At 48.8% G+C, this 144,179-nt stretch overlaps 1 protein-coding gene across 1 annotated transcript; it reads right to left on the bottom strand.

Moving 5' to 3' along the window:
* Window positions 1–69,805: 69,805 nt before the first annotated feature.
* Window positions 69,806–120,175, bottom strand: LOC121160659 (SH3 domain-binding glutamic acid-rich protein-like). Its single transcript, XM_040986637.1, has 8 exons — window positions 119,947–120,175; window positions 113,249–113,434; window positions 99,852–99,932; window positions 82,805–82,879; window positions 82,187–82,258; window positions 77,296–77,325; window positions 74,349–74,478; window positions 69,806–70,183 (listed from the first exon to the last, which is right to left on the bottom strand). The coding sequence occupies exons 1-7, from the start codon at window positions 119,989–119,991 to the stop codon at window positions 74,380–74,382; spliced, it is 588 nt and encodes a 195-aa protein (XP_040842571.1). The 5' UTR covers window positions 119,992–120,175; the 3' UTR covers window positions 69,806–70,183; window positions 74,349–74,379.
* Between the last annotated feature and the right edge of the window lie 24,004 nt (window positions 120,176–144,179).

Genomic DNA, 144,179 nt, shown 5'->3' with positions numbered 1-144,179 from the left:
TTGTTACATCAGATCAAATAGTCTACTGAGCCACAAACACCCCCAAAACTCAGCATCTTAATGTCACAAGCTTATTTTCACCTGAGTCCAGCCCACCACTGATCCACACTACTATTTCACACGTTGGTTTATCATCTTGTGCCATTTCGATCTTATCATATACTTATAGCATAATTTTAAAAAAGGGAAAATTAAGCAGCCATAATTAAATGTTGTTTCAGGTGTCACTTCAGCTCTCATTTCATTGGCCTGAAAAAGTCACCTGACCATTCCTAACTTTAAGAGGCTGAAGAAAATCTTCCTAGATGTTAGAAAGACTGAAAACATTCAGGACAGTCTACATACAAGCCTTTGAACCAAGCAAATATATCACATCTATGAAATACGAATATTATTAGCAATAAAAAACGCATAACTTCAATGTAAGAGGATGTAAGGCATGCCAACCGTCTAGGCCAACAGCTGCCTCGCCTCACACAACAAAGACTGCAGAACTTAGTGCCAACTGTAAATAAGGTGATGACCACCAATGCACTAAGGGATTCCCACTACATCTTGAACCACACAAAAAGGAAGAAATTAGCAGAAAAACTGGTAAAATGTATTTTTTTAAAAAAAAGAATTTGAAGCTTAAGAATATAGTACTAATACTGATTTCCCAGTTTCAATTGAGCCATGTTAGTGTCTAAGCTGTTAACATTAGGAAAGGCAGTGTGAAAGGGAGAAATACAAGAATTCTACAGTCTTTGCAACTTTTCAACAAGTATAAAATTATTTCTAGGCAAAACGAAGATTTATTTCCAAAAGAAAGAGCAGCAAAAGTAAACACAAGAGCATCGAAAGTACAAAGAAAGGCAACAAGGGCCAACTCTGATACCACCACGCACAACGGCGGTGTTTGAAGATACTCAACAAGCAGGATGACAAACAATCCAATAAGTGACAAACATCACAAATGAAGAATACATGACCTACACAAAGCATGCTCACACAAAGACGTGATGTCGTAAAGATGTCCTTTTCCCACAGATCTAAAACACTCAGAACATAAGTTATTTATCTGACCTTACCTGAACAAGAAATGTTATAAAGACAAAACAATTTTTAAAATACGCTATCTGGGGTTGGGGTGTGGAATGAGGACAAAACAAAACAAAATAGGAAATGTTAGGAATGGAGCTACAAATTTTTGGTTTAAATTTGATAGGTTAACCTTCCAAAATAGCTAAATACATGATAGAAAGAAAATCTAAGGTAGAAAAACTTGACCTCTTAATTAATGACTTAAATCTATAAATCCACATCAATGACTCAAATCATTAGCCCATAAGGTGTCTCTGGAGTGTCAACTTACATCTTGATGTGTAGATTTACAAGTCTTGAAATACACTGACAAATCAATAAGGTATTTGTGGGGTATAGACAGATCAGCAGTGCTGTGGTTGGAACAGTGGCCCTCCCCCATCAAAACAACTTACATGATCAACAAGACTGAATCTAGACATGCAGCTTGTATGAGGCTGTTCAGTTCAAACTCAGTTCAATGCGCAGGGTCCTCAAATTCAGATTGCTGATTTTCTTAGAGAGGGAGAGAAATCTTGCTCTCTCAGAAAGACATACAAAGAAGGCGGCCATCTGACACCCCAAAGACAGCCCACACCAGAACCCATGCACAGTCTCAGAGTTCAAGACTCCAGATGGGAGAAAATAAATGTTTTTTTAAGTCATCAATCCTATGGTGACTTGTTCAGTAGACTTGGATAACCAACAAAATAAACATTCCAAAGAAAGACCTGTATGACAAGAATATCAGAAACCCTCTGGGAAATCAGACTATTCAATATTAATCCCTAACTTACAACATAAAAAAAGGGAAGCAAAGAATGGGAACTAGCTGTTTGTCTCTTTGTGTCTTTCTTATCTCTTTGACTCTTGATTTCTATGCCTCTCAAATGACGAATCAACAAAAGTTATGAAAAGGCATTTTCAGAGGAAGAAGGCCAAATGGTGTGGGTGTATGTGTGTAGGTGAAAAAAAAATTAATCAGTTTTACTAAAATAAGAAATATTTTCTTAAAACAAGGGTATGCTATTGCATCCCCATTAGATAAAAAAAAAAGTTACTGCCCAGTAATTGGAAGTATTACTGTGGTGAACTGAATCAGTAAGCTATGCCACGGGTAGGGGTACGAGCTGGCATGGCACCCCTGGAAAGCATTCACCATTATCTAGGGAAGACAGAGCTTTTATCAGACTATTGATTCTTGGTATACGCTCTGAAGCAAACGCACACGTGTGTGTAGAGGAAATCCTATTACAGCATTTCATATCAAAAACAAAAGTCAGCTGGCCATCCATCAACAACAAATACTTGACCTAATTACGTACAACCCTTCAGCATCATCTTATATAGTAATGAAATGAGTGGTCCTGTGTTACCAGCATGGGTACAGTGTAAGAGCACTGTGAAGATAGTTACAGGATCTTAGGATGTCTGAAATCATTAGAGAGCTTGCAAAACACAGAACAGCCCAATTCATTATAGAGTCACGTGCAGCAGTGATGCGAAAATATATCTGGAGAAAAATAAGAAACAACGCTAGACAGTGAGATGGGGGAGGGGATGTGGGGAGAACGGGGGTGGGTGAAGTCTCATCTTTTAGACAGAAGCCAGCGTGGGAAGCAGTTTGCACTTGACAAAGCTGGCATGGGAACAGAGAGGAGGAGAGACAGAGAGGAAGATCTTCCGTCCAATGGTTCACTCCCCACGCACCCACGACATGGCATGTGGACCTCACCATTCGTCCCTTATTCCTTGAGTCTTCCTTAGACGTAGGACAACTGATTGAATCTGTAGGCCCAGGATATAAAACAAAGTGAGGTACTCCCAGGCACGTGGAACTCTCATAGTCTCAAGTCAACTCCTTCTTGCTGCTGATATGTGAATTCCTCAAACTCTCCTCCCTATGCCAACATGACCCTCAGTCCTTAAAAACTTAGGCTCCTGACCGCTAGCCAGTAATCCACATACATGATTATTGGCTCCACGCACCAGGTCCATCACTGCCGGACAGCGAGCAAGGCGAACACTTAATTCTGAAACACTACATAATTTGGAAGGATTATTTTTAAGAACCAATCTGCAGGACCCGGCACGACAGCATAATGGTTAAAGTCCTCGCCTTGCACACACCTGGATCGCATATGGGCGCCGGTTCTAGTCCTGGCAGTCCCACTTCCCATCCAGCTCCCTGCTTGTGACCTGGGAAAGCAGTGGAAGACTGCCCAAAGCCTTGGGACCCTGCACCCACATGGGAGACCTGGAAGAGCTCCTGGCTCCTGGCTTCGGATTGGTTTAGCTCCGGCCATTGAGGCTGCTTGGGGAGTGAATCATCGGACGGAAGATCTTCCTGTCTGTCTCTCCTTCTCTCCTCTCTGTATATCTGCCTTGCCAATAAAAGTAAATAAATCTTTTAAAAAAAAAAAGTACCAATTTGCAACCCAAAAAATCCTATAAAAATATTTTTTCATAAAATTACAGGGGACACAAACGAAACTCTAGAATAGATAGAGAATAACAAGGAAAGCTTGGAATCAGACAGGAAACGGTCAGTGTGGATACACTTTTACCTGACTAAGTGGAACACAAAGATTGGTTACTCCTCACTAGGGTATTGAAGATTTCTCTGCACACCCCTCCTAAAAAATGTTCCGTACCTCAATGGTTGACATATGTCCTGTTAGAGTTATAAGCCAGTCTAGACTACCCGAAAAAAAAAAAAAAAGCCAAGTCCAGCAAAATTATGCTTCAACACTATATAATGCTAAATACTATAATGTAAATAGACACGAGACAGCTGAAAAGTAATCTATTGCCATTGGTGTATAGAACCCGGTCATGTATAAACTAAAACTGAAATGTCAATGAAGGAGTCGCAGGATGTGGTAAAGAACTTGCAATTTTTTTCTTTTTTTAACATGTTGGTTACTCAATACCATGTCAATTAATTCCATAACATTATAAATTGTTGATGATGTAATGTCAGGGCTTTTAATTGATAGGGATGATACTCTGTCGGCTCTACCTTCAGACCAGAGAAGGTCTTCCCAAGAAACCGTTGAACTTATCTCGACAATAAGATGCTGGACTCTATGCTTGGCATATGCTCACAATGAAAGAATCTCAACTGATCTTGAACTGTGGTAATGCAACAAGGTGGAGGAATCCACCAGGGAGGTGGGTTTGTGGAGGGGTGGGGGGAATATCCCAGTACCTATAAAACTGTCACATAATGCAATGTAATTAAATAAATAAATAAATAAAATTACAGGGGACAAAAAAAAACCCAGCAATCTACCCAACACAATCACTCCCAATTCCCAGCACATTTCTCCACCTTCATTTCCTCAGGCAGCAGAAAGGGCAGTCAGCCACGGTCAGCAACACGCCGCCGAGCTCTGGGAAGGAAGCAGACAAAGTCCAACAAGGCACGATGCAATCAAAGATAGTTCACTTAACTGAGCCTGCCCTGCTGGTTGAGACTGACACAGAAGGAACTGGCAGAGCAAACACACACAGGAAGGAAAAAGAATAGGTGTTCCAAAGAGAAGTGAAGGGGCCGCTCTGAAAGAAAACAGACTCTCAAAAACAGATTACATTTTTCACTTTTAATCACAATGCTGACATTTTGGCACAGAAGTAAAAGTGGTGCCTGCAAACGCAGCCTGTTTTCTACAGTCCTGGGTTCTCCCCTTCCTGTCCAGGCCCTGCTGCTGTGCCTGGGAAAGCAGCAGCCAATGGGCCACATCACTGGGGCCCTGAAAGCAGGGACACCCAGAAGCAGCTCTTGCTTCCTGGTTTAAACCAGTCCAGCTTGGGCCATTTGGGGAGTGAACTGGCAGATGCACTATCTCTCTCTCTCTCTCAATAAACCAATGGGAAAAAAAAAAGTCAAGAACATATTGGCAAAACAAGAAAAGTTACATAAGGTAACAAAAAGACAAAAAGAGACTTAACAGGCAACTTGCAAAATTCAAGGAAAACAGCCCAAACAATTCTGCAGAACGAATACATAAATTAGAGGCAGAATAGACAGTCATATACTCTGTTTTCCATAACTAATCATTATAAAAAATAAGTAAAAGAGACCAAGAACAAAACGTACACAATGAAACACTGTTCACGTGGTGTCATTTATCTCATGGCAATCGTTCTGTTGTTCAAACCAGCAGTAACTGCTCTCACCTCTGTGGCAGCACCGTATATGGCTTTATGCCCATGGACCCCTGTGCAGTCAGTGTTACTACTACCTCTGACGTCAGCTAAGGAAAGTGAAGCAAAGAGACATTACTCAACCTGGAACCATGTAACAAGTACCCTGGCAGTGCTGGGATTTGAACCCCAGCATCTGGCCTCAGAGTTGGGGTTCTCTGAACACAAATACACACTGAACAAGTTCATGAACCATTAGCCACTTCCTCCAGCCCGATCCCCAGGGCTCTTCTGCCTCTGGATCTTCCATTGAGGGTATGGGGTCGTGCTCAAACTGAGATGCGGAAAAGCCCTGGCTGTAGTTAGTACCCCCATCTCCTGTCTGCCAACTTCACCAGCCTCTTCAGACACAGGCCCAAAAGCTCACTGTGTCACAGGCCAAGAAAAGGCAAGGTACTGCTACCTCTGACGTCAGCTAAGGAAAGTGGAAACACAGCAGAGGGCCAAGCATAGAGCTTGTCAGAGTCCTCTCTTTGAATCAAAATAAAGAGAAGAGCAGGTAGGAACCACAGCGGGAAGCAAAGAAGGAAAGGACAGCAGAACCCGCACTTCACTTCTATAGAGGCTGTACGCCTGTGCTCGTCGGCCCACATCGGTGTGGGGCAGAGCCAGGAGAAGGACTGTCAGCTCTTGGCCGGAGGCAGCAGGAGGCAGTCCATCAGGGTCAAGGAACAGCCCCATCCTAGTCAGTTAAGGGCCGGGCAGCTTTTCGAGACCGGTGGAGACAGGACTCAACACTCACGATGCAGTCCTGGCCAAAAAAATAAGGAAAAATCTGCTCGCAAACCCTGTCCAAGGAACAAGCATCCAGGGAGGCCAGGAAGGCTCCCCTGGGATACCAGCGCCCCAGGCTGGGAGCCCAAAGTCATCCCACGCACTCCAGCAAGGAGATGAGAGAGCCCTGGAAACCCTTGCAGCCTGAGCCTGCAGCGGCCATTGGCCTGCACAGGGTTAGGATCTGAGACGCAGAGCTGCCCTCTGGCGTCCCTGCAGAAAAGGATGGAGGCTGGTAGCCACAGGAGGACACCTGGCCACGGGAGGGATACAGAATCTCACAGCATCAAATATTAAAGGTAGTCCTTGTCGCCTCTCAGCGAAAGGACACCTCTGTCTGGAACAACCTTTGCCAACACAACACGGTCCCTTGTCTACTCTTGGAGGCCGCAACTCAGGAAATTTTTCTGCCTTCCCACATGCACTTCTGGGACCAAGGCACCCCACAAGGCTCTCCTCCTTGAACACAGCAAATTGCGATTATTTGTTAATTGGTATTAAGGAAAAATTTATGTAAAATGCTCCGATATGAGAAGAAAAGGAAAAAAGTTCAAGCTGGAAAACTAATATTGATAGACAGCAGCCACTTCTTGAGAGAGAGCTTGAAACTTGATGTGGCCGGGAGCCAAGCTGGCATATGACTTGCACCAGCTGTGAAGAGGCAACGCCACCAAGAGGGCTCATACACAGAACCACAGCATCGACTTAATATGCACAACGACCAGCAAAATCTGCATGCAGCTACCCACGAGTCTGCAGGGGAACAGGGCAGGTCCGCAAGAACAGAAATAGCAACTGTGGGAGATGCAGTGATGGAGGGCAAGCTGGCGGTGCTATCGACATAAAGTCAGAGGGAAACACCGCTCTACAGCATCTGATGACCAGATTTGATTTTCATATTATTATTTAGAAACTGTAACTTATCACCCTCCCTTTCTATAAAGTTAGAAACCTAAACCAAAAAGAAAGGGGAACAGAAAAACGTTAAAATAGGTCATTTCACTCAAGTAAAAATATTTACTGCGGTGTTCATCATACGCGTGACTTCTACACCTGCACATGGATTTTGATAGTATTTTTTAAATGTTAATTTTTCTAAAATCTTGAAGCACCTGGCTGCATTCAGTAATGACTGGGACCAGACTCAGGTTAGTCCTCCCCGCAGCGTCCGAGTCCGGGATGTCACTGCTGGGCAGGAGACATTCATCAACAGCTCGCCCGCCTGAGCCCTGTACGCCACTCTGTGGAGTTGCCCTGCCAAGTGCTGCCGAGGAGCCTGATTTCATGGTTGTTCTTGTTGCCCGGCGCCCACCCAGTAACACAACTTCCTGGCATGCCCGGGCAGTCGGCTAAGCCTTTTGCGCAGGAGCACACGGTTGCTCCAAGTTGGTTGAAATCCAGTCTGTGGTCGTTCTTTTATATCAAAAAGAGGGGGGGGGGGGGGACCCGGAGTGTGCGCCCGTGCCTCCGCCTCTCGCACTGTCCATAGGACGCTCACCCGCCCCGCGCGCCCCCTTCTCCCCCGCACCCTGTGGGCCCTTACCGTGAGCGCGCGCGGCATCCCCAGGACACCCCGGCTGCGCCGAAGGCCGAGGTGGGCTTCAGGAGCGCATTCCCCCTCCCCCGGCTGGGGCACGGGATGCACTCGGGTGCACAGAGGCGTGGGTCCAGGCCCTGGAGCCTCTAGGCTCACTCTGCATTTAGGAGGTGGGAGGAGCGGCGCGCGCTGCGCACGAAGAATCTGATAGGTGAGGCGCAGGCGGAGGGCGGGGGACCAGGGCTCTGCAGAGCTCGGCCGGGGGCGGCGCCCCAAAGCCCGGCTCGAACCCAGGGCAGCGGGAGTCTGGAGGAGGCTGGAGCCCGCCTGCAATGACCCCAACTTGGGGGAAGCGCATCTGTCCCCATGCGCCGTTTGCATGTGTCCATCCACCCACTCAGAAGATGGTCCCTCCACTCCCGGTGAACTTTGAGAGCGGCGCAGAGGAAGCTCCGGGGGTCCTACACTCCTCAGCTTGCCCCCCCCCCCGCCCCACACACACACACCGCCTTTCCCTACCCAGGCCTCCGGGGAAAACCTGGCTCACGTCCGCCCCACCAGCGCACCTCACCTCTTCTAGAAGGGCTGCAGTTTTCCTAGCGAAAGCTTTGGTTGAGCCAGGAGTCAAGGTCAGATAACCGGGCTTTGCAGAGTCCTGAAGGCTTCTCAATTCCTTATGGCCACCCAGCCAAAAAGGTCCCATGAGGACTCCCACTCTGCAAATGGGGAAACCAAGGCAGCGTTGCATTGCACCAGCACTAGCGTGCAGTGACACGGCAGGGGCTCGGGGGTGGAGCGGCAGAGAAGGGTGCGTGGTAGAATCTCACTTGCCCCCCAGCAGGGAAAACAGTCCTATAATTAGGTAGCTTTGTGCCCAAAAATATATACATACACATTTGTGCTTTTTAGGAATCGAGGACATGCCTAAATCCGTGGGTGGCAACCCTGCATGGCCGGCGAAATCTCCAGGAAATCTCCAGAAATTCCCAGCGCGCGCGCAGGACTCCTGTTCCACACTGCTTTGCTCGCAGCAGTCTCCCAATGCCCCGGCTGAGTATCAGTGCCTGTTACCCCAGGGCAGCCTTGCTGCCAGCTCAGGTGTGGGGTGAGGGTACCCCCGCCTTTGAGCGTGCCAGAGTCCAGAGGAAGCACCTGGGAAGGCGGCGAGCTGTGGACTAGGGGTGGGGGTGCCTGCAGAGCGTCTTGCGTGAGCTGGAACAGGGTACCAGTGGGACACCATCACCAACCCTTCATTAAACACCCACGCGCTTCTGCAAACGCTGCTCTCAGCAGCGGTTTCCTGGGGTAACCAGATGGGCGTGGTTCACTCACTGCGCAGCCCAACCAGGGCAATGCGGCCTGGTGGCCACTAGGGGAACTCGGGCCAGCCTAGAGAGCCAGCGGGTTAAGGCTGCCCTGGCCCCAGGCCCCTGCCCCGGGGCGCCTCTGGTACAAAGCCACACGTGGGACCCAAACCAGCCCCAGGCATCTAAGCTGGGTGGAAAAGCCACAGTACTTTCTCTGGCCACTTGAGAAACTGTGACATCAAGTTGGTAATTTTTGTTTGCTTGGTTTTGTTTGTTGTAACAGACAAGCAAGGACGGTGCAGGAACTAAAGACAGAGACCCAGAGTGGAGAGCAGCACGAGTTGTGATATCCAGACTTGCCAAGTGTCTGATGGCAAGCAGGCTCACCCCTGGTTGAGCTGGTCTGCCCCAGTCATCACTAGCCGTTGCTCGGGCAGGTACATTCCCCAAGGAGCAGAGGCCACACCACCTGCGAAGGCTCTGCCCGCCAGCTTCCCTGTGCCACTGGCCTCACTAGTGCTAATCTTGGGACCAGTGTGCTTCTCGCTCCTACCTCCCTACACACCTGGTACTGCACCTGCCAGGTACTGCAATCTGACTTTGCCTAGATGTCCCTTCCTACCCTTTTCCTGGCAAATGCCCAAAGCACACATGTTCCTGCACCTTGTCCCTTCATCACAGTCCCAGGGCTGCTCCCTGCCATTGCTCTGGTCACCTGTTTGCACTGTCTTCCCACCCTTGCACATCCCAGCAAAGGCCTCAGCCTGGCACAGAGCAGATGTTCAAGCCCTGGTGACTGAATGAATCAGGCCAGGGCTGACCAGATGGCTTCTGTGTTGCAGCAGCTAGGGTCCAGGAGAAAGTAGGGCATATTTATGGCAACCAAAGATATCAACTGTTCCTTCCCTTGCCCTCTTGGCCTGGTCTGGTGGTCACAGTGGGAGCAGGGAACAGGGTTCTTGACTCAGCCAAGTTCCAACTGCTGCCAGAACTGAGTCCAGAGCCATAGTGGGTGAGCAGGTGTTTGGCCTTACTCTGAAGACACCTGTTAGGACATGCATGTTCCCATCAGACTGCGGGGGGAGGACAGAGCAGGTTCTTGACCTCAGCTCCTGCCTGCAGCTTCTGCTACCACAGACCCTGAGAAGCAGCAGGTAATGGCAAGAGATGGGGTCCCTGCTATGCATGTGGGTTGCCTGGATTGAGGTCCTGGCTCCCAGGTTGGGCTGGTCCCAGTCCCTGTTACTGGGAGGTAAAGTCAGAGGCTGAGAGCTTGATCTACATCCTCTCTCTCTCTCTCTCTTCTCTCTTTCTTCCTCCACATTTCAAATGCGTTAATTGAAAGAATGAAGGAAACTGAATGGAACCAACTGAATCCCAGGGAGCCTGGCCCAAACCTAGAGAAGTGATTAGTGTTCTGCTAATTAGCATAGTTCTGCCTGGAGGGTTTGTCAAGGCCCACAGCAGTTTTCAGAAATGTTCAACAAAGCTGGGTGATGGAGCACAGTGCAGGGCTTGGCAACCAAGAAGCAAAGGAGGAAGCCAGGGAGAATCTGGGGTGGGTGCGTGCATGCAGGCAGTGGAGTCCAGGGAACAGCCTGTCCATGTGGGCTGGCGCCCCTCCCTCACAAACAGGGTGGCCTGTCCCCATCTGGTCTGGGCTGTCCCTGGACTGCAGGAAACGTAGGCAGAGCTGTTCGGCCATGGTAGGGTGGGGTAGTCAGACCACAGCAGTTGTGAGTCAGAGACACAAAGTGGTGGCCAGTATTATCATAGGAATTGGGGATGAGGTGTCACCTCTTGCCCATGAGTGGATAGAACTTTGATGGGTCTAAGTGTCTCTTGTTCCTACTTTGCCAGACATAAAAATTCAAAGTAGAGGCGTAAATACAATGCACAAGTGGGAGAAGTATTTCTGTGAAAGAGAGAGAGAGAGCCTATCTATTTGTTCATGATTGGGGGCCACCCCAATGAAGAGGTCCCTGTTGCTTGTGGGCCAGAGGCTGCCTGTGCAGAGAGCTAGGGAGGCCAGGTAAGGATCCATAGGCAGAGCCAAGAGCAAGAGCCCATCCAAGGTGCCAGTCATTGATGAGACAGGGGATGGTGCCCTAACTGAACATGCAACAGGATGGGGTTCAGTGTGTGTCAGGCTTTCTGGGGGTTTCATGGTGGCTCCACGTGGAGTTTAACACCCAGATGGATAGCCATCACGGCTTCTGCTCCTTCCAGACATTGGATTCAGTGCCCGTGGGCATGCCGGATTTGAGAGGCAAGAGGGTGCACTTACATTGCAGGATGGGCAGGATCTCTAGCTTACCTATCCCTCCCTGATCTTCCTGCCTGACTCCCCCACATCAGGAGAACTACTCCACTGCCTAGAGAACCACAGGGATGCATGTTCAGAGTGGGACCAGAAGGGAAAGTCCACGCTGGCCAGTCAGCGAAGTGTTCTGCCTTTGAATGGTTCCCTGCTCCAGCTCTGAGGTCTGTGGAAATGCACAGTATTCAGCACATGAACTTGCACCCGAAGGATAGATGGATTTACTTGAAAGACAGAAAGAGAGAGAAGCAGAGCTGCCTCTTCCACTGGGTCACTCCCCACGTGGTCACAGGTCTGGGGCTGGGCCAGACCGATGCCAGGAACTAAGAACTCCATCTAAGTCTCCTGCAGGGGCAGCCAGGGCCAGAGTGCTTGAGTAATCCTCTGCTGCTTTCCCAGGAGCATTAGCAGGGAGCTGATGGGAAGAGAAGCACCCAGGACTTGAACTGGCTCTCCTTTGGGATACTGGCATTGCACACGTTGGTTTGGTCCACTGCACCACAAGGCCAACCCTTGATTTCCTATTTCACTTTCCATACTTAAAAAAAAAATTTTCTGTGACCCAGCATGGTAGCCTAGTGGCTAAATTCCTTGACTTGTATGCAGCAGAATCCCATATAGGCAATGGTCCATATCCAGGCTGTTCCACTTCCCATCCAGCTCCCTGCTTGTGGCCTCAGAAAGCAGTCAAGGATGACCCCAAGCCTTGGGACCCTGCACCTTTGTGAGAGACCCGGAAGGGGCTTCAGGATCCTGGCTTCGGGTCAGCTCAGCTCTGGCTGTTGCCGCCACTTGAGTAGCGAATCAGCAGATGAAAGATCTTTCTCTCCCTCCTCCTCCTCTCTATATATCTGACTTGCCAATAAAAATAAAATAAATCTTTTTTGAAAAGCTTTCTGGATTATTCCGGAATAAGGCCATTTCACAGTATATAGAAAACCCAAGGACAATGGCCAAATTGAGCTCCCAGAACCTCCCAGAGCCCTGGGGTCTTATCGGAAGTCGAGTATAAGGTCTGTAAAAATAGAGATCCGCAGGGATTGACGACCCTGGCACCCAGCCCAGGAGGGGGTTGGGGGCGGGGATAGTGTTAGGCACATCCTTCCAGCCCTGCAGCAGCCTGATTCTGTCACCTCCTGACTCTTCGAGCTGGCCCCATCCCTCAGTTTCCCCACCTGCGTAGTGGGTGTAAGCACAGAGAAATGTCCCACCCTAAGTTGGGGGCTCCTGAGGCACCGAGTTTCCTTGGGAGAAATAGTAAACAGCTCAGGTTTTTGCTTCTTTCAGTGCCTGCCTTTTCTGCTCAGCGGGTTCGTAGGCAAGGGCTGAACCTGTCTTACTGGACACAAGCCCCTTCCCTAGCAGTGTTTGACCCATTCACTCAATCCCAATGTCTCCTACTTTGATTCCTCTGTAAAACTGAAGGGGCAGCGCTGTGGCCCTTGTGGCTAGCATCTCAATGCTGACTTCTGTTTCCAGAACTCTTACAGATCTCCCTGTAGCAAGCCTCAAAATTCCTTTGCTATCACTAGCATTGTAGGGACTCTATCAAAAAGAGCAATGCCCAGTCTTCCCCTAGACCCAGACAGACTGGAGCCCACCTTCACCAAAGGCCCCTATCACTGACCAATCAAAGCAGCACCACACATGGTCAACCAAAGCCAAGGGGAGCTTTTACAAACCACCTGCATTCATCCTCTGAAGTGGCAGCTTTCAGAGCACCTGCTGTGCACTGCCTCCTTCAGGGTGCTGTGGCATCCAATAGGGTGGGCAGGATCCTAGCTGATGGACAGCCCATGGCTTCACATTGTCTCATTTTTCCACATCCACACAGAGTGGGCAGCGAGCTTTGTGTTAGCTGTGGTCACTTGGTCCCCAGGAGCTGGGGACCACAGCTGGCCTCTGTACTCTGCTGGGATGCTCCACACCTCTCTGCTGCTCAGGTCCTTTGGTGGTTACTTGTGTCCACTGCAGTACCATTTATGATCAACACAATAGAGTGAGAAGTCCCAGCAACAACATTGTCACACCCTGCCATGTTATTGGTTTTATTCTGGAAATAAAGTTAATCTAGAAATCTTGCTGAAGAACTAAAATTAATAAGATCATCATTATATCTCTATGTCAGTCGTGTTCCTAAATTCTGACAACTGTGGAGTTCATCCCCTTCCCACCAGAATTTGCTGAGCTACATGCTATTATGGTCCCCTTTGACAGCAAAAAAATACTAAGCCACAGAGAGGTGGGGTGACTGATCCAGGAAAAGCAACCTGCTCACAAATAGCAACTTGAAGGTGCATGTGTGAGAGAGAATGGGAGTGAGTGTGTGCCTGAGTGCCTTCCCAGTTTGTCCTAAATGCAGTGATCTGAAAGGCAAGGGGGCCAGCAGGAGGCCTCCAGTGCTGCCACTGCACTGAGCTGTAGTTGGCACTGATTGCTCTCCAAGGCAAACCCACCATCAGCCCCTGACTGGCAGCAGGTATAATAGCTCTGGTGGAGAGACAGGAGCTAACTATCCTAATTTCACAAGAGGAAAGACATCAAGAAGTAGGGAGACATGCAGCAAGGAAGCTAATTGGAAACCAAGTAGGGATGGAAGAGGCGCAAAACTGCAGGAGGTGTCAAGGTCCTCTCCGTGGTGGCGAGAGACGCCCCGTAGTCAGTCCAAATTCTCCTCCTCTCTCCAGAACTCAACAGTGTGACCTTTTCAGGGCTGCCTTGGTTTGTGTGCTGTAAGGCAGCATTTACAAAAATCTCTTCTCCTCCCCTCAACAGCCAGGGTGGTGCCAGGCCCAAACCAGGAGCCCAGAACTCCATCAGGGTCTCCCAGCTGGGTGGCCTAGGTCCCGGCACTTGGACCAACTTCTGCTTTTTTCTCTAAGCAGCAAGCTGGATCGAAAGTGGAGCGGCCGGGACTTGAACCAGCTGGCAAAGCAGGCAGCAGGTTACCTCATCGCACCACAATGCCAGCCTCAAAACATCCTTCAAGGAAAAAAAAAGACAAAACATAATCCAGCGTCTACAGAATGCAGAGGTCAGCCTTCGCCAAGCCTCGATTGTGAATTTTACATGTCAAGAAAGCATTGGAGAAATCAGACCTTTTCAAAACTTCAGGAAAATCACACATGTTTTTCAGAGAGAATACACAGCACCGAAGTTCCAAGAACCCGGATTTGAGTGGTCCCTTTCTCTTTTTTAAAATTATTATTGTTATTACTTGTAAAGATTCATTTATGTTTTAATAAATCCATGTTTTAATAAATCAGATTTATAGAGAGAAGAGACAAAGAGAAAGTTCTTCCATCTGCTGGTTCACTCACCAAGTGGCAACAATGGCCGGAGCTGAGCTGATCTGAAACCAAGAGCCAGGAGCTTCTTCTGGGTCTCCAACACAGCTGCAGGGTCCCAAGACTTCGAGTTATGCTCTACTTCTTTCCCAGGCCACAAGCAGGGAGCTGGACGGGAAGTGAAGCAGTCAAGACATGAACTGGTGCCCATATGGGATCCTAGCACAAGCTAGGTAAGGAATTTAGCCACTAGGCTACCGCGTCAGGCCCGGATAATCCTGTTCTAAAGGAGGAAACATCCAAGAGAAATGAAGAATTAACTACGACACACCTGTTGTTTCTGCCTTGACCAGAACCCCATCTGGCAATCCAACATTCAAGTTCAATAACACGCACATGAGGAAGTTCATTGAGACCTTCCGAACAACGTGAACGTTTTTATTGGCACACTTTAGTGGAGCCACCGTGAGGTCCCCAAGCTCTCAGGACAGGAAGCAGCTGCTCCTATGACTGCGGTAAAAGAACCTCAGTGTTGTTTGGTGGGCACTGAATCATTCTCTCTCTCTCTCTCTCTCTCTCTCTCTCTCAATGTGTGTGTGAGCGAGAATCTCCCTCCATCTCTGTTTCTCTGCCTTTCAAATAAACAAATCTTTGCAAAAATGAATCAATTAGACACAGTAAGATATAACCAATAGTGAGGACACAGAACAGTACAGATAATGTACTATAATCAGTTATTTAAACTGTATGACTTATTTCTGGAATGTTTCAGGTCATATTTTCCGACTACCCATAACTGAAACTGCAGATGGCCAGAGAACGGTTCAGGGAATTGGCTGTATTCCTGGCTGTCCTCCGAAGTCACTCTGAGCCCTGGCCCCAGTTTGCCTGCTCCGGATGAATCCAAAGGGATGACATCCTGCCACAAATCCCTCCTGGCTGTGCCATCTTGGTCAGTTCTTCCAGCAAGCCAGCAGGAAGCAAAGTTGCAGTACTAAACTTGGTAGTTGCAGGCTGTTTTGTTCAACGCGCCTGTGTAGGAACTCCTGCGTGCCAGGCACAGCATGGAGAACTGGGGTGAAAAATGAGGGTATTTCATACTGGTCCAGGCGGGAGAAGCATGTCTGCCTGGCAGGGCTCCTAATGCAAGCAGAAAGAGGATCTGAGAATCACAGCTCCACACTCCAGTGAGTCCTCTCCCAGGTGCCCAGCCAGCCTCAGCTCCTAGCCAGCAGGGCAGGACACACAGAGGCAGCCATTTGGGCAACAAGTTCCCTTCCCACGGGTTCTAGGATCCTCAGCTCCCATCTGACTGCTGTCCGCATGTAGAGATCTTCAAGCCCTCGGAACAAGGAGCCCCACCTGACTCCTCCATGATGCCATCCTGACTCTGCGGCACCCCCCTCTCTCTGGTCATCATTGGCCTTGGCCTTGGGTTGACTACATCAGCTCAGAGCCCAGCTTTTCCTCCTGCCAGCCCTCGGGAGATGGATCTACAGTGACAGAAGCCTGAAGGGAGGCAGGGACCCTGAACAAAGCCACAGGCATAGCTATGTGCCAACTCAGTGGCCGTGACCAGAGCCATGACTGGGGCCTCACAGCTCTGGAGGCTGTCTGCCACAGATCAAGGGGTGAGCGGGGTCGCTCTCCTCTGACATGTTAAAGATAAACAGAAGGGGTACAGCGGGATAAGCTGCCCTTTGCAACATCAGTAAACCATACCCAAGCATGAGTTTGAGTCTTGGTGATGCCACTTCCTCTTCTGAGGGGAGGAAGTCAGTGGAAGATGGCCCAAGCACTTGGGCTGCTGCACCCAGGGCGAGACCTGGATGCAGTTCCGTGGCCCTGCCTCTGGTTTCTGTCTGTTAAAGTCATTTGGCCAGTGAACCAGCAGGTGCAAGCCAATCTCTCCCTCTCTCTCTCTCTCTCTCTCTCTCTGGCTCTGCCTCTCGAATAAATAATTAAATACTTTTTTTAAAAAAGTTCATAAAAATGGGTCAAAAAGATAAGCTTCAAGAGGAAAAGATAAACTGGGACACAATGAAACTTTAAAGCCTCTTTGAGCAAACAGCAAATGATAAGCCAGATAGCATCACACCGCCAGGACAAAAGATAAGGAGGCCTCATGGGAAATTTTAATCTGAATTTGCCCTAGGCTAACCCATGACAAACCACCAGTCAACCCATAAATCAAGGATGGACCAGCTCAGACAGCCAGATCTCTGGAGCCAGCTTTCCTCCTGGTTCTGCCTTCCTTAGGTGTATTTGGGAATTACATGCCAAGATAAAGAGGAAAGAAAGACACAATCTCTGGTTATCAAGTCACGAAACCAACCACCCCCCTCCCCAAAGCCCGCCATGGGGATGTCCCAGATGGGCTGCAGAACAGGAGGGAGAAACACGTGGCCATGGCATCCTTGTTCCCAAGCGATGCTGCTGCAGTGACTAAGAGCGGTTTACAAGGCCCTGCGGCTCCATGGGAAGGGCCTGGCAGCCCAGTGCAGAGGACATTGCAGTCTGCTACAATACAGTGTCTCCCTGAACATTTGGCTGGCAGCCCATAACACCCTGGGCAAGGGACAAGGCCACCTGGCATTAAGTCAGAGCGACAGGAGCAAAGAGGGGTCAGGCACTACTTACTGGAGGAAAGGGCTGGGCAGTGTCCTTAACCAAGTGGGGAAATAGAGAAGGGGAGCGTGGAGGCTGCAATGAGTGCACGCACAGGCACGCAGGCCTGGGGACATGCAGGGCGGGGAGGCCCGGTCAGCCTCTACGTCCACACCTGAACCTGTAGATTCACCCAACCGCAGGTAGGAAACGATTGAGCATCGTGCTATGTCTGCCATGAATGCACGCAGACTTGGTCTCTGGTCCTAATTCCTTACACAGTACCACGGAACTGTGTATATAGATATGCATGGCTCTCAGTCCCATAAGTCATCTAGAGACGAGCCACGAAACACCAGAGATGCAAACACAACACTTCTCCAGAAGGGGCTGTGGGGCATCTGTGGGGGTCCTGGCACCCACGCCCAGCGGAGACTGGCAACATTGCCAGCTGACTGGCTTCAAACAGCATGATTATTTGCACTTCTCGAGATCAGCCATGTGCTGCTGTAAATTTGCAGTGGCCCAAATCAGGGCCTCGGCGTCACATTGGCCAAGGGCTGGGGGCCTGCATCCGCAGGGCAACTCAGACTCGCAGGGCAAGTTCAGGTGTGTGGGGCTGTGGGAACAAACTTCTTGTTCTTTGTGGCTGGTGGCCAACTCTTCCCGACATCTGAGAAGCCAGCCTTCACTGGCTCGTGGCCTGTCTTCCTCCCAGCTGGGACAGCAGGCTACAGCCCACATACCCGGCCTTCTTCACCCTCCAGGGTCTATGTGATCCGATAGGGTCCACACCTGTCTGATCAGGCATGACCTCCCCACAGACATGCAGCCCTGATTCTACCTGCAAGGTGGCTGGCCCTGACAGGCAGCACAGGGATTAAGGTGTGAGCCGGAGGGATCAGTGCATGGAAGGAAGGGGGAAGGAGGAAGCGATGGAACCAGTGCCACCGTGGGAAGGGCTCCAGTGACCGAGGAGACGCACATGGAGAAGGACCAGTTGGTCCAGCTCTAGCCTGGTGTTGAACTCCCATGCCCCTAGAGGAGGCTACCACAAAGCACCACTGACCAGAGACTGACACAGCAAAGATCTGGAGACCAGAAGTCCAAGATCAAGATCAAGGTGGCTCCTAGAGAGGCTCTCTCCTGGCTTGTAGGTGGCCATGGCCTCACATGGGCTTGTCTCCTGCTCAGCAGCCAGAGAGTGAGAGAGAGTCAGAGATACAGAGAGAGAGACAGGGACAGGGAGAGACAGAGAGACAGAGAGAAAGACAGAAATAGAGAAGCATGAAAGACAGAGAGACTGACAGACAGACAGGAACAGAGAGAGACAGACCAAGATAGGAAGAGACAGACACAGCGAAGGGGCCCTGCTCTGGTGTCTCTCTTCACATAAAGACATCAATCCTGTTAGGCTGGGCCCTCACCTCACATCTCCCTTGCCTTTATGGTCTTCTAAAAGCCCACACTGGAGAGGAGAGTATTTTAAGAGCTTAGGAAAGCATTTGTACACGGTTCAGATCATAACACCTTGAGTTCCTGAATGAAGGTTTCAGGCAGGGGTGGACAAGGGTCGCGTGGACCCTGTGCACCTTAGGACGTCTGACCAAGGCTGGCATGAAAACACATCCAGGCACCAAAGGGCCAAAGGGGCAAGTCAGTCCTGCGTTGTGGTTGTGTCAGATAAAGCCTCTGTCTCGCACGCTGGGTGGTTCAAGTCCCAGCCGTTCCACTTCCAATCTAGCTGCGTGCTAATGTCCCTGGAAAAGCAGCAGACGCCCGTCCAAGCACGTGGACCCCAGCACAAACCCAGATCGAGTTCCAGGCCCCTGACTTCACCCTGGGGAATGAATCAGTGGCTCAATGAGACCTTTCTCTCTCTCTGCAACCTAGCCTTTCAAACAGATAAATCAATCTTTAGAAAGAATCTATTGTCTTCCTTTTGATATAGTCCTTTTTTCAAAATGTGGTCATTTTACAGCTATCAGAACATCAAGGAAAAGAGAAGCAGTTTTGTCTTTTTTTTTTTTTAATGGGAGCAAATACAGGCATTTCCTTGTTGGAGCCACACCTGCCGGGAATCATCAAAAGGGATGATATCTCCCCCACATGACCCTGCCACGCCAGGGAAGGGGTGAACAGCAGGCATCTAGGCTGTCAGACCCTGTTAAGCAGAATTGAAGAGTTTCCTGAGCAAAGACACATTGAATTTCTAAGCCCCTAGATATCTCCACCCAAAGAATGACCTAGCACCCTCTGGAGAACTGCCAACATGGGCATGTAGAGGAGGTGAGAGGTAGAGAGAGATTTTTCAGGAATTGGCTCACACAAATGAGACAGCTGGCGAATTCATCATGTCTGTGTTCCGGCAGTGTGGTCTCCAAGGTCTCCCACTGGCTGGAGGAGGTCCCCCACGTCACCAACGGCAGTGCACCCAACTCCGAACCTGCTCACCTCCACTGATGCTGCCTCAGGCAGCTGAGCCAAGTACCCACCACACCACTCTGCAGATTTCTGCCCTGCCAAGGTGATTCCTCAGTGCTTCACTCTGCCCGATGAGGGAGTCCCCTGCGGCTGCGGCCCTGGGTGTGTAGAACAGAGAAGGAAATTTCCCCATGTCCCCCACGCACTAACACCTTCTCCCCCGCGTGCCTCCGGTCTGCAGTCTTGGAGAGGTCCCTGAACCGAGCACACCGTGAGCTGGCGTTTCAGCTTCTTGTGTGGCATGCAGCTAAGCTGCCCAAGTGACCGCAGCTCACAGGCCACCCTGGAACGCCCATTCATCAACCGGCTTCTGACACTTCACTGTCTCTCTCATCCGAGAACTGTGTCTGCTGCCGTCTCAGTCCTGGTTTGTCGTGCTCACTCTGTGATGTATCAAGAGAAGGGAAACAGTTATCCACACTTTTCCTGAACCTGTCAAAGGAATCCCTGCGAGTCTCCCGTGGGTTCTTCATGGGGCTTGGGAAGCTCACCGGGCCCACAACACTCCTACCACCTTGTAAAGACACAATCATTATAGGCAACGATCGTTATCTATGGGACAGTTGGAACATACAATTCTTATTAGTGAAGGCCACACTATAAACAGGAAAACACAAAGAAGACAGTCTCTTGTCCTAATTGCCATTCCAGAGACTTTTTAAGCACCTGTTCAAAATAGAATTTCTAAGCCAGCTTCATGGTGCAACAAAATTAAGCTGCCACTTGCAATGCTGTCATCCTACATCAGAGCACCAAATGGAGGCCCTGCTTCTCCACTCTCCATCCAGCTTCCTGCTGCTGAGCTTGGAAAAGCAGCAGATGATAGCCCAAGTGTTTGAGTCCCTGCCACCCACGGGAGACAACAGGGTGACTTCCTGGCTCCCCTGGTCTCAGCCAAGACCAGCCCCAGCCATTGCAGCCATTTGGGGAATGAAAGACAATCTAGCTATCTCTCTCCCTTCCTCCATCCTTCTGTCTCTCGCTCTCTTTCTCTGTCACTTTGCCCTTCAAATAAGTAAATAAGTAGATCCTTTGAAAATAATAATGCTCCCCATCTTTTGGATCTTCTAAGTAAAAAAGGTCTGCCTGAGATCGCCATTCCGGAAGCGAAAGGAAAGGTTACATGGAGTTGATCTACTCACGTTCCAAGTTATGGAACATTAACATTTCACTTACTTAGCTTTACTTAATTCACCTTAAACCCTTTAAATTTTCTGTTCTGGTTTTGCTGTTCTTAAACTAGAATCGATACCATCCTTTTAATATTAATATTATGCAAATGCATCAACTGAGTTGAATATTAATCACCATCACTTCTTTTATTAGAAATATATTTTTTTATTTGAACAGCAGAGTTGCAGAGAGAACACAGAGAAATCTTCCTTCCCTGAATAACTGGCCACAATAGTCAAGCTGAGCCCACATGATGTCAGGAGCCAGGAGCCTCTTCTACATCTCCCATGTGGGTGCAGGGACCCCAGTCCTCGGGTCACCGTCTACTGCTTTCCCAGCCCATAAGCAGGGAGCTGGATGGGAAGTGGAGCAGCCGGGACTCACACTCAGCATCCATACGGGATACCAAAGTGTAGCTTACTATTCATGACACAAGCTCCAATCACCAACACTTCACGAAAGGGTGTCATCCTTGCATCTGTGCCCAGTGTGTTCATACCAGCAGCATGGAAGTGATCCAGTGCCTCTGCCGTGACTAGCACCTGTGGGTACCGTTTGGCTTCGGCCAGCATGATGGGTGGGAAACAATATGTGTATGACTTTCACTGGAAGTTCCTGGAGAGCTCACGGCTTCGACTATTCTTGCTGATGAAGCTTCTCACACTGTTGGCCATCTTGTAACTCATTTGCTTCTTTTTTAACTATCCTGAGAGTTCTTCCTATTTGGGGGTACTTCAGAAAGTTCATGGGAGGGGCTGGTTCTCGGCAACACCAGTTAAAATAGCACTTGGAACACCCACATCCCATATTAGGGTTTCTGGATTCAAAGCCCCACTCCCCACTCCAGCTTGCTTTTACTGTACATGCTGCGAGGAAGCAGATACAGCTCAGGTCCATGACACCCAACGGCAGGTTACTGACTTCAGCCTGGCTCAGCCACAGCTACCACGAGCATCAACAAAAGGAGCAAGAAGACAAAACATCTCTCTCTTTCTCTCTCCTTGTCTTTCAATTTCATAAAAAAAAAATTGTATATGAAAAATCTATGCATGGCTTTAAACTTTTGCACCAAAATAAAATTTTCAATTCTATTTTCATATGGACTTATTGGAATACATTGCTGTTTCTATACAGTTTTGCCCATGAATAGAAGATACAGGTGTTTTAACCTTAGATACCCCACTTTCTCATAAGATAGGCAGTTTAAAAATATGTGTGTAGCATTTCTGTCTGTCTCTTCACAGGATCTTTCACCAAGGACAAGTCTTGGTTTTGATCCCATCCAGCTTACCAACTCTTCTGTTATGGATTGTACTGTACCCATTTCACATTTAAAACCATGATCCATTTATCCCAGAGCCATTTCCAGAAAAGGCGGTCCCTCCTGGACTCGCTTGCACACCTTTGTCAAGAGACACTGAGTGGGTCTGTGTCCTAGTAATTGATGTGTCTGGCCCTCTGTTACTGCCGTAATCATGTAGCTAGCATTGAAATTGGGTAGAGTGGCTCCTGCTGCTTTACTCAACGCTGTTTTAACCACTCTGATTCCCTTGCTTTCCCACAAAATTACAGTCTATATTTTCCTTCCTATGAACTTTTCGTTTAAATTGTTCATACAGTTTTTTAAGGCAATTATAAATTTCAGACTTTCCTTTCTTCCTTAATGCCATAAAAGACCCTCAATTACAGCTTCAGATGAATCCCACAGATTTGGTTTTTTTTCTTTTCACTCAGGGCAAAAACATGTTCTAAGTTCTCTATTAGTTGCTCTTTGACTAGCAGGTTGTGTCTAATTTGTATTATCAGAGGATTTCTTTAAAAAGATTTATTTTATTTTTTATTGGAAAGTCAGTTACATGGAGAGGAGAGGCAGAGAGGAAGATCTTCTGCGCATTGATTCACTCCCCAAGTGACCGCAACAGCCACAGCTGAGCCAATCTGAAGCTAGGAGCCTGGAGCTCCTCCAGGTCTTGAAAGCAGGTTCAGAGTCCCAAGGCCCTGGGGCATCCTCCGCCGCCTTCCCATCCAGAAGCAGGGAGCTGGATGGGAAGCAGGGCCATGGGATGAGAACTGGAGCCCATAAGGGATCCCTGGCATGCAAGGCGAGGACTTTAGCCGCTAGGCTACTGCGCCGAGCTCAATCAGAGGATTTTATAGAGATTTTGCCATTGCTGGTTTCTGTTTTCATTCTGTTGTAATCAGAGACCAGTTTTCTAGTAATGGATGATCTTTTAAACTCTGTGTGTCCCACACAGACTGTTTTAGCACAGACATGGTCTGCCTTGGTTCATGCTCGGTAGGAATTTGTAAACAATATGTATTTCGCTGTAGTGAGGATATTCCACAAATGTTACTTAACCCAAACAGGCGCGTGATCACTCCGCCCGCTCACACTGCTGATCTGTCATCGCTCCGTCAGTCATGCGCAGGGACGTCTGTGTGTCCACGTGTAGCTAAGGATTCTATCTACACCCAGTTCCATCCGTGTTTCCGGTACTTTGAAGCCAAGACACATCCCACATTCAGACAGTCGTGTTTCTTTGGCAACGTAGCCATTTCTCCTTGATTCTCCTATTTGCCCTCTGAAGTCCACTTTGAATGATATGTATGTAGCCACAAGAGGCTCCTGTCAGCTTGCACTCACAGTTTTACCTTTTTACAATACATAATATTCAAAAACTGGATTCCTGTACTCTGTCGACGATCAAGTTTCTGCTTCCACTGGCAATATCTGACCTTTGATTGGTACAATATGCGCCTCATGCAATCATTAATTTGGTTAGAAAGATCTACCATTTTGGCGGCCAGCACAATAGCCTAGCAGCTAAAGTCCTCACCTTGAGCTTGCTTAGATTCCCATGGGAGCACTGGTTCTAATCCCCCACTTCCCATCCAGCTCCCTGCTTGTGGCCTGGGAAAACAAAGATGGCCCGAGAATTCTTTTTTTTTTTTTATTTTAATAAAAAATGTTTAAAAAGAAATGTCTACCATTCTGTTCTCTATTCATTCCTTTGCTTCTTGTTCCCACATTTCTCCTTATAGTTTTCTAGAACATTTCAGTACTTTTAGTTTTCCTTTTAAATTTTTCTACAGGTTTTTTAGTTGTAAAACTGGGCACATTCTTCTACTGGCTGCTTGGAGTTACAGTGTAAGTAAATAGATACATAATTTTTATAGCTCACACCCTATTGTTTATTAATATATTTTATTAGATTTTTATAATGCATGATCATAATATCATACATATAATTATAATCATATTATTTATTATACATAATAGATGCATATTAAAGTGTCATGGATTTATATATTTTATATTTCACAATATACCTACAGCCAATATTTTATAAGCAGAATGTAGATTTATAACCATGGATGTTTTTCCCCTTCATTTTTTTTAATGGATCAATTTTTCATTAAGCTATTTTTGAAATGGTATCACACTTTTTTTTCGGTCTTAAAAATAATCACAAATGCCACAAAATAAGAGTGCAATGATTAGACATGCTCTCGTCAGGAGCAGTTGGTTAAGAAGGATCTGAGATCCCTGGCATCCGGGCTCAGTTCCAACTCAGCGACTCACTAGCAAACCTTTCCAGGCCTCTATTGGCTCATTTCTAATGTGAGCTTGCTTTCTTCCCATTTTTATATTAATATTATTTTATGACATAGTCCCATAGGCTCTGGGTTTTCCCTTACCCCTCTCCAAAGCTCCTCCCCGCCCCCACTGATTCCCCCTATATTATTACAATAGTGCAGTTCTTCATAAACAGTCATATGTTCATCATTCAGTCACGGACAACGGCAGAGTCCACTGTCCTATTGTCAAGATACACTTAACAGTTTCACTGGGAGTCCATCTTTGATCTGGAAGTTGAGATGCATACTACATTATATATGCATTATACTACATCTCTTCAATAATAAAAACTCGGCCAGTCAATATTACAAGCTTTGTTTTCAACAGCCAATCACATTTGCACATGCCTACAGGGACAAAAATAGTCCAGTTCTCATTGGCTGTTTGTTCTGTTCTTTAACTCTTGCACTTCTAAGGATCCTGTAGTCACCATTTTCCCTCTGCCTGGGGAGTTTCCCTTAGCGATTCTTTAAGAATAAGTATGTTGGTGACAAGCTCACCTTGGTTTTCATTCACCTAATAATTTACTATTGCACCAATCTGAAGAAAATTGTGGCTACAAAACTGTCAAAATGCACCACTGCCTTCTGTCCTCCATGGTTTCAGACGAGCATCTGTGGGCATCTGGAAAGTCGTGCTCTTGGGTGCAGCTTCCTGGGACGTGGATGGCGCCCTCTTCCCTTTGTTAAGTGTCCATGTGATCAGATTTGGCTCAAAAGGTGATGCTGAGAAATCCACCTTGGAAAGCAACCTCATTCTTGGCTGCTCCACTTCCCAGCTCCCTGCTCCCTGCTTGTGGCCTAGGAAAGCAATAGAGGATGGCTCAAAGCCTTGGAACCCTGTACCCGTGTGGGAAACCTGGAAGAAGCTCCTGGCTCCTTGCCTCAGATGGGCTCAGCTCTGGCCATCGTGGTCACTTGGTGAATGAAACAGCAGACAGAAGATCTTTTTCTTTGTCTTTCCTCTTCCCTGTGTAAATCTGCTTTTCCAATAATATATAAACACATAAATGTCAGAATATTTACAATCCCAAACATCCCAGAAGCTTTTCTGTTATGGACTGAAAATCTAGCATGATGAGATAGCAGGGGCGGAGTGCTTTGAGTTCCGGAAGGTGGACGTTTCACAAATGGTGTGGATTCCTTTTGAAAAACTATCCCAGAGAGCTCTCTCACTTCTCTTCCATCCCAGGACACAGGGAGAAGACAGCCGTCTGCTGCCTGCAAGAGGGTCCTCCCCAGAGCACTGACTGTGTGGTTCCTTGCTACAGACGACCATACGAAGATGTTAAAACTCTTTTCCAATTATTTATTTGAAAGGTAGAGAGAGAAAGAACCTTGCTATCTGCTGGTTGACTCCACAAATACTTGACATAGCTGAGTGAGATGGGGCTGAGCCACAGCTGGGAGCCAAGAACTCAGTTTGGGTCTCCCACATGGGTGACAAGGACCCAGCTGCTTGAGCCACCTGCTACTTCCCAGAGTGGGCGTTAGCCGGACTTTAAGAACAGGATCGGCACCACAGCTCAGACCTAGGCACGCCAGCTTGAAATTCAGGCATTCTGACTGCTGGCCTTTGTCACTGGCTTTCCGGATTAGATCACGTCCCCCATCCCTCTCTGGATTCACTGGTCCTTTGTCATCTGTATTCGTCCATAGACTTCCTCCAGTAACTGACTTTTCACTTCGGACAGTGGCATTTTTCAGCTCCAAGTTTTCTGTATTATTATCCTGCTCTGTAATGATGCTTTGGCCAATGAGAAATGGCCAAAGTGGTCCCGTAAGGTAATAAAGCTGAAATATTCCTATCCCCTCCTATTTCTCCAGGGCCTTTTCTGTGTTTAGATGTTGTGACACGAGACGGCCACCAGTGTGCTACACCTACCTACAGCACTCGCTAGAGGAACATGGTGTGTAGCCCAGGAGTGACAGGTTACCCCTTCTGGCCCAGGTCTGTACTAGGCTATCACACCAGGTTTGCGTAAATGCATTCTGTGATGTTCACATAAAGACGAGCTCCACTAATGATGTAGCTCTCAGTCCGTCCCATTGTTAAATGGCAGAGGACTGTGCATCAAGCTTCCTGGTTCTCTGTTGAGAATGTCTGAGAATTCCCTTGTTGAGGGAATCCCAGGGTTGGCCTCCATTGATGGTGTGTTCTTAGTGGAATTCTCAGTGGAATACACCATCAACGGACCTTGAGAATGGGTCAGCTTTCCCTGGTTCTTTGTGTGTGTGGAATAGACTGTGTCCTGCGTATTGTATCCTGCACGGTTTGAGTGTTATGGCATGAAACTCTGGGTCAGGTTAGAAACCTACTGAGAGTGTTAACTGCTTGATTCTTCTTTTAGCAGTTGGTCCACCTGGTTATGTTCATATGTTCAACCCAACTTCCATCTTACTGACTGTGGCAGCAGATGCAGTGTCAGTTCAGTTGTCAGGTAGAATTATCTCTGCCTTCTCCATTGTTCTATGTTCTCCTCTGTTTCCTGTTCTTACATCCAGAAAAGCAAACTCCTGCCCCAGTTTTAGGTGTCACACTGTGCCATGCAGTTCTGCACAAATGGGGCTCTATTCATAGCAAGGGAGTGAGGGGGGAAAATCAGTCTTTGGAACACAAGAGAACTTTCTCCAGCTACTTCAGTTGTGTAAAAGACCTGGTTTCTGTCACACACATAGCTGCCCATATTACATCCAAGTGGTTCCCCATGCAAGCCACAGCTTAAAACAGGGTTAGGGGAACAAAAATCAAGGGGGGACAATGTGTGGGTTCATCCCTCACTCTCGGGCTTGCAGAGCCCCCTTGCCTAGGCTCTCCATCCAGGAAAAAAAATGGACTTTTCTTCCAGTTCACACCACCCACATCCTCCTCACGGTTCCACGAGGGTCACCAAATAACAGTGAAAGATAGCCTGTCATAAATCAATTCCTCAAGCTTCCGTTCCCCTCCTGAATTTACTCCCCACTTCTTTCAAAGACGTCAGATCACTGCTTTGTGTGTTCCGCCGATTTTCTGTGGTAGCTCACTGTTAAGAGCAGGGGAAGCTTTGGGGTAGGGGAGGAGTTGGTGGTATGGATATATATTGGCACTGAGGATTAATCTGCCATCTGCAGTGCTGGCATCCCATTTGAGTGTGTGTTCAAGTCCTGGCTGCTCAACTACCTATCCAGCTCCCTGCTAACGCACCTAGGACGGCAGCAGAAGACGGTCTAAGGGCTTGGGGCCCTGCCATCCACGTGGAAGACCTGGATGGTCAATCCAGCCCGCCTCCAACCATTGCAGCCATTTGGGATCTCCCTCCATCCCTCCCTCTCCCACCCTCTCTCTGGGCGTGTGTGTGTGTGTGTGTGTGTTTACAATTCTGCCTTTCAAATACAGATAAATAGTTCCTTAAAAAAGAAAAAAAAGAAAGAATGCAGGTACCAGACTGAATCCTACTGGCCCCTGGAAGTGGGTACCTTCGGTCATTTTAGATGGATCAATAAGGATTCCTCCTTAGCAGGAGCTGCACATCTGGATTCTAATTGTTACTAATCTGAATGATTGTGTTAGCAAGCTGGATTTCCATTGTACGACTGATCTGAATTTCAATTGTGCTATGGATTTGCATTTTTAAATTGTGCTACTAATCTGAATTGTAATTGTGTTACTAATTGGAAGTATTGTGTGACTGAGCTGAATTTTTATGACTAGTGATCGGAATATGTACTATGCTACTAGCTTGAATTATTGTTGTATCATCATGTTCCTTTTCTCCTTTTTCAAGTTTCAAGTTTTATTTTTATTTCAAGCCTCACTTCTTTGCTACAAAATGTGTCAGCTGAATTAAAATTAAACAGATGCTTAATAAAATGTAAATACAAATATGATAAAAATTCATGATCACAGCAAAAACAAAAATGTATCAATCAAGAAATAGTTTCATTAATTTTTCTCTACATTCATAGCATTATCTCTTTAAAGTTCTGTGATAAGTTATATAATCCTTTTATTCACTCAACAGATAAATACTACCTATTCTGTGTAATACTGATAATTAAGGGAATATAGTCACTCTCCAAGAAGTTTTTCCTGACACTAAAGTGTCTTTCTATTCTTATTTTCCATTTTATAGTTTTGTAGGCACCAAGTTCATTTTCTTTTTTGAAATTTATTTTTATTGAAAAGGCAGATTTACAGAGAGAAAGATCTTCTATCCACTGGTTCTCTCCCCAAATGGCTGTAACAACCAGAGCTGAGCCAACCTGAAGCCGGGAGCCAGGAGCTTCTTCTGGTTCTCTCATGTGGGTGCAGGGTCCCAAGGCTTTGGGCCGTCCTCCATGCTTTCCCAGGCCACAGACAGGGAGCTGGATGGGAAGTGGGGCAGTCAGGACATGAATTGCCCATGTGCAATGCGAGGGAGAATTAGCCAAGTGAGCCGTAGCGGGGGCTCCACGACATCTATTTTTAAGGTTATATTTCCACTATTCTGACTGAGAACATCAAATTAACAGGTATTTTGTGTTCTTTTGGCCCATCTGTCTCTTAGTTATTGTTGTTTTCAAAATGCAGACTGCAGATCAAAGTCATGAAGGTGAAGATGTCTGTTGCACCTAAAACATCTTCTGGGTTTCCTGGACAGCCACTAAGTCACCTTGGCTATCGATTGCTTCGGGCCTGAGAGCAGGACTCACAGAAGAAACTGAGATGGCTTCATAGGCCCTGGGTTTTAATTACATAAACATTCTGCGTATCAAACACAGAAAAATCTAGCAAAGTGAGGGAGGAATCTGGTCTGCTGGCTTAGTTCTAGAGACGCAGCCTACTGGGAATGCATTCTGCATCCGATTGCACCTGCTGGCTTAGTTCTAGATATCCATTCTGATCCGTTTGTTCTAAGGAAGACCTTGCTTCCATTTGATCAGTGTGTGCGTGCCATGCTGTCATCCTACATGGTACAGCCTGTTCCAGTCTCCACATCTGAGCCGCTTGAGCTGGCTGAGTGACGTCGGACCAGACATCCACGGCTGCTGCCGAGAAGGCTGCAGGGTGTCACTGCTGCTCTTTGACGTGGAGCCTGCCAGCTGCTCTCCGTGGCTTTTAGCTCTGCCTTTGTTGTAGTGTGTCGAGTTCATCCCCAAGTGTCCATCTACAAATGTGTTGTATTCACACGCACTGCTTGGCCTCGGTGTGCACCGTGCAGATCTCTTCACTGACAGTGGGATGGTCTCGGGCACCTGTTGCACTATTTCCTCCAGTCTTAGCTTTGCTTCCCTTATGATTGCCTGATGGGCAACCGCTAGGGAGTTCCTGGAGTCTCTTCCTGTTGACCTTGCCTTTAAATTTATATTACCTCTCTCCACTTCTCTCTCTCTCCCTAATCTTCTCCCACTGCCTTCTAGGCAATCTGTTCACATCTTTTTACTTAATTACTTTATTTTTTTATTCCTTCTTCTATGTCCATAATCACTTTTCCTTTATTGGTTTATTTTATCTCATTGAGAGACAGAAAGTTCTCTTCTGAAGGCTCCCTTACAACAGCTGCGGCTGAGCCAGCTGGCAGCCAGGAACCTGGAACTTGAGTTAGTGGAAGGAACTTAGCTGTCTGTCATCACTTCCTACCTCTTACAAGACAATTCAGGAAGACGCTGGAAGCAGCAGCAGAGCCAGGACTCAAACCCAAGCACTCAGTGTGGGATATCGGCCTCCCAAACACAGCTTTAATCACCCCACCCTCTATTCACTTGTTAAAACACTTTTAATTTTTGGTTTTCATCTTATTTGAAAGGCAATTAGACAGAGAGAAATCTTCCATCCACTACTTTGCTGCCCCAATCATCTTCAGCAGCTGGAGCTAGCCCAGGCCAAAGCCAGCATCCCAGAACCCCATCCCCGTCTCCTAGGAGGATGGCAGGAGCCCGGTTACTGAAGCCATCTTGTGCTACATCCCAGGGATGCATCAGGGAAAGCTGGATTGGAGGCTGTGGCACTCGCCTTTATATATATTGGTTTATTTTCATTACAAAGTCAGATGTGGAAGACAGAGGAGAGACAGAGAGGAAGCTCTTCCATCCAATGATCCACTCCCCAAGTGAGTGCAATGGCCGGTGCTGCACCGATCCAAAGCCACAAACTTCCTCCAGGTCACCCATGTGGGTGCAGGGATCCAAGGCTTTGGGCCGTCCTCGACTGCTTTCCCAGAAAACAAGCAGGGAGCAGGATAAGAAGCAGAGCTGCCAGGATTAGAACCGGCACCCATATGGGATCGCGGTGCATTCAAGGCGAGGACCTTAGGCACTAGGCCACTGCACCAGGCCCCGGCACTGGGTCTTAACGCAGGCACTCTGGTGCGCAAACAACCTCATCATTTTTTTTTTATTATTTTTTCATTGGAAAGGCGGATATACAGAGAGGAGAGACAGAGAGGAAGATCTTCCATCTGATGATTCACTCCCCAAGTGAGCGCAACGGGCCAATACTATGCCAATCCGAAGCCAGGAGCCTCTTCCGAGTCTCCCACGAGGGTACAGGTTCCCAAAGCTTTGGGCTGTCCTCGTCTGCTTTCCCAGGCCACAGGCAGGGAGCTGGAAGGGAAGCGGGGCTGCCGGGATTAGAACCAGCGCCCATATGGGATCCCGGGCGTGCTAGGCGAGGACTTTTAACCACTGCGCCACTGCGCCGGGCCCAACCTCATCATTTTTTAAATTTTCATTTATTCACTCAAATGTCTCATGATAGGCTGCTATGCACCAACCATTAGCAAAGACCTCATGTGGGACTTGAATTTCTACAAAATACGGCTTCTGCTTGCAGGTACACCCCCTTCTCATAAGCATGTCTGCTCACACCGAATCTTCCTGTGTATGACTGATGGCAAACTCAGCCCAGGGCAAAGCCTGTGGGTCAAGAGCACAGCTCTGTTTATCTTGACACCATGTCCTTATGAAATACCAAGGAGTACTTTTAAAATTTCACAGAAATTTGGAGACCAATGCAGTAGCTCATTTGGCTAATCCTCCAGAAAGTAGCAGCATCCCATATGAATGCTGGTTTGTGCCTCAGTTGCCCCACATCCCATCCAGTTAGGGAAGCAGTAGCAGATGGCCCAAAGCCTTGGAATCCTGCACCTGTGTGGGAGATCCAGAAGATTCTTCCACAACATGCGATTTTCACACACTTTTTGAAAGCCCATAGAAAGTCATTCTTTCGTTGAGACTCCATCTTCTAGTACTGACACTGCAATTTCCCCATTTCTACACCTGGTCTAAGAGAAACTTTAATTATTTTATGAGTCAACAACTTGCATAAAATATTCCCAAACTCAGTCAGTCCTTAAAAACAAGAAGGAAGATGAAGTCAGTTGATCAGGATTTGATTCCCCAAAAGCCCCCACTGGCACTCAGTGTTCAATGCTCCCTCTGGTGACTATTAGAAGCCATCTGTTTCCGACAACATTCCGGATGTCATCAGGAACTGTCCTTAACCAGAATATCTCCTTTTCTCTTTTTCAAGGGCGAAATTGAAACAAGCTCATTGTCAGTCTCAGGGGCTCCTGCCTAAGTCCATGAGCGCTCAAACGCACCTGCAACAGCTCTGGCAAATACTCAGGAATGTCAGTTGTCCAGAATTGACCATTGGATTTGCTATGCAAATGCCCATGACAAGTGCTGGCCACGCCCTCCGTCCCCTGGATCGCCCTACTGCTTCCAGCCAGAAGAACCTTTTTGAATTAACAGGGACGGGGCAGCTCTGCTTGCTTGCTTTCTCACTGCATCAGACCATCTTCCTCAAGAAAAGACTTCGCACTTGCCAACGCCTTGCCCCTCCGTCCCCTAGTAATAAGAATGGGCTCCCCAGGTTTTATTCTGGGATCCTCAGAGAAGAGACAAATGTAGAGTGAGAGAATGAGTGTCCGTTTAGGCACAATTAGGGACAGCCATAGTGGAGAGACAGTCACTGTGAGAGGGCAAGAGAGAGACAGAGAGAATTGCCCACAAGGACAGTGCCTGAGAGATGGCCAAAAAGGGGGTGCTGCCACATTCAGTGCCTTCTCATGAGGAGGGGGTGATGTTCCAATAAAATATACAAGGGTGGAGTTGGGGTGGGGTTTAGTTGGCATGAGATCCTCCAGGAAATTTTTAGGATGTCTCCCCATGGAATTCCACGGACACATGGTCATCGAGGCACCTGTGCCTTCTTCACTGCGTAGTAGACAGGTGCACCATGGGAAAGACAGCATATTGGACTGGCATGTGAAGTGGTGAGATTAAAGAAAGAACTGGAGACAGCAATTCTGGAAAAATTTTCCCTATTTTTTGTCCATTTTGGGTCCCATGTCCCCCGACACATGCCTTCTAATCCCCTGCCTTATTTCAGTGGATCGGAGCTCCGTTCTCTTGCATCTTTTACTCACTGTTCCTCATGTGTGATCCCAAAGATATTCCTGTGTGACTTCTAAATGTGTCTAAGCATCTTTCCCTTCAGTGCAACACAAGCTTTGCATCATTTCATTTTTTCAAATCTTCTAATTCTTGTGAGTAAACATCTCTTTCAAGAGTCTGCCATCTGCACACACGAATTTCAAAATCTGAAAAACCACAGACAAATCAACAAATCTGCAAAAATCGCATCCAGACAAATGACTAGGTCAAAAGATGCCAAGAAAATAATTCAGAGTTTGTGATCAATGCAAAGTAGCAATTTTCTGGATTTCTAAGACAAGCCAGGAAGCCATTCTGTTATCTTTAGGATATTAAAAGGATATTCAGATAAAAGCAGAGAAGGACTCATGACTCAGAACACACACTGGTCATGAAATCAAGACATCGGAGACCCGCCCCAAGCACTGCAAATGCCACCACAGCTCCCCAGAGGGGTGTGGGTCTTCCCTAAGACAGCAAGGCCATCTTGCCACACACTTTGCCATACCTGGAAAAGTCCAATAAGGATTTATGGCAGAGAGATCAATAAGCATCAGAGACAGAAAACGTGGTGTTCTAGACCAGTGTTAATAAAATTGTCTATGTCTATTGTTCAGCTCACAGGAAACCTACAAGGTGAGATCCTGAAGATGCTCCCATCCGGTGATCTAGTGGGGGTCTCCCCCTGTAAAGGACAAATTAAACCAGGCTGTACGTGTGTGTGTGTGTGTGTGTGTGTGTGTGTGTGTGTGTGCATGCGCACCTGCAGCCTCACACAGAGGCACCTCTTCCTTGCCGTCACACACAAGCAGACCATGAGCCTTCCTAAACAGCTCTAACTACATCAGTTGTACTGAGGGGAGCCTGGGTCTATTACTACAAAGTACCTCCTACAGCAGGCTTAAGCAACCAACCTTGTTGACACCGTTGGGGCGGGGAGTGGGCTGGGGGCAGAGGCACAGGTCAAAGTGTCTCTGGGACTAGTTCTTTCCAAGGTGGAGAGACAGAAGATCTGTTTCAAGACCCTCTCCTGGGCTTGTGGTGGCTATCTTCAGGTTTACATGCTATTCTCTCTGTTTGGAAGTCTGTCTCCAAATTTTCCCCATTTTTATAAGAACTCCTGTCACATTGGGTCAGAGGGTAACCTGCATGTTGCATATAACTTGGTAGAGATGCTGACTTCAGAAACAGCCGCCTTCTGAGACACTGAGGTTAAGGCTTCAACACAACAATTCTGGGAAGACCCGCAGTCCACCCCCATTTCCAGCCACGACCACAAGTCACTGGGGTCCAGAGGAAGGCTTTAAATCCTCTGTCAAAGGACAGTTGAAAGAAAAAGGTAGAGGGCCCGACGCAGTGGCGCAGTGGTTAAGGTCCTCGCCTTGCACACCCCAGGATCCCACATGGGAGTCGGTTCTATCCAGGCAGCCCTGCTTCCCTTCCAGCTCCCTGCCTGTGGCCAGGGAAAGCAGTCAAGGACTCCCCAAAGCTTTGGGACCCTGCACCCGCGTGGGAGACCCGGAAGAGGCTCCTGGCTTCGGATTGGCATAGCATCGGCCGTTGCGCTCACTTGGGGAGTAAATCATCGGACGGAAGATCTTCCTCTCTGTCTCTCCTCTCTGTATATTCGCCTTTCCAATAGAACATAATAAAAATAAATCTTTAAAAAATATACATTAAAAAAAAGAAACAAAAAGGTAGAAACATAAAACAAAATGTGACAGAAAACTACAGTGGTTTTATTAGTAGAAAATAAACTAGAATTCACGGCAAAAGCATTAATTAGGCAAGAGGGAGGTTGTCATGATTAGTGGTTGGCTCTACAGAGAACAGATCACAACCATAAACCTTTATGCATACAACATAGCACACAAATGCCTAAATCAAAACCTTCTACAAATGAAATAAGGACCCATTAAGAACACACTCTGCACACCTACATCGTGCTTGCTGTGTGTCAGGCAATATTCTAAGTGGCACAAATAGAACCAATAAAGTTAACTTAAGAAATACAGAAAACACAGAATCAAGATGGTGGAATTGGATAAGGACACGTTTTAACGCACGGAAAAACATTACCCAGTGTGAAGCAGAGACGGCACATTCCAGGAAATGGGAGAGGACAGAACAACAGCAGAGGGCACCTGGAGACTGACAGACTCGGGAAAGCAGCAGACACAATGCTGTGGTGTTGCAGTGACTGATACCACAGGGCATCCAATGAGTGGCAGTTCGAATTGCACTGGCAGCCAGAATTCCAACAGCAACGAAGTAGGAAGGAACATCCATGGAAGCTCAGGAGGCAGACCCAGACAAAGAACTGTCCATCCTGCTGGTCTGTTTGATTTGACCAGGAGCAGAGACAGAGCAGCAGATCCCAGATGGGCAGTGTGGGAACAGGGTGGATTTCACAGCCCAGTCAGCCCCCTAGAACCATATCGGGAGCCATTTTGTTTAAGGAGTCAAGGGCTATGGGGCAGTACTGAGCATGCACTGAGCTGGGAGTGAACTCATTTCTGGATCAGTGAACTGCAACAACGTGGCATTCTACAAGTTCCACCCAAGATAGGTCCAAGTAGCCCTCAGACCTGATGGCCAGCAGATCAAGAACTCTAGTAGAGGCACAGCAAGTGGCGTTTTGTACAGTGTGGCAAAGGCTGTAAGACTGCAGGGACAACAGTGAGCTGCGCATGTGCTGAGCTCAGTGAGAACCTGCCAAGCTCAGTGCATTGCACTGGTCCACAAGAAAGTAATATCGACTGTGACATCATACGGGTCAAAATAGGTCCTTGTGGCCCCCAGACCTGATGTCCAACAGGTTCTGGCAAGATCAGCACCACCAACAACCTAGCTATACAGGACACCTGGTATCTCCCTAATCCTGGACTTGCTCCAACCAGAAGTGAGAGAAAGGTTGTACAAAAAACAGCACAGCCTCAGCATGGTATCACAGGAGGTGGAGAGTGATGAGTCAGGAGCTGAGGCTACAGAGACCATGGTGGACATCTAACATAAGAACCCAGACCTGGAATTTGCTGGACAAGGGAGTGGCACAAGTGACTGCAAACAAAGAGTCTTGTACCAACCACAATAAGTAAAACCAAACTGTGGGTGACACAGTTTAGAAACCTGCTCCAAAGAAGTCAGTCCATGAAATGGAATGAGAGAAAAGGACGCAGGAGCTGGAAGCAGGACAAATGCTAAAAGGTGAGGGGAGATCTGCTGTAAGAAGGAGGAAAGAGGGCCCGGCGCAATAGCGTAGTGGTTTAAGTCCTCATCTTGAGCGTGCGTGGATCCCACACGGACGCCAGTTCTAATTCCAGCGGGCCCACTTCCCATCCAGCTCCCTGCTTGTGACCTGGGAAAGCAGTCAAGGACAGCCCAAAGCCTTGGGACTCTGCGCCCATGTGGGAGACCTGGAAGAGCTCCTGGCTCCTGGCTTCGGATTGGCTCAGCTCTGGCCATTGCAGCTGCTTGGGGAGTGAACCATCAGATGGAAGATCTTCCTCTCTGTCTCTCCTCCTCTCTGTATATCTGCCTTTCTAATAAAAATAAATAAATCTTTAAACAAAATAAACATTACCAGAAACAAACAAAATTAACTTTACTAATAAATTTTAAAAGAAGGAGGAAAGAAATCGAGGAGGGTGATGCAGCAGAGGGACAGAGCATTGCGTTGGGAGGCGGGAGCAGGGGGACGGAGCATTGCGTTGGGAGGCGGGAGCAGGGGGACAGAGCATTGCGTTGGGAGGTGGGAGCAGGGGGACAGAGCATTGCGTTGGGAGGCGGGAGCAGGGGGACGGAGCATTGCGTTGGGAGGCGGGAGCAGGGGGAAAGAGCATTGCGTTGGGAGGCGGGAGCAGGGGGACGGAGCATTGCGTTGGGAGGCGGGAGCAGGGGGACAGGAGGGGAGAGATGTGTGACATAACGTCACTGAGTAGGCAGCACAGGATGGTCCCACACACAAACAGCAGCATTTGCCTTCAGCAGGAACATGGACACTTTGTCTCAGCTGCCACCAGAAAGAAAGCAGAGGGCGCCGAGATGCCCACTGGGCAGGTGTGGGGCAGATTGGACACGTTCCCGTTTGTGCTTTCAGGGAACAAAGAAACATGGTCATCAACTGAGACCCAGGATGGAGGAGAGGTGGGTGGAAAATCAGGAAGGAATGAGACTCCCAGAACGGAAGTTAAACAGGCCAAGTGCACGGAGCAGGCAAACCCAGCACCACAGCCTCGTCACAGGCTGAATGGCCCCCTCGGTGGCCGTGGTGGTGCGGTTAGCGTGGCTGTGTGTTTTTCCCCAGTCCATCTGGCCAGTGGACACAGGCAAGGAGTGACAGCCCGCTTGTGCAGGGCACAGAAACAAAGTCACAACCCCGGTGAGACAGCTGTCCTGACAGCGGTGGTGTCTGCCTGATGTGGTTCAGACGAGGGTCACCAATACACAGCAGAACCGTGCAAGTCAGCTCAGGTGCCATGTCTCCAGCCTCAGCTTGATTCTCGCCCAAGGCCTCCAGAGGGAGCATGCCCCGCTTCAATTCCAGCTTGCCTCTGGATCCAAGGGAGGGTGGCGTGAGTTGGGTTTGGTCTGGGTTTTTGTCTGCTTTTTGGCTCTTTTTGTTTTATTTTGTTTGGTTTGGTTGTTTGGTTTTGGGTGTGTGTGTGTGTGTGTGTGTGTGTGTGTGTGCGTGTTTGTGTTTTAGTTTTGGGGGTTTGGAGGGGTTGTTTTTGTTTTGGCAAGGAATCTCTCAATCCTGAATCTTGAGAGAAAACACGACAGAGAGGGAATTAGGCATATTCTCTTTGATATCAGAAAAAAAATAATACACTTTTATGGGTGACCAGAAATTTAACCACGTGAGGAGAGAGGAGAGGCTAGAGGACAGAGAGAGTGGGTGTTAGGCAAAAGGCGGAAATGGTGAATCATGTATTTGCAGAAAGAGAGGACAGGCAGCGTTCTGGAGTGAGATGGAGATTAGTATAAAGACTGGAAGGCTGGAAGGCGGTGGGTAGAGCAGGGACCCAGCTGAGCATATGGAGGAGCTGTGTTCACGGCCACTGCAAAGCCCAGCACAGTGCTAGAAGGTTCTGTGAGGATGAGTCTGTCCTCTGTCTGCCCTGGCCAAAGGGCTAGCTGCCTGCCACCAGCCTGTGCCTGGGAAAGCAGGTGTTCACCTACTGCAGGTGTAAACAGCCACAGGGAACCACCACATTGCACAGCACAGTGGGGAGCTGGACCAGAGCGCGAGAGGCTGAAGTGAGTGCAAATCAGAACGTGGTGCGAGAAGGATTCGGGTATCTAGAAAGTTCTGGTTTGGAAGACTCAACTACATGCATTGAAATCAGAACGAATCAGTGCCAGAGTGGTCGTGAAGAGAGTGACAGAGAAGTGACAAGGCAGTGACGGGTAGATGGGGACCCCTTCAGTGGCTGAGCTGCAAAGCTGGGGAGGTTAGTTTTTAGGGAAGCCTGGAAGGGACAGAAAGGAGCAGGGGGGACATCTACCCCCAAGTGATGTCAGGGCACAGAGTGATGGTTCCAGGATGTGGCCAGGGCAGGAAACTCAGGAGGGATCAGGCATCACCTGCAGTTCCAGAACATCTTGTGGAGGCAGCGCAGGTGTTGAAAATGTGGGTGCTGAATGTGAGCAGGACTCCCTGTAGTAGGAGTCGGGGGTGTCACTGGTGAGGCGGCCTTGCTCCCAGCAGCCCAAGCTCCTTGCTGAGCCCTGTGCAGCCCCTCCTGATGGGGTAAAGGTAACCAGGGCAGGTGCACTCCTTTCAAGGTAAAGGCAAGCTTACTGCCGGTACTCAGCATTCACTCTTGAAATGGTTTAGAGGTGAAAAAGTCAATGATCTATGAAAGACAGCCATGAGATAAGAAGACAGTAGGAATATGGCATCCTTCTGCCTGGTAGACGTGCCATCCAGGTGCAATACATGACCCGCTGTATGTTTGGGGAAACTCAGTAAAATCTTACCTGGAGATTTATATGGAGGAACAAAAGTCTGTTAACAGCTTAGTCAACTTTTAAAAAGCCAAGTTTAAACCATGTCTCAAAATCACAGTAATAAAAAGTTAGAGTGTAATCAGCAGACCGTTAGGGTATTTCAAAGAGTTCACCGGAAAAAAAAAAAAGCGCATGAGTTTCAACACATTTTGCACCACAATAAACTAAGCTTTAAGTGTACTCATTCATGAACTTTTTTAAATAACTTCAGAGGAAATATATCAAAAGACAGAGGGCAGGATAAGCTCTGTGTCTCTAAGGGGATTTAGCACCCAGTACAGTACAGGCAGTCACAAAGTTCCAGAAGGGACGAGCACATTGACTAGCACACAGTGCTGGGTAGGCCATCCAGGTACCAAGCAAATTGCACTCGAGTCTCCCACTTAATACACCAACGGCAGTGCGCTTGGGATGAATTCAATGCCTACCCGAGAAGGAGAAGCTACATCAGCAGCAAGACAAGTCAGCAGACTTCTCCATGATTTACAAGTGGGGAAACACTCCTTAAAGCCCAAGTGTACAAAAACGTCAAAAATGCTGCTCAGCTGGCAATGGACAAAGGTAACGCCAACAGACAAGGAGGAGATTCCTTCATCAACGCAATCCACGGAGCTTTAGAGCGCAGCACAAGGCATAGGGCACGCGCCTGTTTTGGAAGATGCCCACGTCCTACAGCAAGAGCCCTGCATTCCACTGCTTTTGCCAGCTCCCAGCTTCCCGCTGTTGCAAGCCCTGGGAAGCTCCAGTGACGTCAAGGGCTGGGTTTCTGCCACCCATGTGGGAGCCTGGTCTGAGTTCTCAGCTCCTATCTTCAGCCCAGTCCCAACCATTCTGGGCATCTGGGAAGTGAAGCAGCAGGTAGGAGATCCACCTCTTAAGTAAAAATTCTTCTCTACACACTGGCAAGAGTATTCCAACAGCCCTACCCATCAAAGAAGGGGCAGCAATTTGCCAAGGAACAAGCTGTGAAAGGCAGTCAACATCATTTGTTAACAGTCAAAGACATGCAAATTAATACTGCAGAAAAATCACTTTACACCTATCCTATTAGCCTGGCACAAATTCAAGGGCTGGTCAATGCCAAGCATTGGCAGGGATGTGGGGATCCTGGAACGGTGCCTGCCTGGGGGAGAAAAGGCAGGAGGCATTCTGGAACACAGGCTGGCCTGCCTAGAACAAATTAATCGTGGCACCCCTAGGGCCAAGCAAAGCAAGGCAGATAGAGAAACACGAACACAGCCCCTGGTGGGGTCCCACCAGAGAAAGACTAGGCAACTTCCTTGCAAGACAGAGAGGTGGGATGGGGGCAGCCCAGGCTCACCCTGCACCAGAGGACGGACAGACTTGCCTTCAGCTGACAGCGATTGTGGGCGACACATGGGATTGCACATGGGTGAAGCTTTGCCATATTGCTTAGTGGGAAAAATAAGGCACAGGCGTGTGACATGATCGTTTGTACCTCCTTGTTAAATGACCACAAAACAGTGAAACCCATTTTGTAAGAGCATATAAAAATGATGCATATCCACTCTCGGGCTTAGGGAGGGTAGAGGTGGTGAGCAGAGGGGAGGGGAGGAACATGCTGGAGACCCACTGAGGCCAACCACCTGACCTTGACTCTGAACCTGTGTGCTGCTCAGCTGAAACCCTCAGGGTAGTGACTGAGAAGACACAGTGGAGCCATGTGAGGTCAGCCCTTCCTGCTTGGCTTAGCAGCTAGCACGTGCACAACCCACGCTGGAAAACCTGGGTGCGTCCCCAGCTCTGGCTCTCAACTTCCGACTCCAGCTCCATGTGAATGCCATCTGGGAGGGAAAGGACAATGGCTCAGATACCAGGGTACCCGCCACCCACATGAGACAGTCTGACTGAGCTCCTGACTTCCAGCTTCAGTCCAGTCCTGACTGTTGCAAGGTGTTGGGGAACAAACCACCAGGTAGGAACATCGTTAGTCTCAAAATTTAAGCCTTTTCAATAGCACCTGGCTTGAAGGCAGTGTTGGGGAAGTTTGGGATTGTTGTTACTACCGAAAAAAGGGAATTAAAGAGGGGCTGGTGTGGTAGCAGAGTGTGTCAAGCTGTCATATGCAATGCCAGTATCCCACCTGGGAACACCAGTTTGAGTCATGGTTATTCCAGTCCAGATTCAGCTCCTACAGTAGACCACAACCCAAGTGCTTAAATCCATGGATCCACGTGAGAGACCAGGGTGAAGTTTCAGGCTTAACCTCAGCCACTGCAACCATTTGGGGGATAAGTCAGTAGGTGGAAGATTCTCTCTCTCTTTCTCTCTCTCTAGCTCTTTCCCTCTGTCAAATAAAGACATTTTAGAAAACAAAAGTGAACTAAAACAGAAGGCCTTTGTGTGAAGCAGTACTGAAGATGTGCCAAGAACCAGGGAGTGTGAGCGACTTAACCCTCTAAATCCAGTGTTCAAGTGGAAATGAGAGAAAGAATGGAGAGGGAGGGAGGAGGAGAGAACGACAGAGAAAGAGGCCAGGAGGGAGGGGAGAGTGGACGGATGTGGGGGAATGCCCACAGGTAACCAGGTTGGGGAAGGGCAGGCTGCAGCGAGCCACGATGAGCCGGAGATCAACAAACTGTGTCCGAAGGGTTACTCAGAGGCAGGAACCCACAGTGAGCACCTTACAGGAGCCACATCCCCTGGGAACAGGCAAAGCTATTACTGGTCATTGTGTCTATCAGGAGAACGCAGGGGAGCTGGCTGGGAGAAGCACCAGCTCAGCCACCACACAGTGCCAAGGGGGTAGGGGGAAGCAAGGCAAATGTTCCCACCGTTTCCTTCCATCCTTGACCAGTGCTGACCTTCACTGAGCATTCACACTACTCCCAACACTACCCCCAAGTACTCCAATTGCACAAGCCCAACAAGCAGACCATGCTGCAATCACCACTTTTCATGTAAGGGCTCTGAGACTCTTGGCCAAAGCAACACAGGCAATAAAGAACCCATTTATCTATGGGACATTATCAAGAATCTTTGATCAAGGGCTTTATTGAATTTTCACTGCATTTTAGGGGAAGTTGGTTTATTCTTCTCCACGTTGCTGATGGTGCTTGTTCAGACTTCAGCCTCAACAGGGTCAAATCTAGGCCCACTATCCACAGCCAAGGTTGTCAGAAGCATAGAAAATCCATCTACATTGGCTGAGTTGGCTTGGTTGGGGCAGCGGATGGAATGATATCACCCCCAAGTTCAGAATGTGACCTTGGCCTTTGACCGAGTTAAAGAGCTCAAGGCGAGGTATCCTTAGCTCAGGGTGGGCTGAAGGAGAACATTAACAATGCCGACCCCTCTACCACACCTGCCCTTTAGGGTCTTCACCCAAGTGGTTGAGGAAAGTTCAGGAGCTGGCTCATGTAGAGCTTGCCCAATACCTGGGACAAGGCCAGGCCACACATCACTCAGCATGTCAAGGGGAGCACTGAGATCTTCCCGTAGAAAACACCTCTCGGGCCATCACACCTGGAGGAACTGACTTGTAAGGTAGAGATGTTTTTATGAGATCGCCTGAAATGCTACAGGGCCATAAAGCAGCACAGTTCTCTAACGTCCCAACTGCCACCAACAAGGTCTTGTAAGCACAACCTTGGGAAAAGGCACTACCCCCTCACTTGTTAAAGACTGCTGAGCCCACAAACTGTAGAAGAGACTGATGGGGCAGGTGGGTGCCACCTGGTTGGAAAGCCCTGGGCTCCCTCCAGGTTAGTTTCCCACTAATGTGCACCCTGAAAGGCAGCAGATGATGATGGTTCAAGTACTTGGGGTGTTGCCCTGTGTGCGGGCAACCCTACATGAGTCCAGGTTCCTGGCTTGGGCCTGGCCCTGCTCCACCTGCCATAAGCATTTGCAGGATGGGAGATCTGCTGTCTGTCTAGATCTGCCTGTATATCCCTGTCTCAAATGAAGGTGAGAAAAATAACCTTTAGAATTTCTGCATGAAGAGCAATAAGCACAGTTTAATCAAAGTTCCAAGATGTGTGCCAAGTGATTAAGCTATTTGTAACACAGAGAGTCCAAAATAAGCAAGAGCTTATCTCTTCACCATAAATCAGCATGGAGTGACCAAATGGCCCAATGGGAGGAAGTCGGACACTGAAGTAGGAAGTTCATAGAGGAGATACTAAAATGGCCTACCAGCATGAGAAAGGATTTCCAAAGTGGCACATAAAAAATTAAGACAAACATGGTAAATAAAGAGACACTAACAAATACAATTTATTTTCAACCTTGCAGAAACTTTTAATTTAGTCATGGGAAACAGACTGTCATGCACTGTGGGCTGCAGTCTGAGTACATCAAGGAGGAATTTGACTACCTAAGCTGAAAGTGTATGAACTGGAGCTGCCTGTGGTGGGTTAAGCTGCCACTTGTAATGCCAGCATGCCATGTGAGCACTGGTCCAGGTCCCAACTGCTTTAATTTCTATCCAGCTCCCTGTTGATGCATCCCAGCAGATGACCCAGTGCTTGGGTCCCTGCACCCACGTGGGAGGCCTGGACGAAGCACCCGGCTCCTGGTTCCGGCCTGACGCAGCACCAGCAGTTGTGGCCACTTGGGGAATGAATCAGCGTATGAAAGAAACTCTCTCTTTCTCTCCCCCTTCTGTAACCCCTACCTTTCAAATAATTTTTTAAATTTGCAAATTGCTGCTGTTCTAATACTAAAATCAGTGTTTGAGAATTCAATGTATGGATATTTGCATGAATATATGCAGTAATAACTGCCCAAAACACTTCATGGCAGCATTATTTTTCATAGCGAATAAATAGATCCACCCCCTAGGGTATACAATGTAAGTCTGGATATGTCAATATCATAATACTGTGTGGTTTTCCAGATAAAAAACTATGGAAAGATTGGATATTTTAAGCAGAAAAATGAAGTTGGAACATGTAGTCCCATATGTATATTATACTATGTGCTACTCTCTTCTTATTGGTCTCGTTCAGTTATTGTCAATACATGCACTTGAGTTCTGGAATAACATGCAAAAAGCATATTTACAGTTCTGAATGTGTTAATGGTGTTATAATATCAGACATTCCTTAATAATTAAGTATTACTAAATGATGACTTCTAAAGACTGAAGGAAAGATTAGACAAGAAGAGGAAGTTTTACTTTTTGTTCTGTTTAATGTATTTTAATCATAAGCTTGTATTAAATTTATGCAATTCTTTGTTAATCTCATTTGCAGAGAAGTGAGAGTTCCGCATTTACAGGATTGTTGGAACACATCCAATGAGATCACTGGGGTAACAGATGCCTGTGTGAACCTGTACAGAGATGCTCCATGAAGAACAGACAAAGGGCCTGTCATCCAAAGCACACTCTGCCCCCAGCGAGTCCCTGGATGAGCTTTCATGCTTTCCTGGCGAATGGCAACCATTGGTGCTCTGCCTAGCCAATCAGCCAGGGTCAGGCTGGCTCCTTATCAATTCCCCACATCCATTGTGCTTTGGTCAAGCTTCCCTGTAGGCTATCCAGGAACTCCCTGCTTACTTACAAAGTTGGTATGAGTTGTAAACCAAACCTGGTGACTGTGATGCAAGTTTAATTATTTGAACTAAGTTTGAACTGTTGGTTTGCTGAGTGTATAATAACCGGTTCCCTGTGAGCCTCATTCCTTCGGTGGCTTTCGTCCCAGGTTCACCAAAGTAACTTGCAAGGTAGACCAAGTCAGCACTGGTTCGCATGCCAAATGTGATGGCCAGAGTCAAGAACTGAGAACTCAGTCCAAGTTTCTCATGTGAGTGACAGGGTCTCATGTACTTGGACCTTAACCGCCTGCCTGCCAGCACGCACGTTAGCAGGAAGCAGGAATTGGGAGCAAAGCTAAGGACTCAAATCCAGCCACTTGGATGTGGGATGTGGGTGTCCCAACTGATGTCTTAGCAGAGATGCCAAATGTTTACTCGTTTGTTTTTTAAAGCTGATGCTGGCTCCCGGCGCGGTGGTGCCAGTGGTTAAGGTCCTCGCCTTGCACACCCGGGATCCCATATGGGCACCGGTTCTATCCCAACAGCCCCACTTCCCTTCCAGCTCCCTGCCTGTGGCCCAGGAAAGCAGTGGAGGACAGCCCAAAGCTGTGGGACCCTGCACCCGCGTCGGAGACCCGGAAGAGTTTCCTGGCTTCGGATAGGCATAGTTTCGGCCGTTGCGCTCACTTGGGGAGTGAATCATCCGCCTTTCCAATAAAAAAAAAAATTTAAAAAAAAAGCTGATGCTGGAAAGTCATGGGATATTTGGAGCAGTGTTAACAGACTCTGTTCTTGACAATCCCTGTTTAGACACATGCCAGCACAGTTCACACCCACACTTCAAGGTCTTTCTCTCTTAGAGAGAGCTTTTGAGCTTCTCTGGGCCATCGTTACACAGAGACACAGTTAACTGAGTGTTTTTGCAATTGGGTTTGAGTTGCCTCTGCCCTGTGGCTATGTGGCTTCCTCCCTGACTGACAGAGACGGAGAGAAACAGAGAGAGGAAATGACAGAGAGAGACTCATCTGACCAGCCACAGTATCTCAGCTATTCGAGCAGCACGCAGGAGCTTGTGGGGGTGGGTGAGGGGGGTGTCATTTGCCTTAAGGCAGTCAGGGGTCTCGCGAGCACCATGAAAGAGCAGTTATGGCCACCTTGCCCAGGGGGCTTGCCAGACACCTCCAGCTGTCCTAGCAGGTGCAGTGTGTTTTCAAAGAATGCACATCACACACTGATATTCTCCATAGCTCCACAGAGACACTGAGAACACACAGTGCCCTCGTCCTGGTCACATGGTCATAAGGCAGAGGAGACAGGAGGCTATCCCCACCCATTCTCCCAGCCACTGGAGCCCTGGACACAGAGTCACAAGCCCTGGCAGCTCCCTCCTTGTGACTTTAGCAACCCAAGCCATCCACATGGGGCTTTCTTGCTTACGCTACTTGAAGCACTTCCTTCCTTGAGCTATAGTCAGGACCTTCAGCACTTTCTTCCTTAAGCTATAAACTATGGTGTCAAAAAAAAAAGAAAACAAACAAACAAACAAAAAAAAAAAAAAACACTGTTCTGGAAGTCCCAGAGCCGGGCGGGCACAGCGGGGCCTGGTCTGCCATCCCTCACCCGGGGCTGACTCCTGCATGCCCCCTTTCTCTCATCCGGACCCCACAGCACGGTAATCTGCCAATCCCAGAGCAAATTTGTTTTTAATCCAGAAGTTCAGCGTAGGTGGGTGGTCTAGGAGTTAAGATGCCGCTGAGACCACTGGCCTCTCATTTGAAGCACCTAGGTCAATCCCAGCTTCCTGCTAACGCACACCCTGAGACACAGCAGGGAATGTAGCACAAGCGCCTGGGGAACTGCCACACATGTGGGAGGCCTGGACTGTGTCCCCGGATCCTGACTTACCCACACGGGTGGGAGGACTGTGTCCCCGGATCCTGACTTACCCACACGGGTGGGAGGCCTGGACTGTGTCCCCGGATCCTGACTTACCCACACATGTGGGAGGCCTGGACTGTGTCACCGGATCCTGACTTACCCACACATGTGGGAGGCCTGGACTGTGTCACCGGATCCTGACTTTCCCACACGGGAGGCCTGGACTGTGTCCCCGGATCCTGACTTACCCACACGGGTGGGAGGACTGTGTCCCCGGATCCTGACTTACCCACACGGGAGGCCTGGACTGTGTCACCGGATCCTGACTTACCCACATGGGTGGGAGGCCTGGACTGTGTCCCCGGATCCTGACTTACCCACACGGGAGGCCTGGACTGTGTCCCCGGATCCTGACTCACCCACACGGGAGGCCTGGACTGTGTCCCCGGATCCTGACTCACCCACACGGGAGGCCTGGACTGTGTCCTGACTGCAGGCTAGCCCAGCCCCATCTCTTGTAGGTGTTAGAGGAGTGAACCAGCAGGTGGAATCTCTCTTTCTCTCTCTCTCCCTTCCAAGCACATTTTCATTCAAATTTAAACCCAGATATCTTTAATATCTTCAAATCCAAGACAACAGTTTGGCTAGCCATGCTCACCCATCATCGAATTTGTCTAGAACAATATTTTCACAAAAAATACACACATAACTGAGTCGCAATTAATTCATTCAGCAAAGAACTACATAAACATAAAACTGTGTTGAAAACTGGTCCCAGAGAAAAATACATGACATGAATTATCCCATTTGATTCTCACACACCTTCTGAGGTCTAAAATGAGGTTTTTAATCTCCGTTTTAGAACTGAAGAATTACGCATCCCACCCTCCCACCCCCAAGATAGGTTGAGTTCTGCACCTGGAATCGTATGCCTGAAAAATAACAAAACCAAGATCCAACCACAAAGCTTAAGGCTTCACCTTCATAACCTTAAAGTAGCTGTTATCAACCGTTGAAAGCGAGTGGCTTTTGGACACCATTTAACTGTCACTTTAAATTCAAAATAAGCATTGCTCTTTCTCTGCAGACTCAAAATGAAGCCTGTTTTCGGACTGCAAACTGCCAGCCCCCAGCATTTCACAACTGGGAGTCTTTCATGTGTCCACCTTCGTGTGATCCCACCCTCACCACCCCAGCAGGCAGAGAAGCCGCAGACATCAGGAATTGCCAAGGCAAGGGACCTAGGGACCTCCCCAATCCCATTTCACTATGACACAGATGACAAAAGCAGCCAAACCAGCACCTTGTACACATTATTCTTAAAAAATGAAATCTTCTCAGAACGAGTGATTGTGATCCCCCCCTCCATCCCGGCTGTCCCAGGCAGCTTGGGCACCTGAGAAGGGTTAGAGGCACATCCCAAGACTCTGGAGAAGCCGCTTCCACGCACCTGTCAGGGTAGGTCACAGGGCAGAGAAGGCAGCCTGGCTGACGTGGGGACTGGCATTATCTCTGGTAGCAGCATCCATCCACCTGCTCATAAGCCATTAAGGATGTGAAGGCTCTGGGCTCACGACTGTGCCACAGTTCTCCAGGCTGAAGGCTTGTATGGGTGGCCATCCCAGGCAAGCAGTGGCTTGCCCATGCCCACAGAAAAGCCTTTGGTGCTGGAATTAGCCTCCCAACCCCAGTGCGCCTCAGGCCAGCTTGGAGCCACTGTGTTGATGGCAGTGCTGTTGTCATGGTTACAAATCTGGCCCTCCGCCAGACCCCGACTCCCCCTGGTGTTCTGGAGGACCAGGGCAGATGTGCGATGGACTAGGCAAAGTCTCAAACCCCTACTGAGCCATGTGTGAGCCATATGTGGGTATGGACAAACCATGGCTGGGCTGGAACATCCAACAGCAAGAACCAGATTGGGTAGAAGGCCAGTCAGGAAAAGCCACAATTCCTGCTATGACAGGAGGTGGACTGAGTAGGGTTGGCTCACGGACCCACTGGTAAGCGTGAAACCTGGCATTGGGAGAGGTTCTGATGGAGGAGCCTGGGCAACTCCTCTGGCAGGACACAGACCTGGAAGGTGAGCGCAAGAAACATGATAGGAAACAGCCCAGAACAGGCCATGGAAAGCTACACACTGGCATACAATTGGCAGACATGGGGGCAAGACCAGGCTGAACCTGTCCACGTCATCCACTGGCAAATCCAGGCACCAGTGTGGGTCGAGCCAGGTTCGGTCGCAACAAAGACTAGTGCACAATATGGAATGCTGAGGTGAGGTTGCCTGTACCAGAAGGGACCACAGCGTCCAACCAGCCTGAGAACAAGAAAGGAAGTGGGCAGAGCCAGCAGGGGAATAAGAGAGGGTTCCTTTGCTGGACAGCTACTTCCGCAGGAGAGCATGGGTTGGGATGGGGGCAGACCAGACTAGGCAGAGCTACCACACCTGTGCACTTCACGTGGACTAGATCAGGGAAAAGCTGGGCTGGGCTGATTATTCCTACTGGTGCAAATAAAAGTAGGGTGGGCGAGGGTTATTTGGGCGTAGCCACAGCATCAGCTGGAATCTGGGAGTGGGAGAGGCCTGGGAGGGAAATAGTGGGCTCATCCCTCTTGGGTTACCACTTCCACGGCAGGACATAAAACTAAGACAGTGGCTGGGGTGGAATGGGGTGTGGGACAGACTGGATTACTGCTACACTTACTGGCAAACCAGGGTAGGGGTGGGCCTGGTGGGGGTTATTGTGGGTCGCTCCAACTAGGCTGCAGCTCCCACTGGTTTATGTGAGAGCCAAGTATGTGCTGGGCAGAACCAGGCTGGACTGCAACACCCATTGGTTTCAGTGGAAGTCAGGAGTGAAAACAGAACCAACCCAGCAACTGCAACCACCAGCTGATTGGAGCAATGGCCGGTGCCAGGCTCTGTACTTGTTAGCACATACAAGAAGTTTCTTTGGAGATCTTCCTAATCTAAATGCTGGACTCAGAACCCTAACGAAGAAAAGAGAGAAGACAGAACAGGTCAACCAACCATCTCAGCTATGATGGACTATGTCAATCAGTGGATTTTTCAAAGACCTCATAGTGCTTGGAGTGGCAAGATTGACAGCGATTCATAACTGTGGCAATATCAAAACCACTTGAGCAAAAACCTCAGAGCATGCCCTACATCCGGGACCTGGGGAGGGTGGGAAATTGGGTGGGCCTTCTCCCTTAATCCCCCCTTTAAACATGAAGGTAACAATATGGAAAACATAGTAGTCTTACCCAATTTCCTGTAGCCCTTGAACCTTCTTACTCTAACTAACTATGTAAAGAATGTCAAAATAAATTTTATTAATAAAAAAAAAAAAACAAAATCTGGCCCTCCAAGACTCAGCTCCATACCTCACCACTGCACAAACTGGGCGGGCGGGGGGGGGGGGGTGCCTGGAGTCGAGCCACATCCTGATAGATGAGCCAAATTGGCAGTCAACACTTTTCCTGTATTCGGGGAAGGCAAGCTGTGTCTGTGGCAACAGGACACAGAGAGTCCCCATGGAACTGACATGCAGGTAAGGTCTTTCCAGTGAGCTCGGAGCTAGCAGGGACCCCAGGAGCTGGTAGGTCACAGACCTTCTGCAGCACCCTGGCCTGCTGCTCTGCAGTCACAGGGTTTCTGATGGTTTTGTGCTTGAGTTAAATACCCTTATAGCCCCCTGGACTCAGAGCAGCACACATCATGGGCTGGCTGTGGAGCATTCCAGGAGTAGAGCCCCAGTGTTGGCTCCAACCCAGTCCTGAAACATGGGGTTGGGACCTTTCCAGAAAGGTCCCTGTGCTGGATTGGTCTTATGTCTTGCTGGGCCCACATGTCTGGGAGTCCTGAGACATGTTAGTTCAATAAGAAAGAAGGAAGTCCTCCTCAAGCAGGTACTGCTGAAACAGGTAATAAAGTACGAGAGACAGAGCCATCTTTCACCCATTGGTTCAGGCCCCTAAATGGCCACAATGGCCAGGGCTGGCCCAGTCCAAAGTCAGGAGCCAGAAGCTTCTTTTGAGTCTCCCACACGGGTGCAGAGACCCAAGCACTTGGGCCATCTTCCTCTGCTTCCCCAGGCACTTTAACAGGAAGCTGAATCAGAAGTGGAGCAGCCGGGACTAGAACAAGTGCTCATATGGGATGCCAGCATCACAGCTTAAAGCCTAATGTGCTATGCCACAACACCAGTCCCCAAGGAATCTTTTTTAAAAATTACCTATTTGAAAGGCAGAATAGCCGAAAGGGACAGAGAGACCTTCCATCCACTATAGTCCCCTGAATTCCATTCAATTCAGCCACTTGGGCTATCCTCTACTCTCCAGCTCCTTGCTAATGTACCTGTATTTGGACTGAGAAATTTTTTTTAATGAATACTCATTTTAAAGTCAAGAGAATCTGAGGTCACAACCCAGCGTCATGGCAGCTAGGAGAGCTCAGGGGCTGAACCCAGTGTTGAGTCTGGCAGCAGCAGTTGTTCGACTTAGAGAAGGTGCTGGACTAGCAGACACTCTAGAAGGAGGGGAAGCCAAGGAGGGGCAGGAAGCAGCAATCGAGGCAGTAGAAGCACTTCCTGCAGCATCCGCAGCTGCCTGCTCCACGTGCATGCAGTGGGAGAAAGTGCAGTGGATCTGCCGGCACAGGTGGAGCTGGGTGCAAAGCCTGACGCCATGTGGAGATGCTCACGACCCTCCCGGATGCCTTCCCATCCAGGAATCCACCACATGACCCTCCCCTCAGAACAAACCCGCATACTGCAGTTGGACTAAAAGGAGAAGTCCACCTGACCATTTCCAACTGGGCTTCTGCTGAGGCACCCTGCGCCTCACCTTCCAGCTCTCTGTTGGTCTCTGCACAACAGGCACAGTGCTACGCATCCGTGCTCCACGGCAACATTGTCCAGGTGGCCTCGGACACTGCATCCTTGCTCAGAATTCCTCCAGGCCCCTTAACCCCCTTCCTCATGAAATCGGCCCAACCAACAAGAGGCAGTAGATCTGGCATTGGTTGCACTTCAGGTGCAGAAAAGATGCAATGACACCTGCTGTCACGGGCAGTGAATGTTGGCCTCAGAACTAAGCCCGGATGCAGGGTACAGAGGTTACCAGAGGAACAAAGGTTGGGGGAGAAATGCTGAGACCATTCCCAAAATACTTTACTGATTATTTTTTATTTGAGAATCAGAACAGACAGACAGAGCTCCAGTCTGCTAGCTCATTTCCCAAATGCCTGCAATAACCAAAGCTGGGTGAGGCTGAGACCCAGATCCAGGAAACTTGCACAAGCCAAGTTTGTGAGCCATCACCCATTGCCTCCATGCTGGAGGCAGGAACCGGAAGCAGGAACGGATCCAGTTGTCAAGACGTGATGTGACTGTCTCAACCAGTATCTCAACACTAAGCCAAGAGCACAAAGAAAGAATCAAGGTAGCTATGCCACAAAAGCAAGGTAGCTATGCCATTTTGGGAGTTTGAAATGGCAGATCCAATTGCACATGCCGGCACATGTATACTTGTGTGTGAGAAGTGACCCAAACATTGGCCTCGAAGACTGACCCCACGATTTTAGACTCGTGCCACCTTAAATACCTGCGTCCCCTAGGTCACTGTCTCCTTAAGGCCACTTGTGCACGCTTCATGCCCTTAGGGTTTACACTGCGTTCTCTGCCAATCTGCTGGACTTTGTGTCACTTACCTGACGGCCCCACTCACCAATCCCCTGTGGCACTTTTCCCCAGTGTCTGCTCATAGCTGCGCCTGCCAGGCCTGTGGCCCCGCACTCCCAATCCGCACCTCGCCCTCGGTTCTGCTCTGTCTGCCTCTCCTACCTGCTCTGTTCTTTTTCTTCCCCCCCCTCATGCTCTCTCTGTCTCTCTCTGCTCCCTGCTTTCTCTCCTCCCCCCCAGCTGCCCCTCCCACTGGCATAAAGACTCTGCTTGACTCGCTGTGTCTGGCTTTCTGGCTTTGTGGTGAAAATAGCCAACAATGTGTATGCGTGTGTGAGAGAGTGCAAACTAAGCACTTGAAGTACATTATATAATATGACATAGTATAGTATTATATGATATAATAACATAACAATACACTATATTGAAATGCAATATAGAGACTGCAGGAGGTCAGCCCTCACAATCCACAGGAATCCAGTGCTTTATTCGTCCCTGCCGGCCCAACGTGAAGGCACGGCACACACGCACTGTGACTCCATCATGACAACCTGAACAGTTCTGCAGAAAGGGGGTTTTGAATGCCTGGGCGTGGACCAACACTTCAGTGACAAGTCCAGGCCTCTTCGTTAGAGAACACGTGAGCCTCTGTGAGTGTTGCCACTGCTATATTCCCAAGACACATTGGCATAAGGACACTTCACAAAGTTTGTGGAAAATAAAAGTGGAGTCCAAAAACATTTTGACAGCCATATATGTAAAGGAGCAATTTTCCAGAGGTTCATTGAACACACACATGATGAAAAAAAAAAGTGTGAATTTCAAAATCTTTCATAAACTTTCCCAAGTCACCTTCTCTTTATGGTGTCTTCCTGGACTCAAGGATCATACAGATAGAAGAATAGGAAGTTGAAATGTTTCTATAACTGCTTTCTTGAGTCATAAAATTCACCCTTTTACATAGTGGAAGCTTGTGATTTTTTTAAGAGTTGTGCAACCATCACCCCTCTCCACACCCAGGGCATTTTTCCGCCAGTCCCCTCCCCAACAAGAAATCACACTAATAGGTAGTCACTCCGGCTGTCTCCTCAGCCCAGGCCAGGCTATCCCTCCATTTGCCTTTTGTTTCTGTGCACTTTATGCCTGCTTGTGGCTGAACTCTACTCCACAGTAGGAACAGTGGGTGTTCACTCCCGCAATGATGCATGCTTGCGCTGTGTCCATCTTTTGGCTGTTGCAATGATGTCATGCACATTCATGCATGTATGTTTCTGCGTGGATGTATGCTTCCACTTCTCCTGGTCACAGATACACAGGTATGATATTACTGGACCACAGGGTAACTCCATGCTTAGCTTTTTGAGACAAGAAATCCATTTTCAAGTAAGTGTCCGGGGAGGTCTTCTTGAGAAGATGGACTGAGGAGACACCTGAAGGACGTGGTGATCCAAGCAGCGCTGGGAGGGGTGGAGCTGGGACAGCAGGCGAAGCAGAGACGAGCCGAGTGTAGAGGCAAGAGCCTGCCCAGCTGTGGCAGGGGGTGGGGGGGAGCCCATGTGCTTGTTTATGTGCTCACCTGAACGTGGCTGGAGACAATTCGTTCACACTTTCCTTCTGAGCAATTAGGACTACCTGTTTCAGTTTCAATATCTGCTTGATTCAGATGTCAGCCAATTTCACCTGAGTCTGCTTCCTCCTGACACATCTCATAAAGGAGCACACAAGAACACAAGTTCACCAGGGATCCAGGTAATAGAGAACACCGTGCAGGACCACCCTCTGCTTGCGGCTAACACACTGCAGGTGTGCTGCTGCCCCAGCCAGGTGGAGAGGGCAAGCTGATGTTGTTTTACATGTACGTGCTCAGGGCACTAAGGAAGACAAGGCCAAGAAGTTCTGCTACTGCCCACCATTTTCCAGCTCTGGCCAGTTCAGGAGCCGACACAAGCACAGACACCAACAGAACAAAACGATGGCCTGCAGCCAAGAGACTGAATCTCCTCCACAGCCTTTGTTGGCCGTGTAGAATGGAGCTGAGAGCAAAGGGGCTGGCCCACCTGCTTCTCAGGGAAGCTTTCACTCTTGCAGCAGCTCCGTGACTTTCTCTTTTTTCCATGAAGAACAAAGACATTTCAGATGTTCTGGGTGCAGCCAGAGGCTCTGCAACAGGAGAGAGCATGAGAGGCAGGTCTGGGCTGCATGGTGAAAGGCAGTGAGCCAGTACATGGCAGGCGAGGGCTCTGGGGGGCTGCTGGTCATGGAGCGCAAGGCGCTGTGTGAAGCTCCCGGCTCTCTCGCAGCCTTGCAGGGCACAGGGTCCCCTCCCCAGCCTATATGGCCTTCAAGGATCACAAGTCCTTATATGCATCCAGTCCCAGATCTGCCACCAACTCAGTTTAGCGTGAAGACCACCCACTGAGACAATGCATATATAACCAACTCAGTTTAGCGTGAAGACCACCCACTGAAACAATGCATATATAACCACAGATCACATGACACTCAAGATCAGGCCAGCCCAAGTTGGCTCTGCAATTACTTGTATTAACAGTGTGGAGTTTTTTTTTTTTTTTTCTTGTTCCTGGTCTTGTTGATTCATTCTTTTGTTGTTTATCTAAATGGCATTTCAAGTAAACCCACGAACATGCCCTCTAAGGCCAAGCATCACACCTACATTCTGTTGCCGTCACCTGAATGTGTAGACAGTATTAGGAGGCAGGGTATTTGGGAGGTGACTGGGTCAAGAGGGTGCAGCCCTCACAAAAGGGATTCGTTCCCTCAAACAAGGAGTCCTTCTCTATAAAAGCATCTTTGCAAAAATAAACAAATAAACAAAACCTCCCAACATTATCACTTGCAAAAAAAGAAACACTCTTGGGCTGTGTTTGTTTCTTCCTTCGGCTTCTCCAAGACAAACCGAAGGAAGTACTCACGAATGAATATGATCACAGTCCTTCCACTTCCTGTATCTGGGAGAAGGGGTGTGGGGGGACAAGCAGAGAAGTCACACCCCGCCTCCCAAACGCCTCTGTATCCTCAGATGGAGGCCAGCCCACCCAACACCCCAGGGTTCCCAATGTGGGACATGCTCCAACGGTCCTGATCAAGAAATGTTGATAGTTCAACAGTTCTAGATAACTGCTGATCTCGCCACTCCAAGCACGATGAAATCTCTCCAGACTCCACTGGTTGACACAGTCCACCCTAGAGTGTCTATTTTCCCAGACATTCACTGCCATCACTTGTCTGGGGTGGTTGTTTGATTTGTTCAGTCCTCTGTTGTGGTACCAGGTGTCCTCTGCAGGTTCCGATGGACAGCCATACCCTCCACGTGCACCTGGATATGCTGTCCACCGCTCCATCTGAGCCACTGAGGAGGCTCAGCTTTGACACATGCACTCCACCATCAGACCATGGAACCTGCACTTTTCTTCATGGTTGATGTCCTGAGTCCAGCAGCTCAGTTGGGGAAAATCCCCAAAGAAACTTCGTCTGAGGTGACCCCAGACCTGACACTCCTTTTCTCCAGCTGTGTGTGCTTGTCAAATTCAAGACTAAAATCTCATCAAGGGAGAAAAATGGCCAGGCAGGATAGGAATTGCTATATTGGTCATGAAAGGTTTAAAAATCAAAGCTCGAGGCACACTACACAACCATTGTGGAAGACAGTACAGAAATCCCTCAGAGATGTAACAGTAGGTCTACCCAGTCAACCCACTCCTGGGAATCAAAGGAAATGAGATCAACATATGAAAGAATTATCTATTCCCCCATGTTTATTGCAACTCAATTCACAAGAGCGAAGATATGGAATCATCCCAGATGTCCATCAACTGATGACTGGATAAGAAAATGTGGTATATATACACTGGAATACTACTCAACCATAACAAATGATGAAATCCCGGGGTGGGAACCATGGCAAAGCAGACTAGTCTCTGCTTGTGGTGTCAGCATCCCATATGAGCACCAAGCTGAGCCCTGGTCGCTCTACTTCCAATCCAGCAACAGAGGATGGCCCATGTGGGAGACCTCAAAGAGGCTCCTGGCTCCTGGCTTTGGACTAGCCCAGCTCTAGCCATTGCAGCCACTTTGAGAGTGAACCAGCAGATGGAAGAGCTTTCTGTTTCTTTCTCTCTGTGTAAATATGCCTTCTCAATATAAATAAATAAACCTTTATAGAAAAAAAAAAGAGCAAAATCTTGTCTTTTGCAACAAAATAAATGCAACTAAAAATAGTTATCCCTAGTGAAATAAACCAAACCCCCAAAAAAGATAAGTATCATGTTTCCTCTGATTTCTGATAGCTAATATATAGAGCATAAAACAAATTCATGCCTGCAAGTTTGCCTTGCAGGCTCCTGCGGAGGAGATGCAACTGAAAAGAAATTGGGGACGGCGCTATCTTGGGCAACTGACAAAGTTTATTTCCAGGGTTACAGTTCTTATGTGCTCAGTAAAACAATAGTTGAAACAGAACTCAGAATTTGCTCAGTAAAACAATAGTTGAAACAGAACTCAGAATTAGGTCATGTCTGGGAACAGAGTTCAAAGAAGCTAACAGGCAATTTGGTCAAAGCACTATTGACATAGGGACTAGATAAGGAGTGCTGTCTGTCCTTGGCTGACCGACTAGACCGAGCACGGGTGTTCACAATTCCTCAAGCAGAGCGCGAAGGCACAGCCAAGGGCTCACTGGGGCAAGAGGCCCTCCACCTCCTCTTGGCTGGAGCCTCTTCTCAACAGGATCCCATAGGCCTCTGTCATCCCAGCTGGCCTGTGGGATGCACTATGACCCATGTCTAGGAATGAAATTAACATCTTGGGTTTGCTTAATATCCACAACCCTTGTTTCCGATTGAAAGGTGGTTATTGAAAACCAAAAGGCACATGCAGTTGCTTGCAATCAGGAGAAGCGGACGTCTTTGTGTTTAAAACAGCATGACAGGCCCTTCCGTCCCACCAGCTGCAGAAGTTGAGAGGACAGAACGTGGCTTGAGCCCCGAGCGCTGATGCAGCCTGATTTTGCTTTATTCCAACAGTTTTCATCAGTGGTTTCTTGAGAAAAAAAAAATCTTTTTCTCACTTTTCCACCCCTACCACCTCCCCACAACAAATACAGAAAAATAAGTTGGAGCAGAAATCAATTTACCCACAGTTAAGTGTGTCTGAAGCAGACAGCAGGAGTGCTTTTGGAATTAACAACAACAGCACAGAATGTCTCAAGAAAACAATGTTCCATGTTGGACGAATCGCTAAGAATTCACCAGAAATGTTTCAATCGCTAGCAAGTAGGGCTGGGTCTAGATGCCCACTAACTCAATTGTGAGACACAGATGTTCCCTTACGCACCGTGGGCAAGACGACCCAGTGCTAGAGAAGCTGTGTGCCTTGCTGTAACTCTCCAAAGATTGAGTGGCCTCAGGAGGCAGCGAGACCAAGGGTGAGAACGAAGCCATGCCCACAGCAGCAAGCCTGCAACATCTGCCTGTGCCTTGGCAGGACCAGTGTAGGGAACCAGAGCACTCTCTTCCCCGCCTATGCCTTGTGGGCACAATTCCTTTGACCAGCTCTGAAAACACAGTCAAAATTACCTTCTTCAAGGGGAAATTTAGAAGAGATATTGCAGCGCAGCAACTTAAGGCGCTGTTTGGGGTGCAGGAAGAGGAGAGCTAAACCCACTATCCCTGTTACCTGTGGAGAAGGCATCAGCTTAACCCTGCACAGCAAACCTCACCCAGCGCACCTGCTACTCCTGACCACCCAGAACCTGGCCCCTTCTTCCTCCTTGTTTCAGCTACAGAGGGTGTGCAAGCCTGGATTCTCATTCACCCCTTAACGTCTCACTCCTTTCTCTGTCTCTCTCAGGTACACACGAGGAGCGTGCACCAAACAAGCTCTATTTTCCTCATAGTTTTGGTTTGCTTTGTTTTGATACAAGACTCCATCTCAAATAAGAACTATGAAGCACTGGCAAATACTTCTTTTCTCCCTTTCTGCAGAAAACCTGAGGGAGAAAACGTAACCAAACTGTCTGTGTTTGAAGTCTGGGAATGAGTCATGAGAGAGAAACGCCATGTCTTCATGCCCAAAGCGAGACACCGCGAGGACACTCCAAACGCTTCGTGAGAGGCAGAGTTAAAATTGAAGTTTATTTTGGCACAAAACATTTTGAAATGCATGTGTGTATGGGGTTTCCGAAAAGCTCACAAAAATACGCCTTAGGAGAATACTCGGCAGGGGTTTCAAAACATTTTTCACCAAAATAAGCATCTTTGCTTTCCATTTTCCCCCAAAGTTTGAATTTCTGTCTGACAGAGCTGCGGCTTGTACATTTCTGTTTCGACACTCACATTCAGACAGTGGATTCATCCAGACTGTTCAACTCACCCAGCCAACTAGTTGGAACGGGGCGGCCACGTTGAGTGCTTAACCCTGTGGCTGCTGGGCCCTGGGAGCTCGAGGACAGTGTCCCAGGGGTAGTGCCAAGGCCACATGCCATTTACCTAGAAGACAGAAGCATGTCAACATTTGGCTCATCCACGTGGACATGCCAGCACATCCCAGCTCCCCTCCAGCCTGGCTCCCACCTACCCTGTCCACGCTGTGACGCTGCCTGCCACACTGCCCTTGGCCACCAGCAGCTGCTCCCTGCCCACTCAGGAGTGGATGAAAGGATGCCGAGTTTCCAAGAAAACTGGGTTCCTTCAGAGTTCCTTCTCTCAGAAGGATTCCCCGGCTCCAGAGAGGCCTGAGCAACTTGGGGAAGGGTTGTCTGTGGTGAATCCACACACAAAGAGCCAGGGGATGAATGATTCGCTTGATAGCAGAAGCCCAAGGGCATGAAAAACACGGGTGAATCATTCCAGATCCAGCTGATGTTCCAACAATCCAACAAAATACCCAGGGACCCAAAGCAACCAAGCGGCTTTCAAGCCTCAGAATCTGGCTCCTCGTCAGAGCGAGAGGCTCTGCTGACCCCTCCCCCCCCTCCGGGGCCCTTGGTGAGCAGAGGCACCTGACCACGAGTTAACTCAACTCAGCTGCTTGAGTGGGCAGCCAAGAAGAGCAGCGTGAGGAGACCCAGCCTTGGAGACAAGCTCTCTCCTCGACGCCTGCTCCTGCCACTTCCCGGCGAGCACACACTGCACCTGTGCCCACTCACCCCCGACATGCCCAATGAGAAAGGAAGTTTTGTCAAACAACATTTTAGTGCTTGTTGTAAGGATTCAATGCACATGGCCCTTTCTGTGCAACTGATTGCGCTTCCAGCTGCAGGCTTTGGCCCCAGCTGCTGTGGGCATCTGAGGAATGAACCAGCAGACTGGAAATTTCTCTTTGTCTCTCTACCTTTCTCTCTCTCTCTCTCACTCACTCACTTCCTCTCCTTCTCTCTCTCTTTCATAAATAAATAAATGAATTTAAAGAAAGACTAATTTGATGTAAAAATCAAATTGTAAATATTTTTTCATACTATATATTTTCTATGGGCTTTTTGAAGATGCCTCACATGGATAGATTTTAGAATTCTTCACACTAAAATGAACTTCTCTTTTAATTCCACTTTTCCATACACTTTGACGTGGAGGAGTGTGGGGAAAGCGACGTGGAGTCTGTGTGTGAGGTGTTGTGTGTGTGGTGAGGGGTGTGGGATATGGGGGTGTGTTTACTGTGTAGGGTGTGTGCGTGTGTTGTATGGTGTGTGTGGTGAGGGGGTGTGTGCAATATGGGTAAGTATTGTATAGGGTGTGTGCATGAGCGCTATATGGTGTAGGGTGTGCAGTGTATGGGGCAGTGTGTGTTGTAGGGTGTGTGTGTTGTAGGGTGTGTGGTGTGTGTGTGTGTATTGCCAAGTGTCTATGCGTCTTACTGGTACTGCTGCCCGGGAGAGCCCTCGCTAACCCACAGGAAAACTGTGCGCACATGGAGAGGGGTGCCTACGGACAGTGCCGACAAAGCAGTGAGAGCAGCAAACTCCACATGGGACAGCAGGCAAAGAACACAAAAAGCCAGTTGTGAAGGACGGAAAAAAACTACCGAAAACCCGCAATAAACACATCAAACATATTCAACCACTTTAGCAATTCAAGAAATGGAAATTGAAATAGAGCTCCACCCGATGACTCAGTGGCTAAATCCTCACCTTGCACGCACCAGGATCCCTTATGGGCACCGGATCATTCCCAGCAGCCCTGCTTCCCATCCAGCTCCCTGCCTGTGGCCTGGGAATGCAGTAGGGGACGGCCCAAAGCCTTGGGATACTGCACCCGCGTGGGAGACCTGGAAGAGGCTCCTGGCTTCTGGCTTGGGATCAGCTCAGCTCCAGCTATTGCAGTCACTTGGGGAGTTAATCAGCAGATAAAAGATCTTTCTTTCTGTCTCTCTCTTTCTCTGTGTAAATCTGCCTTCCCAATAATAAATAAAAATAAATCTTTTTTTTAAGTGAGTTGAAGTAATAGTATCTTCTTTTCAATTAGCAAAATAATTAAAATAATGAAGTTAAAACAATCACTGGTAAAATGTACATACATTTTGATCTTGCAAATAATTCTACTTCTGAAAGTGACTCCTAAGAAAGTACTCACGAATATACAAAGGCTAACATGATAGAGACATTCTATGGTGTGTTCAGACTAAAGAATTACTGAAGACTGTCTAATTATTTGAGAAAACAGTCACAGTCTGGGGTCAGATAAAAATAAAATCACAAAAGACTTCCTAAATAGATGTACATACATGTATGTACAAAATAGTGGCAAAATACGATAAAATATTAATAGCTATTTCAGAGGTTACAGGTGGTATTTATGCTTATCTTCTTACTCATCTGTATTTTCTTTAATGGTTTTATGAATACACATCACTTCTTTAATACAAAGAAAAAGGCCTTCAAGAGAGTGCCAAGGCGCCATGGTTGAGACATTGGGCTTGGTACCACATTATGGTGGAAACGAGCCGGGCATTTGGACTAACAGAGCTTGTGGTAGCTGAGGTCCATTCAGGTGGAGGTTTGTAGTACACACCATGAACTATGGCCGTAGCAGACACAGCCTGGCTGTCCCCTGAGCCCCAGGACTCTGAAACCTACCCCCCAAAAGCCACACACAGCTCTTGGCAGCCTTGTTTGGTTTTAATGGTCATTATCTCCAGAAGTCTTTGCATCTTGCAAACTCCCCAATCCAATTCAGGACAACAGCCCCTAGAGACCACCATTCCCCTCTGTGCTTCTGCATTTGGCGCCTTCTAGGCACCTGAGCGAAGTTGAGTCGACACAGGCTGTGTGCTTGGTGCCAGTTGATTGTGTTCATGGGTCTCCCAGCTTCCCCTGGGTTGCACCAAGTGCAAAACTCCTTCCTTAGAAGGCTGAACAATTCACCATTGGTAGACACGGTACACAGTGTTTCCCTACCTGTCTCATGCTTCCATCCTTTGGCTAGCGTGGCATATGCTGTTAGGAACATAGATGTACAATGCTGCAGCAATTAAACCCCAGAGTGCAATTGCTGAATCATGGCCACCCATTTTCAATTTTCTATTTTTGGGAACTCCATATTGTTTTCAGAAGAAAGGACTCCATTCTACATCTCAAGTGCTCAGGGCTCTCTTCCTCACTGCCATCGGGCTATTTTTGCTGTTGTGAGAAGGAACACTCTGGGGAAGTTCAAGGTGAAGAGGAACCGAAAGACACAGGCTGGTCCTGCAGCAACACATTATCTGAAGGCTGAGGAGGCAAAGGGGAAGGCAGAAGTGCAGCAGACAGAGGAAAGCACCCGGGAGTGGGGTGTGTGAGTGTCTTGGGGTGCTATAACCAAGCCGGGGAGCCCCACAGCCTGGGAAACTGAGGCTTGCAGGAATGAAATCCCAGAAGCTCTACAGGTACACATTAGATCTTTATGAGCATCTCTGCCTTGGGCCTAGGTCAGTGGCATTAAAAATGAAGCTGCCGTCTTAAATTCTTAAAGATGTTCTCTTGACAGAGAAAGGGAATGGCGCCCACCAAAACCAAAGACAAATGCGAAGAACATCCCAGCAAAATAACAACAGAAGACTAAATCAACGAAAAACCCATTCCTAAAATGACAGAAACAAATTACCACCCATTCATATTAACCCCGAATGTAAACGGATTAAACTCATCAACCAAATGTTATATATTAGCAGACCGGATTGAAAAGCAAAACCCACCTATTTGTTGCCTATGGGAGACACATTTCACCAAGAAAGATCAGAGGAAACTGTATCTCCTGAATTTAGATTGTTTTGTTGGTTTCATCTCTTCAAAACACTTTCTTCTCATTAAATTCTTCAATGACTCAAAAATCATACAGTAACATCATTTTCTTCAAGAAGATTGTTGCTTTTCTTTTTCATTTCTTCAGCAAGACATTAATCATTCAGTAGCATGTTATTTAACTTCATTTTGTTAATTTCTATTTTTTCTTCCTGTTGTTGATTTTGTTTTTGTGGCTTTTCATTTAAGGGATGTATAGTAACTGTGTAATGGAGACTAACATATCCAGATGTGAGGATACAATGCAGTATGCAACTCTACTTCCACACAAAGATGATCTCCCAATGAAACTGTTAACTGTGTCTTGACAATAGGATGCTGGACTCTCTGCCATTGTCCATGCCCGCAATGATGGGCATATGACTGAGTATGAAGAACTGTACTATAGTAATGATATAGGGGAACTCAGTGAGGGGGGAGGGAATTGGGGAGGGGATAAGGGAAATCCCAGGACCTATGGAACTCTATCATAAAATGATAATAATAAAAGAAGTAAAATAAATAAATAAATAAATAAAGCTGCCATTGAAAAAATCAGGAAGTCAGAACAGGATAAGGACACGTTTTAACGCACGGAAAAACATTACCCAGTGTGAAGCAGAGACGGCACATTCCAGGAAATGGGAGAGGACAGAACAACAGCAGAGGGTACCTGGAGACTGACAGACTCGGGAAAGCAGCAGACACAATGCTGTGGTGTTGCAGTGACTGATACCACAGGGCATCCAATGAGTGGCAGTTCGAATTGCACTGGCAGCCAGAATTCCAACAGCAACGAAGTAGGAAGGAACATCCATGGAAGCTCAGGAGGCAGACCCAGACAAAGAACTGTCCATCCTGCTGGTCTGTTTGATTTGACCAGGAGCAGAGACAGAGCAGCAGATCCCAGATGGGCAGTGTGGGAACAGGGTGGATTTCACAGCCCAGTCAGCCCCCTAGAACCATATCGGGAGCCATTTTGTTTAAGGAGTCAAGGGCTATGGGGCAGTACTGAGCATGCACTGAGCTGGGAGTGAACTCATTTCAGGATCAGTGAACTGCAACAACGTGGCATTCTACAAGTTCCACCCAAGATAGGTCCAAGTAGCCCTCAGACCTGATGGCCAGCAGATCAAGAACTCTAGTAGAGGCACAGCAAGTGGTGTTTTGTACAGTGTGGCAAAGGCTGTAAGACTGCAGGGACAATGAGCTGCGCATGTGCTGAGCTCGGTGAGAACCTGCCAAGCTCAGTGCATTGCACTGGTCCCACAAGAAAGTAATAATGACAATGACTATTGCATCATATCATATAGGTCAAAATAGGTCCTTGTGGCCCCCAGACCTGATGTCCAACAGGTTCTGGCAAGATCAGCACCACCAACAATCTAGCTATATAGGACACCTGGTATCTCCCTAATTCTGGGACTTGCTCCAACCGGAAGTGGGAGAAAGATTGTACAGACAATAGTACAGCCTCAGCATGGTGTCACAGGAGGTGGAGAGTGGTGAGCCAGGAGCTGGGGTTATGGAGACCATAGTGGAAATCTTTTTTTTTGATGTTGTTCTCTTAATGGTTTTATTTTGATAATCTTTGCATGGTTGATTAGAGCACAAAAGGTCAAAGGCCACAGGAAAGTGGGGAAGGCCATTGTTTCCACATTAATTTTTTTTCCCTGTATCCGGGGTAAGGGGAGAGATAAAGGGAAAAGCCCTCCCGCCCATCCCACGTCCCTGGCGTGAGACATGCTCTGTGGGTCCTGCTCATGCACTTTTGATTGTTCATGAGTTCTGAATTGCTGCCAACCTCGCCATTCCAAACACAATGCAATCTCTTCAGAACCCACTGGCTGACAGTCCTGAGATCAGCAGTTCAGTTGCAGGAAATCTAACATAAGAACCTGGAGCTCGCTGGATGGAGTGGCATAAGTGACTACAAATAAAGAGTTGTGTGCCAACTGCAATAAGTAAAATCAAACTGTAGACCTGTGGGTGACACAGCTTAGAAACCTGCCCCAAGGAGAAGAATCTGATAACCAGAAGTACAATGAGCAAGAGCAAATGAAGAGACAAAGGCACAATGAATATTACTAAAGACTCCCCTGCAAAGGAGCAAAACCCTATACCAACCTCAGAGTTCACTGAGGAAGACATCGAGAAAATGGGAGATACAGAATTCAAAACACTGGTTACAAAGCTTCTTATCAACAAGGAGAAGCACATAAAGCAGGTATTCAAGCATTTCAAGGAATATGTCACCCTGGAAATGAATCAAATGAAAGCTGATACATCAGAAATGAAGAAAACAGTAGAGCAAATTAAAAGTACAGTGAAGAGTCTCCAAAATAGAATGAAGCAAGCAGAAGAAAAAATTTCCAAATAGAGGATTTTTCCTGTCATCAGGGGGAAACAAACAAAAAGCTGGAAGCAGAGCTGGATCAGGCCAAATAAAGCATTCAAGAACTAAAACACACTATTAAGATGCCAAAATATAAGAGTTATGGAAGTCCCGGAAGGTGCAGAAAGAGAAGCTAGGTTTACAAATGTATTTAATGAAATAATAAGGGGAAATTTCCCTAATCTGGAGAAAGAATTGGGAAACAACATCCAGGAGGGGCACAGAACTCCCAACAGGCTTGATCAAAAGCAATCTTCACCACAACACATGATCATCAAGCTCTCTTCAATTGAACATAAGGAAAAGATCCTTAAATGTGCACGTAAAAACATCAATTCACATATAAAGGAATGCCAATTAAACTCACAGGAGATCTCTCACAGGAAACTCTACAGGCCAGAAGAGAATGGAGTGACATATTCCAGATTCTAAAAGAAAAAAAAATTGTCAGCCCAAAATAACATACCCAGCAAAGCTTTCTTTTGTCTTTAAAAATGAAATAAAATTCTTCCACAGTCAAGAAATGTGTAAAGAATTTGCCTCTTTCAAGCCTGCCCTACGAATGATAATTAAAGATGTTCTCTTGACAGAGAAAAGGAATGGCGCCCACCAAAACCAATGGGAAATGCGAAGAACATCCCACTAAAATAACAACAAGAGACCGAATCAATGAACAACCCATTCCTAAAATGACAGGACCAAATTACCACCCATTCATATTAACCCCGAATGTAAACGGATTAAACTCATCAATTAAACGTTATAGATTAGTAGACTGGATTGAAAAACAAAACCCATCTGTTTGTTTCCTACAGGAGACATATCTCACCAACAAAGATCAGAGGAAACTGTATCTCCTGAATTTAGATTGTTTTGTTGGTTTCATCTCTTCAAAACACTTTCTTCTCATTAAATTCTTCAATGACTCAAAAATCATACAGTAACATCATTTTCTTCAAGAAGATTGTTGCTTTTCTTTTTCATTTCTTCAACGAGACATTAATCATTCAGTAGCATGTTATTTAACTTCATTTTGTTAATTTCTATTTTTTCTTCCTGTTGTTGATTTTGTTTTTGTGGCTTTTCATTTAAGGGATGTATAGTAACTGTGTAATGGAGACTAACATATCCAGATGTGAGGATACAATGCAGTATGCAACTCTACTTCCACACAAAGATGATCTCCCAATGAAACTGTTAACTGTGTCTTGACAATAGGATGCTGGACTCTCTGCCATTGTCCATGTATGCAATGATGGGCATATGACTGAGTATGAAGAACTGTACTATAGTAATGATATAGGGGAACTCAGTGAGGGGGGAGGGAATTGGGGAGGGGATAAGGGAAATCCCAGGACCTATGGAACTGTATCATAAAATGATAATAATAAGAAGAAGTAAAATTATAAAAACAAAAAGGTAAGCTGTGGCACTGTCATCCTAAATGGGCACTGGTTCAAGCCATGTCCCAGCTGCTTCACTTCTGATTCAACTCCTCGTTTTTATGCCTAGGAAAGCAGCAGAGGATGCCCAAGTGCTTGGAACGCTGCATGGGAGATTCCAAGGTAGCTCCCGGCTCCAGGCTTCAGCCTGGCCAAGCTCTGTGTGGCCATTTGGAAAGTGAGTCAGCGGGTAGAAGATCTCTCAATCTCTCTTTCATAAACAAAGTCCCAGACTTTCTTACTTGCGGCTGCAAGGTCTCTCTCTTTGGTGACGTTTCTCTCTGGGAAAGGGCACTAGGTCATCTGTGTTTAGGACCCACCCTAACAACCTTGATTTGGTGCACCTGCAGAGACCCTGCTGGAGCTCCAGAAAGCCCAAAGGCAATTCCTGGAAACACTAACATCTCAGCCCCCTACAGAGGTAGAACATTCTCAATTCCAAACACCACCGGGACTGGGAGTGACTCTGTCCCATCCCCAGCTGTCGACCAAGGCATCAGGTGACCTGGGACGACAGGCAGGTTGGACATGGGCAGGTGGCCACCTCCACTCTTCCTCTCTGCCACCTGAGGCTTCCCTGGACCATGTGCAGAGCCCTGACCCCCCTGTGAAGGACGGATGGTAGAAATGTGCCTGAAGGAGCAACTAAGAGCCAGACACACGAATCGCAGGTGAGAAGTGCAGGTGTCTTTACTGAAGGTGAGAGAGCTCAGGTGCCTGTGGAGGCTGTCAGACCCAGTGGCACACAGCTCACACCCCAGCACGCCCCAACAAGGGGAAGGGGGCTGTGGCCCACGATGACAGGCCAGCTTTCTCTGACTTGAAGAGTGGGACATGTGTGGGTCTCCATGCTCAGCTGGGTGACCTCATCAGACACTCGCTGTCAGGATTCCACACAGGTCTCATCCAGAGCCTGACTGTTCGCAGGCGCACAACGACAGCGAGAGAAAGCAACACAAAAGGCCAGGCTCCACTGGAAGCCCCGAGATTGCAGACAGAATCCCGAGCAGGCAGCATCCCGAGCAGGCAGCATCCCGAGCAGGCAGCATCCTGAGCAGGCAGCATCCCGAGCAGACAGCAGCCCAAGCAGGCAGCATCCAGGTACCCCACCTGACTGCACCTGCTGCCTCCTTCCCAGTCCCTTCACAGAACCATGGGCTGCACGGCTGAGCAGCTTCCCACTGTGAATTTCCCACATCCCACTAACACACCCTCAGATGTCTCCAGAGTCCCCTGTGGAAGACAGCCCTCTGATCCAAGGCAACTCACGGGCAATAGGAGTCCCCAGGAAGACACAGGTGCCCAGGGCACCACAAAACGGATGCTCAGGATACAGTCATGATCACATTTTTTAACTGTTTCATTTTATTTTTTCCAGGAATTTTTTGTAACACCTTGTGGTTTATATTACAACCATTGACAGGCTAAACGAAGATCCTACATCACTTAATGTCAGCATGTCACCAAGTGTTGACTGAGTTTAGAATGCAAGGATGTTGTGCTGGGCGGAAAACCGTGGGAAGCGGAAATGGAGAGGGAGCAAGCTGGGGGAACCCTACACCTACAAAACTATCACGGAAGATACTAATAACAATAAAAAGAATGCCAGAATGGAAAATTCCCAAAACAATTGCTGGGTTTCTTGCTGCTTTTTAAGGGGGGGTTGTTTTGTTTTTTTTTTTGGTTTTTTTTTTAAATCTTGAAATGCAAAGAGAGACATACGGAGATCTCACAGTCATTGGCCCACTCCCCAGGGCCCACAGCAGCCCTCCTGGCCCAGGCTGCAGACACTGGTCCACTCCCCAGCCGCCCTGGACCAGGCTGAGCCCAGGACTCCCACACAGGGGGCGGAGCAGAACAGCTCTTAAGACTTCATATTTTGCCCAAAAGTAATTTCCCTTGGATAAAAGCATGATAAGCCATACAATAATCGATCTACCAAGTGATGTTTTTTCTATGGTGATTTTAACTTTCCATGTCCAAGAGGGTAGCAACGGCACAGGGAGAAGCTTGTGTTTTAGCCCCACCTGCTGGCCATGTGCTGCTATGACAACACAGCAGAGGCACCTGCTCCTGGTGCTTCTGCAGGAAAAACCGTCAATGTGGATTTTAAAGCAAGTGCTTATAAATACTCGCCGCCCCCGACCCCAGGAACCCCTGCAGGCCGTCCGTCCTGGCATCTCCCTGTCCTCCGACCTGTACTCAAGGAGACGGAACTCAAAGACAAGCATGAACCCTCTCGGGCAGGGATGGGACGCAGGGTTCTTAGAAGAGAGACTGGAACCCACAGCAACAAGAGGGAGTCCCATAGGAGCTAGGAGGATGCACGCTGCTCAGGGACTAACCACGCACATCCGAAAGCTTCGAACTAAAACAGTGAGAAAACCCTACCTTCCAACGCCAAGGCCTCCTTCCAACTCAGAAACCCCGCTCTTTGGACCCCAGCTTCGAATCACACAATCATTGCATCTCTCTTCTCCCTCTTTTATTTTTGCAAATGATGTTGCTTTTCATGGTGTTTCTTAAGAGTGAGTCCCTTTCGCCTTTCTCAGTGTGTTTTGTTTCTCAGTGTGTTTCTCAGCTTCCGACGTGGACCGAACCTGTGGACCCTTGGTGACTGCTCTCATATCACACATTTCCAGTAAGCACCGGGCTGGAGTGGTTCATAGAACTGAAACCAAGAGAAAACTGGGCCTATTTGTCTGTTCCTATTGATCTAAGTAATTCTGCATTTCAGCGCTGAGCTGAGGAAAATGATATACAAATAAATAAATCCTAGGATGTTAATTCCCTAACTACAGAACAGACCATCTGAGAAATAATTAATTTGATTTTTTAAGTGATCTGCTTTGTTATTCTTTGCTTATCATTAACACAAATATTTGTTTAACTTATAAACGAGACATGGTGGGGGATCCATCTTCATCCTGCCTAATTACAAAAGGGCCAAAAAAAAAAGTTCTTTTAAGATATGACATAACTTTGAATAATGAAACAAAATAGAGATTAATTTTTAATTATACAAATTTCCATCTCACTGTAGCCTTTAAAGCAGACGCTTCGAACCAGTGGCAACAAAATCGCCTGAAGCGGACTTTCTGTTGCTAAGGTAACAGAAACAGCCTGCCTTGCAGAGGTTGCTCGGCCCGGTGTGACCCTGGCCCTCATCCACACTGACCACAAACCCAACGGGCAGAGCTGGACGGCGAGGGAGCTTGCCATTCCCGGGCGGGATTTCCTCCTTAGGAGCCAGGAAGGCGGGGAAGGCCCTGCCAGGAGACAGAGCCCTTGGCAGCAGCGGAATGCAGGGCGGAGGGACAGCGCCAAAAGCGGACCGAAAACGCGTCTCGCAGAGCGAGGCCAGAGAGCACGGAGGTGGAGCCTACCTGGGGTGCGGTCCCTGGAGCCGGAGGAGCGCCTGCTGAGCTCACGGTCGGAGGCAAAGTCCCCGTCCCGGGCGGTGCACGCAGCAGCCATGGCCGCAAGTCAGCAGCAGCGACGAGGGCAGAGCCGCAGGCGGCAGGCAAAGGCCCGGGTCGTAAACGCCCCCCTACACACACACACCCCAGCCATCACCCCCCAACACGTGGGCCCCGCGGACCGCAGCGCTTCCGGGACACACCGTGATGGGACCAGGCAATCGAGACTGAATCATCAGTACTAGGAAAACATCCCTCTGCCGCTGGCAGATGGAAAGCACTGCAAGATATGCAGGCAGCAGGGAGGGGTGAGAGAGAGAGAGAGAGAGAGATAGAGAGAGAGAGAGAGAGAGAGAGACGCTCTGGGGCAGATGGAAGGTCAGCCAAGAAAAGATGCTCCTTGGGACGAGTCACCATTCATCTTTATTTCAGCGTCTGTCTCAGGAAAGCAGCTCAGGCCCCCCACGCTAATTGTGACACCGGGCAAGGACAGATGCTCTTCTGCTGGACCAGGGGAGCCTTGTCCAGGGACTGAACAAGAAAATCAAATCATGCAGGGGAAAAAAAAGTCTAATTAAGTAATGATATTAAGATGACAGGTGCATGAAGCCACATTGAGTTTCATATTGACAGGAAGAAGTGGGCAGATCCCGGAGCGGCTAGGCGTTGCTGGGTGTGCGGCCTCAGTGGACCCCAGGATACTGAGCCAGGAGAGCCCAAGGATTTCGCCGAGGTTGCTTTGTGGGGAGGCTTCTGAAATGCTGCTTCGCGGCTTGGGTGTTCTGAAAGAAAGGGGAAGGATGGGGGAGCATGTTAGCAGGCAGGGACACCGTGCACTTTGGTTTTCAGATAGCAAGATCTCTTGTCAAAGATCAGCTAGCTGTACATGTGTGGGCTCCCTTCTGGGGTTTCTGCTCTGCTCCGTTGACCTCCCCCGTTTCTGTGCTAGTACCGAATTGCTTTGACGACCACTGCTCTGTAGAATGTCTTGAGATCTGGAATTGTGATTCCTCCAGCTTGATTTTTATTCTACAGAATAGCTTTGACTATTCATGGCTTCTTGTGTTTCCAGGTGAACTTTTATATCATCTTTTCTGTTTCTGAGAAGAATGTTGTTGGGGTTTTGATTGGGATCACACTAAATCTGCATATTACTTTTGGTAATATGGACATTTTGATTATGTTAATTCTGCCAATCCTGCAACATGATAGGTTTTTTTCAATTTTAATGTCTGTTTCTTTTTTTTAATGTTTTATTGTTTTCATCACAGAGGTCTTCCACATCTTTGATTAGGTTAATTCCAAGATTCTTAAGGTTCCTTTCTGATATTTTTAAAGTGACTGTAAGTTCTTTCTCAGCCATGGAACTATTTGTAAATACCAGCACCATCACATTATGTACATTAATTTTATCTTCTGCTACCCTGCCAAGTTCTCCTTTGAGCTCCAATAGTTTCTTGATTGTTTTGATTCTCCTATGTAGAGAATTACATCATTTGCAAGTAGGGATAATTTTAATTCCTCATTTCCCATTTGCAATTCTTTAATTTTTTTATTGTCTAATAGTTCTAAAGCAAGGCTTTCCAATACTATATTGAATAACAGTGGTGCCAGTGGACATCTTTGTCTAGTTCCAGATCTTAGTGCACAAGCTCCCAGCCTTTCCCCATTTACTATGATGCTGTTGTTGGTTTTTCATATGTTTTGATTGTGTTGTAGAATGTTCCTTCTATGCCTAGCTTGTTCAGGGTTTTTAACATGAAGTGGTGTTGGTTATTATCAAATACCTTCTCTGCACCTATTGAGCTGATCATATAGTTTTTGTTTCTCAATTTGTTAATGTGGTGTACCACATTTATTGATTTGCGAATGTTGAACCATCCCTGCATGCCTGTGAATCCCACCTGGTCCGGGTGGATGATCTGCCTGCTATGCCGTTGGATCCTGTTGGCTAGTTTTGTTGAAGATCTTTGTTTCTATGCTCATCGTGGGCATTGGTCTCTTTTTCTCTTGCATCTCTCTCTGCCTTTGGTAATAAGGTGATATTGTCTTCATAGAAAGAATTTAGAAGGAATGCCTTCCTTTCTGTTGTTCGGAATAGCTGTGGAGGATTGGGGTAGGGTATGTTTTTCTTAAAGCATTTGGTAGAATTCTGCAGTGAAGCCATCTGGCTCTTGCTTGGGAGGGATTTAACTGCTGATTCAATCTCAGCCCTTGTTATAGGTTTATTTAAACTATTACTTGCTTCATGATTCAATTTTGGTATATTGTATGTGTCCAAAAATTTATCCATATCTTCTAGGTCTTCTGATTTGTTGATTTTCGTGGGTGCTATTCCTTGTCTCTGTCAAGAGAACATCTTTAAATATTGTTTGTGGAATGGGTCTGGTTAGGGTTCCTCTGTATGTTATTTCATTGTTTTCATGGCACATTTAAGGATTTTTTTTTCCTTATGTTCAACTGAAGAGAGCTTGATAATCATGTGTTGTGGCAAGGATCACTTTTGATCAACCCTGTTGGGATTTTCTATGCCACTCCTGTATTTTGTTTCCCAATTCTTTCTCCAGATTGGGGAAGTTTTCCTTTATTATTTCAAGGCATAAATTTTTGAACTGAGCCTCTCTTTCTGTAGCTTCTGGAACTCCCTTAATGCTTTTATTCAGTCTTTTAATAGTGTCTTTCAGTTCTTGAATACTTTTTTTAGCCTGGTCCGGCTCAGCTTGTAGCTTTTGATTATTTCCCCATTGTGGCAAGAAAAATCTTCCAATTTTGAAATTCTTTCTTCTGCCTCATTCATTCTGTTACTGAGACTTTTCCATTGAATTTTTAATTTTGTCCACTGTGTTCTTAATTTCTAAACATCAGCTTTCATTTGATTCCTCGTTGCTGTTTTCTATGTGACATATTCCTTGAACTCCTATATGTGCCTCTCGTTGTTAAGAAGCTTTATAACAGGTTTTAAGATTCTTAATTCCCCATTTCCTCAATATCTTCCTCGGTTAACTCTGAGGTTGGCAAAGGCTTTTGCTCCTTTGCAGGGGAGTTCTCAGGAATATTCATTGTGCCTCTGATTCTTCTTTTGGACTTGGTCATTGTGTCTGGTTAGCAGATTCCTCTCTTAAGGGCTGGTTTCTAAGCTATGCTGCCCACTGCTTGATTTTACTGATTGTGTTTGGTACCCGGGTCTTAATTGCAGCCACTAGTGCCACTCCCTCAGCAAGTTTCAGTTCCGTGTTTTTGTGCTAGGCTTCCATCACAGTCTCCATAGCATAGCTCCTGGCTCATCTCTCTAGCCACTGTGACTCCATGCTGTGGCCACACCTTTACCTGCATAGCCTTTCTCCTACTTTTGGCTCAAGTAGTGCCTGGGATTAAGCAGGCACCAGTTGTCCTAAATCACTGGGTTGTCAGTGGTGTTGGTCTTGCTGGAATCTCCTGGCTGTTAGGTCTGAGGACCACCTAGACCTACTTTGGGTGAAACCTGTAGGATGCCAAGTTGGTATGGTACTCAATGTGGCACTGGTGGGAGTCTGGGCCTGTTGGCCACAAGATCTGTGGGCCACCTGCACCTGCTTTGAGTGGAGCATGAAGGATGCCGAGTCGGCACTGTCTTCCCTGTGGGACCAGTGCAATGTGTTGAGCTAGACATGAGTTCACTCTTGGCTTAGCACATGGGCAGTCTGCTGTTGTCCCTCCAGCCCCACAAACTTTTCCTCAACACACAAAACAGTGCCTAATGTAGCTGGATGTCTGAACTGCAAAATCCATCCTGTTCCTGCATCAGCCTGCTGGGCTCTGCTGCTCTGTTTCTGCTTGTGGTGGGATTAAGCACATCAGCAGGACAGACAGTTCTACGCCTGGGTCCCCAGTGAGCTCCCTTCCCACCTGGCACTGGTAGAGCTCTGGATGCCGACTACCACTGGGGTGCCTGGTCACTGCAGCATCACTCAACTGTCTCCGATGCTTCCCCATGTCCATGGGTCTCCAGGTGTCCCTCTGCCATAGACCTGCCCCTTCCTATTTCCTGGGGTCATGCTCTCTGCACTTCATCCTAGCTAATACGTCCGTCCTCACCCTATTCTGACATCTTTGCCTCCCCTGCTTTGTGATTTTTAAGAAAGGAATCTCCAAAGCTTGACAGCCTAGTACTCAAGGGGGCAGCCACTGTCACCAGCTCTGAGATGCGCAAACAATAGAGCGAGTGTTAGAGACCAGCCACATTTCCACCACACACTGGAAGGAAGGGCAGGTCCTGGCAGTGCAGGCAGGCTTTGGGACAGGAAGGGCTGCTCCCGGCAATTACAACTTCAGGCCCTCTGCTAGTAAGGACATGTGCCATCACAATGCTTTTCTGCAGACCCACTGTGGGGTGGGGGCTTGGTTCTCTTGAGCTGATCCACAGCGCTGGAGGTGTGGTATGGACATGAAGGGGGTGATCTAAAGAAAAACGCTCTTTCAGTATTTTTTTGTTTTGAGGTCTGGAATAAGAAGGCAAGCAACTGTTCCCTAGTAACTAGATAGTGACCACCAATGAGACTGTGAGGCTCATCAGTCAGTAATCACACGTTTGTGCAGGTTTCTGTCTAGGGCAGTGAGCCTCAGCAGGGCCACACACTCACCCGGCCCCTCAGTGTGGCCCCAATATGAAGGCATCCCCCACATCCTCAGGACCTGTTGCCATCATCTCAGTACCTCCTCTGAAAGGTCATGTGGAGGAAGAGGAGGGAGAGAGTGTGAACAAACTCCTAGCCTCACATCACGCCCAACACCCACAGCCCCCAGCCCCATGCGTGCCTGGACCACACATCCCCTCAGGTCACCGCCCCACTCCTCAGGAGGGTGTGCACAGGGATCTTGGGCAGGACATGGTGGCTTAGGACACAGGAGCACTCCTGACTACTGTTCCCCCCGGGGAACTTGGCACAAAGGCCCAAGATGGCACAGTACCTGGAAAAGGTGAAGAAACGCAGGCTCAGGCCTAAGAGTCTTCCTCGCCCTCCTCCTCGCCTCCTTCCTCTGCCCCTTCCGCCTCTGCTTCCTCGTCAGCTCCCTCCTCCTCCGCTGTCTCATCTGGCCTCTATAATAGAAAGTGCTCCATCAGAGAGCGTTGGCCCAAGGAGGGAAAGAGTGGAGCATCTGGGGCCAGAGAAGACAAGCCCACCTTGCACCCAGCATTGCACACACACACACATCACATCCCCTACAATCCATACGGATGGACAATACACATACCACATGCCATACACACCCAACACACGAACACACACCACATGCCACATCCCCTATACTTCATACAGATGGGGCATACACATGCCACATCCTATACACACTCAACACTCACACACACACCCATAACACCACACATGCCACATCCCTACCCTCCATACAGATACACCATACACACTCTACATGTTGTGCATGCATCACACATATACACACATGTACCACACACGCACTCCCCACACTGCATACAGACACAACATACACACACTGTGCATGCCCATAGTCGCCCCCACACGCCAGACACCATATACCTGCACACCCCACCGTACACACGTCACTCACACTGTGCATGCCCATAGTCGCCCCCACACGCACAGACACCATATACCTGCACACACCCCACCGTACACACGTCACTCACATACACATCGCATAGACCACATACCAAACACACATTCTGTACAATCATACACAACACACACATACTACATGAGCACTGCATGTCACATACTACACGTCCTACATCCCTACACATCCACCATACCCATACCTCATACTAGACACACACCACAAACACGCAAACCACACAAGTTGCGTGGCACACACCATATAGTCTAGGTGCACACATGTCATACACACCGCACATCACATACAATACATGTGTATGTACATACAGGCCACATACCACACAGCATATAACACATACCATATGCCACACGCGAAGCACACTGCACACAGTGAGACACATGAGTAGGGAAGGAACCTTTTTGCTATGTGGGCTTAATGGAATGCTTTAGGAAAACTGCGCACATCTAAATCGCCTTAAAAGGTATCACTAAGGGACCAGCACAGTGGCATACCAGTTTAAGCCACCACCTGGCACACCAGCATGTGGGTGCTGGGGAAGCCCTGCTGTTCCACTTCCCTGTTACAGCTGAGAAAGCATAGAAAACAGCCAAGTGTGTGGCCCTTGTCAGCCATGTGAGACACCCAGGAGAAGCCCCTGGCTCCTGGCCTAGCCCTGGCCGGCCACTGCAGCCATCTGGGAAGTGAACCAGCAGATGGAACGCTTCTATCTCTCTCCCTCCTTCTCTCTCTGACTTTGAAATAAATAAATAAATCTTTTTTTTTTAAAGATTTATTTTTATTATTTTTTTATTGGAAAGGCGGATATACAGAGAGGAGAGACAGAGAGGAAGATCTTCCGTCCGATGATTCACTCCCCAAGTGAGCGCAACGGGACGATACTATGCCGGTCCGAAGCCAGGAGCCTCTTCCGGGTCTCCCACGCGGGTGCAGGTTCCCAAAGCTTTGGGCTGTCCTCTACTGCTTTCCCAGGACACAGGCAGGGAGCTGGAAGGGAAGCGGGGCTGCCGGGATTAGAACCGGCGCCCATATGGGATCCCGGGCGTGCAAAGCGAGGACCTTTAACCACTTGCGCCACCGCGCCGGGCCCTAAATAAATAAATCTTAAAGGGGAAAAAAAATTATCCCAATTTCTGCATTTAAAGAAAGCAGGCCTATCCTTACATCTAGTCAAGTTCAAATAATTAAGTTCAAATAATTTTCTGTGGCCTCATGTTAATTCTTCAGGCGGCCAAATAATCTCCAACTCCAACATGGAAAAGCAAGCCTTCGAGCTATACTCAGGGAATGTCAGCTACAACAAAGTACAAGCTCTGTGTATAAACAAGCATGTTAAACTGCATGTAATAGAAGAAAGTCTTTTTCCTTTTTTACCCTTAATAGCCTTTTAAAATTCATTTATTGTTGACTTATGTTTCTCTAGGCGGTGTAGATGCAGAGAGGTGACCGAGAGAGACAGAGTTCTCATCACTGGCTGACTCCCCAAATGGCTGGGCCGGGGCCAGGGCCGGGGCTGTGACCGCAATCTCAATCCAGGTCTTCCAAGGGGGTGGGAATCCAGCAAATTCAGCCATCATTACTGCCTCCCGGGGCCTGCCTCAGCAGGAAGCAGGGGTCGGGGCCAGTAGGGTACCCCAAGGCGGGTCAGATCCTGCCCCCTTTGGATCTGAGGTGGGCTCGTCTCGTTTTTCTTTTAATGTGTTTGTCATACCTTCAAGCCACATCCTTAGTATACCTGGACAGTTACCTTCTCCTGTATACAATCCCCAATCTCTTTACCTTCGTGTAATTTTACTCTCCTGGCTTTTAGTTGCTCTTATCCTAACTTCATTGTAAGACATCTCTTTCTTAAATGCTTTTACCTTACTACATTTATAAGCAGGATCTTCAAAACATTCAGAGAAAAATGCACACTATGAAACAGTCACGCATGAGTTTCCCATTCCTTTTGCATGACAATAACTGTGTCGTTTAATTCCATTTCTCTGTGAGGTTCCTGCAGTACCCTCCTAGAATACCCAGCTGGGCAGGCAGGTTCAAAACTCATCCTTGTCTGTCATGCTTTCCCTAGGGGACCCCACCAGAAGTTCTGAGCCAGCGGTCACACTCCAGAGGGACATTAGACTTACAGCAATCACGATGCAGGACCGCCCCTCCTGCCCGCCCTTGTTTTTCTCCATCCACTTCCACCACAGGCAATTTCTCTGCAGGTGGCAAGGGGATCTCCTGGGAGTATGGTTTGCATGGTCAACTCTTTGGTATGAAACGAGTGACTCATCAGAGCTGCTCAAAAACACAGACATACCTCCTTCGTGGCGCTCTCTCCCGCTTCCTCCTTAGGTCCATTGAGTCAAAATTAAAGGGGAAAAATATATAAATGTAAGTAAGTTTTAAGTTGAACCTGAAGATTCAATTAGCTGTGAAAAATCACAAAAGCTTGTCAAAGACAATTCCATAGCAATATCTTAGAGATAGGTGAATAACAAAGATAGAAATCTGAATGTTGGCTGCTCGTCTCATGCACTGGACGTCGCTTCAACTCTCCGAACAGCGTAAGACTGACATGTTCTCCGTGCTCACCACCTGGGAGGGCAGAACCCATTGCTCACCGTGTTAGACAGTCGCTATAATTTTGTCTCTATATGCGAAGATTACCAAAGATCTACAGCGGCGTAGAATAGAATCCCTTTCATATATGAGAACAAGTAGAAAAAAATTGAAACTAAAACTGTCTTTTCACCTTCTCGCCTTCATAGGTGTGAATTTACTTTGGCTTTGGACCCATTAATAAAAGCAGATCAAAAGCTATTGCTCTCTGGATACAAAACTATTTCATTTCTGAATTGCGTAGTATTTCAAAACAGTGACTCCTGGTAACAGCCTCCACTTTCTAAGCCACCAGCCCACTCCACTTCCACCTGCCCCAGAGCATCACAGCGTCAGGCTCTAAGGAAACGAAAACTTTTGCCTCCCTTCTCAAAAGAGCCCTCCTCTAGCCCCTGGGCCAGCGACTTGCAGCCACCTTAGGTAAGTGGACAGGAGCCCTGGTTCTCTCAGAACAGTCCCTACAAAGTCCCAGGGGCCTTACCACAAGGGTGGGGGGCTCCTGGGATCTTGGGGTCACCCCTACCCTCTCTCCCTAGCAAAGAAAATGCCAAGGTCACAGAGTTCAGTCAAAACCTGCTGGTGTAGATGTTCCTGGCTCAGTGAGCTGCCCCCTGGTTCCTGGATCAGTGGGCTTCCCCCTGGTTCCTGGCTCAGTGGGCTTTCCCTCCACAAGCCCACCTGTAATGCCAGCATTCCGTACCAACGAGCCACTTGGAATCCTGGATTCTCTGCTCCCCATCCAGCTTCTTCTCTCTCTCTCTCTCTCTCTCTCTCTCTCTCTCTCTCTCTCTCTCTCTCTCTCTCAGAGGGCTCTTCACAGACTAGTTCAGGAATAATGAGCTCAGCATTTTCAGCATAGTCCACGATGTGAACCAGCTCAAGACAGTGCCACATGTTTTCTCTGATATACAGCTTCAAAATAAACAGACCCAGGGAAGGGAGTCTGTGCCTGCATTTGCACAGATAAGCTGTAACAGAGACTAGCATACCGGAAAGTAAAGTTACATTGCAGTATACATCTCTACTCCTGAATAAAACTCCCATTAAACAACTCCCATTAAAAACTCCCATTAAAATAACAAAGCCTTGGGACCCTGCACCTGCATGGGAGACCCAGACGAAGCTCCTGGCTTTGGATTGGATCAGCTCTGGGCGTTGTGGCCACTTGGGGAGTGAACCAGCAGACAGAAGATTTTTCTCTCTGTCTCTCTTTCTCTCTGTAAACCTGACTTTCCAATAAAAATAAATAAATCTTAAAAAAAACATGTAAGCATACCTGTACAGCATGAGACTATAAATTCTCTACCTTTGCCTATCCCTAGCATGTCAGGGTATATTTAAACATCAGAAAGTTAAACTTCAACTGTTACTAAGGATCTACGGTATCGTGATAATTCAGGGGAATATAGTGGTAGGAGAAAACAGGAAAGAAGGAAGGGGAGGGACAGGGAACACCTGGGCCTACAAAACTGTATCGTGGTAATAAAGACACTTGAATAATGAAAGCAACAATCACTTCCGCTTTCTGAAGCACCTGACCGAGTCAGGATGTGTGGATCTCTGCAGCCCTGAGCCTCTCCGAAGTCATCCTCTCATGAGATGCCACTCGGGATCACCAAGGGTTAGGGCCGAAACCACATCCAGGAGCAGAGATCCTGGGCGCTGGGTGCAAGTTCAGGACTGAAGTCACACCCAGGAGGGGCAGGGATCCCGGGCTCTGGGTGCAAGTTCAGGACCGAAGTCACACCCAGGAGGGGCAGGGATCCCGGGCTCTGGGTGCAAGTTCAGGACTGAAGTCACAGCCAGGAGGGGCAGGGATCCCGGGCTCTGGGGGCAAAGCTCAGGTCTTTGCAATGACCAATGCACTGTGCTCCTTGAAGGCTGCCCCTCACTCCTGAGTGGCCTGTGTTGCTTGTTCATCTGCTGGCTGGAAGGTGTTCCCACAGAATCACGATCCCTTAGGCTTCCTCCCCAGTCTGTCCCCCACACCATATCAGAGGTGCTGAGCTGCCCTCCCATTTAGAAACCCATTTCCAGACGACTGCAGGCTCTTTGGATGATTACAAGTCACGTGGGTCCTGCCAGGCCCCTAACTAATCCCTTCACCTCCCTCCTCCAGCCATCCAGGATCACAGGCAAGTTATTTAGGTCAAGAGCACCTTCCAGAATATTATTCAGAATGTTGTTTCCAAGGAAATCTCCTAAACCATCAGGGAGAGCCGGGGCCTTCATGTCCACGCCTGTATGCACCATCACCTACATCAGGGAGAGCCGGAGTCTGGAGCCACGGGCACCCTGTGGAAGCACCTGCCGGCTCCTGCGATGGCGGAGGGCCTGGAGCCACGGGCACCCTGTGGAAGCACCTGCCGGCTCCTGCGATGGTGGAGGGCCTGGAGCCACGGGCACCCTGTGGAAGCACCTGCCGGCTCCTGCGATGGCGGAGGGCCTGGAGCCACGGGCACCCTGTGGAGCACCTGCCGGCTCCTGCAATGGCGGAGGGCCTGGAACCACGGGCACCCTGTGGAGCACCTGCCAGCTCCTGCGATGGCGGAGGGCCTGGAGCCACGGGCACCCAATGGAAGCACCTGCTGGCTCCTGTGATAACAGAGAGCCTTGTGCTTTAACCATCATCCAACAGCTCTTGACTTCTGGAAGGGTTTGTTACTGGAGAAAGGAATGGCTCTGCAGGTTGTTAGAAACACTTGACCTCCATAGGTTAAGTTAGCGGTGAAGCTCTGTGGGCATCGTCCGCTCTTACAACACAAGCTCCAGGAAGCAGGGACACTGCCCATCCCTGCTGTCTCCCCAGCCTCTGGTGCCCTGCCTGGCATGTGGCACACTGCTCAGTCTGTCACTAAGATATCAAACGGAAGCAGTGGTGTAATGCTAATTCTGCCTCCAATCCCGCTCTGGAAACTACCAAACTCCTGCCCCTGGATCACAGAGCCTCAGATCCAGGTAGATCCTTCTATGTCCTTTAGGTGTACAGTGACGAACACAACTGGCAGCTAATGACATCTTGTCATGGGGGATTGTGCAGCTCAAGCCCAGTTCTGGGAAGGGTCTCATGATGGGATAAGAAGCACACACCTGAGCGAGCAGAAAACTGAGAGCTGTCACACTCTGTTCTTCTGAGAAGGCAAGAAGGGGCAGTCCAGGGATGGGACACCTTAGGACCGCCCACAGCGGCTACTTTTGCTGGGAACCTGGCCAGGGAAAGAGGCTGCTGACATGACGTGTGGCCAGGATGGAGGACAGGTGTCAGCACTGTTGAGTGCCAGGCAGTGAACAGGAGGGAAGACCAGGGTGGCCCAGTGAGACCCAAAGGGACAGCTGGGCTGAGAGAGGCTGTGCAGAGGAGCGCAAGAGCGTAGGAGTGGAGTTTTCACTCAACCTTCTGGGCTCAGCCTGAGCCCCTTGGTATCTGGACCTGCACCTGTGTTTGACAAAGCCATTATTCTTGAGGCCAGTTTCAAAGGAAGCCCAGAGGGGTGACACCGTGATCAGGGATGTGTGGATCCAGCAGGTTGGCAAAGAACACAAATTGTAAATCATCTTCCCCTCATGCAAGCCAGTCACAAGCATGAACAAGCCACAGCACTTCCAGCATTCATCCAGTCTTTGTATTTCTCCCACTGGACCTCTCCTACAGGCAGCCGCAGTGCACCCCGGCTGGCACCTGGCGCAGCAAGGGCCACACTCTCACTGGCTTCCCAGAATTCCTTGAGCAGCTCATACTTTGGTTCCCCATTATTTCTGCACCCAGCTTCCAGGCCCAGTGCTCTGCTGCTGCTGACGGGAGTCCCTGAACAGGAGCCCCGTACAGTGAGACCCTCTGCTTGGGTGCCCTGGCCAGCCTGAAGGGACAGTGTCTCTCCACAAAGGCCCGTTTGCATCCCCGTGCTCCTGTGATCTTGCACACTGTACCACCCTCAGCGCTGTCTCCTCACAGGCTGGGCTCCTTTGGGCACTCCAGACCAGCACCTGACCGGGAGAGCCCGTTTGACGCAGAACACAAACCTGGGCCTGCAGTTATGGTGAAGCAAGCTAAACCTCTGCCTGGGATACCAACACCTCATGTGGGTGCTTGGTCGAGTCCCAGCCACTCCACTTCTTATCCAGATCCCAGCTGATTTGTTTGCAAAGCAGCAAAGGATGACTCAAGTGGTCCCTGTACTCATGTGGGAGGCCTGGACGAAGCTCCTGGCTTCAGCCTGTCCCAGCTTTGGCTGTTACAGCCATTTGGGGAGTGAACCAGTGGATGGAAAGTGTGTCTTTCTGTACCTCTCCTTCTCTGTAAGTCTGCCTTTCAAATAAATTTTTTAAATCAATCTTTAACTGGACAGCAAGCTCAGATAGCTCAGATAGCTTCATCAGAGCCCTTCTCCCGGCTTCCCTTTAACCTCCATACCAGACGACAGTGGTTTACACACTGATAAAAAGTGCCTGCCTGGTTTCCAGCTCAACGCCCAGCTCCTCACTGCCTTCCCCTTGCTGACCCCAGGCGACTGCTAGACATCCAGAGAGCGTGTGCCACGTGCAAGGGGAGCAGCGGAAGCGCTGTGGCCACGAGCCCAGCAGCCACTCACGTTCCTCTCGGCGGCTTCGCTGTCGTCTTCCTGGGGCTCGTTCTCTCCACTCTCTTGGGTTTTCTCTGTCCCCTGGTGGTGAAGGAGACCCGGGTGTCACCGACACTGGGAAGCTCCCGGGGAGAAGCAGGCCACGCTGGGCTGCAGCTTCCTCCTTGAGGAGCGTGATGCATAAAGGACACACACTCGGACCTCCGTGGCCGCATGGCTACCGCAGCGGGGGTGCGCTGAACCCCAGAACTCACCAGTGCATACATGGTTTGCTGTCTAGGATTTGGATAGAGGGCTGTACAGTTGTAAATATTAAAAAGATGAGTGTTAGGTACGTAGGTGGGTGGATGGAGAGACAGACAGAAAGTAGATACATAAAGTAGAAAGGAAGGCAGACAGGGAGGGAAGGGAGAAAGGGTGGGAAGGAGAGGAAAAAAGGAGAGAAGAGGGAAGGGAGGAAGGACGGATGAAGGGAGGGAGGAGGAAGAGAAGGGAGAAAGGAGAGAAGCGGGAGGGAGTTGGCAGGCATACAGACGGCTGGACAGACACACGGGTAAGGGAGACAGTGACAGGACCCGTGGTCAGCCTGACAAGGCCACCGAGAGAAGGCTCTGCCCCAGCCCTTACCTCTGTGGGGTTCTCCGCCTCTCCCACCACGTCTCCGTTGGAAAGCGACGAGGCCTCCTCTGGAGCTTTTGTCACCTGCGTCACAAATAGAAAGCCTCTGGGTATTGTCTTGTGGAGTGCAGCTCGCATTTCTCAGTGTTCCCGACCGAAGTCACGGGTGTCTTCACCCCTCACTTCGCCCTCACAGCCCCACGGTGACGTACCCGGGTAAGGACACACATTGATTGCCACCTCACATTAGAGAATAGACGTAGAAAACATCGCACTCAAGTCAGAACTAGGCCCGCACCTGCTACCTTCTGCGCTAGGAAACTGTTTCTCGTCTTTCAAATATCGAATTGCTTTATTGCAAAAGGCACTTCAGGTTCATGGGAACAAAGTTGACCGTGCAGTCAGCTGCTAGGTCCGCTGTCCCACAGAAATCGGTATGTAAGAGCTGGTCTGTGCCTAACCCTATCCGCACACGCTCAGAGGTGCTGCTGGGAGTGGGAGGCTGTGCCTGCAGCTTTCCTGGGAGCATGAACAGAATAACATCCGAACATGGGCTTTCCAACGCGGCGCGTCACCCTCGTTCTTCTGACCTACTTCTGACAGTTCTAAGTTATTCTTTTTGCCATCAGTATAGTACTACAGATATTAACCCTCTCCAACCATCCGGAATGCTCAAAGTGCTGATAAAGAACTCCAAACACAGCTGGGAATGAGATGGTGGGATTTTGAAAACTAGGTTTCCTTCCCCGTGGCGGCAGCGATGTGTCCCTTTTCCTGCATTTCTGTGACCAGTGAAGAGGGTTGCTCTTCTTAATCTTGGCCAATCTGTTGAGGAAAAATGGAATTTCACTTTTTGCTCTTTTATACTTTCCTGATTACTAAAAAGGAAGTTAAGGTTTGTATGCACTACTGGTCACTTACACTTCCTGTCCAGATAATCAGCTGCCCATGTCTTGTCTAACGTTTATCTGAGGTCCCTTGTCAATAGAAATGTGACCTCTAGTCCATAATGCAGGAACATCTGAACGTGTCCTAAGTAATGCCTCAACTGGTCAGGAATTTGAACTGTTTCATTTGTTCAAAATGTTATGCACATATACACAAGGCTACTTCAGAAAGTGTGCACAAAGCGGAATTGAAAAAATTTTATAATACATAGTGTTTTTTAAAGATTTATTTTTTTATTGGAAAGGCGGATATACAGAGAGGAGAGACAGAGAGGAAGATCTTCCGTCCGATGATTCACTCCCCAAGTGAGCGCAACGGCCGATGCTATGCCGATCTGAAGCCAGGAGCCTCTTCTGGGTCTCCCACGCAGGTGCAGGGTCCCAAAGCTTTGGGCCATCCTCGACTGCTTTCCCAGGCCACAGGCAGGGAGCTGGAAGGGAAGCAGGGCTGCCGGGATTAGAACCGGCTCCCATAGGGGATCCCGGGCGTGCAAGGCGAGGACCTTAAACACTGCGCCACCGCGCCGGGCCCAATATAATACATAGTTTTTTAATAATACTCATTTTTTCAGTAATATTTTGAAGACCCAAAAAGAAATACAAAATCTGAAACTTTTTAACAACTGCAATCCCAGTATGGCCAAGTGTCTATTAAGCACAATCTTCCAACAGATAATGACCATAAGGTGCAGTCAAAGCCAGGAAATGACAGAAAATGGAAAACAAACAGCTATGCAAAGCAAGAAGACTCAAGAGTGATGCTAAACATGAGAATGATTTGCACACTGTATTCACATCGCATTATCCACAGCAGCCAAGATGTGGAATTAACCAGAGCATCCATTGACAGGTAAAGGGGGTTGGTCTGTACTCATAGAATACTGTTCAACCTTAAAAACGAAGGAAATCCTGTGACACGCTACAACACGGACAACCCTTGAGAGGAAGTGAGGCAAGTCTGTTCTATGAAAACCAGCATGTGTAACTGACTTACACGACACATGTGAGACAGTCAAATTCACAGAAGGAAAAACGGTGGTTATCATGGACTGGGAGAGGAAGGAATGATTGCTCACAGAATTTCAATTTTGCAAATCAGAAAGTTCTAGAGGGGTCAGCATTGGGGTGCAGCAGGTTAAACCACCAACTACAATGCCAATATCACACATGAGTGCCAGTTTGAGCCCCAGCTGCTCCACTTCCAATGCAGTTCCCTGCAAATGTGAGTGGGAAAGCAACAGAAGACCACCCATATGCTTGGCCCCTGCCACCCACATGGCAACCTGGTTGGAGCGCCTGGCTCTGCTTTCAGTCTGGCCCAGTCTCAGCCTCTGCGGCCATTTTTGGAGCAACCCCACAGATGGAAGGTCCCTTTCTCTGTTTCCTCCAATCCACCTCTAAAACAAATGTTTTGGAAATATGTTGCATAATAATGTGAATATAACTAACATACACTTAAAGGTAGGCTTTAAAAAAAATAAAGATAGAATTGACACAAGATCAGTTGCTGTTTTCAGAGAGTAAGCCAAAACCAAAATCTTGTTTAGGAAATAAAAGAAAATTAAAAGTCCATAGTTTTTCCTCCCTTGGAGGCAGATGGGTGAGGGGAGTTGAGGGGAGGGACAGAAACTGGAATTTTATTATCCACTATATAATGAGAACAGAATCCTAGACAAGAAAGAAAGGGGAGCCCCAAATTCTCTTTAGAAACTACCAAAAATACCTAGCTGAACCTTAAACCAAATATATGTGGGACTGGCTTCAACTATAGAAAAAATAAAATAACTCAGCTAAGATTTGCGTGCTACTGATCGTGGAGTCTACCATTTAAACCAAGTCAATGCCTGCAGAAACCGGAACTTTACTGCTACGCCTGCTCTGAAAGCCTGATCCAGAACGTTCCCAACCAAAGCCTTCTGAGCACGGACCTGACACCCCAAAGTGTCACTCAACGTGCAATTCAAATATAAAACCAGGGGGGTTTTGACAGAGACAGACACAAAAGAAAACCTGATGAGTACAGAAGGCACAACATGGATGCCCCTAATCAGCCTTCAAGTGCACGGGGCCTGAAAGGACAGAGCTGGACCCGTCCTCTCATCTGCAAACCCAACATGCCTTCAGGCCACTATGGGGGCCGGCACAGTGGCTTAGCCAGCTAACCTCCACCAGCAGTACCAGCATCCCATATACACACGTACTTTTTTTTTTTTAAGATTTATTTGTTTTTATTGGAAAGGCAGATATACAAAGAGGAGGAGAGACAGACAGGAAGATCTTTTGTCCACTGATTCACTCCCCAAGTGGCTGCAATGTTGGAACTGAGCCAATCCGAAGCCAGGAGCCAGGAGCTTCTTCCATGTCTCCCATGTGGGTGCAGGTCCCAAAACTTTGGGCTGTCCTCTACTGCTTTCCCAGGACACAGGCAGGGAGCTGGATGGGAAGTAAGGTCGCAGGGATTAGAACCAGCACCCATATGGGATCCTGGTACGTTCAGGGTGAGACCTTAAGCTACTAGGCCATCACGCCAGGCCCATAAATACCTATTCTAATCCCAACTGCTCCACTTCTGATCCAGTTCCCAGCTACAGACTGGGAAAGCAGTGAAGGATGGCCCAGGATGGGCCCCTGTGCTCATGCAGGAGACCTGGAAGAGCTCCTGGCTCCTGTCTTCAGACCAGCTCAGCATTGGTCATTGTGGCCATTTGTCAAGTGAACCAGTGAATGAAAAATTCTCTCTCTCTCTGTAAACTTGCCTTTCCAATTAAAATAAGTCAATCTTTTTAATAAGTGAAACACTGGGCAGAGATAAGAACTGATTCATTTTCCTAATTTCAGCCTCTTCAGACATACGTTAGGCTCATTTCAGTTCTTCCCGCTGTGCTCACGGTGGCAGCTCGCCTGTCTCTTTCCTCATGCTTTTCCTTCCTTCTCTGGCTGGAGCGTGTTTTCTCCTTGTTTGCCCAGCCCCACCCCTTAGTGGTGGGGATCCTTTGGTTCTTAAAATCACTTGGTCTGGCCCTGCCACAGCAAGCGTGGGCGGGACTGGAAATTCAACAAATTTGTAGTACACTAGTTGTTAATTGGGTGGGTTCATATAGTACACAAGTGTTATAAATGCCACCAATGGCCCAAATGACAACCAGATGTCCAAACGATGTTGTAAATAAGGGCAGAAAAAACGTCCCCTACTCCAACGTTCTTGCTCCCTCTGGCAACAACCCCCATTAAGCCGACAGGCCCCTCCTTGGTGGGGGGCAGGGTTCAAGTTCACTCCCCTCAACTGGCATGACCACCTTCCTCCATCTCACATCTAACAGCAAGTCTTGTTCCTGTAGTGTGTATCCATGCCCACAACGCCTGGATTCTTCCTAGCTCATTGAAAATTCCCAGCTTCGCTATTATTAATGCTCTCCTTTAAGAAACACTCCCTAGGCCTGCACTGTAGCTTATTGGACAAAGCTGCTGCCTGTGGCCTCAGCATCCCATCTACTCCCCTTCCAGTTCAGCTCCCTGCTAATGCTCCCAGGACAGCAACAGATGATGGCCCAAGAGGCTGGCCCCCGCACCAATGCAGGCCATCCAGAGGAAGGTCTGGGCTCCTGCCTTCAGACTGACGGCCACTGCAGACACTTGGGGATGAACCAAAGAGAGAGGATCTCTGTCTTTGTAATACGGATTTTCCAGTAAATAAATAAAGCTTTTTAGGAAGGATGGAAGGAAGGGCGGGCTCCTCAGCAGGGCAGCAGCTTGACTCCACTTGCATGCTGCACTCCCAGCCATCTGCCCGCGCCCCAGCACTGCAGTGTTTGGCAGCGACCTGGCGCTTCCCACTGCAGAGCGGAGGCGAGGCCAGGCTCTGACCTTCTCTCTCTCTTCCCTCTGGGTAAGGAGACTTTCCTAAGGCCTGCTCTGCCTCCCAGCCAGCTCACATTCAGTGTTCTGCCAAAGGACAGACCCCCTCTACTGACGCTGACAGCACAGGGGATAGCAGAGGGGCGAGGGGCTTCTGTTTCCAGGCTCCTCCTGCAGCTACAGTGCAGCACTTTGCGGACTGAGGGTCCCGGAGAGCCACTCCCATCCTGTGGGGCCAGGCACTGGCTCTTCTCCAGCCCTGCTGCCACTGAGAATTCCTCTGAGGCGGCGCCCCTCCTTGCAATCCTGAGACTAGGACAGCGGGCGGGGCTGCGGCATCGTCAGCTGGACGAGACTCACCCGACACCTCTCTCCCACCTGCCCGTGGCGAGGGAGTCCCTCCCATCCACCCTCCAGACTCTTGCCTTCCGCTCCTGGTTTCTAAGGCATAAAGGATGGGTTTATCACTCTGGCCACGTGAGCCTCCATGGTGCCCGTTCTCCCTGATGCTCACCTTCTATGGTTTTACACTGGAAAACTCCAGGCAGTGCTTTGGCGCTTCAGAGTCCCACCTCTTCCTTTGACACTCCTTTGCTTGAAGCCACCACCATGTTCAGCGTGGGCTTCTGCCCCCTGGTGGCTAGGAAATGCTGTGCTTACTGAACCACGGCCGCTATTCAAAGTTGCTTTCACACAAGGAAAATGAGTACCAAAACTTGTCACTTCAAATCCTGGACTACAAATTAGATTCCCCAACAGTATCATCTATGCCATATTTCAGACAGGAATCCACCTGCCAATAGAAGATGCCACCTTGACTCTGGGACAGGGCTCCACAACCTGTGTTCAGTCAACCTGCTGAGAATGTTAGCCCCTCCCAGGGCAGCTCCGGGGAAGAGGCCAACCCCCACTGAGACGTTCCACTTCCAACACCCACGGTCACACACAACGGGACTCCTAATACTCAGTCCTTTAGTAATGTTGTGACTGCCGGGGGAAGTGCCAACCACCCGTGTGCCATGGTTTGGATAGGGTCTAGGTGTGTCCCCCAAAGTCCATGCATTGGAAGCTTCTTGGTCTTCAGTGTGATGATGCTAAGAGGAGGTGAAACCTTTAAGAGGTGAGCCTGATGAGAGGTCAGCATTGACCCTCCCCTCTCTCTGGCTTCCCATCTTTCTGTGAGATGTCTCCTCTCCACACCTCCCCCCGTCATGGTCCCCTTTATCCTGGGGACTCCAGTTGGGGTACAGGGATGAAGAGCCGAATGGATACTGCCACCCATTACAGCCTCCTTCACTGCAAGCTAAATAAACCTCTTTTCTTTATAAAGTGTCCGACACCAGTATTTAGTTATAGTAATGAGAATCAGCCTCGTTCAATGCGTAGCTGTTTTTGTTAGCTTGCTTTCCTGAAAGGCTGCTACAATCAGCCAGAAACCAGAATGCTCCCTCCATGGGGAAGGACTGCTTGGAACCATGGAAGAGGATTCCAAGCCAGACACTTCAAGGGGCAGGTTTCAGATCAGATGGCTAAAAGAACTTTAACAACGGAAAGCAGAGTCAAAATTTCCAACGCCTTAGTCAGGACACAAACTGAATCAAGAGCCTGCTAATCCAGTATCCAGTGGAATGATAATGAATCATGTGGGACTAACAGAATCGGTGAGAAAAGATGCACGGTTTCGCTTGGAATATTGTTGAGGTCATTTTAATAATCCTACAAAGGGTTTTCCAAAAGTTCCTGGAAAACACCTCTTATGAAACAATTACGTATGCACTTCAGAAACTTTTTCCTCAAAACAAAGTTGCTTTTAATTCTATTTTCCTGTTAGCTCTTAATGATTTATTATTTATTTGAAAGGCAGGATTAAAAGAAAGCAGAGGACCCAGCACAATGGTTCAATGGCTAAATACTCATCTTGTAAGCACAGAGGTCCCATCTGGGCACCAGCTCGTGTTCAGGCAGCCCCACTTCGCATCCAGCTCCACTTCCCTTCCAGCCCCACTTCCCATCCAGCTCCCTGCCTGTGTCCTGGGAAAGCAGTCGAGGACCGCCCAAAGCCTTGGGACCTTGCACCCACATGGGAGACACGGAAGAAGCTCCTGGCTCCTAGTTTTGGATCAGCTCAGCTCCAGCCATTATGGCCACTTGGGGACTGAACCAGCAGATGGAAGATCTATCTCTCTGTCAATTCTTTCCGTAAATCTATCTTTCCAGTGAAAATAAACAAATCTTTTTAAAAAGAAAGAGAAAACAGGAGAGGGACACAGGGACCTTCCATCTGCTAGTTCATTTCCCACATAGCCACAACAGCTGGGGCTGGCCAGGCCAGGAGCTTCAGTCGGGACTCCCAAATGTGCGATTCGACCATCTTCTCTGCTTTCCCAGGTGCGTTAGCAGCGAACTAGAGCAGCTGGGTCTCAAACCAGTATCCCTCTGTGCTGCAGGAAGTGGTTTTACCTCCTATGCCACAATGTGAGCCCCTATTGACTTTTCCTTATGACTTCATTGAAAGGCAGAGAGAATGTTGCAACAGGGAGCTCCCATCCTCTGACTCACGCCCCAGATGTCTGCAATGGCCAGGAGGCCTAAGCCATGATCCATAAACTCAGTCTGGGTTTCTCGCATGGCTGGCAGTGACCCAAGCACTTGGATAGTCACCCCTGCCTCCCATCGTCTGCATTAGCAGGAAGCTGGAACCAGGATCCAGAGCCAGGAATCAAACCAGGTAGGCTGATAGGGGACAGCAGCAACCTCACCAGGGTCTCAACCGAAGGGTCAAATGCCTACTTTCTGTTACCATTCTCAAGTGCTCTTCCAATTTCTGCATACACAAGGAAGTCTTTCCTCTTGAGCTTTTTATAAATCATAACCTTGCAGTAGACCCTATTTTTGTAAACTGAAATGAAACATTTGCGACACCTAATCTCCTTACCTGAACCCCCTTCAGGACTTGCTGACCGACTAGGGATAACTATTTTGGTTTTTATGGCAACATAGCTATTTGCATAGTTCCAATGAGTCTCTACCTTCTCTCTCACCAAGGCACAGCTGCAGTGCTGGTTTTGCAACAAGACCTGACCTGACATTCACCAGGAATGGCTACTGGAGCAGGTGCTTACAGAGCCTTCTGGGGGCACAGCGTGGTAGCTTAGTGGCTAAAGTCCTTGCTTTCAATGCTCCTGGATCCCATATGGGCACTGGTTCATGTCCTAGCTGTCCTACTTCTATTCCAGCTCCCTGCTTGTGGCCTAAGAAAGCAGTGGAAGTTGGCCCAAAGCCTTGGGACCCTGTACCTGCATGGGAAACCCAGAAGAAGCTCCTGGCTCCAGACCAGCTCAGGTCCAGTTGTTGTGGCCACTTGCAGAGTGAACCAGCAGATGGAAGATCTTTCTCTCTGTCTTTCCTTCTCTCTGTATATCTGACTTTCTAATAAAAATAAATAAGTCTTATTAAAAAAAAAAAAAAGGCTTTCTGGCAACCAGCCTGGCACTGCCTGTCTGAAGCAAGAGAAACCCTGAAAGCAGCAATGCCTCTTGGGCTGCTCACGATCCTTTTGTTAGTCTACCTCATGGCCAAGGAGACCTATTTTTAGCTTTAGCAAGATTGCTTTTGCTTGCTGACACTTCTCCACGATGCTGTTTACAACAACATGACACTGTGACAAGGAATATCGCTTCCATAAATCAAGTGTCTGCATTCCCAACTATACTTGAAATGCTTCCCCCTGTGTACGTGCATAAACACCCATCAAGCTGAGCAAGGCTGGCCCAGAGACTGAGCGGGACGTGCTCTTAATGGGGAGGGAATCTCTATGCAAATCGCTCACTTGGGCTTCAGGATCCCCCTGGGGAAGGGAAGCATCTCCCAGGCATCCTATGCCTTTCTTCCACAGAAAGAATATTCCATGTAATATGATGAGACTTGCCCACACATTGGGGCAGGTTCCACAAGCTGAGATTAGAGATTGAAATAAAACACGATGAGACATGGCAGAGTCTCCGATGGAGTCCCACGGATCTCAAAGCATTATACTGTCTTAAAAACAAATTTTTTTAGGCAACTTTCAGAACCACCCTGCTCTCAATCCCTTCCGTTCGAAGGCGCCTGTTTAACATCACCTGAATGTTCCAGGGATTGGGCTTCGTCATTCATCACTGCCACCCAATTTGCAGAATGAAACGTCTCCCATGAACTACGTCAGAGTCTGAGGCTGTCGGAGCTCCAGTGGCGCAATCGGTTAGCACGCGGTACTTATACAGAGTCTGAGGCTGTCAACACAGTGGAAGCAGCTCTGGATCCTGCGTCTCATCTCAGTCTTCTGCACTGATGAGTCACGGGTTGTGGAAGGCATAACTCCCTCTGCATTGCCCCTTCCCGGTCAGTCCTCACAGAAGCCAAGTCACAGGAGACCCTGTATGACACCGGGCCTGCACATTCTTACTCAGCTCCCGCCTCTGCCCACCTTCCTACACTGGGGGGTCCGGAGGCCCCGCTGAGACCACTTCACTCCCGCAGGTTCCCGCACCTTCCCGCAGGGGCGGCCTCACCTGTCTTACCTGTTCAGCTTCTGCTGCATCTTCAGGTGTCAGGTGTCAAGTCAAGTGAGCTGTAAATTTTTTTTTTTTTTTTTTGGTCAGGAGACATTCTTAGCCCATTTTCGGTTGCTGTCTCAAGAGCAGCTAAGACTCTGCGACAGTAAAGAACAGAAATGGGTTCTAAGGCCTGGGAATGTGCCAGGGCATGGCGCTGGCAAGGCCCCGGTGCTGCTCCAACCGATGGCACAAAGCAGAGGGCCCGGCAGCGTGAGCACGAACTGAAAACAGGAGCGCGGCCTCCCTTTACATCCCCCTCAAAGCAGCCCCATGACGGCCAGGTCGCCACATCAACAGAGGACGAGCCACAGGAAGGGGAGAGCAGGCCTGAGGTGGACAGCCCAGCCACAGTCACACAATGACCTCTCTCATGGGGCGACACAGACCTACACCTCCAGAGCACAGAAGAAAGCCCCAGGCTGCCAGCTCACTGACTGCGTGATACATGCTCAAGTAAATTTTCCTAGAGGAATAAATTATTAAATAAACAGCCCTAAGTGGTGGGTGGGAGCATTTCCCTTTTAACTTTATAACGTGAAATAATAAACACCAAAGATCGTGCTCCGAGGGCAGTCACCTGGGACGCCGCATCTCTCACTGGAGTGCCTCTTACTGGGTTGGAGACCCAGTTTTTTTATCCCAGCATGCACCTCGACAGCAGTGGGTGACAGCTCAGGACCTTGGGTCCTTGCCATCCATGCGGGAGCATGACGGAAAACACGGACAGAGGCAGGGCACACCCAACCATCACAGAGGGTCCCACCTGCCCGCACATCACTGCATCCGACCAAGAGTGGCGCCTCAGTTGACCTAACTCATTGTAATTCTCAGAAAACCCCCTCCTCGCTGTTTCCAGAAAGCCCCTGCTTAAAAGGCCAAATAGGAGCTTGCTCGCTCACTCTCCTTCTCCTTTCAAATTAAATTAATAAGTCCTCAAACAAATAAAGTGTATGCAGCTTCCAAAACATCCCACTGGCCACTTGGATCTTCCTGGCTTGACGTAACTCTTCCTTTGGAGCAATTTGACTCGGGTTTTAACGAGGATGTCTTTAAGGATCCTAACCAGGCAAGGCACAGGCTCATCAAGTGTTCTCTCTGTTCTTTAAGAGGAAAACGGCAACCACACGCCAAGTGAAAAGACAAAGCATCAACCTTTGCTTACATTTCTCATGAATCACACAGAACCTCACCAGCACTGTCTCCCACCAGCGGGTCGGGTCGGGTGTTCTATGGAACCCCGTGGCTTTTATCACATTGATGATTCCCGAATGTCACCCTCCACCCGGCTCACCCCAGACTGCCCCGGCCACCTGTAATGAATGTGTTACCATTACATCCTATGACCCGAATGCTCTTAAAGGGTATGGGCTGCATTCTCACATCTCCCCAGCTTACTTCAGTCTAGAAGCAGTCCCATTTCCTTGAATTTATTGCCTTTCTGTGACACTGAATGCTTGTGCGTCTCGATTATCTTCTAAAATGGTCTCAAGATCGTTTGGGCTGTGTGGTGTTTCTTCTGCCTAAACTAAAACTTCAAGCTAGTATTGCTTTATTCTCTTGTTTGAGAGTCAGAGAGACAGAGACCTCTCGCCTACTCACCCACTCCCCAGATGCCCACAGAGCCAGCAACGGGCCAGGCCAGCTCCGGGAGTCTCCCACGTGGGTGGCAGGAATCCAACCACTTACGCCAGTAGCGCTGCCCGCGGGGTCTGCACCAACAGCCTGAGCCAGAACCAGAACCCAGCCACCGTCACAAGGCACCTGGGCGTCTTAACTAAATACCCACTCTCAAGTCTCTATTCTGACTGTTAACATCAGGATAAAATACTGACATGACGGTTACCTCTATAGGAGACTTTTATGGTTTACTTAAGGACAGTTTCCGTTTAACAAATACGTGAGCCCTAACCATAAGGGGTGGAGAAGCTTCTAACTAAATGCACACGACCTGATTCCGTTTATGAACCAAATAGACTCAAGTTCTAGGTCTCCTGTTGATAAGCGCTGTGACCTGGAGTAGGCTGCTTGGACCTTTTCATCCTTAGAATTCCTTTATCTGTACATTTTCGTTGATAGCTGTTAAACGCTTGTGTGTGAGCTAGGTTTTTCTGAGGCTAGAATTCCATTTGGAATTCTATTGTAGAGGTTTCTATCCGTTTTTGTGTTTGTTTTCTTCTATAAGGTATATTTACTTATTTGCAAGCAAGAGTTTACAGAGAGACAGAGAGAGAAGAGGAAGAGAGGTCTTTAATCTGCTGCTTTACTTCCCAAATGGCCACAGCAGCCAGAGCTAGGCCAGTGCAAAGCCAGGAGCCTGGAGCTTCTTCAGGTCCCCCGCGCAGGTCCAAGGTGCCATCCTTTGCTCCCTTCCCAGGAGCATCAGCAGAGACCCAAATCAGAAGGGAAGCAGCCGGGACTTGAACCAGTGCCTATATGGGATGCAAGTACAGCAAGTGGAGGCTCAACCTACTATGCCACAGTGCTGGCCCCCTGCTTTGTTTTTTTAAAAGATTAACAAAATTCCCAACACTTCAAAAAGGCAAGCTTCAGAACAATTCCACATGAAAAATAAGACGAAAAAGCAGCATGATGTTGTGCTTGTAGGAATAGAGAAGGGAGAGAAAAAGAGGCAGTGAGAGAATTAACGATGGGGCGACCTCCAGGAAAGCAGGGAGACGGGCTTGGAAAAGGCAACAACAGGGCAACCTCGTGACTACAATGTTAGAGTTCTTCATCCAAGGAAACTGGCTATGACATTTCTTCTGGAGAGGAACAGAGAGAAAGAATTATAAAGTGGGACTCCAGAGAATGGGTGTTGGATGGAAGCTGGCATCAACAGCCACAAAGAGCTTGTTCTAAGTACACATCCCTGGGCCCCAGAGCAGGCTTGGAGAGCTCAGCCATCTGATTTGTTGTTGCTAAATTGAGAGTTTCTGAAACACAGCAGCCTAGTATACAAACAACAGACACGCTGAAAACAAAATTAAACAAAAAGTACCCAAGAGTCAAGGCCGAGTTACTTACAGTGATCCGTCTACCCGGTGGATGAAGAGGTCTGGTATATAATACAGAAGGTCTAGTCTTACAATGGACATGATTCTGCCCTAACCAAGAGTGGACAGGCATAATCAACATGGCGTTGATGAACGAAGAGAGCCACCTATTCTGTGATTCCATTCAACTCTATAGAGAAGAGACGCACGATCAATGCCTCCTATGGCCGGGACGATGTTTGCATTACACTGACAGCTGAAGGGCACTGGGTATCTTTCATGGGAGTGGCACAGTGGCATTACAAGCTAAGCCGCCACTTGAGTAATGCTGGCATCCCATTTAGGCAACACTTTGACTCCCAGCTGCTCCACTTACAAAAAAAAAGATTTATTTTTATTTGAAAGGCAGTGCTTACAGAAAGAAGGAGGGACAGACAGAAAGAGATGTTCCACCCAATGGGTCACTACCCAAATGGCCACAGTAGTTGGAGCTGAACTGATTCAGAGCCAGGAGCTTCTTCTGGATCTCGCACATGGGTGCAGGAGCCCAAGGACTTGGGTCATCCTCATTGCTTTCTGAGGCCAGAACCAGGGAGCTGGATGAGAAATGGAATAACCAGACTCGACCAGCATCCACATGGGATACCCCTGCCCCAAGTGAAAAGTTAGACCCAAGCTAGCCCTGAGGCCCAACTGCTCCACTTTTGACCCAACTCCCTGCTAACATCCTAGGAAAGCAGTAGAAGGTGCCCAAGGCCTTGGAGCCCTGCACCCACATGGGAGACCCAGAAGAAGCTCATGGCTCCTGGCTTCAAGCCTGGCTCAGTCCCACACTGTAGACATTTGGGAAGTGAACCAGTGGAGCTCTCTCTATGTGTTTCCTTCTCTCTCTGTCTCCCTCTCTGTAACTCTGCCTTTCCAACAGAAGTAAATGTTTTTAAGAACTATGTAACTGAAAGTTAAGAAAAACAATGGGGCCCAGTGGCGTGGCCTGGCGGCTGACAAAAATAACAGTAGAAGGAAGATACAGCAGAAAACTAAAGAAATATTCCAGAAATCAGAAACAGAAAAGAATATGGAAAATGGCAGAGAAAAGACAGGAAAATTAGGAAATCATTCCAGAAGGTCCCACATTCAAGTAATAAAAACTGCAAAGAGATGGGACAACCTACAAAGAAAAGTGAATGCCCACAGCCGTGGCCCCAACACCCGCCTCCTACAACTAAAGAAGGTGGCTCCCCAGGTCAACAAGCCCACAAAACCCAGCACAAACAACGAGGCCAAGGCCTACAACCCCAAAATCGGTCAGGCCCTAGAGTCCCCCAGAGCTGGGAGAAGTAAACAGGAACATGCAGAAAGCCTCTGGTGACAGACGGCCATCCACATCTCCGCAGCAACTTGGGCAGCCAGAAAGGCGAGGACAGCGGCACCTGCCCCACTGGCAGAGCAATGCAACATCCCACGGGGACGCTAGGAGAGCACAGACAACTGTTTTATAATGACCCTTGTGGGATCCTTGTGGGACTGGTGGACCCTCCCGATAGTATACCTGCATTAATTTGGCACAAAGTAAATCTTGAATTGTGTCAATCATCCTCGGAGAAATGAAATCCTACACTGACAGGCAGACAGGAGCCGTGGTTTGAAGAAATGTGCGATGCAACACAAGAGTGACACAGCACATTTTTCAGCAATCTGGCAAAGCAGGTTAAACAGCTGCTGTGATGCTGGCAGCCAGTATTTGAATGGCAGTTGAATACAGCTATTCAGCTTTTAAACCAACTCCTTGCTAATGCATCTGGGAAAGAAACAGTGACGGCCCAGGTGCACGAGTCCCTGCCACCCACATGAAATACCCTGTTTTCTTCAGAAAATCAGTCAACCCCAGGCAGGTCATCCCTGTAATGAAAATTGGACTGTCAGAAAAGCTTAGAGAAATAAAATCTGCTCTCCAAGATGGAACATTCCCTTACGCTAGAAAACCCTTTAGTGGGCTTCGGTTACAAAAACTAGAGCTGGTTTAGGGTCACCAAGTCCATCGATGCAGGGTCTGGAAGGAGGGGGCTGAGCAGCCATGAGAACTGGAGAAATGTCAGTAAGAGAGATGGGAGAACCGTCTAGAAGGCGGAAGGAGAGAGGAGGCAAGGGAGCATGGGCTCCCCATGCCAGGAAAGGGACAGGGCACCCGTAGTACAACACCTGCTGCATTCTCTCCCTGTGCCTGGAGAACTCCCAGCACACGTGGCTGTGCGGGTCTCTGCCGTTCGCCTCGCGGTCTCAGTCCACTGTCCCCGGACACCTCCTTCGCCACGGTCACCCAGGCCCTCCATGCTGTCCAAGGCCATGGTCTCCTTCAGCACTACTCAACACGACCAACCTCGTTTTGTTGGGTGGGAAATGACGCCATATACCCCTGGTCCCACACATCTTCCTCCACCCAGCTACAAACGTGCAGCTCGCCCCCCACACCTAGCCTGGCCTCCTTCCTTAGTTCCCTCTGCTTCTGCAGCCTCGATCCCATGCTGTGGCTTCCACATGTGCACATGAACCTGCAATAGTGCGCTACCCCACCACCTCACGTGTCTCACTGGAGCTTAATATCCCCAGTCACACCGGCCCCCCTCAGCACTGGACGGTCCATTCTCCCTACACGTAGCCTCTGGGTGTGTCTTAGCAATCCTCCCCCCATGTAGGCTCTCAAGCTGTGCCTCCACTCCTGTCCCTGCTCACTCCAGCTGTGTGGGCTGCGTGGGAGTCCTAAGAATCCACCCAGTTCCCTCCTGCCTTGGTCTCCTCCTGTTTGCTCTTCCCTCTGCCCCATCCTTTCCTGTCCACTTCTCCTTCATCTCCGGCCAGGCAGGTGGCCGAGGGTCCCTAACAGGACATGAGCCTTCACACTAAGGCACCATCTCTCCAACACAATCCCTAACCTAACGTGACTCCATTAACAAAATCCTATGCCAAATATTAGGTATTAAATCACACATAATTGTCTTCTTAATAACTGTTAATAAGATTGTGCATCACATTACAAGTAAGTCGACCATGGCAAAAAGGTAATTTTCAATAAAAGGTAAGGCTTTTCTCTCATTAGCCAAATGCAAACTCTACAAACTGAAGGAATTAGCCCAAGAAATCTTTAATGGCTCAAAGTGCTGGCCTGTGACAGACAGCATCTCCGTAATCCTCAGCCAACAGCATCTGTAAAATGTAAAATTCAAGTTCTTTCTCCCGTAAATCTCTCTTGAAATGAAACTGAGGGCATTCAAAATAATTAAACAACAAGTAAAGCAGAGGCTGGCATTGTGGCACAGTGAGTTAAGCTCTCACCTGTGATGCCAGCATCCCTTATGGGTACCACTTCAAGTTCAGGCTGTTCCACTGCTCCTCCAACCTGTGTTAACGTCCCTGGGAAAGCAGCAAAGATGGCATGCACACTTCCTGGGCCCCCTGCACCCAGGTGGGAAGCCGGGTTGAAGCTCCTGGCTACTGGCTTCAGCCTGGCCCTGCCCTGCTCATTGCAACATTTCAGTGGGGAATCAATGAATGGAAGATGTGTCTCCATCTCTTTATCTAACATTCAAATAAGTAAATGAAACTTTTTCAGCAATGAATGAATTAAACAATGTGCATCTGGCCTTGTCTGAGTCTGGTGACGTGTATGCGAGCCGTCGTGGAGCAGAGCAGGTGATCCATGTCCAAGTTCATGTCTAACACTGGCTCTGTGAGCACTGTCCCCGTTTAGCTACCAGCAGTCAGCCGACAGAGAACTCTGTAAGGACTCCGTCCTGTGCTCGAGTTGACATGCGTTCTCCTTTGTCGTCAGACTCAAGAGCCAAGTTCAACTGATTTTCAATAAGTTAATTAACATAAGGGCATACCATTACACATGAAAAGAATTAACACAAGCCATAAGACAAGTTAATTCATAACAATCTCACAGACACAACTGGGAGCTTATATGTTTATAACTTTAATTGATGCATTTAAGATTGTTGAAGGCAGTGCTATCTCTTATGTATTATAAAATTTACCAGAACAAGGTGAAAACACAGCAAAATTATATTTTTAAAAAAACTAGTTTGGGGATATTTTTGGTTAAAAAAAAAAGGCATTATCTCTAAACATAAGAACTTTCTCAGAATAATAACAATTAAAAAAAAACCTTCCTTGTACTCCCTTCAGCACCTTCATACTCAGATCGGGCCCATCCGTGTTGGCCTCATTCGGGCAGAAGACGCAATGTGCAGCATTTCATTTTTTTAAAATCACATGTATCCTTTGTGTTTTGGAGTTTTGTTTAAGAGTCAGAACTTGCAGTCACTGGTTCACTCCCCAAGTTCCTGCCAAGGCCATAATGGGGCCAAGTGAAACCAGCACTGCAGAACCCTGTGTGGGTCTCCATGCAGGTCTCCCATGCAGATGGCAGGAACCCAATTACTGAAGCCCCCCAGAGTATGCATTTGTAGGGAGCTGGGGCTGGCAGGTAGGCAGGACTCCGAGCGAGGCACTCCGAAGTGGGATGCGGGTGACTGCAGCGGTGTCTGAACCACTAGACCACGCACCCACACATTGCTAACTGGCCTTTACCAAGCAATCCTGCATCCTGCGTGCATTTTGGTTTATGATCACCTGTGCACGGCCACGGTGAGATGTGCCAGCTTACCTTTGAGCCTGGAGGGGGAGCCAAACCCAGGAAGGAGTAGATAATATTCTCTTCTTTTGCAGAGAAGAAAGAATCAAAATCCTTGAAGCAGAGAAAAAGAGCATTTACAACCACAGCACACTGAGCCCATAGAGCCAGCCAAGTTCATCTTATTTAATTAATTAGTCATTAACTTAGGAGCTAACACAAAAGGTTATCCCAAGATGCTCTGTCAAATGGAATCGATCTCAAAAGTTCAGAAGTCTGTGAACCTCCCATTTAGTTTTACATACTTTCATTGTGCTTATATAACATAGTGAGATTACACACACACACACACCTGCTGTCTGCTCAGGAATTGCTGCAAAGACCCAGCATGCCCATCCACTGGTTTCTCCAGAAGTTTCACATCTGGAGTTGGCTTATGTACAATATGGCTCCTACAGATGTGGGCCTAGATGCCAAGTTGGAGACTATATGGGACCTCCCTAGATTTGCTACGGTAGCTGCTGAGGACTTGCACCTGTGTCCAGCCACTAGCCCATGTGGGACATGGAGGATGAAGATGGGGGAAGTGAGAGAAAAGCCTGCAGAGTGACAGGAGGTCTGGCACACACCGGCGCTTACTGGAGTTCTGTCCCCACCCAGCTGAGGCCAACAAAGGTGTCCAGTCCTAACTGGTCAACAGCTCCAAAGGCCCAACCTGTTCCTAATTAGAACATAAAAATCCGTCATCCTGATGACTCAGTTACTGCCAGTCTTTGTCCTTGGGGCCACAACACAATTGCAAGCGCATTTCCAAAGGGCCCATGCAGCAGCCAGCCTCTGACACAGCAGGTTAAGACACCAGCATTCCTCATCCGAGTGCAGATTCAAGTCCCTCCCTCTTGGCTTCTAACCCGGCTCCCTGCTAACGGGCCTGGGAGGCCAGCAGGTGATGGTCCAGGTGCTTGGGGCCCTGCACCCATGTGGGAGACCTGGGTGAGTTGCAGGCTTGGGGCTCCAAGCTGGCATGGCTGCTTGCCATGGCAACCACTTGAGAAGTGAAGCAGCAGATGGAAGTTCTCCTGTCTTTCCCTCTCTTTCTGTCACTCTGTCACCCATTTACATAAATAAATAAATCTTTTTTAAAAATCACTTCTCTTTGATTCCCAGAGCACACATTTACTTGGTCTTGTTAAAACACACACTTAACTCAGCAGTGAAGTCATCGGTTAAGACATGCAGCCCCACATTGTACCACTTGGATTTCCTTCCCAACTCTGGCTCCCGGCTCCCGGCTCCTGGCCCCTAGCCCCTAGCCCCTGGCTCCTGGCCCCTGGCTCCTGGCTCCTGGCTCCTGGCTCCGGCTCCTGGCTCCTGGCTCCTGGCTCCTGGCTCCTGCACTCGCAGACACTAAGGAGCAGTGGTGAGAGCTCATGCGGTCAGGTTCCAGCTGCCCACATGGGAGCCTGGTGTGAGCTCCTGGCTGCTGGCTTGGCCCCACCCTACTGTGGATACCCCAGGCATTTAGGGAGCGAGCCAACAGCTGAGACATCACTTGACGGTCCTCTATTTGTCTGCCTCCCAAATACCTTCTTTTAAATATTTTAAAAGATATCCTTTTGTTTACCTGAAAGGCAGTGTTACAGAGAGAGAGATCTTCCATCCCTGGTCCATGCTCCACATGGCTGCTGTGGCCAGGACTGTGCCAGGTCAAAGCTAAGAACTTCTGAGCTTGCCACACAGATGCACGGGCCCAAGCACTTGGGCCATCTCCTGCTGCCCTCCCAGGCACATTAGCAGAGAGCTAGATCAGAAACAGAGCAGCCAGGACACAAACTGGCACCTAAATGGGATGCCTGCACTGCAGATGGTAACCCAACTCACTGTGCTACAATACGGGCCCCAAAAAACTGTTTTTAAAAATGACAAGAGCTCATGCAGGAGGGAGTTAAGAATGTGCACGACTTCCCAGTCCTCTCCCTCCTCCCAACTCCGAAAAGGAGAACTACTGTGCCCCACGACCCAAGGCTGTCTTCCTAGCCCACAGGTGAGCCCCGAGAGGCCCTGAGAGGTCTGATGAGCCTCAAGTCAAGGTTGCTGTGATCCCAGCAGGCGCTAGGGTGGCAGTCCACGTGTTCAGGGACTTTCTCATCAGTTTGCGTGCAACAGTAACAACGATCACAAAACTCCGCTCTGAGAACACTAGCAAGAAAGGACTCAAAAGGGAAGTGCAGGGTACTCCAGCGCTGAGACGGGGAAGAGGGGAGGCACTGAACCCGCGGGCCCACACGGTACACAGCCCCATGGGACGAGGGACAAATCCTTGGGCTGGGCCTGGCATGCCGGGCAAGTATCCAAGGCTGGGCAGCTGTCTACAGCAAAAGCCAGGGCTGTGGGAGCCCTGGTGTTCCCAGGAGGAGCAGGACGGAGGGCATGCCAGTGTCAGACTGGCAGCAGGGTCTGCAGCTAGGGCTGCAGACTGGCTCTGTGCGTGAGATGGGGGTGGAGCAAGCTAGGATCTCACACACGCTCACAAGCACACACGCACACACCCCACTGCTGTCGCCACCTGCTAGGAGGAAGGGAGAACCGTGAGCCTTCCTTATACCACGTCTCGCCAGCTCCCTCCACTGGCAAACCTTGGCACTGCACGCACTGCACAGGCCTTTGGGGTTTGGCTCTCAGAAGCAATAAAGAGACGACAGGACAGAAGCAAAAGGAGATTGGCCACACCTGATTTCACAATGTCAGCCTCCCCACCATGATGCCAGAATTAGAAACAGCCTTTCTCTGTCTCATGCACATGGATCCTAAATAGCAATCCTAAATAAAACACGAGCAGGCCTAATCCAGCAATACAGAAAAATGCAATACACTAAAACCACACTGGATTTCTACACAAAACAAAATGGCTATTAGCCAAAAAAGAAACAAAGATTGTGTAATGCACTGAAGCAAAAACTTGATCTTGATCCATCTTGATCTGTATGGGCAGGGGGACTCTTACTAACATGATTTTTTAAACGTTTTACCAAATGAGAAAGCTATCCTAATAAACAGAAAGTACATCACACCCAATGGGAATATACTCTTTAAAAATGGAAAGCAAAAATAGCTATTCTTACCATATCTAATCAATACCACTCTGAAAGCTCTAGCTAGTGCATTAGCCAAGCAAAGAAAGCAGACATAACCCTGCAACGTGGGGCAGCAGGTGAAGGTACTACAATGCTGGCATCCCAGATCAGAATCCTCCAGCAAGAATCCTCCAGTTCAGCTCCCTGCTAATACAGGGGGCTCTGCCACCACGTAGGGAACCCTGACGGAAATGTAGGCTCCTCACTTCTGCCTGGTTTATTCTTCAACCCGGCTACCGCAACCATTTGGGGAGTGAATCATGGATGGATGATCTTGTATCACTCTCTTTCCTCATTTCCCTCCCTCTCTCCTTCATTCCTCCTATGAGAGAGAGTGCGTGTGTGTGTGTGTGTGTGTGTCTGTTTGCCGCTTGCCTCTGTGTCATTTCACCTTTCAAAACAATAACCATTTTTAAGAGACATATTTATAAAACTGTCCTTAAGTACTCAATATATCCCAAAGTTATCTACATAAAAATTCAGTGAACAGGAGTGGTGCTGTTGCTGGATATTAATATAATGTATTATCTTTATATTAGTAATAATTAGGAAGAAAATAAATTTGAGAAGCAGGTGAGATGAGCTGTATGGGACACTTCCAAAACGACAGCAGGACACATGAAGAACATGTCAGCATTGTGGATGACCCAAGCACGATGACACAGCTTGAGAGCTCTACAAAAAATTCCCTGAAGATGCTGCTTCTTCCTGGACCAATCTAGAGTGACTCAGAACTCTCACCAAACTTTTCAGAGACCTGAACAAGATAATTAATCTAAAGATGAAAAGGCAAACTTCTGAGAAAAACCAAGAACTAGCAGAAGATGGCCAGTGTCAACATAAAGTACAACGGCAGATGTCACAGGAGCACAGAGCCAGAAGTGATGTCCGAGAAAGACCACACCTCTCCCCTCCGCGCCCCTGCCCGAGCACACGCAGAGCTGGCTGCACACAGGTGAAGGAGCAGACCACAGCTCTCCCCTCCGCACCCCTGCCCGAGCACACGCAGAGCTGACACTGCACACAGGTGGAGAGAGAATGGAGTGTGAAATGTTATGGATGAGATAACTAGCTAGCTAATTGAGGTAACATTTCTAAAAACTGCAGCAGCATTACCTCAAACCATCCAGTGAACTGCAGGTTCACAAGAGAAGACAATGAGAAGACAAGACTATCCAGACTGAAGAATCCATGGATCACAAGCGAGAGAAGAGTACAAAGAGAAGTCACGGGCTGAGAGAAGACGCCCACCATGTGTGATCCGTGAAGGGCTCATTGCCTTCTGCCACAGGCGAGGAAGCTTGGCACGCCCTGCGCAAGAACCAAAACCCAACAGAGCATCATAGGGAAAAGCCAAAACTCAACAGAATAGTACAAGGAAAAAACAAAACCCAACAGAGCATCATAGGGAAAAGCCAAAACTCAACAGGAAAAAATGTGCAAGCTAAAAACAAAACAAAAAAGCCACAGAGTACCTGACAAGTTGCAGGAAGAGCCAGTACTAAGTCAGGTGGGTACAAACACTGCGTGACTGACATCTTGCTCCCACCAGCATCCAGAATACGTCCCGATTGGATAACACTGAAGGTTGGTAGAGACACAAAACATGAGAGACCTCACCTGTTAGTAGCGGCGGTGTGCAGATCTGTACAACTACTTACAAGAAAACATTAATACTTTAAACATGTCCAGAGCTAGAGAATCAAGATGGCGGAATAGGGTAAGGACAGGTTTAAACATTTAATTAGGATGAAGCAGAGAGGACACATCCCAGGAAACAGGAGAGGACAAAACAACAGCAGAGGGGTACCTGGAGACTGACAGACACAGGAAAGCAGCGGACACAACTGTATCGTATTGCAGTGACTGATACTCCAGCGGCATTCAGCTAACGGCAATCTGAACTCCACCAGCAGCCGGAACTCCACCAGCAACCAGGTGGGAAGGGATTTTCCCTGGGAGCTTGGGAAGTGACCCAAAGAACTGTCCATCCTGCTGGTCCGTTTGATTTGACCAGGAGCAGAGAGAGCAGCAGATCCAGGATGGGCAGTGTAGGAACAGGGTGGATTTCCCAGCCCAGGCAGCCCCCTAGAGCCAAACTGGGAGCCATTTTGCTTAAGAAGCAAAGGCAAGGAAAAGGACTGAGCATACACTGAGCTGGGAGTGAACTCATTTCTGACTCAGTGAACTGCAGCAACATGGCACTCTACAGATTCCACCCAAGACAGGTCTGGGTAGCCCTCAGATCTGACGGCCAGCAGATCAAGAACTGTAGTAGTGGTACATCAGGTGCCATTTTGTACACTGTGGCAATAGCTTTAGGGCTGCAGGGGATAACAGCGAACTGAGCATGTGCTGAGCTCGTGAGAACTCACTGAGTTCCGTGGATTGCACTGGTCCCACAGGAAAATAATACCGACTGTGGCATCATATCGGTCAAAATAAGTCCATGCAGCACCCCGACCTAATGTTCATCAGGTTCAGACAAAATCAGCGCACCACCAACAACCTAGCTATATAAGACACCTGGTGTCTCCTTAATCCTGGGACCTGCTCCAACCAGAAGTGGGAGAAAGGTTGCACAGATAACGGTGCAACCTCAGCACGGTATCACAGGAGGTGGAGATTGATGAGCCAGGAGTTGGGGCTACAGAGTTCTTTGTGGAAATGTAACATAAGAACCCAGACCTGGAACTCGCTGGAGGGCGTGGCACAACTGACTGTAAGCAAAGAGCTGTGTACCAACTGCAACTAGTAAAATCAAACTGTAGACCTGTGAGTGACACAGCTTAGAAACCTGCCCCAAGGAGAAGAATCTGCTAACCAGAACTACAATGACCAAGAGTGAAAAAAGAGACAGAGGCTCAATGAATATTACTGCAAACTCCCCTGCAAAGAAACAAAACCCTACACCAACCTCAGAGTTAACTGAGGAAGACATCAAGAAAATGGGGGACACAGAATTCAGAAAACTCATTTTAAAGCTTCTGATCAACAATGAGAAGCACATACAAGAGATTAAAGCACTTAAGGAATATTTTACACAAGCAATAGTAGCAATAAAGCAAATCAAGGCTGATGTATCAGAAATGAAGAATACAGTAGAGCAAATTAAAAGTACAATGGAGAGTCTCCAAAATAGAATGAAGCAAGCAGAAGAAAGACTCTCAGAACTGGAGGGTATTTCCTGTCATCAGGGAGAAACAAAAAGCTGGAAGCAGAGCTGGATCAGGCCAAATAAAGCATTCAAGAACTGAAAGACACTTAATTAAGATGCCAAAATATAAGAGTTGTGGGAGTCCCAGAAGGTGCAGAAAGAGAAACTGCTTTTACAAATATATTTAATGAAATAATAAGGGAAAATTTCCCTAATCTGGAGAAAGAATTGGGAAACAACATCCAGGAGGGGCACAGAACTCCCAACAGGCTTGATCAAAAGCCATCTTCACCACAACACATGATCATCAAGCTCTCTTCAATTGAACATAAGGAAAAGATCCTTAAATGTGCACTTGAAAAAAATCAATTGACATATAAAGGAGTACCAATTAAACTCACAGGAGCTCTCTCACAGGAAACTCTACAGGCCAGAAGAGAATGGAGTGACATATTCCAGATTCTAAAAGAAAAAAATTGTCAGCCCAGAATAATGTACCCAGGAAAGCTTCTTTGTCTTTGAAAATGAAGTAAAATTCTTCCACAGTCAAGAAATGTGTAAAGAATTTGCCTCTTTCAAGCCTGCCCTACAAATGATAATTAAAGATGTTCTCTTGACAGAGAAAAGAAATAGTGCCCACCAAAACCAATGGCAAATGTGAAGAACATCCCAGTAAAATGACAACAGAAGACTAAATCAATGAACAACCCATTCCTAAAATGACAGGACCAAAGTACCACCCATATATAATAACCCTGAATGTAAATGGCTTAAGCTCAATCAAACGTCATAGATTAGTAGACTGGATTAAAAAATGAAACCCATCTGTTTGTTGTCTAGAAGAGACACACCAACAAAAATCAGCAGAAACTATATCACATGGGTTTTGATGTTTTCTTTTGGTTTCATCTCTTCAAAACATTTTATTCTGATTAAATTCTTCAATGACTCATAGATCATACAGTAGCATCATTTTCTTCAAGAAGGTTCTTGATTTTCATTTCTTCAGCTACACATGAGTCATTCAGTAGCATGTTATTTAACTTCATGGTGTTCTTAATTTCTTTTTTCTCCCTGATGTTGATTCTGTTTTGTGACTTTTCATTTAAGGGGATGTATAGTAGCTGTGTAATGGAGACTGTCATATCTAGCAACATGTCATTTAACTTCATTTCATTATAGATTTCTATTTTTCTTTTTGCTATTGATTTTGTATTATCACTTTTCCTTTGAGGGGATGTACAGTAGCTGTGAAATGGAAACTAACATTCTCCAGATGTGAGGATACAATGCAATATGCATTTCTACTTCCAGAGAAAGATGGACTTACAATGAAATTGTTTACTATATTGTGACAATAGGATGCTGGACTCTCTGCCATTGTCCATGCCCGCAATGATGGACATATGACTGAGTATGAAGAACTATACTACAGTAATGATATAGAGGAACTAGGTAGAGCAGAGGGAATTGGGGCTGGGATAAAGGAAATACCACGAGCCTATGGAACTGTATCATAAAATGATCATTAAAAAAAGAAAAATAAATTTAAAAAGATACCCAGAGCTATGACCCAGTACTTCTATACTTTCTCTCAGAACCAGGGAAATCTCAATGTAAAGGAAGAATGCACAATGGGTGGTTCCATTTATTCAAACCCTTACATAGGTAAAAACAATATGCTGTTTAGGTGTACAGGATGTAGGTGGGGGGTGCAAGAAAGGGCTGGGTAAACACAAAATCAACACCCCAACATCATCTGAGGCTCAGAGAAAGACACACAGTCACGGGGAGGCATCCAGACAGATTCTAAATCTGTGACCTGGCCACAGTCAGTTGGCTCAGTAGGATAAGCAGCCACCTGCAAGGCTGGCTTCCCAGATTGGAGCACCAGTTTGAGTCCTGGCTACTCTGCTTCTGATCCAGCTCCCATCTGGAAGGCACAAGAAGATGGTCCAAGTGTTCAGGATGCTGCCACCCACAAGGGAGACTCAGATGATGTTCCAGAGTCCTAGCTTCTTCAGCTTGACTCAGCCAGGGCTGTTGCTGGCATTTGTGGAGGGAACCAATGGATGGAAGATTGTGTGTGTGTGTGTGTGTGTGTGTGTGTGTGTGTGTGTGTGTGTGTGTGTCTTCATCCTCCTTTTCTTACTCCATCCTTCCCTCTCTTCCTCTTTCTACGACTCTGCCTTTCAAATAAAACAAATAAATATGCAGTCACATCACCTCTTCCTGGATGGTGAATGCATAGCCATAGCTGTGGATTATACTGTTCCTCCTCCAACTATCTATTTTCATCAGACACGCTGCATACGTGTTCAGGAGCACAGGACGGCGTGCTCAGTAGCAGTACCAGGCTGAGAAGACCTCTCTCCACCCTACTTGGAGCAGCAGCCCATCCCGCCTTCGAGCTCTGAGTAGCCGGAGGTGCTGGCCTCTCTGCTGAATACAAGGGCTCCTTTGGTGGTGGGTAGGTCCAGGCTGCCCAGTCCCCCCACGCCCTAGAACTGGACTAAGATGTGCAGATTCCCACTTGTCAGCAGCAGCTGCCTTGCTCCTTCCAGCAGCACTTCACTGCCAGGAAGGGTAACCTGGCCTCAACGGTGCCCGGCTTCCCTGCTGGTGTCTGCTTTCTCTAACAGCTGTGTGCCATGGTGGCCAGGATAATATCTTCATCTGTTCTGCCCAGACAGCACAAGTGCAAACTGGCAAGGGACGAGATGACCCTCCGGACCGTCCCTGACACCTGACACTGATCCCTTCGCTGCCCTTGGGCGACAGAAACCCACTGCCTGGCCCTGAGGTTCCTCACCACCTGCTCTGCCACTGGAATGCTCAGAAACAGTAACAGCTGGATGTAATCGTGCTGTAATCATGCGGACAGATACAATGGCAATCACTCAGGTTTATGCCATTTTAAAAAAATTTCAGGGGCCAGTGGGATGGCACAGTGGGCCAATCTTCCACTCTGTAGTGCTGTCATCCTGTATATGTGCTAGTTCATGCCCCAGTTGCTCTACTTCTGATCCAGCTCCTTGTCTATGGCCTGGGAAGGCAGCAGAGAATAACTCAGGTCCTTGAGCTCGCATACCCTCGAGCAACACCTGGAAGAAGCTCTGAGTCTCAACTTCAGATCAGCTTAGCTCTAGCTGTGGCAGTTATTTGGGGAGTGAGTCAGCATGTGGAAGAACTTCTCTCTCTCTTGTCTCTGTAAAAATCTGCCTTTCGGGCCTGGCACAGTAGCCTAGTGGCTAGGGCCCTTGCCTTGCACGTGCAGGGATCCCATGTGGGTGCCGGTTCTAATCTCCACGGTCCCACTTCCCATCCAGCTCCCTGGTTGTGGCCTGGGAAAGCAGTCGAGGACGGCACAAAGCCTTCGACCCTGCACCCACGTTGGACATCCAGAAGAGGCTCCTGGCTCCTGGTTTGAGCATCCCATCTGAGCTCCAGTGCAAGTGCCGGCTGCTCCAAGTACCTGGGTCCTCACTACCCATGTTGGAGACGTGGCTTGAGTTCCCACCTTCCACTTTCAGCCCAGCCAGGGGTCTGTCCATTGCACGCACGTCGGGAGCAGGTTTGAGGAGTAATAAACCAGTTAACGGGGAGATTCGCTGTCTCTCTGTTTGAGGTCTGGCTCCACCCCCAATTCCAGCTTCCTGTTAACACGCACCTGGGACTGCTGAGACAGGACTAAGCTCTGGCCCCTGACATCACCCAGCCCAGAAATCACTGACATTCGGACGGTGCAGCCCCTACCCAGGGGCACCTGCCGACCGCTATGACAATGAGAAGCACGTGCAGAGTGCCACAGCACATCTAGGAATACACACCTACACAGAGATTTCTCAAAAGGCTCACTGAGAAGGGAACCAACAAGTTTAACCCTTGAAGTTCTTACAGATGAACTATCCAAAAAGTTCATGAGAACACACATTATGAAAAAAAAAAGCTAGGCCTAAACTTCCAAATTTGCTCATGCCAAAACCAGGCCATCTTTCTCTGAATTCCATTTTGCACAAACTGTTCTGAAGTACTCTCACGTTTATGTAGTGTTTGCTTGTGTAGACACACACTTGCACGCACACGCCTAGCAGACGCCAAGGTGCGAACAGTGGCGAAGCCTGCAGCACTGTGTGGGCGGCAAAGGCTAAACACAGCCCAGCGCTCTCCACCGCAGAGCTATGCCAAAACCCCTGTCACGGACAATGGAAAGTCTTGTAGCCACGCCAATAAGAAGCAGGTGTCACCAAGCAGTGACAGCTGGGACGCAGCACTAAGGGGACAGACAAAGGGGATACAGGGCACACACACTTGTTCTAGAGCGATAGAGAACTACAAACACAGACCGAGGACTTTGGGGAAACCAAACAAGACACTGCCTGCATGGCCACCTGGAAGCGGAATTAGTTATGGGATTACTGGGGACAGGTGTGAGATGAAGACACGAGGCCCTTCATCCCAAGTTTCTGAAGTTCAAGCCACAGCGATGAGCGTTAATCTAAGAACAGGCACGCCCCAGTCGCAGGCCCACGGAGCTTATCCCGGCTCAGGGGAAGGTGGCTAGAGAGCAGGGAGCATCACTAGCAGCCACTTTCATTTTTCAATGTACATGTTACATTTCAGTTGAAAGAGAAAATAACAAGGAAAAACTTCACTACCCCACCGTCACCCCGACCCTCCATCCCCATTGTACTGTTCCCTATCCAGCAAGAGCCTTAGTCTTCAAAAACATGAGTTCGGTAGAGGGAGGTGGCAGGAATGTTGGGAACTGGAGAGAGAAGACTTCTTCCTTCCAGAGAAAACCCAGTGGGCCTTCTGGGAGCCCCAGGAGAGGGCAAGTGGGCCAGATGCGTTCCTGCACAATGGCTGACCACATGAAGGTGGTCTGCAGACATTCCTGCCACCACAGAGCTTCCAGCTACACCTCTGACAAAGGCTGACAGAGCCCCAGGAGTTCACACACGAGCGTCCCCCTCGCAGCCATGTCCACTCAGGGCCTCAGGAAGCGACCTTACCTGGAAACAGGATCTCAACAGATGCCATTAGCCAAAAGGTCAGATCATATTGGATCCGAATGAGTTCCTAGCTGCTGTGCCTGGCAACAGGCCTCACGAGCCCATGCAGGCCACCATGCAAAGACACAGGCAGGGGCTGCGGACACCGGCCACTAGAGAACCCCGGAGCCCAGGGGAGGCGTGGAGCCTGCACACCCAGCCCTGGGTCCACAGCAGCGTGCAGCAGCCAGACCCCGGGAGACATTTCTCTTGCATTTTCAGCAGCCCCAGGGGAACTAACACAAGCCCCCAGCGACAGCCCACATCTGCTTCCACTCCAAGGTGCAGAACCCTGGGTGTACACAAGCAGACAACAAGCATTTTGGATTCTCTGGGTCTCCCAGGCTCCGCTGTAAAGCCAACCACAGGCAGAGGGTAAATGCATTAGTGCAGCTGTGATCCAGGGCAACTCAACTGACTGAAAACAGGGCGGGATTTGACTCTTGGACTAGAGCTGGATGACAGGCGCTTTGGAGGAAAAGGAACTGGAGGGGCTGCGTTGCGAGAAGAGGAAGGGGGACTTAAGACACCATCAGCTGGTTTAACACCCAGCAGGGGTGCACACCAAGCCGTCCCGCCTTCCCACCCTGCTCAGCAGACAGCTGACACAGCCCCCTGGGGCGGCATGGGGACTGTGACGCCCTTTGGAGTAGGAGGCACCTGAATTGCAATATTTCTGGGGAGCAGTATGATCATTCAGTGCACACGTAAGATAGACAATGATCAGATCAGGTGAGTCAGCATTGCCGCCTCCACAAACAGCAGTTAGACGTTGTCACAGCCGGGGTGCAATAGCAGCACACACGCGTGCGATGCCACCGGGGTCTTGACCATGACTTCACACCTCTCCTATTTGTTCACAAGATATCTGATAGGGACCTGCGAACCGCAGTCACCCTTCTGGGCAGTGGACACCAGGGCTGAGTCCTGTTACCCAGCCCCCAAGTAGCTCCCTTAGTCTCACTCCAGTCATTGATAGCCACACTCAGATCAGCATTTGGGGGGCCTTGAATTTTTTTTTAAATGTTTCTTTTCAGCTATTTGACCTGCTGTTTACACTCTTTGAACTCTCAGGAAAAAGTGACTGTGTATCAAAATATCCTATTAAATGCATAAAAGGAAATCGTGGTGTTAAAACTACAGAATCCAGACAGCTGTGTGTGTAAATTCACTTTGTGTCAAGTACGACTTCTGGGGCTGGTCTTGGGGCATACCAGGTTACACTCCCTGCAATGCTGCCATCCCATACGGGTAGCTGATTCATCTCCCAAGTACTCCACTTCCAACCCAGCTCCCTGTTAATGTGCGTGTGAAAGGGGAAACGGACCAAACGTTTGGGCCCCTGCCACCAACTTGGGAGACCAAATGGAGCTACCGACTCCTGGCTGTGGTCTAACCAAGCCCTGGCTGTTGTGGCCACATAGAGAGTAAATCAGCGGATGGAAGATCTCGCTGCCTCTCCATTTCGCTGTAATTCTACCTTTCAAATAATAAATAAGTCTTTAAACTTAAAAAGGAAGGACTTTATTTCTGGAATTTAGCTTGAGGGGGCAAAGTGAAAAGAATCCCTCCCTAACTAACGCACGCTTTGCATCAGCGCTGACTCCAACTCTCCAAAACAGACAAACTTCTGATCTAAATCCTGAATATCGGTCAGTTACAAAGGCACTGTGTGCGAGATACAGTTCAGGACCTAAGAATTGTGAACAATTCAAAACGCTTTCTCAGAATACATCTGCTTTAGAAAAAAAATCTGGATGGTGCCACAGCCAGTGGAGCTGTTGCCTGCAGGCTGGAGAAGCCCACGTGGGCGTAGGTTCAAGTCTCAGCGGCTCCAGAGGTGATGTCACTTCCTGTCAGGGCCTGATTGGAAAGCAGCAGCAGATGTCCACGCGGGAGACCCAGCAGAAGCGCCTGGCCCCAGCCCGGCCCTAGCTGTTAGAGACATTTAGTGAGTGAACCAGTAGATGGAAATGCTGTCTCTTTCTCTGTAATTCTGCCTTTCAAATAGACAAGTCTGACACCCAAAGAGCTTTCAATAGATAAATGCACACACACACAGTTTTCCATAAGGCTGGAACTCACCCCGCAGTACTGCTCTTCATTGAAGATCTGGGGGGGTAACGGGATCCCATTCTGGGGTTTCTTCTCTCCAGGCACATTCTCCCTCATCCACTTCCTGTTGTCCTCATCTCCAGCGATATCCAGTTCTTTAAAGTCGATTTTATTCGCTTCCAGGAAGCCCACCACCTCCTGCTGCTTCTTCCTGATCTGGTGCAGAGCAAGGAAAGGTAACCCCAAGGCTGCTTTCCAACCACGTTCCCCCGTAACCCACACTGCACCCTGCGCCCAGTGCCTCCGGATGATACCAATCCTTTCATGAAGAATTCGGCCAAGGAAGACATCAAATCACATAATAAACAATCAACACAGTAACTACTTTAATTCTGCTTAATTCACGATATAATCAATGAGATCAGAATAGACTAGAGTGAGGGGAGGGCAAGCCACGCTTACAACATCAACGTCCCATATCGGACTTTCTGGCACTCTACTTCCAATTCAGCTTCCTACTAATGTGTCTAGAAGGCCAACACAAGATGGCCCAAGGACTTGGGGCTCTGCCACCCATGTGGAAGACCTGGACGCAGTTCTTGGCTTTGACTTCAACCCACCCCAGACTTGCCTGTTGCAACCATTCTGGCAGTGAACCAGCAGTGAAAGATTCTCTCTCACCATTCTATCAGAAACATTAATCCAATAAAAAAAAGAGAGATTTTATTTGTAATCTTCAAAAATCATGGCCAATCAGTAAATAAGAATTGGGAAGAGTTCTGATTAAAAGAAGAAAAATAATTTATTTTGAAATTCAAGCACCAAGTACACTCATACTAAAATACATCTCATTCAAAATTACAAAAACAGGTTAATGAACCGCATTGAACCAAAGGTAGCTTTAGAAATAATAGGGAATATTGAAAGGCCCACACAGAGATTATCGGAAGGGGAAGGGAAGGAAGGTGGGGCAAGTTGGCAGCTATTTCCTTCAACACACATAAAACTAACACCGAGAAGAAATTCGATGGAGTGGTGAAGACACTGAGGCCACTGCATCCGGTACCAGAAGGACCGAATTCAAGCGCTGGCCCGCTATGCTCTGGCTCCCGCTCCGCTCCCGGCCCATTCCCGCCCCACTCCCACCCCCGCCCGTTCCGCTCCTGCTCCCTGCCCCGCTCCGGCACCCACTCCGGCTCCCACTCCGGCTCCCGCTCCGGCTCCTGCTAGCAGGGAGCGGGGTGAGAGTGAGGCAGGCAGCTCATGATGACCTGGGTCCCTGCACCTACTGTGAGAGGCCAACACCGAGTTCCTAGCTCCTGACTTGAGTTGCAGCAGTGCTAACTTTGCGGAGTGAACCAGAAGGCAGAGCTCACTCTCAGGCACATGCCCTTCCTTTTTCCAACAAAAATAATTTTGGGGCGGGGCAGCACTATGGCTCAACAGAATAATCCCCTACCATCAAGCTCCAGAATACATATAGTCACTGGTTCGTATCCTGGCTGCTCCACTTTCCATCCAGCTCCCTGCTTGTGCTCTGGGAAAGCAGTAGAGGATGGCCCAAAGTCTTAGGACCTTGCACCCGTGTGGGAGACACAGAGGAAGCGCCTGGCACCTGGCTTCAAATTGGCTCAGCACCAGCCATCGTGGCCACTTGGGGAGTGAACCAGCAGATGGAAGATCTTTCTCTCTGTTTCTGCCTGCATCTCCTCTCTGTATATATCTGACTTTCCAATAAAAATAAATAAATCTTTAAAAAGTAAGAAAGAAATTGGAGATGCAGCTTCTTACTGGTGAACCCGTCCCTGCAGCCTGTGGACTGTGCTTAAGAACCCCAAAGAGAAAAGGCCCAAGGGCGGCATCATGAACTGATCAGCGACAGGGGTTTCTGAACTCTCGGCTGAACAGGACATTGCGCCAAGAACCGGATACGAACAGGTTCTCCAGTGTGGGTGGGAAAAAGAGCGGACAGCACCACTCTGCTCAACATAGATCTCAGAGCGCTACGAGTGACAAAGCAGCAAGTACACCATCACTTTGGTGATCATTGGAAACTTTAAACATGCTTTTACTCTGATACCAAAGTACGGATGCCTGCATATTCTCCAAGTCTTCAAACAGAATATCGTCCCGTAACAAAAATGAGCCCTGGAAGATGTTTTCCAAGATGCAGGTGTACTGGCTGTCTTCATGTAGCTGGCTGGTCGCACAGGACTGACCTTGGCTGGTCACACAGGACTGACCTTGGGGGTCCCAACCAATGCTGTCCAGGAGCACACTAGTCCCAAATCTCACATTTTGATTTTTTATTTTTGATTGATTTACTTATATATTTAAAAGCCAGAGTTATAGAGTAGAAAGGGAGACCCAAAAAAAAGAGAGGGAGTCCATTTTTTGGTTCACTTCCCAGATAACCACAACAACTAGGGCTGAACCAGGACAATCCCGGGAGTCTAGAATCCCATCTGCGTCTCCCATGGAGATCCGGTGTGGCCAGAACGTGGCAGTTGGACCACCTTCTGCTGCTGCTCCAGGCACATTAGTAGGCAGATGGCTCAGAGGTGGAGTAGTGTGGCTGTTATGGCATGCTGGCGTCACAGGCAATTTAACACACTGTGCCACAATGCCAGCCCCTCAGATCTAGATTGAAATCCTCCTCGGATCAAGTCCAAATCCATATATATGTATAAAGAGATTGAGGCTAAAATCGTTAAAGCAATAAATTAAAGAATGACATTGGCTCCAACACAACATTTATAGTCAATAAGACGCAAACCCAGACATGCATTGCAGCTTGGCGCAAGAGCAGCCAATATATATATTTATACACACATAGATAGATACATGCACATATACAGGGGAATGAAAGATGCAGTATCCCCTAACGTACTAACTTGTTAGAACTCATGCAGCCACTGGGACATACACAGTTAACCTGAGCCCAGTTAAGAACAAATCTGAAGATGTCAGGATGAAATTTTATTTCCTGAAATTCTGCGATTCTGGTTCTTACAGCTGCCTACTTGCCCCAGACAGCCCAAGCTGATATGCACACCCACTGGGAACTGTAGGCTTGGCCAAACACCTGTCAACGGGGTCTTCTGCCCACGCAAGCCTGCCTTCTCTTGGTGGACTTGTCTCTGACACACATGTGGCCCCCTCTGCCACCAACAGCATAAACAAGTTGCTGCCCACAGCTTGCCGGGCCAATCTCTCCCTAGATCTCCCAACCCCATCCCAGTCACTGCAATCTTTCTTTCTCCCATCTCATTGTGCTGACTTCAACAAAAGTCTTTTCTGCTTTAAAAGAGCTGCCCCCTTGCCTTCTAACAACCCAGAACACCATAAACCTCCCAGTCAAGACCCTGCTTGGCTGCCATCGGGGATCCCACTAACAAGAACAGGGCCTCCCCAGTGAGGTGCCTTGTGTGTCCTTCCTGCGGGGAAGGGCCTCCTTCTCCTGCTCCTGTGCCCAGAGACCTGGCTGCATTCCACAGCTTTCAGGCTGACTCTCCGAACACAGCAAAATGCTGGGCTGCATCGCTACTTTAATAATCACATTCTCTATCCATTTTCCAACCTGCCCACCGTGACACGTGCTTTTTTATAACTTCTGCATTCCCTGGAGTCCAGATGTCTTCTTGATAAACACATTGGCTTTGAATGAGAAAGTTCTGAAGGCAACCCCCTTGATTCTGTCCAATTCCCCAGGTGCCCTTCCCCAAACCCCTCTCAGATCCGCTGTCAGGAGCTCAGCCCAGCCCAGCAGGCTGCCTGCCTGGCTCGCTTTCCATTTCCATCCCACGATGCTTTGGTGGAATGGTAAAGGGATGACATTTTCTTTCACAACTCCTGAGTAGATGAGAAACATCTCTTGAAGTCTTGCCTGCTTTCTCCCATGACAAGGGACAAGTGGTCCTGGTGCCATGTGACAGCTAAAGCACACGGGAAGTGAGGGGCTGCCAGATGTTACGCACCACACTGCTGTTAGCCGCCACGCCCTCCCCACCCCCAAGAAAGCAAAAAGCAAAAGGAAGCATGGGATGGGGTGCAGGGGGCACATGACCTGGCCAGCGCTGCCACCTCTGCTGCTCCTGGTGCCCAGACCCCAGGGAGGGCTCTGTGCCCCCAGTCTCCAGTGTCCTCCCCTGGGTGGGAACCTGATCAAGGAGGCCCCAGCCCTCACGTGGTGTGGTTCTTCTCTGTGTGGGGCCACTCCCATTCTGCACCCTCAGGGCTGCATGCGCAGTAGTTCAGGAGTTCTCCCACACACATTCCCTCTGCCTCCTCCCTGTGCCCCTCCGGGGTGCCCTGGGCTCAAGCCAGCTCCAAGGCTGCAGGGCCTGTGCTGGGTGGAGACCCGGGATCTGCGCTAGCTGGGCCAGTGTCGCCACTGAGACACAAGAGCTCCTTTTTCCTATCTTGTCCTGTTTCCTCCTCCGACCTTAAGTCACCCAGCCACTGCGAGTTGCTCCAAATGTGTCGCAGTGACCTGAAAGCAGTACCTCTCACTGTCACTCGTCTGTCACCTCCTGCTCATTGTGCTGTACAGTCAGGAGCCTTTCCAGCCGAGGTCACTGTACGGTAGTAAGAAGCACGCTGGATGGGAGTCATCCGAGCTCAGAAGTTGGCCATCTGCGCTGGGCCTCACACCCCCAGCTTCCCCGTGTGTAACAGGGATGTAGTGATGGCTCCCTCAGAGTGGGGTGAGTGGAGAAAGACCAGAAACAGAGAAGCTTCTGTACCCTAAGCCGAGAGCTGCACAGTCAGGCCCCCAGCACACTGTCCCTCCACCTCCAACCCAGCTCCTTCCTAATGCGCCTGAGAAAGCAGAGCCCTTGCTGGGCCCTGTCACCCACACAGGACACCCAGATGGAACCCCGGGCCCTGTCACCCACACAGGACACCCAGATGGAACCCCAGGCCCTGCCACCCACACAGGACACCCAGATGGAACTCTGAGCTCCTGGCTTTGGCCTGGATGGGCTCTGGCCATTAGCGCCATAGAGAGTAAATCAACAGTTGAAAGGCCTTGAGCATTCTGCCTGTCGAATAACTAAATAACTCTTTTAGAAAGAAAGAAATGAAAGGAAGGGAGAGAGGAAGGGAAGGAGAGAGGGAGGGAGGGAGGGAGGGAGGGAGGGAGGGAGGGAGGAAGGAAGGAAGGAAGGAAGGAAGGAAGGAAGGAAGGAAGGAAGGAATTATTCTATTGATTTGGCTTTGGACAGTTTCTATATCCAGCGATTGTAGACTCAGATCTACTAAATACTACGTGATAATTACACTAACTAAAAACAGCTGTGATTCTAATTAACATCAATTCACATGAGTTGAGAATTACAGAAATTACAGTAGTAACTGATATTAACTAATACTGGCTACTAGGTATAGCATTAACCAACAATTCTAGGAGTTGCTGGGGGCTGATGAAATGCCTGGTGCCACGCTGGGCACTGCAGCCTGGCATTTCTGAAGTCCTCATGACAACACCATGAGGCGGGTACTATTCTTATCCTCATTTTACAGACAAGGAAATTGAGGCTTGGCAAGGTGAAATAACTTTCCCCAAGGTCATGAAATTACAATGTCACAGAAACACATCCTTAGGCCACCAGAATTCACCTACCCTGTCCAAGAACGGCATCCCTCCAGGGCCTCAAGGGTGACTACATTACCAAACAACCCCAAACGTTAACACTTGCAGTCCCTGGAAGAATGGGACCAGGTGTACAGAAAACTAGAGCAGATTGGTAAGTAGGTATGCCAGCGGTCAACAACAGCATTAACAATATCATTGAAACGCATTTGTGCCATTTTGCTCTATTAAGAAACGGCATCCAAACACTGCAAAGATGCATTCACCAAGGTCCACGCCTCGCTCGCAGCCCTCAGTCATACCACAGCCTCTGCAGGGTTTTGCATTCGGGGAGAGCTAAAACAATCGCAAAGGAAGGACACCCAGGAGCCACCAGAGCCCCCTACTCCTGCCTTCCGCTCTCTGCTGCCAGGCTGGGTGGGCAGCAAAGGAGAGCTTTGGGAACATCCAAGGCAACAACCCCCCCATGTCCCACTCCCAAGACTGCTGCAACTGGTTCTGCAGCCCTCCTAACTCCTGCCAGGACGCTGCAGGTGCCAGAGCCCAAGCTGTCGCCAGGGAGGAGTCCTTGTTCCCCAGCTCCTGTCTGGGCTGCGGCAGAGGGCGAGCCAGCATCGAAGGTCGCTGGTCCCAGACCAGACCACTCTAGCCTTAAAGATGCTTGCTTTTACAGCTGTGACATCAGCTTCTTCAAATAATAGAATTACACATGCTAACTTTACACTTTCTGTACGGTCAACATCGCATCTACAAGTAACTGCGCGCAAGGAATCGTTCCAGCCACCGGCCCACCGCATGCTCTAAACTGCCGACAACAATGCCCTCGCTTTGTGACTTGAGACCAGTAGCAGAAACACGACCGCCCCATGCCAAAAAAAAAGAAAGAATCTGTGAGTGTACACAGGCAGAAGCCACAAACCACACATCAGAAACCCGCCTCCTGCCAGCAGCCCCCTGCGTGCCAGCTGTGCGCGGATCACACACTTGCTCAACACCACGGAAACAAAACAAGGGGTGTCCACGCTCACGCGAGTGCAGCTGACAGAGTGGAAGGGTGGCACAGGCCAGCTCCTTCCCCTTCCAGAAAACTAGGCCAGGAGAAAAGTGCCAGCCACAGAGAAGAACGCCTTACCGCTATGGACCCGGAAGAAGTGGCCACAAAGACTTTGATAACCATGTCGGTAGCAGGCACGGGGACGGCCCCCAACGCACCCGTGCGAGGGAACGCGTCGCGGGACAAACCCGGGACAGGCCAGTGTCAGGTGCGGGCTGGCGGCTGCCCAGGGCTGCTCTGGGCACCTGCCCCTCCCACCACCTCTTAAGAGGGGGGAGCGCAGTCAGGAGAATATTTGATTGGCTAATAAAAGCAGCCTCTGGACCCTTTCCCTTATCACTTCAAAGGCCTGGACAACAGTCCCTAAAAGGCCAGGCTGCACGACGCACCAATCAGAGGCCTGGGGGGCCGAGGGGAGGCGGGGCCGGAGAACAGAAGTTGGGGGTAGGGGTGCTGTGGGGCTCCTGGCCGGCCCGGAGGCTGCAGCCGCCGTGATCCCAGGGGGCACACTGGAAGCGTCCATAGGTCCAGTCAGGCAGAGTCCTTTTTTAATTCGGTAAGCCGACGTGGGAGTGTCCCAGCTCTCCCTCCCCAGCCCAGAAACAGGCACCAGGCCAAGGAGGCAGCAGCAGCTGGCTCAGCCACGGCCCTGACTGTTTCAGAGCCGGTGGTGGGACGGGAGAATCACGACGTGTTTAAGCAGAGCATTCGAGTTCTGTTCCAACTGAGAGGCAAACGCTGGGGAAGCAGGATCAAAGACACTAGTGGCCAAGTCCAGGCTTACAAGAAATACTGGGAAAGGCACGTCCTCCTAACAAACGGGTGTGCCTATTCTTTTCTTAAAGCCCCCGCTGCAAGAACCCCCCGGCCGGTGGGCACACCTCGAGTTCACTCAGTGGACAGCTGAGCCGTCTCCGCTGGCACTGCCAAGTTCACTGCCCCAGTCAGGAACTCCATGAGGATGGTGCGTGGTTCCCTCAGCTGAAGTCGCTGTTATGTCTTCTGAAGCCCAAAGATGACAGATCAGTTTCACTCTGATTCTTTTACTTTCAAGCTTTTTGATTTTTCACACCCTCCCCAGGAAGAATGTGTATTTTCAGCCGTAAAGCCTGCGCACAAGCACGCCATTTGCCTGCGTTGTTGAAGAAAGAAGCCAGGCACATTTCCTAGCAACGCTGCAAGAAAGTGACGTAAGCCAGAGCTGGGCTCTCACGTGCTCTGCAGGGGTCGCACCACACCTGGGGCGGAGCTGCCTTCATGCAGGACACCCAGGGAGAAACCCCTTCCTTCCTACTGAGACGGCAGCTGGCAGCTGTGCTCCGTAACCATGGCCCATGTGCCAAGTCCACCGGATGGCCTTGGCCCAAACCCCCCAACCCCTGGGCTCCAACAGGACCCATCCATCCACTACCCAGAACAAGTCACACCCAGACATTACTCGACCCAGCTCTCTCCACACCACACCACCCCTCAAACTGGCAGTACCCCCTTTTTTTTCACTACGAACTCTAAAAAAGGAGTTTGCCCTGTGAAAAACAATTCGGAAAATGTTACAATGGGGATGTGAGGACCCTTGCTGAAACAGCGAGCCTTGAGGTGGCACAAATGCCAGACATTTCAGACGAGCTTTAAAATAACACACTTACAAAACCCTCTTCACAGGCCTTTTCTGTGCCCCGCTGAAAGTGCCCACCATTTGGCCAAACCGCTCATGAAGACCCACAAACGCAAAAGATGCCCTCTGCTCGAGGCCTTTTGAAGGGCAGGTACCTGTTTTTGGATCCTGAGTAAGCAGATCTGAGTCCATTCTCCTGCCCCATCCAAATCGTTCAGGACATTTGGGCCTGAAGGCAGCAATGTGGAGGTGAGGCCCAAGGGCAGGATGTGACCCCAGGTTAGCGTCTGACCAGCTCTGGTGCTTCCCTCGGTGACTGGTCAACTTTAACATGCATGAGAGTGCACCACTGCCTCCTGCTTGAACAGGTTAGCTGCCTCTGCAAAGGCCGACATTTCTCCTACATGGTTCACCTCTCTCCTGCAGTAAGATGCCACCCTTTCTTTCCATACACAGCTTGGTGGACTTCTTCAAGAGAAAAGGCATGCTTGGAATCGCCAGGACTGCCGTGGACATCCTGTGTCCTACGTGGCGCCATCTAAGGGCCGTGGTGATTTCAGACTTCCAGGCTTTGGTGCCGGTTCCCAACAAGCCTTCCCATGCACAGACATCACGACAAACCAACTGAGTCCACTTTTCCAGCCAGCATCCCCCCGAACACTCCTATGAGTCCTTGAGGCCACGTCACTTCCTAAAGAAAAAGCTTCCTCTTTGGCTTGCTTTTCCCAAAGCTAAACCTATGCCAAGGGTGCAGAAAGAGTGGCTTGGGGGCTGCAAGCAGACACTGGGCAGTGTGCCCAGATCTCCTGTGACCTGGGAAGAGCTGAGGCGGGTCAGATCTGGGAACGTGTGGCCTCCAAGCCGAGGACAGGTCGTGATCCTCAGGTGGTTTCTCTAGGAGACTTCAGGCCACGGGCCACACAACCAGCGCCTCCACCAGGCTCCACCACTCAGAAACACACCTGGAGGGTCAGAGGGGTCAGCGCCTCCCAGGTCTGCAGAGTCCAAGGACCCCTATACAATTTCTTTCTTTTGGGCTCCAGTATTGTGGCACAGCAGGTTAAGTCTTCACCCACTCTAGCCGTACCCTATATTGGAATGTCAGTTTGAGTTCTCAGCTGTTCCGTTTCTGCTCCGGCTCTCTGTTGATGCAAGTGGGAGACAGGAGATATGCCCACAGATCTGGGTCCCTGACACCCGTAAGGGAAGCATGGACAGAGGTCCAGGCTCTCGGCTTGCGCCCGGCCCAGCCCAGCTCATTGCGGCCATTTGGTGCGTAAATCGGGGAGCGGAAGATCGACCTCTCTATCTCCATCTCAAATAAAACAAATCTTTTTTAAAAAAAATATTTTAAAATCTATTATTTTTGATATCACCAGAGAATTGAACTTTGTCAACACCAATTACTGCCACTAACAGCAGCACACTGCACAGGACATAAACACGCATATTCAAGCACTGACGTTCAGCCAGTGTGACCAGAAGGCCACACACACAGACCCGATTCTCCATCCTGCGTAACCAGTGGCTTTATTGTCAGTGCCTCACCACGTGGAGACAAATGTGGAGACTCAGACCAGGCCCCCTGGCAAGTCTGAAAGCACAGACGTGTTTACAAGGGAGGGGTATTCACCAGAGGTGTCCTTGGGCCCAGAAGACTCCAGATGCAAATTCGCGCCAAGGGGCCTTGCCTTGCTCTATAAGCCTCAGGACTCCCTATGGGTCCCTAAGGGGGACAGGGGTGGGGTGGGGTGGGGAAACTTGCTAAATGGCTGTAGCTCTCAGCTCCCACAGTCAGGCCCCTGCTGGCGGGCAGGAGACAGAGGTGCAGGCGGACAGTCCAACAGGCAGTCCCACCTGTGTCCATCACCCAAGGCCTTCTGTAGCCCAGCTCTGGGACCAGGAGAGCATCTGCTGTGTGCACGGCAGGCAAAGGAGAGAAAGGCCCTCCCTTCTCATTGCCGCGCCTGCTGGCTCCAACAAGGGGCTTTTCTAGCGACAGTTCAGAAGGCGGACTGAGCTTCATTCCTTGCTACTTCTTCATCTCGGCTGTGCAGATCCTGGTGGATCCAACCTTAGGACTGTTGTCAAAAGCTCAGTGCCTGTTCCCAGTGCCCAGTCCAAGTAAGGAGGACAAGGCTTTGGGGTAAAGCAAAGGGAACGTATCCTCTGTCAGCAGACTACAGGGTCTACCACTCCCCTGGATCAGGGTGCTTGTGACGTATCAAGGGGCTACCAGAGCTGCAGGTCTCTGGCACCCGGCACCAAGGCTAGGTGTCATGGTGGTCCCCGAGATGCACAGGTTATGAGGGTAGATCTAGCCTGCCCAGGGCCTCCTGCCCTGCAAGGAAGCCGAGAGAAGTTTCAGGCAAGCTGGACCCCAGGACAGACCCGCTGTAAGTCAGGGGGTCAGTCCTGAAGCATCAGCTTCCAGCTTGGCTTGTAAGCAGTAAAAACTGCTGCTGCGATTTCAGAGGGGTTACGTGACCACCACAGGATACTTCTCCTTAAAGATCTATTTTATTTTCATTTGAAAGGTAGATATACAGAGAGAAGGAGAGAGGTAGAAAGATCTTCCATGATTTGGTTCACTCCCCAAATGGCCACAGCATCCAGAGCTGAGCCGATCTGAAGCTAGGTGCCAGGGACTCTTCTGGGTCTCCCATGCAGATGCAGGGTTCCAAGGACTTGGGCCCTCCTCTGCTGCCTGCCCCAGGCCACCAGCAAGGAACTGGATTGGAAGTGCAGCTGTCAGGACAGGAACAAGCTCCCATATGGGATCCCAGTGCTTGCCAGTGGAGGGTTAGCCTGTTGAGCCACCATGCCACCCCCTGGATGCATATTTAATAACATATCCTTATACAAGGTAGATGGCTGGACATGAGTGACTGAGGAGACGCCTCTTTCGGGTGAAGCCAAGGGCCCTGCTCGTGGCCAGGGTCCACTCGAGTCCATGCACTTAGAAGTTTAACTTGTGGTTAAGATGTTCCTATAAAACAGGAGTTAAGGCAAACCAGAAAAGTCTAGTTTGTAGCCACATGCATAGAGAAAGCAAAATATGCAACTCTCACATGTCAATAAGGCCACCATCAGTCACACCGCAAGGTTTGGGGAAAAGCCCTAAAGCACGACAGAAGTATGTCTCCTGTCCTCCCGCCGGCCTCACCCCTTCTCCGGAGCCTGCCTTTACCAGCCCCACTCCCGACTCTGTGCAGCTCATCTGTCAGCAAAAAAGGATCGCGGCCAGCCAGCCATCTTGGCGACACCGGTCCAGATTCCAGAGGAGGACACTTCCAATGTGGGCCAAGAAGCACCTGTCCGGAAGGCAATTCGCATGTGAATCCAGAAAGCCTCGATGTGGGCTTACGTTGGAATCTGTTCTAAGGAGAGTGAAGTCAAAATGTGTCCACGGGGATCCCGACACGGCCCTGATATAGTGGCCAAAAATAAAAATAAAGCAAGGAGGAGAGAAATTGGGACAGCACCATGTGTTTGTCAAGCTTTGCTTTAAGGCTCTGTCAAGGGGTTCGAGCTGTGACACAATGGGTTCAGCTGCCACCTGTGAGCATCAGTATCCCATACAGGCACCAGTTCAAGTCCCAGCTGCTCCACTTCCAATCCAGCTCCCCGCTAACACAGTAGGAAAAGCAGTGGAGGGTGAGGCCTGTGTGCTTGGGCCTGCACCCTCATGGGAGACCCGGAAGAAGCTCCCGGCTCCTCCCTCGACCTGGCCATGGAGGCCCTCTGGGGCAGGAACCAGCAGAGAGAACACTTTCTCTCTCTCTCTCTCTCTCTCTCCTTCTGCCTTTCCCTTTCTGTGACTCTGTCTTTAAAATACATAAATAATTTTAAGTCAATCAATCAATAAATTCCTAGTAGGAATGCTATAGTACAGGATCAATGATTTTGTGGCTGTCTTAAAACTTAAGTAAGGTTGAACATCTCACCTAGACTGCTTACTTATTTGAAAGCCAGACTTACAGATAATTCCATCTGCTGGCTCACTCTGAAATGAGCACAACGACCAGAGTTATACCGGTCTGAAGCCAGGAGCCAGAAACATCTTCTGGGTCTCCCAAAGTGGGTGCAGGGTCCCAAGAACTTGAGCTACCTTTCACTGCCTTCCCAGGCCACAAGCAGGGAGCTGGGTGGGAAGTGGGGCAGCTGGGACACAAACTGGTGCCCATATGGGATCCTGGGCGTGCAAGGTGAGGACTTTAACAGTGCACTAGGCTATGGCGCCAGGTCCACTATCAACATTCTTAAACGTTGTCTCCTTCCTAGGCAGTCATTTCAAAATCACCTACAATTCAAACACCTAGGCTATTTTTACACTCCTAAATTCTCCACACCCAACAGGAATTGGATTGGTGAGAACTGAGTTTTCAAAGCCCTTCGTCAGCATGAAAATGAGTTAACCGGGCGTCTACACTGGCCTGCCAGCGAGTCGGCACAGCTTGCGGGGGTCTGGGGTGGGGTCCTGGCTCGGACACGCACAGCTCACCCGGCACAGCGCACCCCACGCAGCACACCCGCGAGGCCCCGTGCACCGGGTCGCGGCGCGGGTGCCCCGAGTGCGCAGGGCAGGCGCCGGTCCCAAGAGGCCGAGCGCGCGTCTCCAGGGCGACGCACCGCATCCCGGAGGCTGCAGGCTGCGGGGCTGGCGCTGCAGCGGGAGCCGCGCGGAGCAGGTAACTGCCGCCGTCCCCCCGCAGCCCCTTGCGCCGCTCCAGCCCGGCTCTGGCCCCGGCCCAGCTCCTGCGCCCCGGCCCGGCGGAGGTGGCAAGGGGCTCCCGGGCCCGGGGACCGCGAAGGACCGAGCCAGACCCTCGGGGAGCCACGCTCCCGCCTTGCCACGCACACGTCGAGGCTACGGCCTGTGGTTTTTATTCCCAGCCCACCCTCGAGGTTCATCTGAATCTTCAGCGCTCAGCTCTGCCTCTGCCGGCTTGGATGTTTCGTTTCTAATCCTGGCGTGGGCAGGCGCCCCTTAAACTTGTCCTCGCCCCCCTTTGTGGCCCGCCCCACCGCCTCTCCCTGTTTCCAGGCTTGGGCTAACAGGTCACTTTTCCCAGACCAGCTTTTCTTGGCTGCCCATGACCGTGAACCCTCTCTAGATGAATTGCTCAGATGCAAACTCAAAGTCCATCCAAACGCTAAAGGACAGCTGCGTGCTGGGAGTCCCACCACCACAGCCCCCAAGGTCGGGCTGCAGCCATTTGCCTGGCGTCTGGAGGAGGGTCCCGATCTTACCCCGCTCCTTCCGCGTCCCCTGTCACTCCTTAGAGAAAGCTGCGGGCGGCACTTCCCCCGCAGTCCCCAGCAACCCCGCAAGGGTAAGCCGCACCTGCGTCCTTGGCCTCCTTCCTCTCCCGGCCCAAGGTCGCTGCCCGCCCCACCGCGCCTAGGACCCTCAGTTCCCACGTCCCCTCCTGTGCAAGTCACCCAGCCCGGCCCAGCTGGCATTCCCCCCACCTTCCCTGCATGGCTCCCCTGCGTCACTCCTGCCTTTATTCTGTTTTCCCAGAAGGCAGAGGTGGGTCAGCCTTCCACCTTTGCTTACTGCCAGCTGCGCACTGCCGGTGGGTTAAGGCCCGAGGGTCCTCACCCGGTGCCTCCCAGCGCTGCTCTGCAACCCCTGGGCCTGGCCCAGCCACCAGGCCACGCACTTCTCTTCTGTCTGTAAGGACTTTCCCTCTTCCTGCTTGTAAGGAGTTATTCGAATATCCCACCCTGGACAGGGCGCCATTTCCTCTTCCTCACAGCTCATGAAATTCGCGCCAGTCCAGCCGTCCACCAATCAGGCATTTCACCTGAGAATCCCACCCCCAATCCCCCAGCCCCTTCCCCAGCCCCGCCTGCTTACCCATCATCCTTAGGCAATCACCTGTGACAGTCTCAGACGCCAATCCCGAGAACTGCCCCCAACCCCTCCCAATCCCCGCACCTTGCAGGCTCACCTGGGTGACAGAAGGGCCCAGGTGCGGCTCTGTCTCTCTCTCCTCCTTCCGGCCTGCCCCCACCTCTTTTTCCCTCTCCCTCCTCGCCTGCCCACCGCCCTGTCCCGTTCCCGTCCCCCTGGAATAAACCTCCTAAGATTCCTCCTTGCATCTGGTGTTTTCGGCTCACGGTAAAGAACCAGGTTGCGGGAATCAGCTGCACGTAATAATATTATAACAATATCGTAATAACGAATGGACTGGAACTTTTTTATTTTTTTTAAATAAAATTTATTTTGACATTCTTTACATAGTTAGAGTAAGAAGGTTCAAGGGCTACAGGAAAGTGGATAATACTAGTATGTTTTCCATATTGTTACCTTCATGTTTAAAGGGGGGTATTAAGGGAGAAGGCCCACCCAATTTCCCACCCTCCCCAGGTCCCGGATATAGGGCATGCTCTGAAGTTCTTGCTCAAGTGGTTTTGATATTGCCACAGTTATGAATTGCTGCCAATCTTGCCACTCCAAGCACTATGAGGTCTTTGAAAAATCCACTGGTTGACACAGTCCATCATAGCTGAGATGGTTGGTTGACCTGTTTTGTCTTCTCTCTTTTCTTGGTTAGGGTTCTGAGTCCAGCATTTAGATTAGGAAGATCTCCAAAGAAACTTCTTGTATGTGCTAACAAGTACAGGGCCTGGCACCGGCCATCGCTCCAATCAGCTGGTGGTTGCAATTGCTGGGTTGGTTCTGTTTTCACTCCCGACTTCCACTGGAACCAATGGGTGTTGCAGTCCAGCCTGGTTCTGCCCTGCACATACTTGGCCCTCACATAAACCAGTGGGAGCTGCAGCCTAGTTGGAGCGACCCACAATAACCCCCACCAGGCCCGCCCCCTACCCTGGTTTGCCAGTAAGTGTAGCAGTAATCCAGTCTGTCCCACACCCCATTCCACCCCAGCCACTATCTTAGTTTTATGTCCTCCTGTGGAAGTGGCAGCCCAAGAGGGATGAGCCCATTGTTTCCCTCCCAGGCCTCTCCCACTCCCAGATTCCAGCTGATGCTGTGGCTACGCCCAAACAACCCTCGCCCACCCTAATTTTGTTTACACCAGTAGGAATAATCCGCCTAGCCCAGCTTTTCCCTGATCTAGTCCACATGGGGCGCACAGGTGTGGTAGCTCTGCCTAGTCTGATCTGCCCCCATCCCAGCCTATGCTTTCCTGCGGAAGTAGCTGTCCAGCAAAGGAACCCTCCCTTATTCCCCTGCCGGCTCTGCCCACTTTCTTTCTTGTTCTCAGGCTGGTTGGGTGCTGCGGTCCCTTCCGGTACAGGCAACCAACCTCACCTTGGCATTCCATATTGTGCACTAGTCTTTGTTGCAACCGAACCTGGCTCCACCCACACTGGTGCCTGGATTTGCCAGTGGATGACGTGGACAGATTCAGCCTGGTCTTCCCCCAACCCCTGCCAATTGTATGCCAGTGTGTAGCTTTCCATGGCCTTTTCTGGGCTGTTTCCTATCATGTTTCTTGGGCTCACCTTCCAGGTCTGTGTCCTGCCAGAGGAGTTGCCCAGACTCCTCCATCAGAACCTCTCCCAATGCCAGGTTTCACGCTTACCAGTGGGTCCATGAGCCAGTCCTGCTTTGTCCACCTCCTGTCATAGCAGGAACGGTGGCTTTTCCTGACTGGCCTTCAATCCAATCTGGTTCTTGCTGTTGGATGTTCCAGCCCAGCCATGGTTTGTCCATACCCACATATGGATCACAAGTAGGGGTTTGAGACCTTGCCTAGTCCATCCCACATCTGCCCTGGTCCTCCAGGACACCAGGGGGTGTTGGGGTCTGGCCCGGTTTGGTGCATCCAATCCCAGTCCACACTTGTGCCAAGGGAGACTACAACTGTTTCCAGATCAGAACGCAGCCCCCCTTCCAGGCCATGTACCTCTTGGTGGGAACCTCAGCCCAGCTAAGGTTGTTCCCTTTGCTCCCCAACTGGGTCTGTTCCCAGCCATAGATCACTTGCATGCCAGTGGTTTCTCTGACTCAGCTTGGCACAGCCCCTCCCCTGTCCCGAACTCTGCCTTAGACACTGTGGCTTAGCATCCCTGGCTCCCACAGACCAGTAGGTACAAGAGCCTAGCTCGGCATGACCTCTGCTCCCTCCTGGTTTCTAGTTTTACTTGTGGGCTAAGGTTTGCTCGGTCGTGCCTGATCTACTCTGTTGCATTACCAGTTAACACATTAGCCAGCTGTTGGAGCTACTTTTGCAGGACAAGCCCCAAGCCATAGCTTCTGCATGGACTGGTATTTGGTGCTCAGCATTATTGGTGATTACAAATTTTACAAAGGAAGAGTTACTGCCTGTTTCAGGTCCAAGAAGCACAATGGGTTCAACCTGGAGCTAATTAAGCAGTGACTCAAAGAACCAAATCCCCAGAGCTCCCGGCCGGGCGGCCAGCATGTGGAGCCTGGCACCAAATGGCGCACCGGCCGCACGGGGAACGGCTCACCATGTGCACATGGCGGCCGTCCAGGATCCAGGCATGAGACGCCCTGTCCTGAGACCCAGCAGCTGCCGGGAGGCTGCTGGAGGTTTAAATAACCCAGGCCCAAGGTCGCGCCCCTCCCAAATCCCATTCACCGCCCCATGAAGGCGGCAGGTGGGTCCCGGACCTGCCCAGTCCCGGAGGCCTCCCCCCTCGGTCTACTCACCCTGAAGGAAGCAGCCCCCGGAACCCAGCAGGCCCGGGGAACGGCTCACCATGTGCACATGGCAGCCGTCCAGGATCCAGGCATGAGACGCCCTGTCCTGCGACCCACCCTGGAACTTTAACTATTTTAAATAACTAACATTTGGTGCAATAACTAACACTCCTCACCTGTCTTTGTAGTTCATTCCCACTAACCCTGCACATCTCAACTCATACAGAGACGGCTTGCACATGGCTGTCGGAATCCTCGAACCTGAATTCCAAAATGCTCCAAAGTCCAAAACTGTGTGAATCAGAGGAACCCGACAGTTGTATCGTCTCCCAAGACATCTCACTGTGCAGAGGCACGTATTCTAAAAAAGCCAAAATCCAAAGGCTGTGAACGAGGGCCACAGACCCTCTCAGACTTCACATCCCAACCAGGGACTGTTGTAGTGTCACCAATTCGTCAGCTCCACAAAAACAACCAGTCCTGTGTGTGGTCCTCATTGTAGTCCCACACTTGGCACAGTCCCTGCCCCTCACACATGGGTGCCGAGAACGAAGTGAACATGGTCGTCTAGAGGACATATTGAAAGAAGCGGGGCAGCAGGGGCCCTGACTGTCGGCAGCCCCCATGCACACCTTCCCAGAACTCCATACCCTTTGTGCCGGATGGTACGTCGCGTTAACCACCACTCGGCGGAAATAGAGACACAAGCACCAATGTGGTAAACTTTTCTTCAAACAATAAATACAAAAATTACTGAATGATCAAAGCCTACACAGCTAGTCTATTATTATCCAAGTTTCAAGAGTGACACACTACCATGTTGTCCAATACAGCTCAACCTAGAGTTTAGAAATCATTCACATTTCAAATTTATCATTTTCACCAATTTAAGCTAAACAGCTCATTGTATTGGCTGAGTGGGAACTAAAGCTGTAATATTTTTAAATTTATTTTTATTGGAAAGGTAGATTTGCAGAGAAAAGGAAATAGAAAGTTCTTCCACCAGCTGATTCACTCCCCAAGTGGCTGCAACAGCCAGAAATGAGCCAATCCTAACCCAGGAGCTTCTGGGTCTCCCACACAGGTGCAGGGTCTCCAGGCTTTGGGCCGTGCAGACTCTCCCAGGCCACAAGCAGGGAGCTGGATGGGAAGTGGAGTAGCCGGGACATTAACCAGTGTCCATACAGTATCCTGGCACATGCAAGTTGAGGATTTAACCACTGAGCCATCACACCAGGCCTGAGATATAGTTCTACTAACTTAACTCACAATTCCTTTTCCTTCTATGGCATGTTGCTGCTCTTGGATTGGGGGGGTTGGGGAGTTAGATTTATTTATTTTATTTGAAGGGCAAATTTACAATGAGAGAAGTCAGATCTCCCGTCCACTGGTTCACTCTGCAAATGGCCACGTGGCCAGAGCTGAACTGATCTATAACTGGGAACCAGCAGCTTCTTCCTCGTCTCCCACAAGGGTACAGGGGTTCAAGGAGTTAGGCTGTCTTGCCCTGCTTTCCCAGCCCATAAGTACAGAACTAGATTGGAAGTGGAGCAGCCAGGACATGCACTAGTGCCCATACGGGATGCCAGTGCTGCAGACGGAGGATTACGCTGCCACACCACTGCACCTGATTCTACTCATCTTAACCAATATTCTTCTTTCATCAATATTTAACATACCCAAACATCTGAAGCAAAAAATTTTTTTTAAAAAGTGTATACACAATCGTAATGGTGTTCTTGACAGCCCTAAGCTACTGCCTTTATTGACCAAGTTAGTAGGCTAAGGGAAGAGCTTTCCTATTCCTTTAGTAGTCTGTTCAGCCGCATGACCAAGAGTTCAGACTTTTCGTTCTGTACGAAGACACTGAACATGCGTCCAGCTGCTCTTTCCGCTGGAGCAGACTGAGGGCTGAGGGTGAGCTCCTGGTGACTGGAAGATGACAGTCAAACCCTGCCCTTCTCAGTGCCCAGGGTGCACGTGAGGGCCACCTGCCCCACGCCTGTTCCCGTGGGCTCTGACGTCTTCCAGGTTTCTCTACAGTCACCTGTCTTCCTTGTGTGTTTGATGTGTATTCTAGGAAGTGATTCTCTGATAAAACTGCAAATCCTGCTCCTTACTCACATAGACTCACAGCATCCATTGGCAGCTCCTGCCTCTTTGAACTACCTCTAGTTTTCAAACAAGAATTACCTATTTCTGCCTTTTCTGTACTTTTATTAATAGTTGTTCTATCATAAGAAAGTTCTTTCCATCCCTCTTGGGTTGCCACTCCCACTGGTGAGCATGAGAACCAGGCATGGCTAGACAGAATGGCACCCACCGGCATGTGTGTGGGCTGGATAGTGAGGCTAGTTGGGTTGAACTAGGCTTCAGTACCCATTGACATGTATGAGAGCTGAATGGGATGTGGGACAGACTGGACCAGTCTACTGTATATACTGGCAGGCACGGGAACCAGGGCAGGGGGTGAAACTGGTGGGGGTTATTGCGGGTCACTTTGACTAGGTTGCAGCTCCCACTGGCTTGTGTGAGGGTTGATTGTGTGATGGGAAGGACAGGGGTAGGCTGCAACACCCATTGCTTTGTGTGGAAGACAGGGATAGAGAGAACTGACCCAGCAATCGCAACCACCAGCATATGCATAGGCTGATGTGGGCGAAGGACTGTGTCGGACCCTATATTGACAAGCACACACAAGAGTCAGGTCTGGAATCTCCTCAGATGAAGTTTCTCTGGGGATTCCCCAAGTGAATCACTGGACTCAGAACTCCAACTCTAAAGAGAAGTGCAGGTTCCATGGTCTGACTGTGGAGTGCACGTGTCAGAGCTGGGCCTCCTCAGTGGCTCAGATGGAGCAGTGGACTGCATATCCATGTGCACATGGGGGATATGGCAGTACGCTGGATCCTGCAGAGGACACCTGGTACCATAATGGAGGATGGAGGACAGAACAAATTGATCAACTACTCCAGCCAAGTGTTGGCAATGAATACCTGGGCAAACAGAGACTCTAAGGGGGACCGTGTTAACCAGTGGATTCTGGAGAGATTTCATCGTGCTTAGAGTGGTGAGATCAGCAGTTATATAGAACTGTTGAACTATCGAAATCTCTTGAGCAGGACCCGGAGGTTGCCCCACATCGGGAGCCCTGGGATGGCACTGGGTGGCATTGAGTGGCATCACAAGGTATGGAGGCAGTTGGGAGGCTGGGTGTGGCTTCTTCCCCGATACAAGAAGGAAAAAAAGAGAATGTGGAAATGGTGATCTCTTGACCCTTATCATCCTTATCAACTATGTAAAAAATGAATATAATTAATTTAAAAAGAAAGTGCTTTCTCTTCCTTTATCATTTATTTATTCGTTTCTCTCAGTAGGGATTCTCAGATTCCTATTTCATTCACTGGGTTGTAATTCTGTACCCTCATTTATTCTGGATGCTCGAGTTTTCTTGGATTTGACCAATGAAGGCTTCCTCAAGCTGGCTCTGTGAAAGGACCAGCCCTGTCTTGTCTGATGCACCTGTCATTGCTTTGTCACGTCCAGTGCTACTGACGGGGACCTCCAGAACAGCGTTAACCACTGTGTTGACAGGCTTTCTTATCTCAATCCTTAGAGCAATGCAATTAAAGCTTTACCATTAAACATAAGATTCGTTTTTAATGTTAAGATATGGATATATAGGTAACATTGGGAAAGCATTCATGAAAAGCGCTTTGAGTTGGATTGGCACGGGTGAGAGGCAGCATGGAGACAAAAGCAGTGAATTTGGAGACAGGAATTAGCAAAGCATAGAAATACCCAGGAAGTTAATTAATATTTACTCAACACTTGTAGGTGCTGAAAATAGAGCAATCAACAAAATAGTCCAATGAATGCTCCATCAGGAAGCAAGCAATCTATTCATTTCCAGAATTAAGAATTTTGTGGTTGTAATGACAGATCATATGACTGTTGAGCTGAAAGGATTCACTTCAGCATATTACACTAAGTTGACAGATGCCAGTGCTTTTCAAATAAGATCCAGTGCTCACCAGTAAGTACCACCGGGGACTTCTGCTTTTTGGTTTACAAGAAAAAACTCTGATTGTGTTCAGCTTCACCGCGGAAAGAAAGAAGAGGTGAGCAAGCCACAGAATGTTTTGTTCTGCCTTAAAAAGAAAGGAATGGTTCTGCTCTGTATGGTTCCTTCATATTTTGCTTCAGTATAATAATTATAACCAAGAACTTGATCATATCTCAATAGGAGATGCACTTTGAGAGAAAAAGTCTGCATGTGTGATATATACAGCTGTTTGTTGCAAAAATCAAGATATAAAATTAATACTATTGCAAAACATTTATTTTTGTGTTTCTTTGAGACTGTAATGCATTCCTTTTGTGATGTCATTTTAGGTTTTCTGAAACATAGTCTTTCTTTAAAAAGAGATCAAATCATGTCCAAAAATACTGCTCTGAAAACCTCGTAAATACTTTGGTGTGAAGAAGCCTCCGCTTAGAACAATCTGTCTTCAGACATCTTAGGGGAGCTTGGCACAGGACAGCAGGTACGCGCTAATTCTTGTTCAACCAATTGAACACATGGTTTATCTTTTGTCTTCCTTGTGGTGAAAGCAAGATGGAAGACCACTGGGTACAGTATTCAGGATGACTGGTATGTGTGTCTTAATGTTAAACATTAATATTTCTTATTCTGTAACTAGAACACAATACAAAGGTTTATTGTTCCTTGATTCCAATGGTGCATTCAAAAAAAACAAAAACAAAAAGGAAAAAAAGCATCCACCAGGTCTATCATTCCACCCCAAGCTGGTTGTCCTTGCGAGCTGTGCTTGTTTTGAGTCACAAAGCAGTGCTAGCTCCACCAGTGACAGGTGCTCGTTCCCAATCATGCTTCAAGTGCAGTAAACAGGCACGGTTACACTCTGAACATCAATTGCTGCCAGCGTGCACCTGACCTACACTGCCTTACACCTGATTCAGGAAGCGCCAGTGCGCTGCCCACAGCAGACATTTAGCAGACTTAGTAATTTTGTTTGTGTTGAGAACTTGGGAGGCAGAAGTTTCCCTTTGTGTGTGTGTGTGTCATTTTTCTTTTGATTTGGTCAAGAAGAGTCTACAGAAACATGCTAAAGGTTTAATCAACTTAACTATGCAATCATAACCCTGACAGTAGTCACCCTTCAACTTTCCAGAGGTCAATGAGAAAACACTTAACAAGCCTGAGTTTTCAAGGAACCACTTGATTTAAGCATTCAGGGCCCCTCTCGTTGGCAGCTACAAGAGTCGAAGTTGGTTTTACTTTGGTTTACATTGCTGACAATGTCTGTCAAAGTTAGTTTCATGAAAAAGAAGAGGGGCAGGCATTTGGCGCAGCAGTTGAGACACATCTTGGGGACCTGCATCCTGAGTTAGCATATCTGGCTCCTTTCTTTCCAGTCCAGCCACCTGCTAATTAATCCTCACTCTGCAGGTGACTCAAGTCCTAGAAACCCTACCGCCCGACATGAGAGATCCAGCCTGAGTTCTAGGCTCCTGGCTTTGCCCTGGCCTCGCGCAGGCTACAATAGCACTTGGCAGATGGAAGATCTCGTTCTGTCTCTCTGCCTTGCAAAGAAAAATTTTAAAGCAGTAATAAATAGGAAGAAGGGCATTCTCCCAACAAGCCCAGGTAAATCCAAAGAGATCCATGTTCAGATCACATAGATAGAAATCTGAGTACAGGCTGGGCCTGTGATTTCCAGAATAGTAAGAATATTTGGCCTTTTTGGCAGGTGTAATTCATATTACACAAGCATACATACAGGTGCTCCTTGATTTGTACAAGGTTTGGTCTTCAAAAACACATGATCAGTTACAAGTCAAAAATGTATTAAATTCACCAAACAAACCATGGCTTAGTCTCACTAACCCTAAATACTCTCAGAATGCTTGCCACAGCGTGCAGCTAAGAACAGTGATAAGATGTTTACATAAAATAAAGCCTGACTATACCTCACATAATAAATACAATTTCATCATCAAAACAAGCGAAGAGATAAACCAAATAGAAATCAAAAAACAATACACAAAATCAATGAATCAAAAAGTTGGTTTTTTGAGGAGATAAACAAAATAGACACCCCATTGGCCTGACTGACAAAGAAAAAACAAGAGAAAATGAGAATTAATAGCATCAAAGATGAAAAAGGCAACATAACAACAGACAATTAGAAATAATTACAAAATAATTAGAAATTACTACAAAGAACTGTACTCCAACAAATCAGAAGACCAGCAGGAAATGGAAAGGTTCTTAGACTCACACCACTTACCAAAACTTAGCCCAGAGGCAACAGAGGACCTGAATAAACGTATAACAAGGCAGAGATTGAATCAGTGATTAAAGATCTCTCAACAAAGAAAAGTCCAGGCCCAGACGGTTTCACCACAGAATTCTACAAAACATTCCAAGCAGAGCTAACCCCAATCCTCTACAAACTCTTCAAAACAATAGAAAAGGAAGCAACCCTTCCTAACTCATTCTATGAAGCCAATATCACCTTAATCCCCAAACCGGAGAGAACACCAACAGAGAAGGAAAACTACAGACCTATCTCTCTGATGAACATTGATGCTAAGATCCTCAACAAAATCCTAGCCAATAGAATTAAAAAAACATCAGACAGATCATTCATCCAGATCAAGTAGGATTCATCCCTGGAATGTGGGGATGGTTTGACATTCGTAAATCCATAAATGTAATACACCACATCCAAAAGCTGAAGAACAAAAATCATAATAGTCTCAATTGACACAGAAATAGCTTTTGACAAAATCCAACACCGCTTCATGCTAAAAACACTAAACAAGGTAGGCATAGAAGGAACAATCCACAACATAATCAAAGCAATATATGAAAAACCCAATTGCAGCATCATACTGAATTAGGAAAAATTGGAACCCTTCCAACTGAGATCTGGAACAAGACATGGATGTCCACTATCACCACTACTATTCAACATAGTACTAGAAGTACTTGCAGAGGCTATAAGACAAGGAAAAGGAGGGCCCAGCTTGGTGGCCTGGCAGCTAGGGTTCTTGCCTTGAATGTGCCAGGATCCCATGTGGGTACCGTTCTGGTTCTGGCAGCTCCCTTTCCCATTCAGCTTCCTGCTTGTGGCCTGGGAAGGCACTTGAGAATGGCAGGAGCCTTGGAACCCTGCACCCATGTGGGAGACTTGGAAGGGGTTCCTGGCTCCTGGCTTCGGATCAGCACAGCACCAGCTGTTGAGGTCAATTGGGGAGTGAATCATCGGGCGGAGGATCTTCCTGTCTCTCCTCCTCTCTGTATATCTGACTTTGTGATAAAAATTTAAAAATAAAAAAATATATTAAAAAGACAAAAAAAGAAATCAAAGGAATTCATTTTTTAAACTTTTTAAGATTTTTTACATCTTTATGTAGTTAATTAGGGTTAAAAGGTTCAAGGGCTACAGGAAATTGGGTAAGACTAGTATTTTTTCCATATTGTTTCCTTCATGTTTAAACGGGGGTATTAAAGGAGAAGGCCCACCCAATTTCCCACCCTCCCCAGGTCCCGGATGTAGGGCATGCTCTGAGGTTCTTGCTCAAGTGGTTTTGATATTGCAACAGTTATGAATCGCTGCCAATCTTGCCACTCCAAGCACTATGAGGTCCTTGAAGAATCCACTGATTGACACAGTCCATCATAGCTGAGATGGTTAGTTGACCTGTTCTGTCTTCTCTCTTTTCTTCGTTAGGGTTCTGAGTCCAGCATTTTGATTGAGGAGATCTCCAAAGAAACTTTGTCTGAGGTGTTCTCAAACCAGATTCTTGTATGTGCTAGCAAGTACAGGGCCCGGCATAGTCCATCACCCCAATCAGCTGGTGGTTGCAATTGCTGGGTTGGTTCTGTTTTCACTCCCGACTTCCACTGGAACCAATGGGTGTTGCAGTCCAGCCTGGTTCTGCCCAGCACATGCTCGGCCCTTGCATAAACCAGTGGGAGCTACAGCCTAGCTGGAGCAACCTACAATAACCCTCACCAGGCCCACCCCCTACCCTGGTTTGCCAGTAAGTGTAGCAGTAATCCAGTCTGTCCCACACCCCATTCCACCCCAGCCCCTGTCCTAGTTTTATGCCCTCTCATGGAAGTGGTAACCCAAGAGGGATGAGCCCACTATTTCCCTCCCAGGCCTCTCCCACTCCCAGATTATGCACTCTCCAGGTAGTTCCGTGGTTTGACTTGACAGAACTGGCCCCCAGTGCCAGCTTCTACCAGCTGATGCTGTGGCTAAGCCCAAATAACCCTCACCCACTCTAATTTTGTTTGCACCAGTAGGAATAATCAGCCCAGCCTGCTTTTCCCTGATCTAGTCCACATGAGGCGCACAGGTGTGGTAGCTCTGCCTAGTCTGATCTGCCCCTATCCCAGCCCATGCTCTCCCGTGGGAGTAGCTGTCCAGTAAAGGAACCCTCCCTTATTCCCCTGCTGGCTCTGTCTCTCCTCCTCTCTGTATATCTGACTTTGTGATAAAAATTTAAAAATAAAAAAATATATTAAAAAGACAAAAAAAGAAATCAAAGGAATTCAAATGGGAAATGAAGAAGTCAAGCTATCACTATTTGCAGATGACATGATCCTATCGTTGAAGAACCAAGAGACTCAACACAGAGACTGCTAGAACTTACGTGAGTTTGGTAGAGTGGCAGGGTACAAAATAAATGAACAAAAATCAACATCCACAGTGCATGCAAACAGCCCCAAGATAGAAAAAGATCTAACCAGCAAGGTACCATTGAAAATAACTAAGAAGAAAATGAAGTATCTAGGAATAAACCTAACTAAAAATGTACAAGACTTCTTTGAAGAAAACTACAAAAAAAACTTAAAAAAGAAATTGAAGACTTCAAAAAATGGAGAAACATACCATGCTCCTGGATAGGTAAAATCAATATCATTAAAATGTCCATACTACCAAAAGCAATATATACATTCAGCATAATCCGAATCAAATTACCGAAAACATTCTTCATAGAACTGGAAAAAAATGATACAAGGATTCATCCGGAAACACAAAAAAACAAAAATTGTTAGAACCATCCTAAAGAATAGGAATCTAACAGGGGGATCACAAATTCCCACATACTATAGGGCAGTGGTTATTAAAACAGCCTGGTATTGGCATAAAGACAGAGAGGAAGATCGATGGGGTAGAATAGAAACAGCAGAAGGGAACCCACACAGATACAGCCAAACAACCTTTGACAAAAAACAGACAGCAATCCAGGGAAATTGGAAGGTCTCTTCAATAAATGCTGTTGGAACAACTGGTTAATAGCCTGCAGAAACAAGAAGTTAGACCCACATCTTTCACCATAAACTGAGATCAAATCTAAATGGATAAAAGACCTAAACCTACATCCAGAAACCTTCAAACTTTTGGAAGAAAATGTTGGAAACACCCTGCTGCAACATTTCAGTGTAGACCCTAACTTCCTTTAAAAAATCACCAAAAGCAATAGCACTCAAGACTAAAATAAACAAATGGGATTGCATCAAACTAAGAAGCTTCTGTACAGCAAAAGAAACAATCAACAAAGCTAAAAAAAAAAAAAAAGCAAGCCACAGAATGGGAGAAGATCTTTGCGCACTACACAGAAGATAAGGGGCTAATCTCCAGGATATACAAAGATCTCCAGAACAACCAAAATACCAAAACAAGCAAGCCACTCAAGAAATGGGCATGGGAAATGGGCAGACACTTTACAAAAGAACAAACCCAAATGGCAAACAAACATATGAAAAAATGCTCAAGCTCCCTGGCAATAAGGGAAATCCAAATTAAGACATCACTGAGTTACCACCTAACGCCAGTAAGATTGGCCTACATAAACAAGAACACCAACGACGCTTGCTGGCGAGGATGTGGGGAAAAGGGAACCCTACTCCACTGCTGGTGGGGCTGCAGGTTGGTACAGCCTCTATGGAAATCAGTATGGAGAACACTCTGTCACTCTGCCTTTCAAATAAATAAATCTTAAAAACAAAACAAAACAAAAAACCAATCTTTTTTTCACCCAAATGTTCAACACCATTACACATTTGGAAAATGGTAGTCAAAGTCCTAATGAAATACCAAGACAAAAGCATGTTGGGGGCCTGGCAGCGTGGCCTAGTGGCTAAAGTCCTTGCTTTGAACACCCCGGGATCCCATATGGGCGTCAGTTCTAATCCCAGCAGCTCCACTTCCCATCCAGCTCACTGCTTGAGGCCTGGGAAAGCAGTCGAGGACGGCCCAAAGCTTTGGGACCCTGCACCAGCGTGGGAGACCCGGAAGAAGTTCCTGGATCCTGGCTTCAGATCGGCATAGCATCGGCCGTTGTGCTCACTTGGGGAGTGAATCATCGGATGGAAGATCTTCCTCTCTGTCTCTCCTCCTCTCTGTATATCCACCTTTCCAAATAAAGATAAATAAATCTTTAAATAAATAAATAAATCTTTTTAAAAATTAAAAAAGAATATAATCTCTATGCCAAACTAAGGCATATATGACAACTCTCTGAGTTCAGCAGGTTAGAAAACGCAGTGTTTTAGGCTAGGCTACGTGAGGGTGTATGATTTGTGCCTATGTAACGACGAAGTAGTCAATCACACAACGGTCCTGCTGAAAGGTCAGAGGGTTTTTCTCCTGGGAAACAGCTGGGGTTATTGTAGCTCACCGTGTGTTTCAGAAACTGGATGGAAGCAAACCAACACACATCTTTTAGTAAATTAGTGCCAGTCAAGAATTTCCTGAGCTTACCCACGTACACAAACGTGCGCAAAGGAAGACCACATTTCCTGAGGAAGCTACCTATGGCAGCGGCAATGTGAGTTACTGAGCAGGAAGGGTTGTGGGCAGTCTCGCTAGTAAGGCACACACTTGTTAGGGCTTTTCAATCGTTTATTATTTATTTATTTATTTATTTATTTAATCATGATGACATGGTTGAGCAGGGTGGGAAGGATCGAGGTTTAGGGAAAATTGGGTGAACTCATTGCTTCCATATTTGCTATTTCTTCTTGTTGTTCCTGGGGAAAGGACAGATATAAAGGGGGAAACCATTCATGACTTTCCACACGTCCCAGTGCCCAGGGATGAGGAACCGCCACCTCATATCAACCCAGTGTCTCAGTGTGTGCATATTCCGAGGGTTCTGCCCCAGTGGCTTGGGTAATTCAGAAATGCTTCCGATCTCACTGATCCAAGGATGCCGTCACCTCCCGATGTCCACCGGCTCCATTCACTGGCATCTTCTGCTGTCATCGTTTGTTTGGGGTAGTTCTCCAGTTAGTCCTGTTCTTCTGCTACAGCACCAAATGAGCTGCCATATTCTCCTTTTACAGCAGGGCCTGTGTCCACTGCTCCACCTTTTTCATTAAGGAGGACATGTTCTTGCAGGCGAGTCCAAGTTCCTGGGCCAGGCGTCCCAAGCCCCACCGAATCCCCCACCCTGGGGCTCACGAACCCAGAACTCACCTAGTAGGTGGGCCCTGGGGTCTGGAACAGGAGACCCCAGCCATGCCAGATCCAACCCCCCTTGGGTTTACGGACCTGACGTCCACCTAGCAGGGAGGCCCCAGGCCCCGGACCAGGTGACCTGAACCCCATGAATCCCCCACTCCTAGGGCCCACGAACTCAACATGCACCTAGTAGGTGAGCCCCAGGACCCAGGCCAGGAGACCCAAGCCCCACCAGATCCCCCACCCACAGGGTTCACACAGCCAACACCCACCTAGAAGGCAGGTCCCAGGATCTGGGCCAAGCGACCCACGCCCCACCAGTTCCCCTGTCCCCAGGACTCAGGAACCCAACCCCTACCACACAGGTGAGCCCTATGGCCTGAGCCAAACTACGCGAGCCCTGTCAGATCCCCCATCCCTGGAACTTACATGACTCGCCTCACCTCAGCTTCTACAGTTTTATTGTGCAGCCTGGCCTAGTCTAGTCTGCCCCCTGTTCCACCTCCTATTGGTGGGTGCTGCAGCCTGTCCCAGCCCAGCCTGATTGCTGTCCCAGTCCTAATGTGAACTGGCTGGTGCTGCACCCCGATCCGGCTCCTCCTGCCCCTGCCCGGGATCTCAGATCTGCCCGTGGGTGTTATTGCTGGCCTAGACTGGTCTGTCCCCAGACCTGACCCCCTTGTATGCTGATGGGTACTGTAACCTGGCATGGTCTGGGCTGCTGCTTGCCTTGTTTCTTGTGCTCACTTGCAGGGACTGCATCCAATGAAGGAGTTTCCCAAGCTCCTCCATCGAGCCTCCTCCCAGTGGCAGTTCTCACTCACACCAGGGGGTCGTTGGCCCAGGCTGACTTTGTCCGCCTCCTGTCCTGGCGAGAACCGTGGCCTTGCTCAGCCGGCCACACACCCGTACGGTTCTTGTTGTCGCAGCCCAGCGCTACCTGTCCCGTGCCTAGACACAGCTTTCACAAAGTTCAGTGGCACTCAAAACCTAGTCTGGCCTTTTCTACACCCAAACTGGCTCTCCCGAGTACCAGTGGGGCTGGAGCCAAGCCCAGTGTGTCGCTCCACCATCCCAGGGCACAGCCGTGCCCAAGAACTGCAGATGGGGTCAGGCCTTGCTGGGGAGCTCAGGAGGTGAGTTGGGGTTCCCATTGGTGAGAGTGAAGTAGGATTGAGAGCATCGGCATGGCTGTACATGACCTCAGCCTGCATCGGCGAGGGCGTTTTAAATGATACATGCTATGCAGCATTTTAAAGGAGCTGCAGTCACTATGTCCCACTCTGAAAATCCTGCAAGGGGCAGGAGATGGTGCCCCCGGGAAAGCCTGCGGATCACAGTGTCCTGATCAAGTCCCACCTTTCCTGGCAGCCCAGCTTCCTGCCAATGCGCACTCCACACAGCAGCAGCTGGCACTGCTGGTTCAGATCTTAGGGTCCCTCCCGCCAACGAGCAGAGTAAACCAGCAGTGGAAGGACTGCTCTCTCCCCATCCAGCTCTTCGCAGGCTGTTCAGCCTCTCAACAACAACAACAAAAACCCTCCAATGTGCAGGAACCCACAGGAGGCGGGACCAAAGGGGACAGTTTAGTCATCACCGAGGCTTAGGACTCTTGCAAACCCGCTGAGCCAGGCACCCTATTGCCTTCAAACCCACCACCTTTCTTACGACCCGCGACACGTTCCTGAGGGCGTGCTTTGATCTGCTTTAGGGGTACAGGGGCCTGTCTTGTTTAGGAAGTCTTACATGTCCCTAATGGGTTTCCACTTGGGTTTTTCCTTCCTTTCTTCACTCCAAAAATCGTTATTAACCTGTGAGACCAGGATGGCAGGCTCTGCAACACACACGGACCGCCCACGCTCATGCGAGGAAGGAAGCTCCTGTGAGCCCTTGGTGAGCTAACCTGGAGGGAATCTCTGGGAAAAAAATAAACAATTTTAGGCAGGAGACGATCACAGTGTGAGCTCTCAGCATTGTGACGTAGGAATGGGAGAGAAACCCACTGTGCCAGTGTCTCCGTCGCCCCAGGATCAGCTCACGACAAATTCTAGCTGCATGAGGTCAAGCAAGAACCTCGCTTCTCCTGCTCCCTGGCCTCGTGGACGCCGTGTTCAGTCTTTCTGGGTCTCAGATTCCTCGCCTGCCGATTAATAACACCCGTTTCTCGGAGGGTGTCATGCCACAACAAGCTAATGCTCCCAAAGCCACTTTTGTCCGTGCTTGGCACACAGTAGGTGGCACTGAGTGTGGTGGTCGCCCAGGCAGGCCGCAGGGCAGCCTGTGCTGGGCCTGAACTCCGGGACGCCACATCCTCTCCGCTTCAGGAGCTTTCGGCTGTTGGGATTGCTCAGACAGCTGTCCCTACCGACGCAATGGACAGGGAGACAACTGAATCTTGATTTCTTTTTTCTTGCAAACCAAAGTCTTCCATCTATTGCTTCACTCCCCCAAATGACCATAGCCAGAGCTAGGCCTGCTCAAAGCTGGAAGCCAGAAGCCTCTTCCACATCTCCCACGTGGGTACGGGGGTGCAAGGATC

The sequence above is a fragment of the Ochotona curzoniae genome, unplaced genomic scaffold, assembly GCF_017591425.1.
Source record: "Ochotona curzoniae isolate NIBS_2020 unplaced genomic scaffold, NIBS_Ocur_1.0 contig_4516, whole genome shotgun sequence".
NCBI classification, from domain to species: domain Eukaryota; kingdom Metazoa; phylum Chordata; class Mammalia; order Lagomorpha; family Ochotonidae; genus Ochotona; species Ochotona curzoniae.
The sequence above is the reverse complement of the archived record's forward strand: the minus strand, read 5'-3'. Positions and strand labels throughout refer to the sequence as shown.

What these genes read in the sequence shown, in the direction of transcription:
- LOC121160659 (XM_040986637.1), bottom strand. Translation starts at nt 119,991, where the DNA reads ATGGTTATCAAAGTCTTTGTGGCCACTTCTTCCGGGTCCATAGCG. An exon ending in AGGCGGAGAACCCCACAGAG is followed by an intron (nt 82,259 to 82,804) that starts GTAAGGGCTGGG and finishes CTTCACCACCAG; the next exon opens with GGGACAGAGAAAACCCAAGA. An exon ending in GAGAGAGCGCCACGAAGGAG is followed by an intron (nt 74,479 to 77,295) that starts GTATGTCTGTGT and finishes TTTCTATTATAG; the next exon opens with AGGCCAGATGAGACAGCGGA.